The 110868-nt window shown below is 38.5% G+C and overlaps 5 protein-coding genes across 8 annotated transcripts; 1 reads left to right on the top strand and 4 right to left on the bottom strand.

Annotated features, from left to right (window-relative positions):
* Positions 1-7853: 7853 nt before the first annotated feature.
* On the bottom strand, positions 7854-9611 carry sst7 (somatostatin family member 7). The gene is made up of 2 exons (XM_026920350.3): positions 8916-9611; positions 7854-8474 (listed from the first exon to the last, which is right to left on the bottom strand). The coding sequence occupies exons 1-2, from the start codon at positions 9015-9017 to the stop codon at positions 8247-8249; spliced, it is 330 nt and encodes a 109-aa protein (XP_026776151.1). The 5' UTR covers positions 9018-9611; the 3' UTR covers positions 7854-8246.
* A 3984-nt stretch (positions 9612-13595) lies between these two features.
* Positions 13596-20891, bottom strand: srm (spermidine synthase). The gene is made up of 8 exons (XM_026920143.3): positions 20653-20891; positions 18682-18802; positions 17399-17491; positions 17137-17290; positions 16944-17027; positions 16262-16407; positions 16049-16171; positions 13596-14836 (listed from the first exon to the last, which is right to left on the bottom strand). Exons 1-8 carry the CDS (start codon positions 20781-20783, stop codon positions 14819-14821), a joined length of 870 nt encoding a protein of 289 aa, XP_026775944.1. The 5' UTR covers positions 20784-20891; the 3' UTR covers positions 13596-14818.
* Positions 20892-23059: 2168 nt separating this feature from the next.
* smc1a (structural maintenance of chromosomes 1A) lies at positions 23060-43230 on the bottom strand. Its single transcript, XM_026920959.3, has 26 exons — positions 42788-43230; positions 40442-40630; positions 40243-40355; positions 39553-39756; positions 39220-39458; positions 38781-39039; positions 38411-38551; positions 37607-37689; positions 37376-37475; positions 37150-37257; positions 35712-35897; positions 35443-35622; positions 35207-35353; positions 34958-35095; positions 34753-34869; positions 33716-33822; positions 33503-33644; positions 32948-33093; positions 32623-32776; positions 32243-32353; positions 31967-32123; positions 28107-28261; positions 26851-27002; positions 24395-24464; positions 24173-24283; positions 23060-23731 (listed from the first exon to the last, which is right to left on the bottom strand). Exons 1-26 carry the CDS (start codon positions 42894-42896, stop codon positions 23651-23653), a joined length of 3699 nt encoding a protein of 1232 aa, XP_026776760.1. The 5' UTR covers positions 42897-43230; the 3' UTR covers positions 23060-23650.
* Positions 43231-45213: 1983 nt separating this feature from the next.
* Positions 45214-52574, top strand: ribc1 (RIB43A domain with coiled-coils 1). 2 transcript variants are annotated; one of them, XM_026920491.3, is made up of 8 exons: positions 45214-45306; positions 46411-46629; positions 47772-47992; positions 48500-48614; positions 49630-49748; positions 51190-51429; positions 51522-51688; positions 52338-52574. In XM_026920491.3, exons 2-8 carry the CDS (start codon positions 46431-46433, stop codon positions 52417-52419), a joined length of 1143 nt encoding a protein of 380 aa, XP_026776292.3. In that variant the 5' UTR covers positions 45214-45306; positions 46411-46430; the 3' UTR covers positions 52420-52574. The 2 variants fall into 2 exon arrangements, with proteins under 2 accessions (XP_026776292.3, XP_026776293.3); XM_026920492.3 differs by lacking the exons at positions 45214-45306; positions 46411-46629 and adding an exon at positions 46650-47595.
* Position 52575: 1 nt separating this feature from the next.
* On the bottom strand, positions 52576-103361 carry l1cama (L1 cell adhesion molecule, paralog a). 3 transcript variants are annotated; one of them, XM_026920487.3, is made up of 29 exons: positions 103207-103361; positions 77520-77897; positions 73976-73990; positions 72637-72739; positions 71903-72090; positions 70219-70341; positions 69937-70107; positions 68400-68511; positions 68134-68318; positions 66728-66859; positions 65937-66080; positions 65748-65859; positions 64970-65130; positions 64634-64793; positions 64207-64331; positions 63981-64082; positions 62523-62720; positions 62264-62334; positions 61929-62154; positions 61187-61302; positions 60654-60882; positions 60324-60446; positions 59397-59570; positions 58609-58722; positions 58162-58311; positions 57206-57337; positions 57027-57099; positions 56886-56897; positions 52576-56250 (listed from the first exon to the last, which is right to left on the bottom strand). In XM_026920487.3, the coding sequence occupies exons 2-29, from the start codon at positions 77653-77655 to the stop codon at positions 56001-56003; spliced, it is 3837 nt and encodes a 1278-aa protein (XP_026776288.3). In that variant the 5' UTR covers positions 77656-77897; positions 103207-103361; the 3' UTR covers positions 52576-56000. The 3 variants fall into 3 exon arrangements, with proteins under 3 accessions (XP_026776288.3, XP_026776290.3, XP_026776289.3); XM_026920489.3 differs by lacking the exon at positions 73976-73990; XM_026920488.3 differs by lacking the exon at positions 56886-56897.
* Between the last annotated feature and the right edge of the window lie 7507 nt (positions 103362-110868).

Raw genomic sequence — 110868 nt, forward strand, 5'->3', positions numbered from 1 at the left:
CTGATGACTGGGAAGGCCATAGCATATGATTTATAATTTAAATGCTTTAATTTTTATACGCATTAAACCATTCAGTGACCTCTCTTGCCCTGTGGATGGGGCGGAGTCATCCTGGAAGAGACCACTCCCATCAGGAGAGAAATGTTTCATCATAGCTGATCAATCAAAAAAATTGTAGTGACACTTCACGCTAAGGAGACAAGTGCAACCAAACCACTTGTGTACAGAGGTTGGACGCAGTAAAAATATTGTTTTAATTATTTATCTTAACATACAGACATGGGAAAAAGAAAGTACACCCTCCTTTTGTCCTGAACATAAGCATTTACTATGCTTACAGAGGCCTGTAGATCACATAATGTAGCTTTTGAGTTTTTTTTTTTTTTTGTATCTCTGAGCATTAAACGGTCTGACCTCGGACTGATTTTGCTGGGACGCCCACTGGAGCACTCAGATGCCCCTGAGTGCTCCATAACACCAAACACACATGCCCAAAGTTCTGCTTTTAGAGAGGTAGTCACACTTCTTGATCATTAACTAATCTTGTGCATTTCATTAGTAACACCTGGCTGCTAATTTATCTCTTAATGATTATGGAAGAAGGAAGGGTGTACTTATTTTTTCCTACCTGGTTTCTGAACGTTGGTTTATTTTTTGGAAAAAAAAAATGACTACATATTGAAATATATTGTGTTTTTTGTTGTCAATTGAGGTTATTTATTTGTTTATAGAAGTTGATGTGGACCAACCAGTTGTTATTTAGGCCCTGATAAATACAACTATTGAAGGAGGGTGTACTTACTTTTCCCCATGACTGTACTCTCTATCATTTTGTGCTTGTAATAATGAATGAATAAGAATTTGTGAAACTTGTTCAGTTTGTCCTAAGGGTATGCAAACTTTTGCGCTCGACTGTATACCACAGTTGAATTTGAATTTGTCCGTGTGACAATGTCCATGAGACGATAATAATGCGCTGTTAATACTTTTTATTGTTTGATGAATATTTTATGCAGTAGATTCATAAAAAATATAACCAAAAAGTACTTGAAGATGGAAGTTGAGGCAATGTTTTAGTGACTTTTGTTAGTCATACTGATCATGTTCCATGTAGGATAGGATGTCCTGATACTTCATGAAATACTTTCATGTTCGTGCATTATTCATAGCAATAATTCTATGCTATGTATGGCATGCTTGAGTTGCCGCGACTCGTAATGCCACGTTGGCATGACATTGACTTCCCATTCTGAGCGTCCCGTCTAATCGCTTTCTTAGATGAAAAGCAGTCTGTATTAGTGTTAGTATGGCTTACACTCTTACATATGAGCCAAAGCATGCAGAAAGACCGTTAGCACATGCTGCTTTGTGATGGGCAATGAACGCTTTTGCACAATGACTCAGATATATCAACTATATGGATTCTCTGTCTCACTTTGTGTACCATCTAATCATTCTTTGTATGTTTGTCCAATACATCCCACTATCTTCAAATGTCACCACTGAACCAAATAAGCTATGACTATGACAAATAGAGTGACTGTTGGCAAATGTTGCACTCATATATAATGGTGTGAGATCATCTTTCAATGCACAGCAGGGTTTTTCATGTATCTGTGGATCCGTATGCAATATTCCATAGTAAAATAATTTCCATAGTAAAATAATAGTGAGCTTTTGCCTGAGATAAAAAAAAAAAAAAACAACAACCAATCAGGATAGAGGCAGAGTTCAAACAGATACAGTGTGTGCTCAGTTAAATGGGAAAATATTTATCACATAATCTGGCAGAGTTAAAGTGACAAATTAAAAGAAAAACCAACACATAGTGGGTTAGTAAGTTGTTGGGCCGCAACAAGCCACCATCAGCTTCAATACTCTTAGATATCAATTCTACAAGTCTCTGGAACTGTACCGAATGGGTGAATGCCATTCTTCTAAAAGATATTTCCTCAATTGGTCTTTTTTCTGTCACATCAATTCAAAACCTCTCGTCGGTGGGTTGAGATCTGGTTAATATTTCCCCCGTTTTGTAAAATGATTTGGTCTGTTGTGTTTTGTAATAACAGCTTCCACACCCAGTGAAATTTTCATGGCTAATTACAAACATTTTTCATACACAGAAAGTCTCTGGATATTAGATACTTTTATTTGTGCAAGTGTGCTAAGATGTTGTATGTGTCAGACACACAAAAAAGAAAAGACAAGAGATATACAGTATGTTATATAAGTGACATAATTGATTTTGTTTTAAAACATAGCCTACATGGTTACCAGTTGATAGCTTCTGACAAATGGCACAGTTGACAGTACTAGTCAAATTTTACTTGATGCTTGGATTAAGCCACAATGAAATTTTAATATCACTGAGCAGTGTAGATAGTATTGGCATTAGTATACACATTATGAAGGATTCTCAAAGCCCAGGGTTTATATATGTAAAATTTGTTGTCTCAGAGCTCTTTACATTTGACAGCGAATCAGAACCGAACAAATGCACAGTCTTTAAAAAGAAAAAAAATGTAACCAAGTGCCATTTTCCATCACCATCCATTTGCCAGCTATGAGGTAATTTCCTCTCACTTACGCAGTTCATATTGCAGTTGCACAGAACACAAGCATCATAATAAATGAGTTGCCCCTGGTGGTGCCCTGCCTTTTCACACGTTTTCTTCGAGGAAACGGTCTCAAAAATGAGGTGTGAAATTCGCTGCCTCAAATTACCCCAGGCCAAAATATGAGAGCATTTGGCATTTACTCATCTAGAAGTGCGTGCTGTGTGTTAGCTAAAAAGGAGAAGATATGGGCTGACAGGTGAGCAGCTGCTCAAACACAGTTCTCATTATTTCTGACAGTATTTTAAGGAGGATTAAAACCTCAATTACTCTCGCTTCAGACACGATTATACCGAACAAGATGCTGAGTAACAGCTTCATATAACAGAGCTGTAGTGTAGCCTTTAAAAGTTCAACTACGTGGTTTATATACATAGAGTACATGTATATATTTGTAAGTAACATATTTGAGCTTACTTTAAATACACTACCTGTGGAAAGTTTGGACATATCTGCTCATAGAAGGGATTTCTTTATTTGTACTTCCACTTATGGAATTATGCAGTGACCAAGAAAAGTGTTCAGAAAAATCAAAAATATGTTATGGTGTAAATTCTAAACAGTATTCCTGATGAAGCTATACACACTCTTGAGAGATGTTCACCCAGGATCATATGTTAAAGTTTACAAATGGATGGATGAATGGGTGGATGGATGGATGGATGGTGGGAGGGTGGGGAGGGAGGGAGCACCTAACTGCTCCTCCTAAGTTCTAAATTAGCTACTTGTTTGGGGAAACCATTTAATGTTAAGTAAATACTACTTCTTAAAATACATATTGAGTCAAAAATAAATTTTTACATGGGTATTAATTTCTCTATGTACCCTTAAGCCCTATTCAGACTGAATTAGTTTTACATGAGGAGGTGAGTAATGTAATTATTACTGGCATTTTAGTCCCGTCAGAATCAATCATGTCAGTCTCATGTTACCCACCACCATGGAAACTGCAGCATTTAAAATAAAAAAAATAATTAAAAAAAGCTAAAAGTGCCAAAAGATTTCCTTTTGGTTACTGAGGTTAAGGTTAGTGTTAGAATTATGTGTAGGCCTAACATTAATTAGCTGCATTAATGAATATGTCAATAGAAGGTCCGTACAAGGATAGGTGTGTGATGGCTATATCACGTCAGCATGATAAATGTTGGGTCAAAGTAACACGTGACAATCTTCATTATTGTAAAAGGCAACTTTTAACTGGACCTCTAATTTTAGGTTCTTATGCAATTAGTAGGTCAGCAGCATTTATCACACCTTCTCCATGTGAACAAAACTAAATACGCCAACAGCTACATGGGATTTTCAAATTTACGTTAGATATCAGCATGCTTCCACATCAAAGCTTGACGCTTCAGTTTTCACGCAGAACCTTTGATGTACTTCTCAACATTCACTCACTGCAGCTCAGGGCACTTGTAGAGTGGGCAGCATTTTCTCCACTTTGCATAGCACTTTGAGATAAAAATGTCCTGAAGATGTTTATTTTAATCAATTCATCTATCAAATTGCTAAAAGAGATGAGATATTATCCTTGAAAATAAAAACAGAACGCGTCTGAGATCCTTCCTCTTTTGATTAGTATTATTTCATCCCTTTTTCACTGTTAAGCTGTGACAGACCAAATCTCTTTTACATTACTGAGGTCCGAATCCAGAGGAGGAAAACCTGGATTGTAATAACAATGTAGCAATAATAACAAAATAACAATGAGCCTTCAAATATCATGCAGCAGTAGATTTTCAACCTGTGTATTTCTGCAGTTTTTGAAGGTGCTTGTCTTATTTATGGACTACATGTGATTGCATAGAATTTTCAGGGATATTAAAGTCTGAAAAATATCTGCTATGGGTTTCTTTAATAAATTTGATCCCATCGTGCATTCCTTAATAATCCTACTCTTAAAATATGTTGATGAATATGTAACATTGCTTGTTTTTGGATAGCCGCTTAAATCCTGGTGTTACTTTTATTATAAATTTTATTATAATTTTATTAATAACAGAATTTAAAAAAAATCAATTGATAATGTGTGCAGTGCACACTCTTAGAAAAGAATGGTTCAGGAAATCATAAATAGAGTACTTCCCTTTAAACAACAGATCTGTGGAGTGTCCCGTGTGAATAATCACATGATTCGGATGTGAATTTACATGTGCTTTTAGATACTTCACGTTATGATTCACACACTGCCACATTTCACATTTGGATTTTGCATGTAGTTTTTCCAACGATTCCATATGTGATTTATTTACACGATTCATTTATTTTCATATTTTAATCATTATCAAAGGTGTACGTGAGTATAGTGAGTATACCTATGTAATTCCAGGGAAAAACATGTTGAAATGCGTCATGTGTTTCTCACATATTACTCACGTAGTCACATATGATCATATGATTATATGTGAAATCTATTTTTTGTTGTTGTTGTTGTTGTTTTTAGACATTGCAGTACAGATGCAATATATTTGAGGCAATAACAGTAGGTTATGACTAACCAGTAATAATATCAAGGGACAAATGGAACTGTGTCTGGACAGATTTTCATAAAACAAAGGAAGAAAGCTGTGAATGTCTGAAATTTAAAGAGCAGGTTGAGAGGTTGCAGACAGAATGGTTTATTATGTTCATGTGAGCAGATGTTTCAGGGTCATTAATTCACTGAGCTTTGTCTCAACTGCTTATGCCACGCTCAAGTCTTACTCTAGAGATCGGCACAGTTTAGATTGTAAATGAGCATCAGTGATACGGAGGTGATGTCATGAGAGATGAGTTGATGTCGCTGCTTCCTGAGAAACCCAAGAACGTTATATTTCTCTCTCGTGGGAATAGAAAAAAAAAAATACTAAAAGTAATCAGTTGTCTTACTCATGACACTGATATTTAATATGATAATTAAATGGGTTCTGATATTTTAATGCATGTTTAGAACTTCATGCTGTATGTTTAATTGATGTTTTATTGTACACTAGAAATGCTTTTAATGTGTAATTAATGTCCAGAATTACCAGATGTATGTTAGTATACAGTAGTCATAGACAAATATACATTAGTATATAGTATTCAATTCAATTCATTTTTATTTGTATAGCGCTTTTTTACAAAGGTCATTGTCTCAAAGCAGCTTTACACAAACTTATGTACAAAGTTTGATATGTATTAATTTAAATACTGCATTAGTATATAGTAGCGTTACACAGATGTACCATACATGAGTATATAGTACCAATACACAGGTGTATATTAGTACAGAGTAGAAATGTATAATAGCATATAGTGGTAATACACAGATTTTATTTCATATAGTGGTAATACACAGATGTAGTATTAATAGATATATGTATAGTAGTATATAATAGAAATAAGCACATGTATAATAGCATATAGGAGCAATAGTATAATATAGAGTATATAGTATATAGTAGTAATAGACTTGTGTATATAATTATATAGTGGTAATAATAATATAATAGTAATAAACAGATATATTAAAATATACACTATATGGCCGATTCCAACACATCCGATTCCAAAGGCATGGCATTAATATGTCGGGAGAGGAGGCCTGGCGTGCATTTGGTGTTCCAGTTCATCCCAAACGTGTTCAATCAGGGCTCTGTGCAGGCCACTTGAGAGCTTCCAAACCAACCTTGGCAAACCATGTCTTTATGGATCTCAGGGGCATTGTCATGCTGGAACAGGTTTGGGCCCCTTAGTTCCAGTGAAGAGAAATCCTAATGCTACATACAAAGGCATTCTAGACAATCATGTGCCTCCAAATTTGTGGCAAACGTTTGGGGAAGGCCCACATATCGCGGTCATGGTCGGGCGTCTACATACTTTTGGCCGTATAGAGTATTAGTAATAAACATACAGTACGTATATTAGTATACAGTATAGTAGTAATGCACAGATGTATATTAGCATATAGTAGTCAAAGACAAATATACATCAAATTAATGTCATTAATATATAGTAGATATATATAGATGATAGTAGCATACAGTAGTAATAGACATATTTATATTAAAATATAGTAGTAATACACAGATGCATATTAGTATGTAGTAGTCACGGACAAATATACATTAGTATATGTATACTAGTAATACACAGAAGATGTATATTAGTGTATAGAAGAAATAGACCAATATAAGTGTATATTAGTAATATAGGAGTAATACTGTTATATATAATAGTGTAATTACTATACTGAATACATGTATATTAATATATAACATTATAAGTAGTTTAATAGACAGATGTATAGTAGTAACAGATATATAGTAGGTTATTAGTAATGTAGTAGTAATATTAGTATGTCATAGTATATTTAAACAAATAACAAGTTAGTATAATAAACAGATGTATATAGTAGTAATAGATGTACTTTACTGGTTAATAAGGAGAAATGTAGTGTACCACCCTTGTGTTGCATCATGTGTTATACACTACATTACGAATATTGAGAGATTTCTTCTGAATCAATGTTTTCACAAAGTTTACCATCCAGAATAAAACTTCTCTAACATGCTGAGGATTCATGCTGATGAGTCATTTGCTTGCAGTGATTCAGGCAGTAATGTTATCGCTTCAGCTCAGCCTCTGGGTAAACACTTTGCATTTCACGCCATTGCATAAGGAGAGATGTAATGGCATGAGACAGATTTGGGGGTGCCGACTTAATAAAGCCTGACTTACCTCTCTACGTTTACTTATATAATTACCTGCAATTATTTAGAGGTTATTTCATATCTGCTAAAACATATTGCGTGCTGGTTCCTCTATAATGTACAAAATGTTATATTCTGATATATGATATTATGAATTATAGGACATTATTCATTTTAAATGTTGCCAAGATTTATAATAGTTGAGAGGCAGTTATGAAAAATGATGTACTCAGGGCTTGTGATGTTCTAAAAGCTATAGACTGAAAGTACAGACATGAAAATAGGAGAACACATTTTATTTAATAGCGCTGTCATGAGTAAGAGATGAGTGTGTCTGAGTGAGTGTATCTGTGAGAAGAAACGTAGAAGGGGAAAAAAGAAAGATTGCCACAGAAACTCTCTTGTTTCCCTATTCACTGATTACACACTTGCGATTAGTAACGGTCTGAAGCACTAATGTAATTTTGGGAGTAATAAAAATGTAATGAAGTAGGAAATAAAAAGAAAAAACATACACAATAATAAAAAAAAACTTTGGTAACTGGTATAGCCAATGATACAGAAATTAGCAAGTCTTGAAATATTTATTACACCTTCACAGACATTCCACAAAAAGACACCATAGATGTTTATTTATCCATTGGGATAAAATGATTTAATGCTTTTTTTCTTAAGACCTGGACACTTTGAGACACTGAGAGATCCATTATCCAAAAGCCAATGTCATAACCATGCTTTATTGGTTTGAGATGTTCAAAAACATACATAAATAGTAAATCAATAGAGCAATAAATAGATAAATATAATCATCAATATCTTTAACAATCTGTCTGCCATCAATCTGTAAAGTCCATTAAGACCCCTCATTGGACGGCGCCGATGGTATGTACAGTGAGGGTGTGCACAGTTCATATGAGGTTTTGAGGAGGAGCAGAGAACATTTGGACGGAGCATAGGGTTAGCACGACGTGAACGTCTTCCAGAAGAAATTCTTACACGGGGCTTTGCGGTCTCTCTGGGGCAGCTGCGCTAGCCGGTTGTACACGGCTCTCTCTTCCAGACGAGACTCTATGGGTTCTTCCTCCTCCAGAGGAACGAGATCTCCGGCCAGCATGCTGTTGTCCATGCCGTCAAGCAGACCAGAGACCAATTTGAGGATCAGCTCCTTTCGCTCCTTACTCAGTTCCTGAGGAGAACAGAGTGGGTCAATGATTGAGAAGTGAATTAATGCCCGAAAAAATAAATTGTGAGTCTAGTTTCCAAAGCCAAAACTTGGCTTGTCATTTTGTAATCACATTTAGATTTTCTATTTTTGTCACTAGAAAGGCAAATAGTTTTAAATGACACTCAATTTCACACGTCATTTTAAGTGTTTGTTTCTTAATCTGTATTTTTTTATGCTTTGATATTCTTGCTTCATTTTTGAAAATCCCATAGCGCTTTGAGTCTAGGAAAAAAAAATTATATTATAATATAAAATTGATTTAGTTATGATATTACAATACATACAATTTATTATTATTATTATTATTATTATTATTATTATTATTATTATAAAGAATCACATCCACAATCTGCTTCATGCAGCTATAGAGTTTTGAAAAGCCAGCAGGTGTTTTGGACTCACCCTGGTGTGTGTGGGACTCCTTTCCTCCGCTGGAAGCACAGCCGCTGCTCTCACACTGTACAGCACCAGCAGCAGAGACACTAAGCTGGCTAAAAGCTGCATGCTGACACGACGACTCAGAGAGTGGAGAGAAATAAAAAACGAGAGAGAAGATGAAACAGAGTTCACAAACACCAAACAAGTGTTCAGACTGCGTCAAAGTCAGCGAGAGTCAAAAGATGCTTCGGTCCTCTGCTGAAGTGTCTTGAGCTTGGGATTCAGGTGGCTGTGTCTTATATACCCCAGGCTCCTGTTGACGCAGGGCTTGGTGGATGATGGGAGGGGGGCTGGGGGAGTAGGAGGGTTAGTGTCTAACAAAAGCACAGAGTAGTTAACCTCTTAACAAACCCGTCATCTCAGTGGCGTGAAACGCCCATGCCACCACGTAAATGGGCCTGACAGCGGAAAAAATTCAATGACGACAAATCCAACCTAGTCAAATTCATTACGCAATGCTATCAAAGCCCTTCTGCTGTGCATCATTTAACTCTAAGTGTAACAAATTCATCACCAGGATGCCAGACATCATAGATTGGAAAACGGATTTATACAGAACATTGAACAAATCAATATTAAATTATAGCAGCTAATCTGTTTACAGCCAATATCATATGGTAAATACATAATATTAAGATAAACACAGTGTTACAGGCGATTGATTAATGTTTTATGATGGGGTTTTTTGTCAACATTATTATGCCCTGCGTTTAGGATTCTTATTCCTCCTGTGTGTTCACGGGCTGTTATTGAACTGTCTGACACCTGAGATAGCTCGGTTATCGGTATTATTGTGGGGGAAAAAAGATAATAACAGGGTCCTCAGCCTGAAAATAACTCAAATGAAACAGAACAATCTATGTGCAAGCAGATGATCATTTACAATCAACAAATAATATAATTGTACATTGAATTAAGAAGAGTTTCATCAGTGGACCACGGGTATGTACCACGATCAATTCAATTCAGTTTTATTCGTATAGCGCTTTTAACAATACACATTGTTACAGAGCAGCTTTACAGAGTTCTGGATGTAGATTTAGATCCGTAATGAGCAAGCCAGAGGCAACGGTGAGGAGGAAATCTCTCTGAGATGATGCGAGGAAGAAAACCTTGAAAGGAACCAGACACAAAATTGACCCCATCCTCTTCTGGGTGTCACTGGATTGTGGGATTCTAAATCACTTTTCTACACCTGTGTACTATAAGGAAAGGATGCTGAAAGGATGTTCGGTATGAGCATACTGAGTCCTGGGATGAGCAAACGACAGTCTTTATGATTACAGCAGCAGTTCTTAGGTACAAATCTACAGTATCCAGGTGACATTATCCAATGAAATGAGGGTGAGACTTGGGCATCAATGTTTTTGGGGAAATGCAAAACTTCTGTTGTGCTTTTACATTTTAAGCCTTTTTAAAAGTTTTTTGTGTATGTGTGTGCTAATATCTGATCTGTGCATTTAGATTTGGTTTAAAAAAAAAAAAAAGACCAGGCTGTTGGAGTGCTTAATGCAAATATCACAATGTGAAATGTCACAAAAAGAGATTGCTGATGAGCTCTTGCATAATAGGATATTAGTGTAATTTCTAAATAAATACATAAACAACATCAAAACAGACAAAAAGTCAACCATCCTCAACATTACTTCTTGTATGTGGTAGGTACCAGGTGGTCAATCCAGAGAACTGACACAGAGCTGCAAAATTAATGGCACCCCTCAGGAAAATAGGGCACATGTTTTTGTTCTCATAAAAATGTTTCTTTCTAGTAATAGTAGGCTACTTTCTTTAAAAAATAAAATAAAATAAATCATTGACAAATAATACTTTAAAAGTAATGCAAATCAATGCAAAAATAATAATTGCTCTTAATTGCCAGTTGCGCTTGATCAAATATGAAGTTGCACACATGTAAAATCCATTCATCATCCAACACAATAGAAATAAAAAATAGCTTTCAGTAGATATCCAGTAGATAGACCTGAACTTTTAAGTCATGTAGTTGATTAAAAAATACAAAAGTAGTTAAAATTACAATCAAACACAGTGAAGATGGTGAAGGAGGGGAAAGAGCCTATAAATCACAGCTGCACAGTTTAGTTCATTCTTGTGGTTGTTCAGTTACAAAATCATAAAATGCCACTTTCATAACCACAGGTTTGGAAGTGTTGCGCAAAATAGTCACAAAAAAGAACAACCAGGATATTTTAAACCAAAATGTGCGTAAGATCTGGAAATAGGTGGAACGTTTTTAGAAAATATTGATGTAAAGCATAAACCCAAATCAACACCATTACAGGAAAAGACTCTGTGCTGTTATCCTCAGTCAGTTTATTCTTCCCAGGAGCAGTCTCGGTGAATATTACTTGTAGGGGTTCCAGTAAATGAAATACAACTATACAGCTTTGATATATGTTTAAATTTTATACTATATTTTACTGAATATGCATTTCGTAATGTGTTTTTCATCATTTACTAAATGGGTGCCAATAATTTTGGAATTGACTGCAACTAACTTTTTTCTCATTCAGTGATCACCATCCTGATAGACTTGACGTAATGCACAAAGCTGATTTGGTGTTAGTAAACGTGTTGTTAAATGCGCAAGTCGAGCCCAAGCTGAGCTTGTGGAGCTGAGAGCTAATATTCGAGGCTTTTCCATTTTTCACAGCAGCTTGACTTCAGGCCCTAGAGCTCTGCTGAGATTAATATAGTGCCGACATGCTCTTGCTTCTGATGGAGTGTGTTTGAAGAATTCATGCCAATTGACCACTTCTGAATCACACCATCACGTGGATGTAAAAAAAACACCACCTACTTCTGTTGAGAAAAGCCTACAGTTTAGTCTAGAAGTTTACACTTGACTTTAGTTCTAGGTGATGACAGGAACATTTACCTTCTTAGCAACAAAGTGTGTTTGAGCAGGTGGTACTGACTGGAGTGTTGTAATGACTAGAAGATGTTTCAGAAATAAATTCCAATCATGAGAGAGAAGTGAATATCTAAGATTTTCAAACTAACTCGACTTATGACTATCTACATAACCCGATATATGACTATCTTTTCTATAATGTTATAGGTGAATGATTTGCATTTTATGTATTTTTATAGAAAACTCATTGAAAGATGTTGGCTGTTTGTGATAAACTGGCTAAAGGACAAAGTTTTATTAGTGTACATCACATCAATTTCACACCAGGAGATTTATATATTTCCTGTATATCTGTTTATGTTCTATATGTTTGTACATTATACTCTCCACAACTACTACTTCCTTCATAGACAAGATGGAGTTCCCAGAAAGCATGGACAAGATCTCTGGAAGGTTTACTGATGCCATCTGGTGGTTAGATGAGAAACTGGAGGAAAAAATAATTAAAATCTAAATGGCAGAAGACTATGAGTAAAGGCAATTGCAATTAAAAAGGTTTATATTAACAGTGAGTTGCTTTCATTGAAGCCCAGCAAATTCCCATTATAATACAAATTTACTAATAGTGTACCTCAGGCTTTGAATACTTAAGGCTTCAATTCTTAAGGCAATGATTTGATATTTGATGATACAACTGATTCTGCTATGATATTATATGATGATGTGATTTGATTTTGTAGCCTCAGATCTGTGTGTCCAAATTTGTTCAGACTCTGTGGTAGGCTTACCGTGAATTTTCAAATGATGACATAGAGAAGGACTATTTTAAGTATCAGAGTTATAAATCAGATTGCTAGCCTGTTTACACATCACTTTATAAATATGAATTATTTTTAAGCACCAGTTTTCTGTCCTTTTTGATAATAATAATCCATTAATGATTGTTGCCTTTTAAATAGATGCATCGATCCAGATCGTCCGATTGTTACACCCCTAGTATTTAGTTAGTTATGTATATGTATTTCTGGCAAAATATGATTAAATATGTATTAACTGCAATTATACCACATCACTATTGAATTCTCGATTCTGATTGGTCAGACAGTGTTGATTAATTTCCTATTTCTAAATGCCGTCTGCGAATCACGTGACGGGTTTTTATAAATGCACTCATTCGAATAGGTTATTGCTTCTATAGTAACAACTTACATGTGGACTTGTATGGTGGATGCTTCACATACGCCTATTTTTATTGTTGATATGGTGAAGGTTTCTAAGAGGAGATGTTTAACATTTTTTGGAATGAGTCTCCAGTGTTAGTGCTTTGTAACACTCAGAGATAAAGCTGTAATTTTGAATTTTCCAACATGAGAAAGTTTTCAGGACAGAGTGTTAATAAGTTATTAAGTGTTATTAACTTCAAGAGAGACAAGAACAGAGACCGGTGAGGGAACTGCTCTACTCTAAGTGATAACAAGAACTAACTTGTTTCATGGACATTCCACAACAGTAAATGTAACTATAAACAAATAAAAAGTACAGTGTGGAATTATTTAAAGCAAATGGCAAATTGCTGTGGTATAAGAAGAATAAAACCTTATGGGGTGTGGTGTTATAGGAAAATAATCAGAATTCTATCAGTAACTATCAATCACTCTGTTGATTATTATCCTATTACAGTACAACTCCAAGTGTTTTATTCCTTACTTGCATTTACAGTAAGCTTGTAGTTTATACACTTTTTTACTCTCCCAGAAAGACAAGACAACACACTTCTTTATTGTGTTTTATTTTATTATTTCAAAATCATGCTACGGATTTCACAAAATTAACTTGAATTTGTAGATACCAGATTATGGGGGAAAAAAAAAAAAATAAAATAGGTACGTGCCTGCATATAGCAACACAATGGGTACAGGACGATGGCATAAACCCACAGGGCCTAAAAGTTATACTGCTAATCGACGAACATGTAAAAACTGATCATACTGATTTAACTTGGTTGGGTGATTGGACCCATCGTTGGACATTATGTTAGGAACCTAAAACCACATGTCACATCAGCACAAAAGATCATGAGTTGTCAGTTTTAGTCTACAGAGTTCACATTCTTTCTGAAATCATGACCCAAAGCCAACAAGTTACACACTAAATACATTTTGAGCACACCATTGATATCAATACAGCACATAATTCAGAAAGTTTTATACAAAATATTTTCTTTCTATCCAAGTCACTTGCAACATTACAGTTTGTGAAGTACGAGAAGTAAAACACGGCACCTTCCTTAGCCCAAACCGTTTCAGAATAAGGATTAAGGATCAATTTAAGTTACTCACAAAATCTGTATCAGTTCATATTTAATCATAATGATGCATATTTACTTGTAACTTTTGAACTTGATGTTAATTTGTATTAGCCTGTTTTTAGTAGTATTTCAATGTTTGTTAACTCTCTACTATGGATTAATTAGCCATCAATCTGCCATCACTCAGTTTACTCAAAATCCTTAACAAAGCATGCTCATGGTTCAACAGCCACCGAACCCAAACGCTGCGTCTTCAGTTTGATCGCTTATTTCAGAGAACAGAGATGAAAAGCTCAGGACAGAGCCGCAGTGGAATGTAACACAAAATAAAACAATGTTTGCACTGACCTCGTTATGACCGTCATATCCCATGTCATGTAACATGTACGATGAGAAATATCTGGCACGTTGTAAATTGTGTAAGAAACTGAACACTATGGACGATGTACCGAAAGAAACAAAAAGCAAATAAATAAAGTCTTTAGGAGATTGGAGTGAAAACTGTGCAAAATGCACATAAATTCCCTTTTCTTGACAAAGAGAGAGAGGCGGTTCACATAACCCCACACACACACACACACACACACACACACACACACACACACACACACACACAGCAGTTGCACTAACGGCTTCGCCCTGATTTCACAAAGCAGCGTTAAGACAAGATGGCAGCCAAGAATCCAGTTACACTTCACTTAGGACCTGGGAAGAAGAGAAAGAAGAGGAAGAAAAAAAAAAAAAAAACAGGTGAATACAGGTTATTACAGCTTCAGGGATTACCACAACAGCAGTGTATGCAGAAAAACAATGCTCATGTCAACATAACACAACAGCCATTTTAAGAAAGATGGTGTACTGTATTTCGTACGGCAAAGAGCAGATGTTCTCAGTTTTGCATTATTCTTCATACTTCAATTAATCATCGTGATTTCATTCAACGAATTCATTAGTTTATTCACTGTTCTTGGCATTAAACATATCATGTGACTGTGCTAAATCTATTCATTTTAGTTACTACCTGCAGATTGTTGTATTAATGTTCTTTATTAATTGTTATACTAACAATCCTTTACCACTTATCTTCAGTAAGATTCTTTTTTTGTTGTTTTTTTAATCCCTTATATTCATCCTTGTATGATTGTTGTTTTCTTTGTCTAATATTTAAGTGTTTATGTAAGCACTTTTTTGTGATTTTGGACTCAAAATAAAAACTGGAATAATAATAATAATAATAATAATAATGTATGGTGAAGTTATTAGTTTAGTTTTGAGCACTAAAGCTGATTTTTTTTTAACTTTAATTGACTGGGACAAAGCACTGTAAAGCATTAATAGAGCAAACTATAATACAGTGCAAAAGTTTGTATACCCTTCATGTAATAAGACAGGACATATAGCGTGTTAGTTTTTACAGATCACTAGCAACAAAAACAAAACGTGCAGGTTAATACTATTAAACATTAACATTAAAAAACAAAAACAGCATTAGTTACATTAGTAAAATTTTGCACATCACTTTCTGAATGAATATTCTTTAATTACTTGTCTACCTACCATTTGCCTACAGAAATGTCTCCAACTGTTCCATATCCTCTAAAAACTGATCCTCTAAAAGCTGGACAAGCTGAAGGGTTTTAGTAAAACTCACTTTTAGTTCCCTGTTGATTTTTTTCCTTATCATTTGGATTGTTATTTTGTTTGAAATGTGTATACTCATTGCATTTTGTAAATAAATTGTGAACTAGATGTATATTCCTTCCCTCCTCCATGCAAAAGCTATGGGGTAAATTTTTATACCCAGCTATATACTGCTTTTTGTTTTTTAACTGCGACACAGAACTAATTTTTAGGGGTTGCTTCTCACGCTCCAGTGTGCCAAACAGTTCAGTAAATAAGGTAATTGGCCACGTTTACCTTTCTGGCAAATTCAGGTAGAATAAAAGCAGCTCGGTGGATTTCAGGGTTGTAATATTTGAGGTCCATGCTCTCGATCTCGTCCCTCGTCAACTCCCGTACCGGCTCACGGAAATTCGTTTCCTGCAGAAAGTAAAGCACATAAACAAAAGAAAGCTCTAGAGATTTTCAAACACACACACACACACAAATCTGGAGGGAGGGGTTTTTCACCGAGTTTTTACTGCAGAGCATGAAGCCGATCTGGCCGCTCGGGTACGTAGGGATGGTGCAGTAAGCGTAGTCCACTACAGGGAAAAGCGACTTGCAGAAGATGCGCATTTCTTTGATCAGCTCCAAGTGAAGCCACTGACACTCTCCTGTAAAACCAAAACGAGCATAACTTCTGATCAGACATTCTTCTATGACATCAAATAAACATAAAACTTTATAACAGGGGTATTCCGCTAAAATTTATAACGGTACAGTTACATGAAATTCCTTGCTTACAAAAGTCCGGATAAGCAACTATCATGTCTGATATTCTACAATCGCAGGCAATCGCAGGTAATTACAGACATGTTTTAATGTTTTAATTAATAATTAGTTTATGGCTGTAAATAAGACAATCCAAAGTGGTTATGTTTTGTTTCATAGTTGCACTTCACATTACCACTTTTGACTAAAGCCATGTAATCTAAACGGATGAGACACATCTATTTTGAATTTGATGCAGGGGAAGGAAAGACACAGTGCTTTCACTACGGCATTTTTTTTTTTTTTTTCCTTTTCCTAGCTACAATATTTTTTCAAGTACTCAGTTCAGTCCGCTGAAACACTTTACTGGGTCCGCTTCTGGATGGCGGTCTGCCAGTTCACAACCCCTCTTTAAAAGTGTGTGAGAATGTGTATTAACCTTGACAGCAAAGAATTCCACCCTCACGCAGCGCCGTTTTCATGAGTTGATAGTAGGATTCTTTGAACAGGCTTTCTGCTGGGCCTGGAAACAAAACACAATGCAGTCAATATAAACAAAACATTTATACTTTACAATGGACCAAAGGCTAATTATAAAAGCAAGGCAAGAAAACGTGTCTTTCTGTGCTTACCAACAGGGTCTGAAGAGTCCGTAATGATGACATCGAAAGCATCCTGATTCTTCTTCATAAACTCAAAACCATCTCCTACATTCAGAGTCAGCTTGGGGCTAAAAAATCCCTTCGCCATTCCAGGGAGGTACTTCTTCGAAACGTTAATGACATCCTGTTTGAAACACACCACAAAAACTAAATAAGAGAACTGAAAGTCAAAGAGATCAGCCGATATATCTATTCTACAGACAGCTCAAGCAGCAGGAAACCTTAGACATACCTCATCAATCTCACACTGAACTACAGACTCGACCACTGGATGCTTCACGACTTCCCTCAGCACCCCGCCGTCTCCTCCACCGATGATCAGCACCTGCTCACAGAGACAAAAGATTATGTGAGGCACCATCGGGTGTGTCTGTATTAAAATGTCCATCTCCTCTAAGGCATTTCACAAGATCCATGAGCAAGATGTTCTGTAGAAACACAACATCACTCCTTGCTTTTACACCTGACAGTGCCGCATGGTATGCGAGGGTTACAAATTCAAATCTATCCATTAACCTGATCTGTGTCCATTTCCCTTTACTTTACGTGAGCCATGAAAGTAAGAGGTGTTCTCTGGAAATTGTGGGGATTTGATTAGTTATAGACCAAGTAGTAGAATATGCAAAATTCACAATTTTCTTCATTTTCAGTAAGCACTTTATGCTGGTCAGGATTGCGGGGAAACCAGAACCTATCCCGGGAACACTGGGCTGGGATGAGACACAGCAGTCCATCGCAGGACACCATCCACACACACTCACACACTCATTCACACCCAAGGGCCCATATGGAGCTGCCAAACCACCTATTGCCATGCTTTTAGGAGATAGGAGCAAACTAGAGAACCTGGAAGAATCCCACACAGACATTGGGAAAACATGTGAAACTCTGCACAGACATTAACCCTGGAGCTGTGAGGTGGAACCGCTACACCACTGTGCCACCTAAATTAAATTTAAAAAAAAAATTTTTTTTTTTTTTAATTTGTGTAAAATGGGTGTGGTGTTCATCACACTTACAGTGGTGAGCAAGTCAAATGAAGCCAGGGGTGCTAATACTTTAATCAAGCTTACTAATAATGGAGATAATGTTAAGAGCAAACAAAATTAGAACTTAAAAAAAAAAGTTTAAAAAGTTTTTTGTGAGTAGGAACTGTAAAATTGATCTAAGTATCAGTGACAAGAAAATATTACTGGCGATAAATAAAAATGAATATAAAATATTAAACTAATATGAAACATTGCCACCTAAATTCGTCCCACTTCTGACAACCACTACACTACTGGTGAAAACTGTTGTGCGTATGTCCGTTATTCATTCCTCTTCAGTGTCCACTGTATCCAGGTCAGGGTCATGGTGGATCAGGAGGTGGGAGGAAACCCACAGGGACACTGTGAGAACATGTGAAACTCGGCACAGACAGTAACTCGATCTCAGGATCAAGCCGGAGACCCTGGACTATAACAATTATGTTTTATAAAACGAGGAGCCAGGATGAAATTACACAGTCATTACCTTCTTAGGGCAAGGGTGGCAGCACAACGGGAGGTTGGCGATCATTTCTTGGTAGGAAAATTCATCTCGTTCTGTGCACTGGATCACGCCATCCAACACCAGGACGTTGCCATAGGTCTTACTGCAGACAAGAGCAGAAATACAGTAAAACAAGCAAGCATGGTCAATGGTGCCTGTAATCCACAAACTGGAAAGATTCATACTTACAATATTACGCTTGGTTTTTAATATCTGCAGAAATACACTGTACTGTAATGACACTCGGTTCTTGTTTTTACAAATTCAGAGTAATAACATGGGTTAAATGGGTTAAAGGAGTTTTGTTTTAGAAAAATCCAACTACTATTAGTTTTGTTTACACAGCAGACTAGAATAAGGAATAAAAATGGCTTCAAGATAATCAAGATCCAAACTCTTTCTGTTTGAGCTAGGCATTTTCAGGAGACTTCAATCTTTTTTTTAACAGGCTGGTTGAAATAGCCCAAAAATGTTAGAAGAAGGAACCATTATCCTGCTATTTTCACTCTGAAACTAGATTTTACAGATTTGTCTAGTAATAAAAACTGATTTAAAAAATTACAAATAAATCTTTAAAACATTCACTATTACTCATCAATAATAACACTTGTACACCTGCTCATTCTTGCAATTATCCATTCAAGTGACAGCAGCGCAGTGCTTTAATATAATGCACAGCAGTCTCTGGAGTTCACACAGAATGGTGCGAAAAACAAAAAAACATCCAGTGAGCGTTAATTCTGAGGATGGAAACACTTTGGTGATGAGAGAGTTCAGAGGAAAATGGCTAGACTAGACTGCTCTGGCGGGAAGGCTCCGGTAACTTACATAACTACTCTACTACAAACGTGGTGAGCAGAAAAGCATCTCAAAATGCTTCAAACCTTCAGGAGAATGGATTAGAACTGCATAAGACCACATCGGCTTCCACTCCTGCCAGCCAAGAACAGGAATATGAAGCTTCAGTGGGTACAGGACCTCCAAAACTGGACAGATTATGATCTTTTTTTCCAATCTTCAAGCCTTTTCCATGAATGAGCAGGTGTACAGGTGTTCCTAATAAAGTGGTTGTTGAGTGTATAGCTGTATTCTGCTGTTGTAGCCCTTTCGCTTCAACATTTGACATGTGCATTCTGAGATGCTTTTCTGCTCACCACGGTTGAACAGAGTGCTTATATGAGTTGAGCCTTCCTGGGTGTGATTTTTATTATTATTATTTTTTTTAACAGTGCTGGAAACCCACTATTATCAAAGTTAGTATGCCTATAAATAACATCAACTGGAATCTAATCCTACAGTGTTAATATAAATGGGATCAATGGGTGGAAAGTTTAGAAAAATGAAAACACTGTCTTAAATAAATAGCCAAATAGCATAGTATTGTACACATTTAGTGCAAAAAGTTTATGAACCCTTCTATACAGACTATGTATGTGACTATGTAAGTCACATGTGGTTATTAGAAGTGCTCAGTATTGTAAGGAGAACTCAGTGCATAGAGAACATGTGGGATCTGGACTCCATGTCTACCAGTTTGCTGACCACCTGGCACTGTTCCTGGTGGCTATCTGGACAATTTGTGATCACCAGGCTTCAGTCTTCTCATCAGGACTGTTCAGTGACTCATAGTAAACTGTTCAACAGCTAAAAAAAGGTTTATTATGTTCAGATCAGTGCATGCCACGTTACACAAAGCAGTTAATCAGTTAGCCGGCAGTATGCTAAATGCATGCATGCACACACACACACTCTCTCTCTCTCTCTCTCTCTCTCTCACACCCACACTCTCTCACACACACACTCACACACACACACACTCAGGCGCGCGCGCAGTTATTTCAGGAAACCTCAGAGAAAAGGAAGAGTTAGGAATCAATGAGAGCACATTAACATTCACAGCAGGAAGCTCCTACACTGATCTGATCTTCATCTTGATCTTGATCTGAGCCTCACCTTTTAAACACCATCACATCCTGAAATTTGGACTTTTTCTGATACAGAACCTCTTCTACCTGAAGACTCATGGCTTGACCAGGCCATAACGTGCACGTCTCAGTGAACCAGCCGTCTTTAATATTATCCATTACGAAGAACCGTTCAAAACAAGTCGGCTCTCTGAGCTCTAGCGTGCTTCTTTGAAACTACTAGCTAAGTGTGTGAGTAGTCACTCAGCAAATCTGACACGTTGGGCGTCTCTGACCACAGACAGGAACTGACCAATAGGAGCGCGCGTTCGGCAGCGCTCTGTGTGTGAACAGCCAATCAGCTTCTGTAACGTCAACACCCTGTACAAGCTAGTTCGGCTTTACAGTGGCAAAGCGGCTGAATTGCCAATGGCTCCCTGCAGATTATACAGTGCACTAGGTAGGACGTAAGAGACTTTATTTTATACCCTATGTAGTGCACCTATATAGGACGTAAGAAGGCATTTGGGATTGAGCCAGTTCACCCACGTGAAGGTTGAATCTGACGTCAACGTGCAACAGGAAGAAGAGCTCCAAAACCTTTATGAACATGAGACTTTCTTTAATAAATTATTGTGTAGATGAGCTGAACTAACAAGGATTAAGTTGAAACCTGATCATTTAAGCTAATAACAAAGTTTTTTAGGGGGTTTTAAGGATTTGTAAACATAAGTTTTATTCACATTTAATTTTAAACATGGTTTAACAAATTGTTTTTTGCTTCTTTACTTTTTTATTGTATTTATGTTAACTGTAAAAATTTGGGTTTTTACCACAGTAAAGCAATTTTCCTCAGAATCAATAAAATATCTATCTATCTATCTGTCTATCTATCTGTCTGATGAATGATTAAGCTCTGAAAACCCTTACCTAGGACCAATAACTGGTGTATCCAAAACTATCCCCTTGTCCCTGTACAGTGCACAATTTTATCATCATTCATCTTCTGTATCCACTTTCTCCTAGTCAGTGTGGTTCTGGATCTGAAGCCTATCCCAGAAACGCCGAGTGTGAGGTGGGAACACACACTGAATCAGACTCCAGTCCATCGCAGGGCATTATGTACACAGATTCACACCTATGAGCAAGTTAGCAAAGCCAATTCACCTGTTTTTGGGAGGAAACCAGAGAACCCAGAGAAAACCCACACAGACACAGAAAAAACCTGTGACATGCCACACTGACAGTAATTCAAGCTCAGGATCGAACCTGGGACTGTGAGATAGCAGCACTACCTACTGTACCACTGTGCCACCCAGTAATTTAGCAGTTTTGCCATTTTCAAGAATTTTTCCAAAACGTAGTGGTGAATATTTGGCACGTTTATAAAATCCCACACTGATGCACTGGTCAGGATTAGGGTCTTAATGATGTACGCTGTATAGATGGGGGGTTCAAATCAATTCAATTCAACTGTATTTGTATAGTGCTTTTAACAGTGGACATTGTCACAAAGCAGCTTTACAGAAATAAATACATTCAAATGAAATTAAATTAAAATAAATTGTAAATGTGTGACTTTATCCCTAACAAGCAAGCAGTGGCAAGGAAAAACTCCCTGAGATGATATGAGGAATATGAGGAGGGGTCAGTAATCTTTTTTTTTTTTTTTTAAACTTTGTAGCAGTTGTGAAAAACACAACCCGCTATTAACAGACTGATATTTTCTATCGTGTCCTTATACTGTAGTTATTGACTTTTCATTGGTCATTTGAATCAAATAGTTTAAATCCAAACTTCAATAACTCAAAAACAATTTGGCCTCTAAATAACGTCTACATACTATTTATAAATAAACCTGGACTTAATGTGTTCTGCTGGTGGACAGTTCAGGAATAAAAAGCTCTGTGGCTCCAATAAATAGCCACATCATTATTGTATACATTAAAATAATGATCCTAATATTTGTGTAGTTGGATTATGTTCATAAAACTGCACTGAGGGGGTGTGTAGACTTTATTTTACAGCTAAAAATGTTTGTGAACACCTGCTACAGTGTACAGAATACCCATAATGCCCTTTGATGTTTGTAGGACACAGCGGTTAAAGCAGTATTTCAGAAACAGGATCTGATTATTTCCCATGATAGAGAAGTATTTCAGAAACAGGAACTAATTTTTTCCCATGATGGATAAAGCAACAAGGTTACTCACTAGAAGATACTTTTGAGTATCTTTTTGCCTTTTGTGTAAAAACTAGAACAAATACACTCCCTTCTTTCTAAGGTTTAAAGTAATGAAGAAACAAGTGTAAAATTAATCTGTGTTTGCTCTAAACCTAAAACTAGATTTATTGCTTAATCAAATTCAGATTATTTTTTCAACAGTTTAAAGATTGGTGCAAAAAGATAAATAGATAAACTTTATTTTAATCCACGTCCTTAATCTTTGTTGGGGCAAACCAGTCCATATTACTGGGAACTTTTAAAATAACTGCATGCTGAATTAATAGAATTAATTAATGTCTTCTCGAAATTTGCTATGTTAATAATTTATTCAGTTTGCATTTAACAAGTGCTACATTAACACTGGATTTGCTATACATCACACTTAGTTACACAATACCTATTTCAGTGGCAACTGTTTTTTTTTCTCTTTCATTTCAGACATTATCATGAAACACCAAAGGAAATGACAGCATTAACAAGCCAGGAGTGTGTGAATAAATATTACAGATCTCAAACATGTAGATAACACCCATGATCACAAAAGCAGCATGAGCTCATTCTTTCATTAACAGGCAACAGACATTGTGTTAACACTGAATAAACATTATTTATGTCAGCATTCCCAGTTTTTAACACGTAATGGGGTCAGAAATACAACGATTCAATGACGGTGTGAGATCATGCACACACAACACTGTGTATAAATCTCTTCTACACACTGCAAAGCATTTTGTATGCACTAAACCCACATTATTGGTGTATTAATAGTCATCACCATTGATTAAGTTTGTGGTTGATTTCTGCCAAAATCCAAGTGAACTCAATCGTTGGGATTTGGATTGGCATCAGGATACTGGGAGAGGTCAAAGGTCAGCACCTTGCTGATGACACAGTCTCCTTGCTGTGTGGAAAAAAAAAAAAAAAATCAGCTGTTAGTGTTACTGCACACGACATTACCACAACTTACACTACAGTACTGCTGTACCGAATTCTGCAATTTCAGGAATTGTCATTTAGTAATAAATTGAAATTTGTAATCTTTGGCAAATTACAGTGGTATAATTGGAATAAAACATTTTGAGGCACACTGTTGTAGGAAAATAATCAACTTTTGGATTCTAACAGGAACTTCATTTCATTTTTGGGCCACACTTTACAACTCCATCGTTGATTATTCTCCCATAACAGCACATCCCCAAGGGTTTTATCCTTTATTAAATCTGTATGTATTTCAAAAGTCAAGTGTACATGTGAAGGGGTGTACTAATTATCTAATCTTGGCCATCTGTTTTTTATGTGTTTAGGTATTACGGTTTGAAAACACACACACACACACACACACCTCAGGGTAAACTCCTATGAGAGAATCAGCCTTGGTGTAAAACTCTTCTTTCAATGAAATGACAACTGCCTGGAAGTTTTGGAGCGACTGATCTTTTATGTAATTGGCCACCTGCAAGAAAGTAACAGCAAAATTCTTAAATAGAAAAGTTGTAATGAATGAAATATCATTTTTGATGGATTCATAAGTATTGTGATATAGTCCTAGACAACGTGCACACACCTTGCCAATGTTCGTGTTATCAAGCGCAGCATCAATCTCATCAAGGACAAAAAAAGGAGCAGGCTTGTAGCTAAAATGCAAATTCTCATTGAAACAAAAACCTCATTTAAAAAAGACAACATGCTGACACAGCATATATGCTGCCCTGCAGAAATTTTGGCACCCTTCTTGGAAAAGAGGAAAAATGAATGTACTGTATAAAAATGATAATCTGTTCAGTGAATGATATTTTTGAGCTTATATGCATAGACTGTACAGTTTTATTTAAACATAATATTTTTAGTTTTCAAGTTTTCTGAAGTATTTGATTTAAAAATTAGTGGCACCCTGATAGGCAATGGTAACACTGTATAGGTAAAGAAATAATAAATATACTATATGTGTAGAGTCTGAGTCTATCCCTCAGTAATGTCTGATGGGTGGAGACAATTGGCATCTTGGACTATTCCACCATACAGAATATTTCACGATCCTTTATACATTTTTATTTAACTTCTTACTATCAGTGGTGATTTTGGCATCATCTGTAAGAAAGAACAGGGTTTTTGGTTTTCTGCTGTTTTCTTCTGACTGATTTGGGTCGGGCAGATTTGTATTGTATTGCATTCAATGAGTGCCCTGCTGTGCTGATCAATGTAGATTTTTAAACCTGGAAGTAGCAGTAAAGCAATGAAGTATACACAAACTGCAATCTTACCCGATTTTGCTGCTTTCCACAAGCACTACAGAAATTGTTATGAATAACTAGTAGTTTCAGTTTCTTGAATCTACCATTGCTAAATGCTTAATATGTTTGAAACTCAGTATGCCTACCATCCTAAAAACCCAACAGAGAATGCCATATCTACTACCATTCACCTTTCTGGACAAAAGGGATTATATAAACATTATATATAATTATATAAGGATTCTACCAAGAAAGACTAACAATTAGTCTAACTATCTAAACTAGTCTGTCAGGATCGGCAACACCACACCGGCATGCCCCAGTGCTGTGTACTCAGTCCTCTGCTGTTTACCCTGCTGACTCATGACTGTGCTGCAAAGTACAGTTCAAATCACATCATCAAATTTGCTGATGACACTACAGTTGTGGGACTCATCAGCAACAATGAGTCAGCATACAGGGTGGAGGTGGAGCAGCTTACAGAATGGAGTAAAGACAACAATCTATCTCTTAATGTTGATAAGACCAAAGAGATGATTGTTGACATCAGGGGAACCTGACCACCCACCACTGCATATCAATGGAACAATTGTGGAGGGAGTCAAAAGCCCCAAGTTTCTTGATGTGCACATGACGGAGGACTTCTCTTGGACTCTCAACACCACCTGCCTTGCCAAGAAGGCCCAGCACCGCCTCCACTTCCTGCTGAGGCTGAAGAGAGCCAAACTCCTCCCTCAAATCCTCACCACCTTCTACAGAGGGACAATAGAGAGCATCCTGACCAGCAGTCTCACCGTGTGGTACAGGAACTCACAGCCTCTGACCGCAAGACCCTACAGCAGATTGTGAGAACAGCTGAAAAGATCATCAGAGTCTCTCTACCAAACATCGTCACCTCGTACTATAACCCCTGCATCCGCAAAGCCACCAGCATTGCAGACGATATTCTCATGGACTCTTCACCCTCCTACCATCTGGAAGAAGGTCCAGGAGCATCCGAGCCACCACCAGCTGACTCCATAACAGTTTCTTCCCTGAGGCAGTCAATGCTCACTTGGGCTATTCAAACACCTACCTCAGTATGACTCAATACCACTGCACCAGACTTTACAAAGCTGCATCAGACACTTTTTATTTATGAGACTCTTTGCTGCCAATATTGCTGCTACACTTATTGCTCCTACACGCCTTACTACTTTACAGTCCATTTTCTGTGTATTTATTGTTCTGCATACACTGTTCTGTGAATTTCTGTCCTGCACTCATCGCACATTGCTGTGTATCTGCACTTTATGTAGTCTTATGTACTGTTATGTGTTGCACCATGGTCCTGGAGAAACAACATTTTGTTTCAATGTACACAAGCTACAAAGAGAAATGACAACAAATACCTACTTGACTTGAAACTGTTTTGCCAGAGGTTTTACACTTGTGTGTGGGAACTACAAAAGTTTACTGGGGACTGACAACAGTTTGTTTTTATTCAAAGATGAATAAAATATTAAAATCAACATTAATTAAAACGTAATAGTCCTTAAAGGTGCTTGAGGTATAATAATTTTGGCACATGGAGTTTGAGGATTTGGTTGTTAAAGTTAAGGTAAGTGGATTGTTTGAATGAAAAATGTTGGATTGTTGAATGACTGAATTATTGTGTGTAATATTTATTTCAGGAAGAGTGCCAATAATTCTCGAGGCTGTTGTAAGGTTCAGTCATAATAACAAAAGACAGAATATGGTACTGTTAGTTACAGGGAATTTATTTTCTGTATTTTATGTTATATTTTACCTGTGAATGGCGAAAAGCAGAGCGAGGGCTGCGACTGTCTTCTCACCTCCAGACAGGTTGTCCATCGGCCTGAATCTCTTTCCCGGAGCCACACAGTTGTAATTGATCCCATCTAAGTATGGCTCCTCAGGGTTCTCTGGGCCTAGGAATGCCTGGGGTGGAAAGTATAAACTTATTTACAGCAATGCATTAACTATTCATACTTACACAGACAGCATCAAGCAGGGATAATCCATTATCATTAATGAGAACTCAGGCACAGGTCTAAACATGCAAGTACATGCAAAACTAAGGCTTATAAATGAACAGTAACAATGAACGAGTCTATGGCAAGAGACAAAGGAACAGAAGGGTATGAATAAATTAATCATGAGGCCGAACTGAGTACAGGCACACACATTAGGGAACAGACCAATGACAGGACAGGGGTGGAGACAAGACCAAAAACCATAACAAAAGCACATCATGAACTCACAAACAACAGGAAGGCAGTGCTTGTTGCTTTTGGAACCGTGACATGCACTGAGACGGGGACTTTGTGATATAGCGTATGAGTGATTACCACAGACAATAACTTTAACATGTTTTCCTGTACTGAGAAAAGACCCAAGACCCATGTACTCAACACTCACTCGAAGTGAAGTCAGTAAATGCTTATGCATATTTTTTCTACAATTCTTATCGAATGGATTTGCAAATTAAGCTCTAAATCTGTATAATTTGTCCATTCAGAGAAAACCCACCTCTGTCCAGGGGAAGAATTTGGGGCTTGATACAATAAAGCCTCCAGAAATGATAAAACTACATTTGGAAGGACATTCTCTCATGTCTGTCTCACTCTATGACCTTGTAAGATTTGGCAATATTGTTGTAATTTGATGTCTTGATTTCCTGCTGTGACAAAATAGTTTCCCTCAGGGATCAGTAAAGTCTCTCTCTCTCTCTCTCTCTCTCTCTATCTATCTATCTATGTATTTATCTAACTAACTAACTAACTAACTATCTAACTTGTTAGAGTGCAACAGCTATAAAGTAGATTTGGCTTTATAAAGTCACATATTTTAAAAACAGAATGAAATCAACGATTATCACTAGGTCTCCATTACTTTTTTTCTGGAAACCACTGAAATTATTGTTTGTGGTAATTGCTTATAGGCTAGAGATGCAGTCGATAGAGATCAGGTTGAAAAATGCTGGGTGATTCCTCAAAGACAGCTCTATTGATCTTAAAAAGTAATGGTATTTTTATTTCAGACCTGTGCACTGCTGTTACGAGAGAGGGCTTTGTAGATTTCATCAATATTGGTGGCGACAGACTCAAAGCAGGTATTAAATCGGTCAAACCTCTCCTTCTTAATCTGCTCAAATGCCTGCTTGGCCTTCTTAGCTCTCTTTCGTGCTGCTTCAAACTCTGAAAAAATCCAAAAATAAAAGTACAGCCAAATCTGAATGCTTTCAAGAAACTGGGCTCATGTGCAAAACTGCTAATTAAAATTGTTCTGAGGGCATCTTTACCTTGGAGCAAGAAGAAGCTTCATGCACTCAAATAGCTAATAGCTGAAGTTTACTTTTCAAATCCTAGCTAGTGACTATCCTTGGAGTACTCTTTGGAAGTGTAGAATATTATCAATTTTTGATCATTTTTTTTTCCTCATTTAAAAACCTTCCTACTTTCATTACTGTAGGCTTACACCTTGCAAGGGCCCCTGTATTTCTTCTATGTTTTGGGTACTATATAGCTAAAAGAATGCAGTTGCTATGGGCTGCTAGGTAAGTTATCTCTTCTAGATGGTATGTGACCTTGAGGACCCAGGCACAGGGGTTTGTAAGGAGAGTTTTGGAAAATTACAGGTTGGTTGAGAACGAGAAACTGAAAGGATAACATCTGTGCATATGAAGCTTCAGGAAACTCCATCTATATTTCCCTGCATCTTTTCTCCTAAGATAAAAATGAACAAATTTGGCATCTTACAAACAGGATACAATTGGGATGCTTGAGTACTTTTTGAATGGGAAACAAAGCACATGAATAACTCATAGGTAAGCCTCAAGCCATATATAAGCAAACCTGTGAAAAGTCAATTCAAGAAGTAGATTCAAGAAGAGATTGCAAGCAAGTTTTGGGTTGATGTTATACTATATGCACGATACATCTTAAGCGCTCAAGACTCTGTTGGCTGGAGGAGGAATTTCTGTTACTGCGATATGTTTATGAGCTCATATATGGCTGTATGTAAAGAGTGGCCATAGCTATGTGTTGCTATTGATGGGAAGCAATATCGAAGAGGCTAGCATGAGGGAAAAAAATCTGCAGTGTGAGTGAGCATGTGTGTCGACACATTTAGCTTGAAGCAATCTGAAACATTGTTTTGTTTGTTGAACTCCTTTGCATCAAGACATCTGAAAAGCTGTGAATTAAAGCGCACTGAGAAAGATTTACAGCGGGAGATAATCTTTAATTTTATGAGCCCATGGCTGAGTAAAATCCCACTGAAACTGAGAAAAAGCCTACCAAAGCTGATGGAGTTATTGAGATATGAGGTGAAATCTGTGCTGAATTAGTTAAGACTTGACATTAAGAAAGCTTATGAGAAAATTAAGAACACAAAGGATAAGATGACAAAATGCCAGCGGTCACTAGTGCTTCTGTTGCATACTCAACATAAAGAGATTCAGACTAAGACTGAGATGGACAGAAGGTTTGAAGATCTCAAAAGACTTTTATCTGCAAAGGATGAAGCTCTTGAATCTGAAAAGGCTCTTAAAGAAATTGAGAAAAGTCTCTGAGAAAAGGCGGAAGAAGCTCTACGAACAGAAACAGAGCTTAGAGAAAAACTAGAGCAGATTCAGATTCAGACTAATACTGAGATGAACAGAAGGTTTGAAGAACTTGAAAGACACTTGTCTGCAATGGATGAAGCTCTTAAATCTGAAACAGCTCTTAAAGAAATTGAGAAAAGTCTACAGGAAAAGGTGGGAAAAGCTCTCCACATGGAAACAGAGCTTAGAGAAAAACTAGAGCTAAGGATTGAATGCCTTACAGCTCTTTTAGAAAAGGCAGATTGCCTTTTAGAAAAGAAAGGCAGATTGCCTTTTAGAAAAGAAAGAGGCAAAGACAAAAACCAAAGAAACACCTCTGAATTTTAATGCATACTGTACACAACAGAAGATTTTGTATTAGCTAGCACTGCACCCTATTCTGAAAGGAGGACATGCTTAAAAGAGAATGAAATCCAAAGCAGAACATCACTGCCTCTCAGAGGCTGAAGTGACAAACTGCAATAATGCTGGTGAAGAGAGAAAAATGGAATGTCGCCACCTGCTGTCTGAAATGGAAAATTACAGCGGATCAGAGCAGGCAGAACAGAAGTGTGAAAGTTCTGCATGTTCTAATGACTCAGATGATGAAATTCAAGTGAAACATCTCAAAACTAGACACAAAGCAAGAGCATGCATTCATCATCATCAAGTACCCTCATCAGCTGACATTGATAACTGGACTAAAGACATGAAACATCCTTGGAAAGCTGGGATGAAAATTTGGCATGATCTTCATTGGCTGAAAACCATTTATAATCTACATCCGTATGATGGTGTGATGGTCTTGAGTCCATTAATAACACCAAGAAAGCAAAGAGAACTCACCAGAGCTCTGGATCAGGTCATCAGTAAAGATAAGCAAAACCTAGCAGCAGCATGGACTGCCATAGAGAACTGGATCCAAAACCAGGCACATGTCAACTGGGAGAAAACAGCAGGCTGTATTCAAGATCTAACTGAGCCTTTTCTTGTGTATGAGGCCCGATTCAGAGAAACTTGGTGCAATTACTCAGGCACTGAGCACATCAGAAATGACAACATTGATAACATCAATTTTGGGGCATTAAAGCAAGCCCTTCTGAATGGAGCCATGATAGATCTGGAAAATGCCTACAAAGGCACTAACCCCAACTGGGAATTTGTGGGCACTCACGGCAATATGGTTAATGCACTGATGCTCCTGGAACGAGATGGGAGCCTGTCAGCCCCTCAAGTGAGCTCACAAGAGAGTAGCAGGAAATATCATTGCCACAGGGCCACATCTTGCAGCCGTGAAAAACACGAAAGACCCCAGAAAGGTGCTAAAAATGACCACAACAGATGCTATAACTGTGGGAAACAAGGTAATTGGGCAAGGGACTGTAGGGACAAGAAGTCCAGGAAGAAAATTACTGAGTCCTTGAGTGTAGTTCACAAGGTCAAACAACTGGATACAGATGACAAGTAGGCCCCCATGGCAGTGATGGATCCCCAGAGGGAATAGATTCCCCTTCCATCAGGACCCTGCTAGCACTAATTAAACAGTGAGCAGATGACCTATATGTGTGCGCTACTATAAATGGACAAAAAGATTCTGAATTCCTACTGAACCCTGGAGCAGAACTTACACGCATTCCCAACCACATGACAAACAGAATAGACAGCAGAATCCAAACAGACTGTAGGAGCAGGAGGAGAAAACTTCCATCTAAATGAGAGTCAGCAAGTGATGCTGTCATTTTGTCCAACATCCATCACAGCTCCAGTGCTGGTCAGCAACATTACGGATTAGGCCTTGGCATTCTGCTACAACTTGAAGGCAATTTGGGCTTCAACCAAGGCAAAGCCATTTGGAGACTGAGACAACTGGAATATTCTGAACTGGTTGAAAATCTATCAAGATTTATTCAATCAAGATCCATTCTGTTGCGAGGCAGATTATGCATTGTTCAGACAATCTTCAAAGTTTGTATAAAATCTGTATTTCAATAAGATCTAATATCTATTATATATATATATATTGTTATATATATATATATTGTTAGCTAGCAACATTTGGGATATCCAGCTTGCTAAGAGTCTTAATATTTTGCTGGGAAAATATGATGACGCGAGTGTATCAGCTATTTGCTGCCTCTGAGGTTTCGGAGAAGGTCCGCCCACAGGTTATTAACCAATCAATTTCATTCTGCCTCTGAGGAAAAGATGCCTTCAGAACTATACTGATGATTTTACAAAGCTTCACAGTTTCCCAGTGATCTTTATTCGGAAAAAAAAATCTAAAGCTTGCATTAGTTTCCTGACTGCTTTGCTTTACCATCACTAGTCTCCTGGAACTTGTCCCTGACGCTCTCCAACTTCTCCATGGCCTTCATGTTGGGAGCACTGATGCGCTGGAGGATGCTCTGCTGCTCATTCAGCCTCTGCTGCAAAGTGTTCATCTCAATCTTGATCTCTTCCTCAGACAAAGCGTCCTGTTTAGAAAGAGGATGACTGACTTCTGTGTGGTTTTCATGTATAAAAATACAGTATGTCATGGAAATTGCATTAGGATGGATTTGGACTTTTTGGTGTGTGTTAACTTTCGAAATACTTTGAGATCCTCATGCAAGTTGCTGTAGTCGATTTCAATGAGAGCCTCCTTGGCATGCACAGAGCTGGAGGTTTTGTGGCTGCTGATGGACTCATCAACTTGGGAGCCTCCCTGCATGTAGAACACACAAGGTAAAAGTAAGCCAAAGTTTTACAAAAAAAAAAAACTAGAAAGATTAAGTGTTCTTAGTTGTAGGTTTGCAGGTTTCTTTAATGGTCCTCTTGGAGAACCTCTAAAGAAACCTACACCAGCGGGTTTCCTTGTTAGAAGGGTTTCCAAGCAGAACCCTTTTGGACGCTACCTTAACTATCCAAAGAACTAAAATTGTAACTGGTTTATAAGCTGCATTTAGATTGAGGAGTTCAGTTCTAGCACTCTACCTCTTCCTGGCTGATGTCATCCATGGTTCCTGATTTGAGGGGCAGTTTGATGTCCTGCATCTTGCAGGCCTGCAGAAGGTTGTGCCTGTCACTGCGCTTCTGCTCCAGCTTTGTCTCAATAGCCGTCACCTCTTTCTGGAGCTGAGTCAGCTCTCTAGAAGCATCATGTAGTCGCAAAGATTACAGATGATAAAGCTCAATACAAATTGTATCATCAGGTTCCTTAACAACTCTATGTTTGGATTGCACTCTACACAAACTGGACGTTACTTTGAGTAAAAGCTGCAAAATTTAGATGGAATAGAGAGTAATTATATTTTCTCACTTGTTGGCAGACCCTAGTTTCTTGCGGATATCCTCCATCTCTCGGTTCTTGTCATTGACCTCTCCTTTTTTAGTGAGGTGCTGGTTTTTGAGGTCCTGCAGCTGAGCCATGGTCTCGTCAATGATCTTCATCTGTCTGTGCTCTTCCTGAGGGACAAATCGAGAAGAAAACATTTAAAACTTATGTTTTTGGCTCAAACCCTTGATGCCAACATAATCAAATAATCAAGGAAGATCATCCTCATCATCATCATCAGTAACTGCTTTATCCTGGTCAGGATCATGGTGCATCTGGAGCCTTTCCAGAAAGCACTGGGTGAAAGGCAGGAATACACCCTGGATGGCACAGCAGCCCATTGCAGGGCACCCTGCACACACATACATTCACACCTAGGGGCAATTTAACATAGCCAATCCATCTACCAGCATGTTTTTAGGATGTTGGCGGTAACCAGAGAACCCATGGGGAGAATAAGCAAAACTCCACATGGACAGTAACCAGAGCTCAGGATCGAACCCAGGAGCCTGGAGCTGAAATGATTTCCTTTGCCATTACCTTTTTAAGTCTTTCAATCTCACTCTCATCTTTCTTCACAGTCTGCTCCCACATCATCACTTTCTCCTGGTCTTCCTTCAGTTGGTTCCTCTCATAGTCCAGCTGAATGGCTAAGCGGGTCTTCTGGGTCTCGAATTCAAGTCTGTAATATTATCAACGTGAAATGAGTTGGCAATAGGTGAACATCAAAGTCCAAATGTCACAAGCACTCACCGTTTTTTGGCAATCTCATTCTGTCTTTTAACTTTCTCTTCCTCAAACTCTCGGATATTTCTCACTCCAATCTCTTTGCAGAATTCCACAAATACCTCATCCTCCACCTGGAAAATAGTATAACTACTAATTCACAACTGAAACCTGCAATTATAGGTCTGAATTCAGAGTCGGAGACTTACACAGGGAAGGCAACAGGTATTCAGAGATGGGTTGCAAAGCTGCTTAAATCGATGTTCTGGGTTTGTTAAATTTGGTTTATTTTAACAATATGACTTCCACCCTTTCCACCATTATACAGCAGCTTATAAAATAGCACTCGGTCCAGTGCATCCATTTTTTTTTTTAAACATTATGCACTGACAAATAATTGTGCATACAACTTTGCTATTATGAGTTGTCAAATTAATAAAATAATGATAATGTTTTTGTTAATTCACTAAACTTGTACATCGGTTTGAAGAATAAGCTGACCAAGCACTGCTTGCATGCAGCTCACTTTAGGTAAGTGTATAATTATATCCATAAATAATTTGGTCCACAACTGAAGCAAATTCTTAGATTAAGATGTCTACTATATGAAAAAAAGGACTTTATTTCATGGACTCCAAAGGGGTAGTACTATTAATTAAGTACGTAACTAATAATTAATAATACTATTAATAAATCATTAGTGTCATATTTATGTATTTAATATTGTCCTCATATGGCATTCCCAGGTTTGTTTGAGTGTATTACAGCCCAAAACATACATATCAGTATGGCATATTGTTGTTACATCAAACTGTCAGATAGTGGACTTAATACTGCTCCTCGCTCAAGCCAATATTATACAAGAAAATTGTGCTTAAATTCAAGTTTAAAAGTGCACGTAATGCCTCTGTTCCAGCCAACTCCACCCTAAGCAACTTCTGAATAGCACTTAAGCCTGTAGTTATGTCTGAATGCCAATGTCTGCAATTTTGACATTAACTCAAACTCTGAATACAGCCCATATTGAATGGTGTAGTTGGATATCATCCAATCCAAGTTCCTACCAGGTTCATGCGGTCTCTCAGCTGTGTGATGTCTCTCTCACGTGACTGGATGATTCTCCTGATATCATTGATTCGGGGTCCAAAATTTGCCAGTTCGCTCTCCAGCTTTGACTTCTCCTACAAAGACAGTCAGCCAACAATGACTCCTTGGAATAAAGTCTTTTAGACCATTTTACAGAACAACAACACTTTTGCTGCAGAGTACCTGCATGTTAAGGGACAGGTGGCGTGTTTTAGTCTGTTCCAGGTCACTCTGAGAGTACTTCAGTCTCATTTGTAAGCCATGGGCCTGAGACTGCACCTGCCTCAGCTCTGCTTCCTTCCTCTTTGCCTTCATTTGCTCCTGAAAAGAGAGAATTAGCGAGGATAAGTAACAAAAATTTTAAACACAAACATCTTTTTACTGTCTGCATTCATTCTATGTAGTAATCGATGATAATCCTTGCTGGGTTACCTTGAGCTCCTCAGTTAGCTTCTCTTTTTTGTCTTTAAGTTTGTCCACGGCTTTTTCATCCCAGCGTCGAGCCTTCGCTTTGAGGTCACTTGCTCCTCCAGAGATCACCCCAGACTTTTGGAAAAGAGTGCCATCCAAAGCTACAGTCTTGAGAAAGCAAACCAAAGTGTTAATAGAGAAAGCTACTGTATATATTTGTATATATGTGGCATACACATTCTGCAGGTTTCGTTCACCTTATGCCTGTAAGGCCCTCCAAAGGCAATCCTGCGTGCATCCTCTACATTCTCACACACGAGAGCATTTCCACAGGCATACTGCAAAGCTTTCTTAATGTGAGGTGGCTCATAGCGGATCACGTCAATCACCAGCTTGGCCCCTCGCAGCTCCCTTAATTTTTCATCTGTGGGTTTCACCTTCCAGGAGGAACGCAAGAGAAACCAATTATGACTGAAAAAAGCCTGTAACCTCACAGCTGATTTTCAATTTCCACTCCAGGCTGTACCTCTAGGTAGTCCAGGGGCAGAAAAGTCTCTGGTTCTCCTCTTTGCTCTTTGATGTACTGGATGCAGTCTCTACCTGTCTTCTCTGAGTCCACAATGATGGCATCCATGTTCTTTCCCAGAACTTTCGTCACAGCAATCTGATATTTCTTTTGTGTGGGCTGGCACAGGTCAATAAGTCTGCCGTACTGAGTAGATAAAGACATTAAGTAAGGAATAAAATACTTAGGGGCATGCTGTTACAGGAAAATCATCAATGACGACATGACATTACCACTCCTCTTATGCCACAGCAATTTGGCAACAATTCCATTAAAAAACAACACGTCATACAATTTAGTATATAGTTACATGTAATGTTGTGAGTTAATTCCTGTACCACTCACGTTAGAGCAGCTATAAACAGTCATTCTCTCACCAGTCTCTATTTTTTCCTCTCTCTTTAAGTTAATTTTTTAAAAAAGCACCGTTGTCATGTTAGCAAGAAACCTTCTGTCTTGAAGACTCTCCCATGGTGGAAAACTTACTGACTGTTGCAAAACATGACACTGGAGACTTCTTCCATAAATGTTAAATAATCTCCCAAGTCTCCTTCACCACATCAGCAATAATATATATTAAAATTGAACACTTTTCTTTGTTAAATAACAACAGATTTTAATTTGCTTATTATTAGGGTTTAATTAGCATCCATCATACATATCCCTGTGAATTATCTGTTACTACAGATGTAGTGTGTATACATTAACATATTATACAAAAGTGAGCTCCGGTCCACTAATTTCAAGAGTGTTGATATTTATATTTATTATAACAGCACTGAGACCTTTCACCGTTTGTATCACTCTGCTTGTCTGTGTTTTCAATTCCAATTCTAGCAATAGTTCATTACAATGAAACAGTTACTACACCTACTATGGGCTGTCAGTCTGTGTGCAGTGCTGTCTCCAGCTGTGGCTTCTTTGGGAACTATTTTTATTGTCAGAGCAAAACTAAAAAAATATTTGGCCATATTTGTGTCTAAAATGTCAGTTACCTGATAATAATTTCTTGTTTATGGATCTGTTGTATACAAGCAATACCACACATTTCACAATCGTTCTGTGAGAATATCAGTACTGAATATCAGCATAGCTGTGATTACCTGCAGTGTCATGCCTACAGCTGAATCACAGCCATGCTGATATTCACTTCAGAAGCACTCTTGCTTGTTCAGTATTGCTTAATTAAAACATAATGGAGTACACTGATATAAAATGATGACTTGAGTTACAGTGGAATTACTATCAGAGCTGCTGTTAGAAAATTAATCAACTTCATCAATCTTCTGACCAATCAGAATTGAGAATTCATCAGCGCTGTAGTGATGGTGTAAATAGGTTTAAAACAGGTAGACTAAAAGAATAAAAGTAGCTGATAAATGAAAAATCTTTCACTCACTACAGAGCCAGGGTACAGCCTCTTGATGCTCTCCATGATCTCAGCTTTGCGCTGCTGACGGCTATTTTCCTGCCTGTCAATTCTCGCATCCCCAAGTTGCTCCATCACCTGGATCCAGCGGCAACATTACGATGAAGAGACAAATTATTATTATTATTATTATTATTATTATTATTATTATTATTATTATTATTATTATTATTATTGTGAATGCAGGTGAGTTTACCTGGTTTAATTCCATGTTTATCTCATCAATCCTCCTTTTGGCGAGCTCCACTTCCTCAGTCAGCTCCTCCTCCATCCTCCTCTGTTCATCTAATGACTGCCTGGTGAGAAATAATTTATGAATTAATTTTGAAATACTTGACTAAGCATTCAATAATTAATGCCACACTGAGATTCAATATTTAGAGTTCAAGACATAAGTGAAATGAAGCAAGGTGAAACAAAGGGTTACCTGCTGGTCGCAATGTAATCTTCCAATTTCTCAATACGTTTCTGGTTTTCCTCAATCTCTCTGATTTTCTGCTTGATTTTGGCCTGGAGTGCACCACGATAAAGTAACGTAATAATGTCAGTGTGTATAATGACCCCCACAATGGCCCCTTTCACATTTCAACTTAATTGCACAATAAATCGAGAAAGGCTTCAGTGTGAACACATGCCAGAGTCACAGTTCTGGGAAGAGAGAGTGTAGAATTTCCTGGAAATTTTCATGTGTGAACAAAAGAAGATACTTTGCTGGAAAGAAGATGATGACTATTCATCTGACAAAATGTTTACTAGTTAAGAAACATTGAAACAGTGTAGTAAAACAAGGAAAATTTTAAAGTCAACAAAGAAGAAGAACAGGAAAAATGTGCAGAAATTGGAGTGATACAGAAATGAAGAAGTAGTTGGACATTTTTGCCAGCGAAAAAAATTGTCTCATGAAAGGTACAGTACAGGACGCCTCATTTTGAATAAATAACCTGTAGAGAGAAGAAGAAAGCACCATATAAAATATAAATTTCACCAAATCTATAGTATGTGGGATTTGTTTTATATATATATCAAGTCCTGTGTAATAGGACTTTATGGCAAATGTAAATAAAATACCATTTGAAAGATGCAAGTTTGAATAAAGCAAAGCCCAAACAATACAAGTAAAAGTAAAAGTATGCCAGTAAGGCCCCAGGTTTGGTGTGGGAAAACATTAAGTTATAGATTTAATATGACATAATTATGACTAAAATGTGTATTTGCATTAATGTGCATTTACCTCAGTCTCCACTTTCTTCCTCTCCTCTAGATCCAGTCTGTCCTGGTCAGCTTTCTGATCCCGGTTGAACTTCTCCAGCTCCTGTGCCAGAGTGGCTGCTCGCTTACTCGCCTCCTCCTTCAGCCTGTGGTATTGCTTTACCTGCGGGCCATTTTGTAGTTAGATACAGGACAAAATAAAATGTACTGAAATAGTAACAGAGATTAGAAAAACACAGAGTTAACTGTCTTGGTACTCGGTACACTCTTAAATAAGGGCTTTTATTCTTGTACAAGCGTTCTACTTGAAACCATTTCTAAAAGAGCAATTTTCCCCTTTTGGGCTCCTCAGAGAAGATGGGGAAAGAAAATGGACCTGAAGCTGATCAGACCTGGTTCTCCTCCAGAGTGAGGTCCTGGCCTTGACTCTGAGCCTCCTCCTCCATGCGCTCCTCAAACTCCTGCCTGGCCATCTCCACAGCTCCCTGTTCTCGGTCCAGCTCCTCCATGTCTGCTTTACGCTTCTTGTACATCTTCTGAGCGTTCTGCAGAGACTTGCGTGCCGCCTCCAGCTTCTTTATCTTGTGTGAGGTGTTCTCCTTGGCCTTAATGTACTGAGGCCGTTTCTGGTTCAGCTCAGCATCCTTCTCTCTGTAAGAAGCAGACAGTGGCTTTAGACTGACGGAATATTCAGTGAACTTTATTGTAGATTAGGGACATTATTTCAATTTATTTTATTTAATGTAGTTTAGCTCATTTTTTTTAACTCAGAGTTCTAACACAGAGATGATTTTGAAGATTTAAGTCATAAGAAAGTTCCTTGTCACACACTTTATCTCCTTCTCCACGTTCTGCTGCTCCCTCATCATCCTCCCCAGTTCTCTCTTCTTGTCCTTCAGCTCCTCTTCGATATGATCCATCTTCTTTCTGTCTTTCTCAATCTCCCGGTTGCGTTGGGAGAGCTCTCGGTTGAGCTTCTCAATCTCAGACTCATTGTGGTAGAGCTTGAAAAGCTGCAACTGCACATTAGCTCTAACAACCTCGTCCTTCAGTCTCTGGTAACGCTCAGCCTGGGGTTGAAGAGAGACAGACAGAGTTTGTTTTAGAGTGAACTATTCAGATGTCAATTCAGAACTATTATGTGCTATTCAGATGTCAGCAGACCTCCTCTTTCTCCTGCTTGGCCTCTTTGCGCTCAGCTGCAATGTTCTTCTTACGGTGGTAATTGAACTGGGTGTCCTCTTCTGCCTTCACCATCTCTTTCTTCCTCCGCTCGTACTCCTGAGCTAGTTCCCCAGAGCGGGAGATCTCCTCAAACAGAGCTGTTCTCTCTTTGGGGTTTTTCATGGCTATGGACTCAACGGCACCCTGTGAGAAGAAACAGTGTAAGAAAACTGTTAGCAGCAGTTTGTAAAGATGCTGTTGGCCAGCTTAACGTGTCTTGTAGGGAGCTAGCTAGTGGGTGGGAATAGGCAAATGACCAAATGACGAAGAAAATGGAGTAAAAATAATAACAAAAAACCTTTAAGATGTTTTGTGAAACTTTGACATTTGGTGTATATTAAAATTGGTGTCTTCATTATCATTCTCATTAACCATCTTTAAAAAAAAATGTGGATAGACAACTTATAGACTATTATGCCATTTTACTGTTTTGATATTAAATTGAAAACAAGGGCCCGTAGGTGAGGATTGTGATACACTTTCAAATTTGTTTTTCAGGGTAATCAGAATATAACAAAATAATTTCAACATACAGTATTTAGCAATATTATTAATCATTATTTCATGCAAGAAAGAATTGTACATAGCTATAACGTTGCTACTATCATATAAAAAAACAATTCTTCGTACCTGAAATACTAGGAAGTTCCTGGCCTTGATGAGGATACCCAGTTTCTCCAGTTCCTCACTGTAGTCTGAGAGTCCAACCACCTTGTTGTCAATCCGGTATTCAGAAGAGGCACCTAAAACACATATAAATGCAGCTTATGTAACATTGATAAAGTGATTTAATGAGATAAAAAAAACTGACATAGACTGTTTACTGTACCGATTATGACTCGTGTGAATGTGCGCTCATCACCGTTATCCTCACAGTACACCATACTGACACATGCACGGTTAGCTGCAGGCTTTCCTACAGGCGCACCGTGGATCAGGTCTTTCAGTGTCTTAACACGGAGGTTACTGGTCTTTTCTGCCAGGACAAAACTGATGGCGTCCATCAGGTTGGATTTTCCTAAATAGCAAAGTTTAAATGGGAGGAAAAACAGGGTACAGTATGTTTGTTGATTTTTGCTGCTCAAAGAGGAAAAATGTGCAGGTTCCAGGACTCCAGATTTATTTTTCTCTCATACCTAAATATTTTTCCTATAAGTTTCACTGTAGTTAATGCATAAATAATAGTGACAGATTAATATGCTTTATACCACATCAGTGTTGAATGCTTGATGCTGATTGGTTAGAAGGTGTTGATTCATTTTCTATAACAGCAGCTGTGACAGTAGTTCTGGCTGCAAGGCAAATCACATGTTCATATTAATGCACTCATTCAAATATGTTATCGTTTCTGTAGTAACAGTGTGCACAGGGACTTGTAAGGTGGACACTCCACATAAACGGATCGAAATGCATGTGTAATCTTTGGTGTAGTGAAGTTTTCTGTGAGGTGACATTTATGTATTTTTGGAGTCTCCAGCATCAGTGCTTTGTAACAATCAGAGGTAAAGCTCTAACTTTACATTTTCGACATGGGAAAGAGGACAGAGGGCTTTCTGCAGTTTCTCGGTAACATAACAAGCTGCAGCTTTTTTTGTCTTAATAACTTGCCGAGAGAGAAAAAAGAGAAGCTGGTAAGAGAAGGGCTGTTTATAGCTGCTATGAGGAACGTGATAACACTTCTTTCATGAACGTTCCACGACATTAAACATAACTATAAACGGATCAAACTTACAATGTACTTGTACTTAAATAAATAAATAAATAAATCATTGTTTAAAAAAATTAACTACAAGTTTAATAGATTGCTTTGTATAAAAGAGGAACAAAAATATTTCAGTATGTGTTATGTCAAAATATATTTTACCCGAGTACAACAGATGTTTTTAGAAGTCTGATCAAATGCAAAGGAAAAAAAAGGAAAGTATCAGAGAAAAAAGTGTCGGCTTATAAACTATATGGCCAAAAGTTTGTGGACACATGACCATCACACTCATATGTGGTTCTTCCCCAAACTGTTGCCACAAATTTGGAAGCACACAATTGTATAGAATGTCTTTGTATGCTGTAAAAGAACAATTTCCCTTCACTGGAACTAAGGGGCACAAACCTGTTCCAGCATGACAATACCCCTGTGCACAAAGTGAGATCCATGAAGACATGGTTTTCTAAGGTTGGAGTGGAAGAACTCGAGTGTCCTGCACAGAGCTCTGACCTCAACCCCACTGAACACCTTTGGGATGAACTGGAACACCGACTGCACCCCAGACCTCCTCACACAACATCAGTGTCTGATCTCACTAATGCTCTTGTGGCTGAATGAACAAATCCATACAGCCACGCTCCAAACTCTAGTGGAAAGCCTTCCCAGAAGAGTGGAGGATATTATAACAGCAAAGGGGGAATAAATCTGGAATGGGATGTATAAAAAGCACATATGGATATATTGCTAAGGTGTCCACAAACTTTTGGCCATATAGTGTATATTACCATATGTTTTTATTAGTTCATTTGTTTGGAAAGTTTCTGTTTGGACTTACATTTTTTCATATTTTGCATATATACATTTTTATGTATTTATTTATTTTTTTACTGTTCATGTGACACTGCTGTTTTGCTGGGATATTGTGCATTTTCTAATGTCAAATCTAAATATCAAGATACCAAGATCTAAATAACAAGATACAAGATGTCACCCTAGTAACAAGGAAAGAGATAGTTTAGTACCCTTTTTCTGGAGAATGTGAGTGAAAATGAGTAAAAAATAATCTTATAATCATAAGATATTTTGCCATATCACCCATCCCTAATACTTAAGTAAAATTTTAAATTAGGCATGTTTATAGCTTATAGTTAAATGTTGCATTGTCGCATATTTATATTGCATTCTTGCCGTATGTAGCTCAGATAAACTGATGTGGGGATTTTGTGTCTGAGCTCTGTACAGAGAGGGGTGTGTCTCATGGCTGAAGGAATATAACATGAAACATGATGTCTGTTAGCGTTTATAAGGCAGAGCATCGCATGAAACAGGACTCACTCATGTAATACGGCATTCTGTAAAAGTGTCTCACTCTGCTGGACAGAAAAACAACCGCTGAATGAATGGAGGATGGAGCATGCGTTAATCAGCCTTACATCCACCTGCGCGTCAGCAATACCAAAACCTGTCACTTACCCGAGCCGTTCGGTCCGATTATAGCCGTGAATTTGCGGAAAGGTCCGATTATTTGTCGGCCTTTATAAGATTTGAAATTTTCAATCTCAATTAGTTTCAGATAGCCCATTTTGCCAGGCGCTGCAACACGTTAAGCTCCGGTATGAGAATAAACAGAGAAGTGCTTGACTGCAGGGTGCAGGGATGATGTGTTTGGATGCAGGGATGATGTGTTTGGATGCAGGGATGATGTGTTTGGATGCAGGGATGGTGCGTTTGGGTGAAGGGCTGAGGTGTTTGGATGCAGGGATGATGTGTTTGGATGCAGGGATGATGTGTTTGGGTGCAGAGATGATGTATTTGGATGCAGGGATGAGGTGTTTGGATGCAGGGATGATGTGTTTGGATGCAGGGATGAGGTGTTTGGGTGCAGGGATGATGTTTTTGGATGCAGGGTTGAGGTGTTTGGATGCAGGGATGAGGGGTTTGGATGCAGGGATGAGGTGTTTGGATGCAGGTATGATGTGTTTGGGTGCAGGGATGCTGTGTTTGGATGCAGAGATGAGTTGTTTGGGTGCAGGGATGATGTGTTTGGATGCAGAGATGAGTTGTTTGGGTGCAGGGATGATGTGTTTGGATGTAGAGATGATGTGTTTGGGTGCAGGGATTCTGTGTTTGGATGCAGGGTTGAGGTGTTTGGATGCAGGGATGAGTTGTTTGGGTGCAGGGATGATCTCTTTGGATGCAGGGATGCTGTGTTTGGATGCAGGGATGATGTGTTTAGATGCAGGAATGATGTGCTTGGATGCAGGAATGATGTGTTTGGATGCAGGGATGCTGTGTTTGGATGCAGGGATGATGTGTTTGGGTGCAGAGATGAGTTGTTTGGGTGCAGGGATGATCTGTTTGGATGCAGGAATGATGTGTTTGGATGCAGGGATGCTGTGTTTGGATGCAGGGATGATGTGTTTGGGTGGTGCAGAGATGATGTGTTTGGATGCAGGGATGATGTTTTTGGATGCAGGGATGATGTGTTTGGATGCAGGTATGATGTGTTTGGGTGCAGGGATGATCTGTTTGGATGCAGGAATGATGTGTTTGAATGCAGGGATGATGTGTTTGGATGCAAGGATGAGGTGTTTGGATGCTGGTATGATGTGTTTGGATGCAGAGATGAGTTGTTTGGGTGCAGGGATGATGTGTTTGGGTGCAGGGATGATGTTTTTGGATGCAGGGTTGAGGTGTTTGGATGTTAGGGATGAGGTGTTTGGGTGCAGGGATGATGTGTTTGGGTGCAGGGATGATGTGTTTGGATGTAGAGATGATGTGTTTGGGTGCAGGGATGGTCTCTTTGCTGCTGATGTCAGTGCACTTTAAAATGGCAGTGTGTGAAAATGCAAGGATTTGTGTTTCAGAGCTGTGTAATCTGCCACCTGTGTGTCGCGCGCCCCCTTTCAATGACGCACATCACAGTGACAGGGCAAAATAAAAGTCCTCTATAGGTATTTACCAAACCCCAATTTTTCCACAACCTTCTGATTACTGTTTAGTATACTCATTGTCATTTGTATTGTCTTGAGCAAGTTATTTTGAAGCTATAAATCTATAATATGCAAAAAAAAAATTTTTTTAAATATTCTTATACATGTACATGTGCAAAAAAATAATAATATTTGTAATTATTGATCTGCTACTAAAAAAGCAAGGTAGTACTCTCATTCACTTAACAAAACAAAATGACTACATTCATTCATTCATTCATTCCTTCATTAAAACAAGAATAAGAATAAAACACTAAAGGATTATAATCAACGATTGGGTGGTATAAAAGCGTTTTAAATAGTACACTGAAAAATGAAACTTGGATAAAAAAATATTTTTGCAGGTTTTTTTTTTTTATTAATATAAACCTTTTTTTGTATATGTCTACAAGTCTAAGTATTTTCAGTTAAGCAAAGCTAAAATAAACAAATGAATAAATGAATAAATAAATAAATAAATAAATAAATAATACCTGCAAAATGACTTTTTTTTCTCAGTGCAGATTATGATTATTTCCAGCTCCTGAATAAAACAGCTTTCATATTATAGTTACATAAAAACACACTGTTTTCGTTGAACAAACTTATAAAAAAGGGACATCCTTTGCTAAAAAATATGTTATCTACATTAAGTAATAATAAAGTTTGTATGTAACCATTTCTAGTGTCTATATTTTATCCCCAGGCGCCTGGTGCATACCATAAAACCCCGTATATACGCGCACTAGACTTTCTACCGCGTTATGATAATGATAAACTGGCGACAGTGTCAGTATTTTTATTTTTTATTTATTTATTTTTTTTTACTTTACTTTACTTTCCACGCTGACAGAGGGAGCATTCAGAGTTCTCATTGTGAAAGGTGGAGTCTTAGGAGGGAGCAAGCCAGAGTCACGATCACTGATAGCTGCGCATGCGCCAGTTGTCTCGTTGCCATAGCTACAGCCCTCAAAACAAGCCAGCCTTGTAGTGTTTCACTAAATACACTCGGTATCACCGGTAAGGATTTTTTATTTTTTTAATTATTATTTTTATTATTTTGAAATACATGCATTGTATATGAATTTGTACAGTTGTAGGTGATAAAGTAGTCTAGTCTGCAGCTTATAAATAACACTGTTGCCATTTTGTCACGTGACATAGCACATAGACTATTTAATGACTAATGCCTATCAGATCACTAAAACAGTTAAAAACAATACACTAGTCATAAAGGTGCAGTGTATAATTATTTAGAATTGTTTCTAGACCTTCAGTAGTCATAATTTAACTAATTTACTGGCAACAGGGTTGTCAGTAACGTACTGTAAATATTTCCATTAAACAACTGTAAAACATATTTACAGTAATATCTTACCAAGTAAAATAACACCTAATCCAGCACATTTGCTTATTTGACTGATGCTATTTAAAAAGCTAAATTTTAAAGGGTCTTCTAAAGGTTAAGGGCCAATGGTAGATTGGCAGGGCTGGAATTTGAACCCATGACCTTCTGATCTGTAACTCAGATGTAACCTTAACCACTGAGGCATCACAAGTGCAACTGAGAGGCATTGATTCAACCACCACTGAATTAACTCACACTAAAGGATCACACTGAATCAATGCAAGCTAGTTGTGCCGGTTCAGGTTTCAGGTTGGGTGAAATTACAGGCCTAATCCAGTGCAGATGTGTGTCCCAAATAACCAGGCATATCGTTAAAAAAAGCTATTAGTTAGTCAAAGGGTAAAAGGTACAAAGGGTAAGCCATGTGTCTATAGGATATGATATAAACAGTTTTCTTTCACATGTAATTCGACATGTCAACATCTACAAGATTTCAGAAATGCATCATGTGCTGGGGTATTTGTTTTATTGATGGCAAAAAAAAAAAAAAAAAAGCAAAGGCTTAGACAAAGTGGAAATTGTGGGGAAAAAACTGTTCGATTATATATATATATATATATATATATATATATATATATATATATATATATATATATATATATATATATATATGGGAGGTGCTGTTGCACTAATGCAGTTAGCATCTCCTACGCAGCTGGTTAAGATTACTGTATGGCATTGATTCACTGTTATTATAGGAATTTCTTTCCTAACAGCATTAGGAGACGGCTGGAGAATGTACAAGGTGGACGTGCCCGTGGATGAGAGCTCCATGAGGGCGGTGGAGCGGCGGCGGGCTGCAGAGGTCGCGCGCCGGAAACGCATCTTCAATCCAAGGACCCGGGTGATTGGACTGGACGTGCACGCGCTCGAGCAGCAGGTGGCTGAGAGGCGCGAGCGCGAGGAGGCGGAGCAGCAGAGGGAAATGGCGTGCGGTAAGAACTCGACTCACCTGAAGAAGATACAGAGAAACACACTGTTCTTATACTTAACAACAGCTCTAGACCTTTTCTAAATTCATTCATTCATTCATTCATTCATTTATTTATTTATTTATTTATTCAGTGTTTCGTTTTACCTCTCCACAGTTACAATGAAGCGGGTTAATCTGTGTAGTCCTACTGTGGACGCCATGTTGGATTTCCACCATTACTTTATTGACTTTGTATCTTTTAATTTGATAATATTGAAGAAATGAAGTGCTATGTTTTATTTATACTTGCAATAATCATTGGAAATTTTTAAATAAGTAAGAGGAAAATGTATTCAAGATTATAAATAGATATTTACTTTTTACTTGAAGTTTATTTTACTGTGTTTGGTGTTTGGCTTTTACTAACACAGCCTTAGCCTTAAAGATTAAAATCCAGCCTGAATGACTTGCCTATTACTATTTATAATTAATTTAAGTTAATTAAGTGGCATCCAGAATTTATTTTGTAAAGAAATTCGGCATACCTGTTGACATGTTGGGTCTATTTTTTTTTCTTTTACATTACCCAAAATGTAAAGGTGCCTTGCTTCAACACTACCTAAAGAGAGCAATACAGCAGCACTTTAGTACTTTAGCCTGTCTAGCTCTCTCACATTCTCACCTGTACACTCTGCTCAAAAAAGTTCAGCTTCCAAACCTTCAAATTGCAAGCTAATACCGCCATCAACGGCATCATGCTTCTCACCTTATAGCTCACTTACTATGAGCTCTTGAGCTCTTGTTTTTTTATTTTTATGAGCTGACAGTGAAAACTGGCTGTGATCCCTTATGTCTGAGATTATTGATTTTTTTTTTTTTCCAATTAAATGTCACTGTAACTGCACTAGCAATAAGCAACAGACAACCGCTAGCATTTCACCGGAATAATGAAAATACAGCAGCAACCAACAAATTAGCACCAGAATCTGTAAGCAATCACAAATATTTCAATATAAACATATTTGTTTTGATTCAATGCGGACTTTTCCTTTAAGATATTTCCCCCTTCACTTAGGTCATTACTTTCATTAATAAAAACTACGGAAATATATAGAAACTGTAACAGGTAGAGCTGTGTTGTTCTGGTTTCTGTGCTTCCTTTAGATGCACTGTGTATTTCCATGGACCGAAAGCTGATGGAGCAACAAAGAGAGGAAGAGGAACGAAGGAGAGAGAAGGCCCAGGAGCTTGTGCAGTATCGGGCAATATACCAGCGCTCTGAGGACTCTCGTGATGCAGACATTAATTATAATCACCAAGGGGGACCCAGTGTCAGCTTAGTCAATCAGGAGACACTGGGACCTGCCAGTATGCAGGTTTTTCAGGTATTCATATGTTCTGTGTTCATGAATCTTTGGGTTCTGTGGGTGGAAAGATTAGGAATAAAAAAACTCCAATAAATAAACATTATGGTACACATTTGCCTAATTTGCCTAATATGTTGAACAGTTCAATAAGAACTCATAAAATAAATCTGTAATGTGATCATAGATCACATTTATCCCTTATTTACTGCACCTCCTGTACATATCACCCTCATAGCTATATATCCTTATTTGTAATTTCTTGTAAATATGCCACTTATGCACTTCTGGTTAGATACTGACTTGGCTTTGTATATGTACTTTGAACAATGACAATAAAGTTGAATCTAATCTAATCTAATCTAATAAGGGGATCCAAGAAAAGACTTTGTATACCAGCAGGGATCCCTGGCTGTATGTGATTATATTAATGCAATTGTTTTTAAGGATTAGACTAAAGCAGCATGTGTTTGATTTGGCGTGCTGCAGTAAAGACTGATCTGCATGTTTCTACATGTGTGTGTTCAGGGAGAAGGAGTTGGGGAAAATGAATGGAAGAAGTATCAGGTGGAGCAGAATGAGAGAACGCTTAGAGCTCAAAGGGAGGAGCGAGAGAAATGTCAGAAAGAGCAGAAACACAAAGGTATACACACACACACACACACACACACACACACACACACACACACACACACACACAGTGATTACGAGCTAACAGCTTGCACTGATGGCTGTGCTGTGGTGCATCTGCACTCCTTCCTCAGTAAAAATACAAAGAAAAGAATATATCTACATTATAAAGGCGTCTTAGTTATGCTGACTTTGTACATGTTTTGCAAGCAGGGAGTGTGTGTGTGTGTGTTTCGGGGGGAGTTGAGCATTAATTATTGCTTGGTGGGGACTAAATCAGGTTGGCCAATATGATGAATATATAATATCAATATTGTGATAAATTATGTCACAGTACACGTTTCTGGGATATTGTCTTTATTGTGATATCTTTTAATAACATTTAATAATGAGACAAAACTTGATTTGATATTTTGTGCTGTTTTAAATCTCTAAAATAAATAAATAACTTAATAATAATAATAATAATAATAATAATAATAATAATAATAATAATAATAATTTTACAATATTTTTACAAACAGAAGTACTTGGTTTGTGGTTAAATTTTTGTACAGTTTTAAATCTTTTAATATATTAACATTATAAAATATTATAAAACATTATAAAATAGTGTTAACTTTTCTCCTTTTCAATGTTCACATTACAGTAATTTTTTTAAAGATTTTTTTTTAATGTTGTTGGCAGTACTGTTTTGCTGGCAGTTTGTTGGCAAATCTATGATACATATCATGTAGTGTAGAAATGCCTTCAAGTATTGTGATGTGGTATTTCTGTTATATCACTCACCGCTAGTTACAAATATCAACACAAGCATAGGAATATCTGACAGTTCTGACCTTGTGGGGACATTTGGCTTGTCCCCACAAGGAAAACTAAAAGAGCCAAAGGTTTCCTGGTTACTGAGGTGAAAGTTAGGATTAGATTTAGGTGTAGGCATAGAATTAATTAGCTGCATTAATAATTATGTCAGTTGAAGGTCCTCACAAGGTCAGTAAGACAAACTAACCTTGTGTGTATGTTTACAGAGTTGCTGAGAGGTCTGGACCTGATCCAGCAGGACCTGAGAGCAATACAGCTGGATGCTCTGGAGGAAGAGTGTAAAAAAGCTGCCCTCACTGCCCTCAAAAGCTACAACCTGGCTCAGGTAAGGAAAGAAAGAAACAGAGAGACAGGGGGATGCTACAATTTTTTGTGGCATGTTTTTCCCAGAGATGAGCAGTTACAGCTACAGTAAAAGTCATATAGATTTTTTTCACAATTAATATCATATTAGCATTTACTTACTTTTTGGCCACTTTTGCTGCTTAGGCCAATGAGGGCCTTCTGTAAAACCTAAATGTCTTTTTTTTTGTATAAATTACTTTTTTTTTTGTCTTTTTCGTTTTGTCCTAAATGTATGGAAACATTTTCACTCAACTTTTTGACATTATTGTACAGTAAGCACTTTATCCTAGTCAGGGTCACGGTGGATCCGGAGGCAATCTCAGTAAAACGGGGCACTAGGCGTGAGAAACAATATGCTCTTGTCTCAAGGTTACACAAGTAACTTCTAGAAGAACACACTCTCTTCAGTTTCAGAGACGAATATGTGGCTAGAAGAGTTGGGCATATGTAATGAATAACAGTTGCTTCACATTTAATAATAAAGTAAATATTTGATCATACTATCAAAGTTATATATCCTGATTTCCCACATTTCACCCTTCCTCAACCAAATGGAACCTTCAGTTTGTTCCCAATGAAGGAATAAGACCATACAAGGAAACCTATATTATTCTCAAGCAGAACACACAGATTACTTCCTGTTATTCAGCTTTTATCAAAAGTAGACTTAATTTTCCAAGAGCACAGTTTTGACAACTGTATGTTCTTATAACTTTATCATTCTTAGGTTCTCATCTGATAGTGACAGAAAATATACACTCATCATCTTAAAAAACAAATATGTAGCACGATGAGTTGAGCATATGATGATGAACAACAGTTGTTTCACATTAAATAATGAAGTAAATACTTGCTATCATAGTATGAAAGGTTAATATCCAGACACATCACATTTCACCCTTCCATCACTCTCTTGAAGTTAAAAAGACAAAAAAAATAACTGCAACTCACTATGTTACCGAGAAACCGGAAAGAACAAAGTCTGTGAAGACCGTGGTTAAAAACCTACAGACTGTTACAAAGAGCTGATGCTAGAGAATCAGTTAAATAAATGTTAAATAAATGTCTCATCACAGAAAATTTATCTATATCAATTATATTGATTACATGTTTTTTCTTGGTTAAATAACAGCACCTTTTCTAGGTTCATTTATTATTAGTTGTCCACATCTGTATTAAAATGAGTGCATTAATATAAACCTGTGATTTGAATTACATTGTCAGAGCTGCTGTTATGGAAGAGTAATCTACACTTTCTGATCAATAAGAATTGAGAATTCAACAACCAGTGTGTTATGAGTTTAACTGCTTTAACATGATTTATGTTAAAGCAGTATGTTAATTGTTAATTTCTCAGCATCAGTTGCACTCGATAGAACCTATCCAGGGTCAAGATAAATCTAGCCAGGATAAATTTATAGGCAGAAGAAAGGCAGGAGCGAGAGAGGCAAGACAATCAGAAGCACGAGGGCTTGGAACTGGCAGAGGTTCTGCAGATGGTGACCTCTGACCTCTTGACTGAGTGCCCCGAAGCTGCAGTGAAGGAGGGCATGGGTTCAGCTGAGGCTCCTCGAGTGCTACCTGATCGCTGGAAGGGGATGAGCTCTGAGCAGCTCAGCGCCATCTACAGGCAGAGAGCAGAACAGTGTGCTGACAGAGAGGTATGCTAAGATCTCACTGAGTGTTTAAAGAATTTTAGTGGATTACTGTCCTTTTTTCATGGTTGTCCAATCCCTGTTTGTGCTTTCTGCAGAGCCAGAGACAGCGGGAGAAGCAGAGCAACCTGGAATGGGGTTTGCAGCAGCTGGAGCAGGCCAGGCAGCAAGTGGAGGAGGAGAGAAGAGCGAGGGAACTGGAGAGAGAGAGGAGAGCACAACTGGACCAATACAACCAGCAGCTGGCCAGAGAGCAGCAGGCACAGTAAGACTGAAATTCAATCTAATCTCAGTCTACTGTGTCTGTAGTATATCTGATTACCCTGGACAATCATGTCAACATGTTCTTGATTAGGCACTTAAACCATTTAATTTTAAAACCATTAAGGCATTTGTGAAATAAGCTCTAGATCTGTGTAATTTGAACCTGTTCTTTCAGAGATTGGACGTTTTTTTCGAGAGGGACAAATCTGTAGTTATTTTGGACATTCTCTCATGTCCTTCTCATCCTAAAACCTTTACTGTTAAATTGTAGTGATTGCAGTTTTGAATTTGAGTTGAACATTTATGACAAATTTCAACAACTGCACTAAGGATATGGATTAAGCTGAAAGACTCTAGAGTATTCCTTTAATGTTTTTCAGAATTGAATGATTCAGCATTATGTTTAATTAAAATCTAGTAGATAAGGATCAGGAAATCATTACATTTTGTTAAATATTAAGGAATGATATTATTTTCTTATATTATTTTCTTATAGAATTCAATTTGAAATATTTAAAAACTTCTGAATTATGGTTAAAAAAATATTATAGGCATGAAAATTAGTGACAATTTTGTGCATTATTCTATATGCAAGCCTAAAATATACTCATAACATTTACTAATTAATACATGTTATCTGTCTCTTGCAGCAATCAGTACCTCAATAATGAAGTTTACACTAACCGGCCTACTGTGCGCTACTTCAGCCAGTTCAGCACAAGCTCTCGCTAAGGGTCTCACCATCATCAGGTCAACTCTGGATGTTTGAGTTTCACAGAACTTTAAGCTTGTTTCACCATTTTAAGTAACAATACATTTTCAGAAACAGCAGGAAAATAATCTTCACTAGAGACTCAATAACATTATAAATGAGGATAGAAGATGTAGTTTGTTTCATGGATTTTATTTTTGAAGCATTTACATACAGTGGCTGATTCATGATTCACATACAGTATCATTTTCTATTACAAGCCCACCCCAGTCACTGGGCCAGTTCTCCACTCAGCACCACGGCATAGACAAACACAAAGGAAAAGCAACACGGACATGGCTATTCATCAGTCAGTTACAAGTGCAGTCCTCTCATTCAGACCCAATTTATTTAACATATCATTAGATTTCATTAGATCATAAACAAACATAGGATATACATGATATGAGAGATACTCTGAATCAAGCGATGTCTAGTCTTGGAGCTAGAACTGAGCCTAGAGTAGATTTGAAATAATCAGAAACTACATTATATTTATAAGTAAAATGCCACAGTAATATGACATATGACAACAGGCAATGTTGCAGCTACATCCTTCTGAAAAGCAAAACAGCTGTATATTGGATATCTGCAAGTTGACTTTTCTCGGACATTAACAGAGCACGGACGTCTAGCAGCAGTTCGGTTGAACGTTGACAGAATTCATATCACTTATTCCTCCTGTATGAAAATAAACGTCTAGGAGAACTTTGTCCTGAGTGTGTCTGTACAGCAGCAACGTAGAGGCCAACATATTAAAACCAGCAGTCCAGCCTTACTGCATCACACACTTCCCTGTAGAGTACACTTCACTGCAGGGAACTTCGTGCTTTCAACGAGCTTAAGTCAGCACATTGTAAATTGTCCCTATGTATGTGTGTGTGCAGGATACAAACAAGACTTGAGTATCTCAGCTTCCTCATAGTGCTTGCGCAGGAATTGCTTTGCAACAGATACACACAATACTGCAACTCGTAAGCAAACAGTACAGGAAATGAATTCTCTGATGAAGCCGATTGTGTTTTGGTGAATGGCCAGTGAAGTTTTATTTTTGCTTTTTCTAAAAAAGATGTGATTGGATTTTATCGCAATATGAAAGGACAGCTTGTTCGGACTTCCCTTTTTAAGTTTTCAAAAAACTATTCTCTACTTAACTAGAACAGTTATAACTAACTAGACAAAAGGTCAAAGGTTAAGAATTAAAACATTAACAACCCCAAAACCCATGGTAATCAACAAGACACGGTTACAAATAGAGGCCATAGCAAAACAATCATTTGGGATTTATTTACATTCAAATATATTTTGAGAGCTTTTTTTCCTCTTAAGCCTCATCTCAATTTCTTCAGAAAAACAAAACTGAAACTCTTTTTTTTTTTTTTTTTTTTTAGCAAGCGTCTCGTTTTGTTCTTGTTCAATTTTATTCACATAACACTGTTTATCCAAACTTAAAGACAGCACACACATCACACATCGAACCAGGAACAAATGCTATTTGGTATACAGGTAAGGAATCAAAATTCCAACCCCAACAAAGCATACATTCTCTGTGTAGGACACAAACTGGGTTAATTACACATGATTGTTTTAACCAAGCTGAAATTAGTGTATGTGTGTATGTGTGATGTGCTCTCTCACAACCCCATCAACCTCAATACTACCTCATACCCGATTACACCTCGGAAGTGTATTCATATGGCTTTATACCAACAGGACTGCAAGAGAGGATTTGTCAGTATACATCATTTAATACACTATGCAGACTACAATACAAAGCGACACACACATATAGGGAGCGACACACAAATGAGAATGTTAGAGCTGAAAATGGTGGTGAAACAGGGTTCTGAGATGACAGCTCTCTAATACTGGACATGGCTAACTGCTAGATATGACTACATACAGCCTGATATAAAGCACCTCATTTCAGCGGATCATTGCATTGGATATAATTCTAAGTGCTGGCAGCTTGGCTATGGAGTCCTCGATGCGTATATTCTAGAAGGATGCAAAATGAAGGAAAAAAACACACATACAAGAAAAGATTTAACCGAAGATGACATGATTCACAAAAGTGTCAAAAATTTTTTTTTTTTTAAATCAAATAAAAAAAATGCATAGATCTCAAACAATGAGGCAAGACAATGAAATGGTGAACCACATAACTATTTATATATATATATATATATATATATAGATATAATAATGAACTACATCAATGCAATCCATATGCAGTGTGTCATACATATGCTTGCATGATGCACTTACCAGGATTTTAAGGCCCTCAATCTCCCTGCGTTTCTCTTTCTCTGCTGCTCACACTGTCCTGTATTTGGCATTAACCACGTGGAGTCTATATGTGTCCTTGTCACGTTAAATCTAATGCGTCACTTTAAAAATTGTCATCATTAAAGGAAAACTCTACCCTGAAACACCTTAAATGTGTTTATATTGAAATATTTGTGATGTGTTTTTAATGATTCTGGTGCTAATTTGTTGGTTGGTGCTGTATTTTGAGAAGTTAGAGGTGTGCTGGTCTAACGTCACAGGGTGACATTGGTAGCGCAGTTACAATGGTGTTTAATAGGAGAAAAAAACATTTTTAAATCTTAAACAAAAGGGATAATGGTCAGGTTTTGTGTTAGCTCCTAAAAACAAAAGAGCTTCTTTTCTCTTCCACTATTTTCTGTTCAATATCATATTAATGAGAATGCAGATGTAGAAATAGTGGAGACATTGATGCAAACGTTGGATTCAAAGCTCGGGAATGCAATGCGGATAATTGTGCTGAGTTACAGCAGAGACTCAGCTCAGCTAGATAGTGAACTACAAGATGACGAGCGCGATGGTGGTCGTGGTGGTGGTACTGGCGTGAAAGGTAATGTTTAGGAAGCTGAGCTGTTTGAGCAGAGTGTACAGATGATGAGGTGAGAGAGCTGAACAGACTAAAGGACTAAAGCACAGCTGCATCGCTCTCTTTATTTAGATCGGAAGCAAGGGCTAAATCCCACTCATGCAACTATCAAAGGCATTGTGGGTATTGTAGGAAACTGTTAAGTGAAAATAGACCAGTATGTTGATGAAACTAAAAATGTCTAATTACATTTTTATTACAAAATGAATATTGGAAACCACTGAATTATAAATATTAATATTTAAGTTGTTCAAGGTGGATTTTTCCTTTAATAAAGTCTATTCTGCATAAGAAGTCATTGTATCAGGCAGGAAACTGGGATGCTTGTTGCGGTCTACTCTTAAACGATATATTACAAGAGAACAGAGATTTTTATCTGTAAACAGTTTGCAAACATTGGCAGTCCCCACACATAAGGGTAGTCTAGTCTATTGTAAATAATTCCTCCCTTCTGGCTCTACCAGAGATGAAAGAGTTGGTCTGATTATGTCTAAAGTCAGTCCCAGCATTGTATCTGGTGTTTTTTTTACTTGGCATTTCCTTTAGTGTACACATTGACATTGCACTCTGTGTAATATTGATTGTTTGGTCAGTCATTCAGATACGAGTTGTGAGTCCAGGTTTGATTCTTCTGCTCACGCTGCCCCGCTAGTCGAGGACAGCAGCAGAGTTGGGCAGGCCTTGGTTGGTAGCGGCAGATTTGAGGGGCGAGCTGTCATGTCTCTCGATCTCTGGCCCGTCTCTAACTCCGCTGTACTGACTGGCCAGAGACTCGTCCATGGTCACCTTGGTGTGAACGCTGTGGCTGTTGCCGTAATCATCCAGGCCGTCGTCGCTACACAGCTTGCTGTCCTCGCACAGAGACGGCTGGCTGGCCGTGCGCTTCTCCTCGTTGTCACTTCACAATGAGAAGGAGGGAGAGGAGGATGTTGAAACATTTATAGATCATTCTCAATCTCAATTATGTCTTACACAAATACAGTTGAGTGCAAAAATTTGCATCCTCCATGGTTTTGAATGGAAGATTCTATCATTTATCTACAAAGAAATTAAACAAGAAATGGATCGAAATACTACAACTGAGACAATCCAAAAGCAGCTCAAAAGATGTTGGTATTTATAAGAAATCACTTTCAGAAACGGACTGTGTTAAGGTTATGCTTCAGGTATTAAACAAAAAAAAAAATTAAGGACATTTTTATTATTATGAAAATAATTATAACAAATTAATTTATAAAATATTATTATTATTATTATTAGTATTATTATTATTATTATTATTATTATTATTATTAACAACAACAACAATATATTACACAATATATTTGAACATAAATACATTTTATGAACATTTTAATCATGTGTTTCCACTGCAACCACAACTGATTAGGTGTTATCACAGAATCATTTTCATTAATACTGCTTGTGTGTAAGAATGTTCTGTGTAGGAATGGGAAGGATTGGGATAGTGTTTAGCTCAACAACAGCAATGTTCAGGCCCATGCATTAAAAAAAAGACACTGCAAATCATACCTCTCTAGTGATCTGGAAAGCATTGAGGGGAAGCATCAGGAAAAGAGGGAGAGTGTGAGCAAAGCAAAGAAACAGGGCTGCAATTCACAGTCAAGCTTTGTGCTTCAGAAAAGCAAAGAAGAATAGGTTACAGCAGCGCACCTGTACTCCCCAAACGTCTCGTCCTTCATCGGCCGAGACTCTGAGTCCACCTGGCCCTCCTCCTTGTCTTTCACTGAGACAAAACATTTACACAGTTCACATCATTCATGCCAAATAAATGCTTCCCTAACAGACTCGTGTCCAAGTTTAGTGTCTGATCACTGAGGCAGCTGCCCTACCTGAGTACTTTCCACCTTTGCTTCGCTTGATAAAGCAGAGAATGAGCAGAAGCAGCAACAACAGCACGAGGGCGCTGATGAGCCCAATAAACCAGCCTTCAGTAGCAAAGCTACTCTGCATCTCTGTCACTCCTACACACACATACACACACACGTAATTTTTTCATAACAGTTGTGTTGGAAATGTAAATCACTTGATTGTGATTTTTTTTTTGCATACTTACAGGCATGTATTAAAACAATATTGAAATTGAAGAATATCAAGAGTTCATGCATACTTATTTTCCACAGCTATATGTTAAGCATTCTTACTTTGCATACTCATTTTTAAGCATAAATATGTATTTTGAACACTTAATTGTTAAGCATGCATATTTAGTTTTGAATACTCATTTGATAAGTATGCATACATATTTTGCACACTCATTTTTAAAGTATGCATGCATATGTTGCACACTTATTAGTTAAGCGTGAATATTTACAGCATACCAACCAATTTTATCTGCATACCAAATTATTTAGCATGCATGCTTATTTTGCACTCTCGTTTTAAGTATGCATCATTATAAGTCATCATTGTAGAGTTTTAGCATATTTTCTCTATATAGACATGGATATTGTTATTCCAGTGTCTTGAGAGCACAATTTCACGCTTTTATATAAAGCTCACATATTTCCAGGATATTTTTGTCTTTTTTTTTCGCGCATGACTCAGACTATAAATGTCAAGGTTTCTCAGGATGTGTGAGAATTCTGACTGCGTAAAGAGTCTGTATCCTCTGACTGCTGTCGAGCATCACTGACTTTGTTGTTGCAGTACCAAAAACAAGCCTTGTCAGTTCTGTCAGTTGTGGATTGTAGGTTAATACAAAACCCAGCAGGATAATGTCTGTGTCTCTGTCTGTGTGTGTGTGTGTATATGTGTGTGTGTGTGTATGTGTGTGTGTTTGTGTTACCTGCTCCTTCTGTCTGTATGTCAGTTTCCCAGAAGGTACCATTGCTAAAGACGAAGCGCAAGCGGTAATGAGATCCAGGCTGGAGACCCTGCAGGGAGTAAAATGACTGAGACGTATTCACTTTCTCTGACTGCATCCATCCTCCATGGCCTGAGAAAAACACCAAAAAAACAAACAGCACAAGTACAAATGAGCACTGAGCCATTCATGCTAGGTTCAGAGAGACCACAGTGGCACACCATGGCACCAACAGTAAAGAGTACTATTATGAACTATATGAGACACTCACTATATGTAAGTCTAATGTAATCCCCAAACAATGCATTATGTGACATACGTAAATCATCCTCCAAGCCAACTGTTCCTATTCAGTAAGTCATTTAATATGAATGAGCAAAAGATAATGGCTCCATTAACAATTTTTCTTGTTTACTCTAAAGCTCTTACCATTCTTCCTCAGGTAGTGGATGTGGAAACCTATGTTCCTTTGTCTCTCAGGAGAAACCCAGCTTAGATTAACTGCTGTCTCCCCAACAGACAGACTAATGTTGCGCGGTGGAGCTGTTTGTACACAGAAACAAACACACGAGTTACGTCATCAGTTATTTCTATAGCAAAAGTGATCTGTTATCATTCCAGCCTTGGAGATGCACAGAGACCACCCAGCTCTGATATTCTGTGTGCTTAGGACAAATATGTTCACAAACACACCTTACTCTCAATCACTTCAGTTCCACAGTCCTCATTACTCCTCATGTATGCTGCTTCATTACCATTTCACTTTCATACTTCAAGGAAAAAGAGCTTCTTAATATCACTAGTTGCCTCTTTAAGTGTCTCTAATCGAATTTGGTTCTGCACTCTGCTTGCGCTGTGCATGCATGAAATATCATCCATGTGACCCAGATAAAATGATTAATACTACATCCTTTACTCTATAAAAATACAGAGCAAAAACAGAGAAAAGAGCAGACGTGTGGATCTGTCCTGCTGAACCAATACAATGCTCAAGTTGATATGTATTTAATGATTCAGATGAATGAAAGATAGATTTCAGGTAGCCAGCAATTCAGTATGATATGATTTGATGCAGTGTTGAGCAAAATTTAATTAGAGAAGTGTAGCATTGAGAAGTGGTAGGTCACACTCCCTTTCTGGGAGTGACAGGTAGAGAGAACACGCCTTAATTACTGAGACAAAGAAACAGAGAGAGATAGAGAAACAGAACACTGCACCTCCATCAAGTGTCGTCTCTCCCACTTTGGTGATGGGCAAGCCTTCTCCGGCTGCAGTGCGCCCCCGCAGGTAGAAACGGTAACGGCTATGACGGTCCAGATCTTTAATGCTTAGCTGATGCACTGTGGGGTCATCAATCTTCTCCACCTGCATGGGGCTGTCCACATTGTCTACTGCAGAGAGAGAGAGACAGAACGACAGGAAGAGGAAACTTGTTTTCAACGCCACTCTGCCTTTATACTGACTTTATACAGAACTTAACAGCTGTGTGATAGCTAGTGAGTAATTACAAGGGTGCTAGCTACGGTTTAGCCGCAGCATTTAGGACCCATTTTGACCCCTTGCTATGGCGACACAGGAGGCAACTGGAAACTACAATTTCTGGCTTCAGTTAAAGCAGTTCACTGAATGGGGTGAACTGCAGGACATGAAAGGACACACATTTCCTTCTGTTACTTTCGTATTACACCAACTTTATCTAGGTGAACTTTGACCTGTGATCTGATTGGTTGAGCCACTTATTAACACACCAGACATTTGCATTGCTTTTTCTTACTGATTCTTGGAGAAATATACTCTAGGGTTTTTGTGGTAAAATTCTGTTTATTTTCTTGTTAGTAATGTTGGCCACTTTGTCATTAGCCTCAGGCATTGCTTATGCACTGGATTCATATTTTCCTGTTGCCTAGCAACAGCATTATAACAGTTTTAACCCCTTAAGACGTGTTAAGTCATGTTAAAGCATACAGTGAAACTAATAGGAAAGAGTAAGATATGTAAGTCTAGACCACCAACATGTCCTCGAAGATTAAGGGGCTAACTTACTTGTGTCAAAAACATAAATTCAGGAGACAAATTTAAACAATCTGCATGACAGAACCGCACTGGAGAACATCACAGTATCCGGTGTAAGGGTGCTGACGTACGCTCTTGGTACTGCAGTAGGTATCCGACCAGAATTCCATTTTCTTGAGCAGGTGGAGTCCAGTGGAGCGTCATCTCTGTCTCAGACGGACTGAGCAATATCAAAGAAGTGGGAGGACCAGGAACTGTAGGAAAATGGTGACACCACAGTAAATCAATCTGTGTTTTCCTCTCTGTATCTCAATACTGATCATTACATTTTGGAAATGCTTGGTCATTACTGTGTTGAATTGGATGTGTTTATAGCCAGAAAAGCATAAGAAAAGCATAAGTGCAGAGGGTTCCTAAAACTTCTACTCTTTTTTTTTTTTTTAAACCTCTGCTTCTCTCACCTCCCTCGGGCGTCTGGAAGGGCCGGGCTTCTGACTCGGGTCCGTCTCCTTTGCTATTGAAGACGCTAACCGTGAGAGAATAGGAGGAATACGGCCGCAGGCCTCCCAGATCCTTTTTCTCCTCATCAGCTCCTGTTGTCACTACAGCCTCATTCAGTGGCTCACCTTCCCCGCTGATACACTTTTGGTGATGGTGTTTGCCGCAGGAGCCGAAGTACGCCAGGTGGATCTTAAAGGAGAACGGCGACAAATTCACATCACACTGCTCATTTTTATCAGTGCAATTAAATGGTTAAAATCGAATTTAGAACTTCCACATTTAAAACAGATTTTACAAATCTGCTTGTGGTTTACACATTTCCCACAGGACAGAATACAGATCCTTAGATGTGAATCTGGAAATTCAAAACCTTGAGAGATCATAGTGCCTGTGCTAAACTTTTATCTCTGTATTTCAGAGACAGCCTTCAGGCATATGTCTCAGGACAGCTCTTTAAAGCCTGTAAAGATTTTTTGGCACAGTGGTGCAATACCTTGTAGCCCATCAGATGTCCCCTCACGGTGTCTCTGTCCACTGGGGCCCACGTTACCCTGATGGCAGTGCTGTTGAGCAGAATCACTCCTACATTCAGAGGAGCCTCCAAGGGATCTGAAGAACACACACACATGGAAGTACACATTTGCTCATTTGAGCCTCTGGAGAATTTGAAGTACAGACAATCACAGAAAGCTAGAATAACCAGAAGAGTTAACATACACCACTCTTGCGTCATGTTAAGAATTTTTCTCTATACTGTATTGGTTGAAGGTGCAGTTTGTAATGTTTTAAAGTGTTTCTAAACCTACTGTATACAAGTGATATGATTCCAAAGATACAAAGATACAAAAAACCCCAATTATGATTCATGCAGGGGATCTGGCTAGTTTCTTCATTTCTGGCTGGGAAATTAGCTCCACCAGATGAAACAGTGCTGCTCAGCTCGGCCCCTTTTCCTTTCTCAAGGCAACTCGCAAAGCATACACATTTTCCACCCAGTTGGAAAGTTGGTATTTTCATTCCAATTGCAATTCACCTAACTGTTAGCAGAGGGCTCCAAATATTACAAACTGCTCCTTTAAGCTTTTTGGACAATAAAGCTGTTAGAAGTTATTGGTGCAATAATACATGGCAGGCCCAGACAGGGGCATTTATCCAAATCTGGAATTTGGCAACAATCGTGTCATGATTAAACTAATGGGATAAAGCTTTAGCCAATTTATTAACAGGGAACTCACAATCCTCTCCAGAGTAGCCGATGGTGGATTTGGGTTCTGGGCCTTCTCCAAGATCATTAACAGCCTGCACCTTAATGTCAAATGCGCTGAAATCGCCCACGTCCATGACAACAAAGGGTGGAGAGGTGGTAAAGTTTGAGTGCCAAGATGGCCCACTGCCTACAACCTTCCTCCACATCACTTTGTAGCGGAAATCTGGGCCATTAAAGCTCCTTCTATCCATCTCCTGTATGAACACATGGGTGTGAGTTCCATACAAATATCAAGCTGTATTACAATACCAAAACAAGTTGCACTCTTGCCTGATCAGCTCAGTACATTTTCCTCGTTCCTACCTTCCATGTGATGACAAGTGTGTCTGGTTCGAGGGACTCGCTGTGCACTCCTTCAGGGTTACTGCTCGGTCCTGTGGAAAAAATGACACCAACGTATTCTCACAATACCATAAAGCAGTCACTTCAGACTAACTGCCTTCTCTAAAGTGTGCTAGCAAGAGTGTTTTTTAGTAGAAAAAATTCATTTCTTACACAGAAGATTCGTAAAACTCTCAGATTATCACAATGTTTTGTCTAAGTTAAAGAAATGCATTCTTACGAGCTGCAGGAGTGGAGTAAGCTGCTGAGGGCTGGCTGGGGTCACTCTTGCCGATCTTATTGATGGCGATGACCCGAAAGCGGTACGAGAGGAAGGGTTTCAGTGGGAGCGTGGTGCGCCGAGTGTCTCCAGCTACCCGCACAAGCTCCTCCCACTCCTCCGTGTCAGCGCCAGTCTCTTCAGCCTCCACCACATACTCTACACATATACAACAACAGCAGTTAGTAAGATATAGATATAGGAACAGAAGGCAACATTAGGAAACATGCTGGTCATACACTATACAGTTTAAACCCTTTTAATCCCACTTTCTTTGTAAGCAGGCCAAATTTCACTTGCATCAGCAATGATTTTGTGAAAGAAGCAGCACTGTCCAATTAACTGCCAACTCAGCTATCAACCAAAATTTGCCTTAATTTGTGACTTAAATTGTACAGTGTATACTATATGGCCAAAGTATGTGGACACCTGACAGTCACACCCATATGTGCTTTTTGAACATCTTGTTCCGGATTTTGGCCTTTGGCCTTTGGCTTTCCACTAGATTTTGGACCGTGGCTGTGGGAATTTGTCCATTCAGCCACAAGAGCATTAGTGAGGTCAGGCACTGCTGTTGGGTGAGGAGGTCTGGCACATAGTCAGCATTCCCGTTCAACCAAAAGGTGTTCAGTGGGGTTGAGGTCAGGGCTCTGTGCAGGACACTCGAGTTCTTCCACACCAACCTTGGCAAACCATGTCTTTATAAACCTCAGAGTGTGCACAGGGGCATTGTCATGCAGGAACAGGTTTGGGCCCCATAGCTCCAGTGACGGGAATCTCTTAAATCTACAGCATACAAAGACATTCTAGACAATTCTGTGCTTCCAACTTTGTGGCAACAGTTTGAGGAAAACCTATATATGGCTGTGATGGTCAGGTGTCCACATACTTTTGACCATGAACTTCTAGCATGTCAGAAAATCATTAGTTTGAGCAGTCTCATGAACCAAATTTTCAATATCATAAACTGATTTTTCACTGCACAGCAAGCTGTAGAAACAACATACATGCCTATCTGACATCTCCTTCTCATTCTATCCAACTAAAACTTAATTCCATGCTCATTTAATGTTGTTTCCCTATTTTTTATACCCATTACAAGATGCACCCTAAATATTACAGAAGACTGTTGTAAGCAGTTATGTTTTTTTACCAATACTTAACAAGTTTACTTTAAGTCATTTGTTGCAGCATGGAAAGCTATGCAGGCTCAAACTAATATCTTATCATACACTGTTGTTACTTTTACTCATGAAAGAACATCTGTAAATGTTGCATTAATATGTGGCAGTCTGGAAAACACCCCGTTGGATGTGGCTGTGGCACACAATGGACTGAAGACTGCCTCATAGCATGACACAATGATTATTAAAGGCAAAATAGATCTAATGTATGCTATACAAATCCTCACTTATGTACCTAAAATAGGGCTTTTGTGGTTATCTCCAGGAACCCATAACAGAGTTACTGAGTGAACTCCAGGCTCAGTGATCTGCAGCATGGAAGGAGGGTCCGGTCGATCTGAGAGCGAGAGAGAAAAAACATACGTACTCGGGAAACTGCAGAAATCCCATACACACCAGTTCAAATGTATGGTGTAACACAGAACATTTATTTATTCTATAGATTTTTTTAAAAGTCATACCAACAACTGTGAGGCTGCCACTAGCTTCAGCCATGTCCAGACTCGTTATGACCTCACAACTATAAACACCCTCATCTTCATCCTGGACATCATTTACTATGAGCTCTGTCTCATCAATTAAGTACCTGAAACACAGTAATAGTAAGACTGGATGACAATATTGATGCTATATATATATATATATATATATATATATATATATATATATATATATATATATATATATATATATATATATATATACACATATATATAGCATCAATATTGTCATCCAATCAACTAAAGTCTCTGAAAAGTAAAAAGTGAATAGGAGTGTCCAATCTTATCCACAGAGGTGCAATCCTGAAATAAAAATGTAATAAAAATCTACAGCCACATTAACACTTTACGGATAATATTATTATTCTAAAAGATTCCAGCATCCTACTTGTCTACATCAGAGGACTCATAAAGCTTCTTGTTGGTTTTCCTCCACAGGATTTGAGGTGGACCCAGATTGCTGTCCATCTGGTACTGACAGGTGAAGGTGGCCATCTTCCCCTTCTGAACATACAGAGCCTGCGGTGGCTTCACAATCACTGTCCGGTCTGATAAGGAAAAAGGAAACAGTTGTTACCCGACGTAAACCCAGGCAACTCATACCAGCACCTACTCTAATTAAAGATATGGTCAGTATCTGATACTAATCCAGAAAGGGAGGGTGTGTATCTTTAAAAAAAAAAAAATAAATAAGTGTGAGCATATGTTTCTGCCGGTTACTCACTGAGGACTTCCAGCTCAGCAGTGATGGTGAGTTTGTCTTCACCCACTGAACAGGTGTACACACCTGTATCATTGTGTGACACATTACTAATCTCTAGAGTACCATTGCTTAGCTGATTCATCCTGGAGTTAGACATCACAGAGTCCCAGGTTTCACCCTCCCTGAGAACACACAAAAACACACAGTCACTCCCTCATAACTGCATGCTGTGATACTGCAAAAAATCATAATACTTGAAACATTTTTCAAACTTTTTCAACTTGCTGTAATTCTGAGACAGACTCTGCACTTTCATATGATATTATTACCAGTGGCATGTACTAAAGAAGTAGAAATAGGCTACCTTGTTACTGTGCTTAAATATGTTTTGTGAATACTTCTGCTTTAATTTTTGCTTTTAATTCTGTTTCATTAATTTAACTATAATTTTTACTTCTACTTCTGCTCCCCTTGCCAACTTTGTTACTTAAAATGAACCATTTAGCCAATAAAAGATCTGGCACAAATGTGCAAATGACACACTACTACCTCATCAGAGAAAATTACATTAACGCTTAAGCTAACTAGCTGACTGCTACCAAAAATTTAGAAAAGACAATAAGTATTCGAAGCTGCACATTGGCATCATCAGTGGCCTTGAAGTAGTTTTTGCTTTTATTGTTCAAGTGATTGATGATGAATCATCTACAACTTGAATGAATGTTTCCAGAGACATCTCCCATGATAATCTCTGAAAAGTGACTTCAATATCATATTGTCATATCACATTAGCGCTCACCATGTGACTTTCGGGCGAGGTGAACCAAAGGTCATGCACTGCAACTTGGCCGTCTTTCCCTCTGTCACTCTGTACAACAACGAGTCCTCTGTCAGGATCTGTGGAGGAAGCACTGAAACAGCAACACACACCCGTTCCATTACGCACATAAAAAAGCAGCAGGTTACAATTTTTTTGTAGTGCCCTCACCAATGACGAAGACATAGGTGTTGATAAGGATGGTGCCGTGTTTGTTAGAGGCCTTGCACTGGTACACTGCAGTGTCGCTGAGCTCCACATCTCGCAGTATGAGAGTTCCTCCTTTTACAGTTTGCCGCACGTCTGGGTCTGTATCTACATGAAGTGTAGAATGTTAGAGCAGTTTCTATCACTTTAACCCACCCTGAATCTGTGGGTATCTAGAAATACTATAAATAGTGATTATGATAGAAATACTGGGACTTTTACCCCAAATATATTCAATCACCCAGGACATGTCTGAGATTTGCTTCTTTAATTTTACATTGGTGCCAGGAGGCTATAATGCTAACCCGTGTTTAAAGTTTATTTGGGAGCTTTGTCATTTTGTCTGAAAGCATTGTGGAGAATGTCCAGTGCACTTATGAAATCCCACAATACACTGCTTGAGATTAATATCCAAACAATGCACCCTAGAGAGTGCAGAGTAACCATAGTGCATAACTTTGCTGTTTGTAGAGAATATGGCACCATTTTGATCACACATTATGTTACCCAGAATTGTTTTTGCTATTAACCTCCATTTGCTCTAATCCCCACTGCTTCTCTTTCTCTCCATATTATAAACCCTAGTGGATTGTTAGCTCAGTTAGTCTTGTAGTTCCAGTGCCAAGAGAAAAAAGCAAACTTCAGACATCAAACACGTTTTAGTCAATTGGAATGAAATGAAAATTGTGTGCTTTTTTTTTCCTTTTGACTAAACTAATAGCTTCATCACGTTCAGGTAAACACAGTGCAGTTACCCGAGAGAGGAAATCCATTGATACTCCAGGTGACTTGCGGAGTTGGGATCCCATCTGCCTGACACTCCAATCTGACTGTCTCTCCCGGGGCGTACAGTTCACTAACTGGTTCCTTAATCCAGTATGGAGCAGCTAGTGTAACACAAACATACAGTATGTGCACATGTACATACACAACACTGAACATTTCACCTGAGAGCTAGTCTAATGTCTGTCTTCCCCCTTGCTGAACAATAAAGTATGAGCTGCGTTCAAGAAAGGCTGAACTTCTGCAAGCAAAAATCTGCACCTTCCAAAGCCATTAAATAGAGAATGTCTCTATTTTTAATATAAGAGCACAGTATTCCATACACGTGTTAGAAATACTAATCCCATGGGTTAGTCCACTTCTCCCATAACCTCAAATATTTTAAATAGAATGTAGAAAACACAATGTAGTATTATTATATTAGATATAAATGAAATATTAATTTGTATTTTCACTTAATATTTGCAGCTGAGATTGACTAAGAATACTATTGGGCCAAATTCTACTATTCGAGATGCATTTAGTTTCCTATGTAGACATCCCATAACCAAAACAGTCATTCGTAATATCCACTGAAATGCCAAAATGCCTAAGTACTGTATGGAGTACTGTTCTCCATTGTTTATTAGTTGTTGCAAGTTTACAAGCATAACTTAATAATTCCCTACCCAGTTGCCATCCAGTTTAAAGATATCAAAGGGCTACTGAAAAACACTTTTTTTCTTTCCTTTCTGGACTATAATGAGTTGCAACATTGATAAAATATGAAACCTGTACCTTTCTTCAGTTCAACAGTGACTAAAACACAGACTTTATCAGATTTTATCTAAATCATGTTAGACATTTGAATAAATCCCAATCAGCATATAGCGCAACAACGAACTGTCTGCATCCCAAACTGCATGCTATTGTTCTCCGAGTTGATTTTGGTGATAGTGTAACTGCTCTATCAGTACTTCATACTCACACAGCAGCATAGAAAAAAACAGAAAAACTGTGATTTATGTCATGGTTCCACAACAATAAATAATGAATCTACATTTTCTGCTTATGTAGCAACAGCAACAAGTTACAAAGGACAGATTTAATAGAAGACCTCTGATTGTATTTATGTGCAAAATGCTCCTTCCTTTATTGAGAAGGTTATTAGTGAGCTAATGAATATTCATGAATATTAGGCAGTCTATTTAATGTATATTTATGACTAATGGGCGGTCTCACAGCAGCAGACAATGGAACATTATATACCGTATAGGCAGAATGTTCAGATATGTGTTTCATAGACACTAAAAATCCCTGAAAATTATACAATTTTGGAACTTTATTGCCCAAGGGAATCAGTAAGGTTAATGTAGTTCTAACAGCTAGTCAGAAATACCTTCCACAGAGATGGTATAAGTGTGTGTGACGGTGCCCTGGGAGTTGCTGGCTGTGCACTGGTACTCCCCGTCATCCCGCTCTGAGATGTTGGTGAAACGCAGCAGCCGGTCAAAGTTCTCTCTGGATGTACGAGACTCAGACAGCACTCCGTCCTTCCTCACCCACTGGATGGAGGGAGTGGGCCTGAGAAGATGAGAAAGGGGTGTGGTCAGTATGAATGCAGCACTTTTTCAATATAAAAGACGCTCACACAAGCACACTCACAGGCCCTGGACGATACACTCCAGATCGAGTGTTTGGCCCCTCAGGACTAGATAGGTGCTGTGAGTGCCGGTAGGTCTCATCATCTGTGGCCGTCTGCTTCGCAGTGAGTTAGCTAACGGGCAAAGAGAAAGTGACAAAAAAAACATGGGCATATGTAAAATATCAGACAGAATCAACAGAATCACAAGCTGTGCAGAACACAGTGTGAGGTACTGGAAATGCCAGACAGTCCCACAAGATGAAGTTGCATCAGATGCATCTTCATCCTACAGTGTCAGATTTACGCCCAGGCATGTATTCACTCCTCCCTTCTCTCCTTCCCGCCTGCCCTTCTGTGTGTGGCTATTCTAGACAGGCAGGGTTATTACAGTACAGTAAGTGCATTATCTGTGCATGAGGTGGGAATAGATCCTGGGTGGGACGCCAGTCCATCTCATGGCACCATGCAATAGTGATTTGGCATAGCCAGTGCACAAAGTATGTAGCATGGTTTTAGGATGTAGGAAGAAACCAGAGAAGCCAGAGGAAACTGATGTGGACATGGAGAGATCATGCAAAAATCCTCAAAGACAGTAATTTGTTAACACAGCTTTAAGGGCACTTTTTTCTTTTCAAAATACAGTCTCTAAAAATATTTGTTTTAAAATTATTATTACTTTTGCATATGAGCGCACTAAATAAGCTCCTCAGATCCATACTAATTACATCCAAGATTAGAGGATTGTATTGTATCTGGATTGTATTGTATCCAGAAACTCTTCCGCAGAACCCACACACTAATCTAGCTAGATAATCTCCCTAATGTCTAAATGAACAAACAGTATTGAGAATATAATTAGATTAAAATGATGCAAATCAATACACAGATACTGACATCCCACTGTGAGTGTCAGCTCTAAGTTAGTATACTAGCTGTTAACAAATTATTCAAATTACACATGCATGTACACTGATGGTTCCTGGTGTTTATAATGTATTACAAATTTATTATTCTTACAATGTTTGTATGGTTTACAATTCCATATTCAGGGGTACATATATAATATAATAAATTAAACAGATGTTAATTCATTTCTATTTTGAGTTGGATCTTTTTCAATGTGGCAGATATGTGAATTGAGTTCTAGTTTGGTACAAAAATACACTACATGTTATATGGAGGGGAAAATAGCAATAACTCGCATAAAGTAGCAGTCATCCATAGCCTGGCTTATAACAAAAACTAAAATTCATTCATTAATCTTCAGTAACCATTTTATGCTGGTCATGGTCCGAGTGGATCCAGATTTTATCCCAGGAACACTAAGATTAAATGTTAGATGGTTTATTCACAGCTTATTCACAGTTATGAGCAATTCAGGGTAGCCTAATCCACCTCAACCCCAGAAGAACATGCAAAATTTCACTCAGACAGTAAGCAAAACTCAGGATCGATCTCCCGGCCCTGGAGCTGTGAGGCACCAACACTGCTAAAACTAACACTATAAAGTAAAAACATATAAACTATAATGAGAGCGAGCTGCAAGGCTCCACTTACACTGTGTGACCCTCAGGTTAATGGGTTCCTTGGCTACAATGATGCGAGCTCCCAGAAACTGCACGTTGCAGGTGTAATCGCTTCTGCTGTCCTCAAAGGTCACATGAGAGAAGTAGAGGTTTCCATCACGGCCCTGAATCACACGCTCGCTCTGCTGGATGTGCCGAAGCCCTGCAGCAGAACAGCAAGAAACAGGAATGTAGTTTACAGACACAAGATGTGTTGGTGTTGAACGCAGTTGCACTCTCTCTCCAGTGTGGACAGACACACGGGCTCACTCACTCTTATCCATCCAGTGAATCAAAGGAGTCGCAGAACTTTGCGGAGGGTTGCAGTGTAAGACAACAGGACTTCCTTCTTCTACCTTCTTCTCCTCCTTCTTCTCCCGTTGTATTGTAGGAGTATCTGACAAGAGAGAGAAGTCAGGCATTTAGAGGGAAGGATCAGGATATAGCAATACAAAAGTGATTTGCCTAGGGGGAAACTATTCTTATTTGTCCTTTAACACTATTTTTATGATTTCATCTGTTTTTATTTAATTATTCTTGTTCTTCTCGTGTTGTTTCTTTATTATTATTATCATTATTATTACTATTATTATTATTAAATTACTATAAATTATATATTAGAGGCATGGTTAGCATTCATATATATATATACACACACAGTACTGTGCAAAAGTCTTAGGCATCCTATTTTTTTAGTTCAAACTTTGTTATAGATTTTTATTTTATGACTTCTACATTATTGATTCACTACAAAAATATTTTAGATTTCCAAACATTAGTTTTCCAGCACAAAATTAAATGCTACAGAAAAAATGTTTGTATGTCAGTAAAGAAAGCAGCATATTACATAAGAGACACTTTTCAGACAAAAAAAAAACATAATGAAGGCTGCTGGGTTTCGCTGCAAAAATAAGAAGCAAGTCGACAGTCAAAGTCTCCAGAAGAGCTGTGTCTGCTTCTGCAAGATGCTCAGTAACACTTACAGCTCATTTCCTTATAAAACTGCACACACTGTACCTGAGACTACTATTTATTTTTTAAAGCAAAGGGTCATCACACCAAATATTGACTTTGTTTCATTTATTACTGTTTATTGCTCTTTATAGTATTTTTTTAATACAGAAGCATTTAGTTTGATTATTTTTGAAGGCATCTTTGCTCTACAGCACTTCTTTGCATGTGCCTAAGACTTTTGCACAGTACTGTGTGTATATATATATATATATATATAGATGCATTGCATATATAATGTTCAAAACACCTGCGATGAAAGTAACAGCCACCTGCTGAACATTATCTTAGATTGATAATTCATAATCATGTAATAAAGCAGATATTTAAGAGGCAAAAGCTGCACCTGCTGCATGTGGCCTACATAATGAGCTCGTTAGGCTGTGAGCTATTGTTAGCTGTGTGCATGCTGAGTGCTCGCACTTCCTGCACATATTAATCCCACAAGGACTCGTCCCCGCTGAAATGCTTACACCGTATCGACTCAACCTGGTTACTCAGGGAACCGTTGTCACGGAAACGGGGGCGAGGTCAAAACGAGGCAGTATAAGAGCAGATAGAGAGGCGGCAGGGCTGCAAGAGTGATGCTGAGCCGAGTTTTATGTGAGCAGACAGTGAATGGCATTATAGTATACTTTAAAGAGGTTTTAAAGATTATTAATATAACTCAAAACACAAAAGTCTAAAATTGTTACGAGACTGGTTTTTAAAGTGACTTGTATATTTTCTCTGCCATATCAAACCTTTGAAACACTGAGTCTTAAAATGATCAGGCTGAGTAATATTTTGTAGTGCAGTTTTAGTATATTGGATTATGTCTTGATTATTTCACTGTTATCTTCTCTAATAGCAGTCACTGTAAATGAGGGAATTAACTACAGAACAACATAAATGCAGATGTAAATTCAATAATCAGTACAAGGCATGCATTAAGGACTGTGACACACCCTCGGTGATGATGTGGACCTCGTTGGAGACAGCCGTGCCCAGCTCGTTGGAGGCCAGGCAGCTGTAGTTGCCATGGAACTGATGAATGGGAGCATCTTTAACCGTAAAACTCCCCGAATCGAGAGACGTAGTGACACCAGAGATGCTGGATGGGTCAAATGCTAGTCCATCTTTAACCCATCGAAATCTGCAGAAGATTGTGAAAAGACAGAGATGAATGAATATGGCTAGCAATTAATCATTTTGATCTTGATGGCAATTATTTAATTATACCTGAATGTAGTATTGCTCATCTTATCTTAATGTTAATTCGCTAATATTAGACATTGTTTTTATTTACTCTGTTGTATTAATAAACTCTCCATAAGTCTTCGGTAACATACTATGGTGATATATGAACTCATTTGTTTCTGTAGAATTTTCTTTATTTGTAGTATTTACAACACATTCCTTTACATGATTCAAGTGTCAGCTATCAGAGCCGCTGAAACTTCTGACCAATCAGAATCAAGCAATCAACAATGCCGTGGTACATTAGTGCAATAAAATTGTGCTCATAAATTGTCTGAATCTTTGAACTAAATACAAGTGACTAAAACAAACACACATAAATTAAGTAGTATCATGCAACTGTAAGTACAGCAAAATATAGTCAGAAATGAGGAAACTGGTAGGTCGTGGATCATAATTAGATCTGGAAAGGAATGGGAAATTTGTTGCTATGGATACTAACGTGGGAGGGGGATTCCCAGACGCCTCACACTTGAGCATGATATCATCAGAGGAGAAGGCAATGATGGATTCAGGTTGGGCAGTTATCTGCGGGGGTGTCTTTACTAGAGACAGAGAGACATTGAGTGAGAGCAAGACAACAAGAGAGAGAGAGAGAGAGAATATAGGTTATCAAACCTGTTCCCATCTGTAGTAAACAGAGCATAGATAATATGGCAGTGATGGAGACAGTTACTCCTAAGTGTGCTGCTTCAGATGCAGCAGTAGAGAGAATGTTCCTGTTTTTCATTTTGATTAGCAGATGGAGAAGAACGGTGTGTGCACCTTCAGTCCAACCACAATCATGTGACCACCTGATCCATGTGACTCCCTGATTCATATGACCACCTGATCCACGTGACTCCCTGCTGCTCTGAAGACATAACCGTCTCTCACACAAGCAAGCACACACTCCATTCATCGCATACAACTGATTAGTTCCCAAGAAATGGGAATCTTTCCAAGAAATGGAGCATCACTTGGGTCATGGAGCTGTCTCCAGTGAGCTGGCTCAGGGAGCACAAGACTAATGCATTTAGATTAGGCGAACGCTATATGTTCTGCAAGTGTCTGACATTTCACGCATGAGCAGTTCACAAAGAAACAACGGTGAAAAGCTAGTGGTGGGGATGGAGAGAAAATAGAGTGGTGTAAAAACTGAGAGAGACCCTTGGGATATGCTTTGAGCCAATAAATAAGCTGTGTACAAGAGATAAATGTCATTATAGGAAGTGGTGTGAATATATTAAATCCTTATAGTAAGCAATTTATATGCTAGGACATTAGTTTTTTTTATTTGGCTCCAAAAGGGATTATAGAGACAATACTGTCTGGTCTTGGCAGTGCAGTTAGCTTTAGGAAGAGCTCAACATTAAAATAAAAATAGTTCTTTTGGTTTTGAATTAAATGGAATTTAATTAAACAGAACAAGACAGACAAAGGTTCATGGAGGGGAAAAAATAATAAAATAAAGGGAAGGGAAGACAAACACGATATATATGATGGCTGAGGGACAGAGACACAGACAGCAGTGGAGAGCAGATGGTGGGATGGATGCCTTAATAAAACCATCACTACAGATGGAGGGAATAAGGCCGATTTCTCATGTCATCCATCACACATCCTCTGCTTATTATTCATATTTAACATCTCCTTTATCTTATAGTATATGATCTACACAAAAGTAGCACACATTAACATGTAGTACACAGAACATGTGCATCTGATGATGCCATGCCATTCACATAAACACACACATATACACACACACACACACACACACACACACTGCAAGCACTTACGTTCTTTTATGCGGTCTGTCCAGAGAGTCAGCAGGGGTAAGGGAAAGAGTCTGTTAGGTTCACACGCACAAGCCAAATACACTTGGACATTATCCACACATGAACACACACAAACTCAGCAAACTACATTGTAATCTGTGCACCAGAATCTGTCTTTCCTTATTTTATTTATTTAAAGAACCAAAGCACCAATTTGCTTACCTACAAACATATATTTAAAAAATTATAAAGAAACTTCGGACACTTTGATCAAGGATCTGGTTGTAAGTGCTCTTTCATTAACAGTGTTATCACCCATCTTCAGCAACTCATCTACAGCTCAAGGCAGGAAATGTTAGGCTACTGAGGAAATTTAGAATTTAGAATAATGATAGAAATTATACAGAGTCATGTACCTGCTTTAAAATTAGGCTTGTTATGTTGTCACACTTTCACAGTTTGATGATTGACCACTGACACTGTTAACACTTATTACTAAAAGTCTTTTCAGTCTTTTTCTGTAAATAGCTTAAGGCACTGTATTTTAGAACAGTAAAGTAATTTATAGTTTTTTATGGCTAAAAGTACAATAACCAGTAAAGTATTTTTAGCCATAAAAAACTATAAATTACTTTACTGATATTTCACATAACTATACCTGGTGCTTAAGGCCCATTAATGTTGTGCCTTAATATAAATTAACCAGCGAATTTTGTCAGCATTTTTAAGCAATAGCAAAATGTTCCAAACATGATGTGACCTTTCATGAGCGCATATTCAAATGTGTACTGCAGTCGTTAGCATTTTGTATTGTTTCCATTCTGCATAGCTTTCCTGCGATAATATCATTAGTCTGACATATTAGGCTTAAAATTGCCGAGGTTGGCTATCGTGATGAGACTTTACATCCTCTAACAAAATGGATCAGATCTTGTGTAGGAGAATTTTGTCCATTGTAAAGATAAGAATAGAAAAATATGCTTTGATGGAAGTCTTAATCAATTGCTTGGCACTGCAGGTATATTTATATTTACTTTTACATCACCTGTGATATGCAGAAATGTATGACATCTGTAACGAAGCAACATTTTTAAAAATCAGTTTAACATGAAGAGTTACACCCAATTTTATTTCTCCATATGGTGTACATATGGTAACATCCCTAGCTACATTTCCTTTCTGTGCTACTCTAAATTACAGAAAGGTGTTCTTTCAGGGATAATATATTAATATTACTCTGTATTTCTTTCAACATATTCACTGCCAAGCCGCACCCACTTGCTAGCTCTCCTCTGTCACACATATGCTAACATATAATTCATTTCAACACACTGTTTCTCTAACTGAAGGAGAAAAAAAATGCTATCCAAATGTGTCTTCAGTCTAACACAGTGCATTAATCACTTAGGAAATTTTTTCCTGCCTATCAATTATTTTGCGAGTACAGCAGCTTTAAATAAGGAAGTGCAGTGCTATGTTGATGTAGTAGGAAATAAGCCTAGAGTTATTAATATATATTACTGAAGCAATGGTATGAAAAAAGGCCAGTAGCTTACATGGATAAATATAACATTTAATTAAAACCCTAGTGTAATGTGGGCATGCTGAACGCAGTAAAAGGTTTTATATTTTCTGTCAAATTAAAGCCCTTTTGTAAAACTATAAGAAATATGTTGCTCCCACAAACACAATACAAATTTCTTATAAAATATTTAACCTGCTCAGTCAGTATTTAACCTGGTTTTTCAGTATTTATTTCCTATTATGTTGATTCTTTGTATTGAATTAAGTAGAGCTTGGAAGGAGCAGAAGGAAGATCAGACCTGATCTCACTTTAGCTGATAAAGACACAGCAGCTGTGTGAGATATAAATGTGCTGGATAAGCAAGGTCGTATTATTAGATCCCAAAGCTGGATTTCCATACAATAGTGGTGAAAATAGGAATAAATCTTATACACACTGAGAATGGAACTGCTAAAAGAAGTGAACCCTGTGACACTGTGTGCCAGGAAAAAAAAATCTAATGTGAGTGAGTTATTGATTGCATTGGCTATGTCTATATATATGAAAGGTCACTAAATGAAAATCCAGAGAAGCCATGACCTGCCATGAATGAGACTCTTTATATTTGCCCCCATTCTTAATCTGCTTGAATATGTGTGTGCATGTGTGCTTGGAAAAATGCTACAGAATTAGTGATATATTACTGCAATCCACTGACGACAGAGATGCATGTGCAGGCTTGAGCAAACACATGTTCTTACAGCTTCATGTCTGCTGAGCATATAGCATATATCACAGCTTGAGAGTTCTCTTCCAATCAGTAACACATCTGCTGGGAAAAACCCGATCAATAGCATAATCGATGGAGCAATCAAACACAGTCTAACCCAAACATCAGTTTACCACGATGTCTACACCAAACAGTGTCAAACAAAAACTGTTAATAGAGGGAACACATAGCGTTTTCCTCTGAGTGTGTTTTTCTGGCCTGTGACGCAGCATGAGCAGCAGTTCAAAAAGATGCAGTTGGCAAGCTTCACGTGCCTCAGAGGAAGCACATGTTAGCCTTCACCCTCCCCAGTTCGTAGCTGTTGTATGATAGGGGAGAGCTGGCTGGTGGATGGGAATTAGCCAAGACCAATTTAAGAAGAAAAATGGGGTGGGCAGTGGGGAGAACCCCAGACAATCATACAGTCCCTAAAAAAACTGTACATCTTTTTAGGATATTCCTCAGTGATGCAGAATGGGTTTGGGGTGGCTATAAACTGATCTGAGAAGAAATGACCAAAAAAACAGCAGTGCCAGGGTGAAAGAGACACAAACACAACACAGAAAATAAAAAAAAAAGGTTTAAGCCACTGAAAATAAGTTGGTATTTTTTTTTTTTAGTTTTGCCCATAATTCATCTCTAACAAGCATACTCTAACACCAACCCGATACGCTGGAAGATATTGCAATCTCTGGAACTCTAATGCAAGTCCAATCTCGATTGTGATTTTGTTTTGTAGGGTTTGGATTTTTGCATTAAAACACCTCTGCACATGGATCCTCTCTGAGTTTGATATATTACACACACAACAGTTGTGAACATGTAACTGCTTCTCTCAGAACAGTGACAGAAAGAATCATGTGATATTTGGGACAATCATAGAAAATGGGGGGTCTCAGAGCAAAAAGTGATTTTTTCGTTTGGTTTAGGATTCCGCACATACTATATACTTAAACCACAACAAATTTCTTGCTCTAATGACATCATTGCGCTTTGAAAAGTTTTTTCATTTGTAGTATACAACTGTCAATAGGGGGAAAACCAGGCAGTTCTGATTTGTCAAGGGGGCGGAGCTCATTTTCTATCAAGAAACAATGCAAAGGCTTATTGTATGGAAATATTACAAATCATAATTTCTCTTCTGAGGTATCCTTAAAACAATTTTATTATTATAGGGGACTGACACATGACAAACTGAACCTTTAAAATTCAGTGTGCGCACAAAGTGTAACACTCACACACATACACACCTACACACACACGTCTCATGCATGACAAAATCTCCTACTCACAGTTTTCTGCAATATGGATGGCAGTCTGGCCTGGCATAGGAGTGAGCACCAGAAGGAAAAGGGCACAGAGGAGCAGGAGTGGGTGATTTAGGTGGCGCCCCCTGCTGCCAGCCTGCTGTAGTAGCGTGGTAGGCATTGCTCACTGTTCCATCAAAGCTGCACCTGCTCCCAGGCTCAAACACGCTGTGAGGATAACCTCCAAACAGCAGACACAATCAACACCTCGTCACTCTCTCTGCTCCTTCTGCTTCACCAGTGCAGTTTATCTCCCCAGCCTCTCTCAGCGTCCCTCTTCTTCACTGGCTCTGTTTCTTATTCCCCCTTCTCTCTCTTTCTCTCTCTGTCTCTTGAAGGTCCACGCCTCCTGATGTCTTCCAACTGGGGAAAACGAGAGAGAGAATAAAAGGATGAGTGAGGGAGGTGGAGAAGGAGGGAGGAGATTCACGAGTGCCAGGAGAACTGACAAACAACGTGGGTCAGGAGAAAGGAAGAGAGACAAACAAAAACAGAGAGGGGACAGAGCTTACCAAACATCATCATGCCAAAAAGTCAAAGCTTGACAGATTAAAATAATGTTCTGGCTGAAATTGAAATCAGCCAAGACATGTTTGGTGCGTAATATGCATTTCTAATACAAGAATATTTTTTAAAAATCACTGCATTAAAAACAAGGGTATCAATTAAGACTTTTTTTACATTCAGGAGACACCTAATCAAAACTAGTCAGTCTAATAACTAAGTCATTTGCTTCTTCAGTTTTGTGCTGAAGCTTTGAAACTAATGTCTCTAAGAACTAATCGTAATTAATGTGCCTCCAGACCAAAGATGCAAACAATGAACACCAAATTGCTCTGTTTAAGATTCATTTCTGGCTGAACTTTAAAATACACATCCCTGTTCAACAGCTCATCAGATTAATGCAAATTAAAGCTAGCATGTAGTGTAGTAAGCAAACAGCACAAAATTAACCTCATTCAATACATGCTATTCATACACCTGTCACAATTATGAACCTTTGTCTTTGAATACATTTAATTAATTAAATATATGAAAGATTCAATTGCCATTCTGTTGACTTCATTCCACTATTATAGTATAAGCAAAATCCACAAACAGCCAATTATCAACACTGAACTAAACTTATACAGAAATTACTGTTCCAGAAAAAAAAAAAAATCAAAAGGGAGACATAGCACAAACACTACAAAAGACATAGCAAAAGGAAATAAATGCAAATAAGTAAATAACATACTATTCTGTAATTATGAGCTATGTAATGATGAACTTCAACCACATAAATATTACAGACTTTCATTAAAAAAAAAAAAAAAAAAAAAAACAGTTCAAATTCATTCTTAGATCAAAGACTTTGACTGGGAATTTTTTTTTAAATATGATGGTGAGGCAATTGTATAATATCAAGAAACTATTTGAGAATTATTAAAGGGAAAAACAGTGGCTCTGTTATGCTGTAGGGGGCATTTATATATTTTGCTGGTATAACAAAATAATGATACTTCCTTCTAAAGGCTCATTGCAAATCAATACAAAGTTCTTCTGACTGATCACCATTATCCAGGGGTTAAAGTGAGTCAGAACGATCCGGAACACTGTTCCGGCACTCTCAGTAACTTGGAGAGGGTATAAATTAAAGTTTTCTACTTGCACTTGCAGAATGTTATATATTATCCAATCCAAAGTTATGCATTTGTGGGGAGTGAAGTTCCGTGCCGTTGACACGGAAGGCATGAGTCATTCAACTTTTTATCTTGTGTTCTTAATGAGTTTAAAATGATATCCATCTCAGCAACACATCAACAATGTGCGACTGTCAGGACAGAGAGAATTAGAGTTCTTGACCGTATGAAGTTGCTCAGTGTTTTACATTTGTGCATCAAAGTTAACAGTTATTTTAAACAGATTCAAATCTGTAAGATGAACCCAGCACACAGATTCAGATACTGAAACCAGAAACAAATGTTTCAGGAAAGTGACTTTTCTGACATAAATGTTTACCGGGCTAATATTCTTCTGTTTAATCTATTGTTGAAAAGATTACCCACCTCATTTAATTGGATATAAATGTCATTAGGCTTGATTTTAATGGTGATGGTTATCCAACCAATCTCATATGTTACATGTGATAACCTTATCTTTTATTAAGTCCGTATCATGTCCAAATTTTTTAGCAGATTACATGTACCTGTGAATGTAACTAGTTTGTAGACCTGGTAATTATGTTAGCTAGTTCATAGCCTAATCTGATCCTATTAACACAGATTTGATGCTAGATGTGTGAAAACTGCTAGCTAAGTGAATTAACTGAAATCCAAACAAACAAGTGTGTTGTTTAATTTGCTTTCCACTCTATTTTGATTTGCACAAGTGCCCCAGTGAGATCGAAATGAATTCCACGAGTTTGACTTTAACCTGTCTTCATCTTATGATGAAACATTTCTATCCTGATGGATAGTAATGAATGACTCCACCCTCGTTCACAGTGGACAAGGGATCTCTGCAGGGCTTGATGAGTATGAAAATAATGATCATATGCTATGACCTTTAGAGGCACCAGATCTCAAACAAAGTTGGAGATTTTGGAGCAATGTGTTAGACAGCTCTCTCTACCACTATCATCAAACCACCAAGTGTAGGAATATCTTTTGAAAGAATGACATTCATTGCTCCAGGACAGATCCAGAGACTGGTAGAATCATGCAGTGCCAAGGCACATCAAAGCTCCTTTGGTAGCTTGTGGAGGCTTGTGGTGGTCAAGCACCTTACTAACACACTATGTTTTTGTCAGCCCTGTATATTTATAAGGAAACATAAGATTTAGGAAGCTACTGATTAAACATAATAACTGCAATTAGACGATTATGTAATAACTGTGACAGGACTAATAATCCCTGTGATTTATGTCTTCAACTGACGCACGTCTGAAAATAGAAGACATGAACAAGTAAAAATGGAACAGGGTGCTTCTTAGTGAAAGCCCTGCAGCTGGGTCTTGTGTATTTAAAGTTTTGCCTCCATGAGAGAGTGTGAAGATAAGCATCTATTTGAGCTGGTATCACTCTTGCAGCAGGGGTGATGGCCTCCATCCAAAATCAGTTCACGCTCTCCATCTGGAGCCGAATCTGCCAACTCAGAGCACACAATCCACGCCGCATGAATGTATGGCAAATTTCATCAAGCTCATGCTCCTGGTTATAGATAAGCCTTCAGACACAAAGGGAGATCCCTGAGGACATGTTCATGAAATCCACGTAACACAAAAAGGGTGAGAACGATAATGACAGTGAGAGACTAAAGGAAGTGATTGGAGGGAGGTTGGGTTGCTGCAGGTCTTGGAACAGCAGGAAGCACAGGCTGGGCTCTGCTGTAACCTGGCAGCACCAAGCGCCAGGCAACAGCGACCTTGGAGAGAGACGAAGGTTGAGGGGAGGAGTGAAAAAGAAGAGTACTTTTATGCAGCTGGGATTTGCCAGAGAGATAGGTATAAGATATGCATTCCCTCCGTTTCAGCCCAAGCTTCCATTTTGTTGATAGCTGTTCCCGTCAGATCAGAACACTGATAGGTCATAAATATTTCAGTGCTGTTTTTTTTGCTCTGACACAATGTTTGGATTGCATGCGTGAAGCACACCAGACCATGTAATGACACTTAAAGAAGGTCATGTCGAAAAGAAATAATGTTAGAATGAGACTTGGATTAGATGGGTCATTAAGCACATCAGCTCCTATCAACCTTGAGCTTTAAAAGCTCCTTGAGAAATAGCATCGGGCGAGAGAGCAACAGAATGAAATGGAGAGAGAGAGATGGGGCGGTGGAGAGGGCGGGAGAGATGGGAGATGGTGACAGCTTAGACAGTAATCCCCTCCCCACCCAAATCACATGTTTCTCCCCAATCAGTGTCACCTCCCCTCCATTCCCCTCCTGTCTTCTATCTATCTTCTATCTCCGAGTTGGCTTTCGGGTACGGATATGGCCTGATCAGACGATTGATCACACCAGGGTTTCGGCAGCCAATTACAGCCTGGCCGAGCCACTGAAAGTGGATGAATCAAGCTGCTGTGCTGGATATTTAGCAAGCGGTGGGAATCAGAGGTGTGTGATCAGCAGTTCAGTGAGACTGAATGGGTGACTGGATTAGCAGATTCCCCACCCGCTAATCAATCCATCACCCAGCAACGCGTGATCAAACGCCAGCGCTAACTGGGCGACTAAACCAAGCATGACATGCTCACAGATGCCGAGGGTCTGAGAACGAGATGATGGCAAAGGGATTAATGAGAAAAATAACAGCCCATAAACGTGTCAGGTATCCTGCAGTGTCGGTATGCCAAAACCCAGTGTCTCAAGGTCCCCCAAATTCTCATTCCTCAGCAAGCAGCTGAATCGATGTGACTATTTAATTGCATAGACCATGTAAAGCCTGAGCACAAATCAGTAAAATATTAAGTAAAATATCAGTAGCCGTGAAATCTCTTAGAAAAGCAACAGCGAGCACCAATAGGTTTGAAGCACACCGTACAGTACAGTAGCTAGAATAGCTGTGGATTGATCAGATTTATAGAACATGCTAAAATAATCAGCTAGGTTAGGCTACATATTGAAAGATTATCTGTAGCTATTTTTCTCAGAACATGCAGCTGATTGAAAAGAGCAGTATCCTTCTGCAGCACCACAGACTACCAATGCAAGCCTCATCAAAGGGGGGAGAAGTTTGACTCATATGAATTATTCATTCATCTTCAGATAGTGTAGCCAATCTACCTATCAGCATCCTTTTTAGAGGTTGGAAGAATCCAATGCAAACAAGGGAGAAGGTGCAAAACTCTACATAGACAGTAACCCGAGTTCAGGAACAAAGTGGGGACGCTGGATCTGTGCTACTAGCTAATTAGCTTCAATTAATGCTAGTTAGCTACCTAACATTTGGTAAGTTCACTGTTAATGAAGCTAGCTGTTGTTAGCTTATAAGTAACCACAACACCAACTGTATATAAATCACTGCATCTTTTATGAAAGATGTGATTTATCAAACCTTTTGATGAAAAGGTCAAGTTAATAGAAACACTGATTATCACTGAATCATATTTATGCCTTATCCATTCTTCTATGTTCAAACTGGAATTTTGAAGCATTCACTCACACACACTCCTGCTCAACCAGGGGCTTCTGCTCAATCAGTCACTTTGCCCAGCAGGAGGCTTCATCTGTCAGGCTACAGCTGGACTCTGTGATTGAGGGACTGTGACAGCCAATTTGCTGGGAAATTTTATTGTATAAAATGTCTAAACATTCTTTTATTGGTAGTGCCTGGTCATATTAAGTGTGTCGCATATTCAGTCAGTTATAGCACCAACATGCTCTTGCCTGGTAATGGTCTGTGCAACAGTGTTCTTGGATATCAGCACTGAGGAAGCAGTAGAAATGGTTTATACTTCAACATTTTTTGATGTAATTTTGCTCTATTGCTTTATAGATACTTGATGCATTGACATCATAGCTAAAACAGTGAAATGTGTAGCCTCATAACTGAATTCAGCAGGCTTTCCACACTCACTTAACACCCCCTGGTCCTTCATCGCAAGCCAAAGACAGAGATTAGAGCCAGGTATAGATAAGCTGTCTACACTGGCTTTGCTTTGTAACCGTATGGATAATGGTGACTGAGACAGTGAGCAGGGCTTTAGGGCTCCACAGATGCTATACAGTTGTTGCTGATAGCATCTAAAGCCGGTTACCTGCCTCATTAGCTCGGTCAGAGGGCAAGTAGAAGCTTTCGCCCACCAGCTGTGTGACTCTACAGACCACCCTGAGCTCTACACTGTGTCGAACATGGAATAATAAACCATAAAATAGGAATCTGTCACCTCTTTATGAAAAAGAGGTTTACACTAGTCAGACGGTATTGAGCATCTGCCAAAACAACACATATTTAATTATCTTTGCACCGTGATGCATGGGAATGGCAAATAAATTGCTCAGTTATCAATTAAAATGGGAATCATATACACACAGCCTAATTTATAAGACCACTAATTTAGTCTGTATCATAGACATCTACATTTAGCGTCCTCCCCCTGTTTGAGCATGACAAAATCATAAATTAGCATTTAAGAGCATTTAGGATTAGCAAATTACATGCAGGCAGCATGGACAGGCTCTGAGAGACACACCAGGCTTTCAGAGCTGCATTTTAATGACCTCTCATCACAGAGGCAGCAACAGGAGACGCCCCTGTGGATTCCAAACGTCACTCGCTCCTTATCAAGCAACACCATCAAATCGCAATCATTTTTCATAATTACCTCATTTTCCAAAGCTGCCCATCCAAGCAACCTGTTAAATTCTTCTGTTCTTTCACATTAAGCATCTGTATCTAAAGCATCTAAACTCTAAATGCTTCTTCCTACTACAGCAAGTAAACAGCATCAAAACCTGCCGAAATGGCCTGATAGTTTAACCCTGAATCAAAAGAGTGTTCAAGTATTGGAGTGTGTGTATGTACACGGGCATTGTCTTGCCAGGCCTTCTCTTTAATTATTTATCACCTCCAGCTGTGAGGATGTGTGTCAGAGAGGAGGAAAGGAGGGGGATAAATGAATATGTGTGTGCCTTCGACCCTTGAGACCTCCCTAAGGGTCTGTCTGCCTGGAAAAGAAAGACAGACCACGATGAGCAGAGAGAGAGAGAGAGAGAGAGAGAGAGAGAGAAATGAAGGGAATGAGAGAGGAGTGAACGAGAAGAGGAAGATGAGGAGGAGGAGAGGGAACTGATTGAAGTTGGGAGAAGAAGAAGAGAAGAGATGGACCTGCCAATGTGATGGGGAGCTTGTAATTCATAAAGACCCCCTACAGGGTAAATTATTTATAGCCTCCCCTTCCATGTCAGTGCAGTTTGCCCTGAATTCACCAGGATTCATAATTCATTTTCCCGCCTTTATCATATATTGCCAGCCTGGCCGCTGTCTCTCTGTCACTTCGTCTCTGTCTGGGTGTCTTCCGCAAAGCCTCATCTGCATACGATGAGCCTGTGGCACTGAGGTAAACCTGGTGATAATGAGAGGCAAGAAGGAGCACAATGCATCTGTGAGAAATAATGCTTTCCCATAATGCACTGCTGGAAGAGTGTACTGGATTACACCAGGTCTATAAACATTTAGTTTATCTCACTGAGTGGAGCCATTTTGAGTGAAAGAGCAATTATTGTGGCTGATAAAAAGTCAATATCACATCAAGGCCTCGCTGTGGCTGCCTTTTAAGTGTGTATGTGTGTATTACTGTACTATAGCACACAATCCAATACAGTCAGTCAGTGAGTGGCTACTTACCATATATACATACATACATGTGTGTGTGTGTATATATATATATATATATATATTATCAGTTAATCTCTGCTCTTTACTCTCTATCCCCTGGTACATTACTCTTTACTCTCTCTCTCTCTCTCTCTCCATCCCATTTGTCTCCATCCGGCTTTTGGAAGTCATAAAATGTGCCAAGATTGACACACTGCTGACAACAGGCAGGTTTTTTCTGCTTTATTGACTGGACGTCCCAGCACTCACTCTGTCCGCGTCTTCCTAAAGGCCTGTAATGTGGGCAGACAGCTCTGGAGCGCACAGAGCATCTTTAAACCACCTGAGAACTGACCTGCACTTCCACACTCGCTCAGGAAATAATGAGAAAAAACATACACACACAGACACACAAAGATATGAAACAGTTTCTGTCATTATTCCCCTGCCTCTAAACTCTCCCTCTGTCCCATTCCATGCTCCCTTACCTCATCCTCATCCTCTCACTCCTTCTGTCTAATAATAATATCTTTACTATGACCTCTCTCTTCCTCTCATGGTTATTATCAGAATGGCTAAAAGCTGATAAAACATATACGACTGCCAAAGGGGGTTTTGCCCACGCTCTTCGTCCAGGTTTCCATGACAACAGGGTCTCCATAACCCCTGAACATACAAATTCAGTTATTCTTACACACAGACACCGACACATGGCAGATACATGGTCAGATACACAGTTTGCAAACATGCATGCATACACACAGATTCAGAGAGCTGCTGAAATGTACTTCATGTTTCAATTTGCATCAATGCTCACTGTATTTATTAGTTAGGCTACAAACTTAAATACATGTCTGTCTGTCCTGTCTGTCAGTCCTGTCTGTCTGTCAGTCCTGTCAGTCTGTCCTGTTGGTCTGTCTGTCTGCTTGTCCTGTCTGTCTGCCATGTCTGTCTGTCTGTCTGTCTTGTCTGTCTATCTGTCCTGTCTGTCTGTCCTGTCTATCTGTCCTGTCTGTCTGTCCTGTCTGTCTGTCCTTTCTGTCTGTCTGTCATGTCTGTCTGTCATGTCTGTCCTGTCTGTCTGTCCTGTCTTCTTCCTGGCTAGGAAAAAAACAGCAAGTTTTATTTATTTACTGAGGTTTTGCCTCAGGCTTTAATAAACGATGTGGAGAATAAAAGAAATGGTAAATAATTGAAGGCTCTAACTCATTAAAATGAGAGTGTAGAGGGAATAGATGTTCCCAGTAGAGGCTGATAGGAGAGACAAGAAAGAAACGATCTATAAGAGATTTGGGTATGATTCAGACATGAATAAGATGCACACTGCATCAGAGGAGTGATGAACATATATCTGACTCATACACAAAACCCAGAGTGAAACAGAGCCAAGTAGCAATAGGAGGCAGTGAACTTGTGTTGCTGCATGACTCCACTGCTCTCTGTACCTCTGGAAAGAAAAAATCTTCAAGCGTTCTTTGGGCAAGTAAGTGCTCTTAGCTTCCTAAACTGCTTATACTAGAAACCCTCTCTGATAGGGAAATACTCTTGTAGGGTTCTACAGAGAACAGCAGAGTGTACACAAACAGCTTTAAGTTTTCTGGATTAGACGTTTTGGTTTTTTTTTTTTGGCACTGATACAACTCCTTCTTTCTGAGTTAAATCAAAATCTTAGAATAGAATGGAGGCTGTTGAAATTCGTCAAGTGACACCACTCAAAAAGAAAAAACCTGTCATAACTTGACAGCCCAAAACAAATCATGCAGGTGCAGAGTCACAGTGTGCACATCAGCAGATTTACACTAAATGGCTTTCTTCAACTTTGATGATCTCAGCTCCTAAAATATAGAAATATAAGCAACAACAACAAATCTGTTTTACTATCATAAAAATCATGACCGAAAATATAGCTACAGTCTAATGAAAAAGATAATATTGTTGGGTATGTTTTATTTTATCCCTTTTTTTGTCTACTGACCATATTTCTTTTTGTCCTTCAACATGTGGACAAAGGCAAAACCCAGTGATCAATACTCTGGCACTGGGAATGGCCATTCAATACAAATCAGCATAAATTACACAACTATTATATTTAGCTTCCTAAAAGGTTTCTACTGGAACCTGGAACACTCTGTGAAAGGGAAACTCTCTGATGCAGGGTTCTTGTAGCGACAAACCGAAGAACTATTCAGGGTGCTAAATGGGTCCTTTAGGTATCTACATTACACCTGTCATGATCACATTTATTTATTCAGCAATATCTATTTGTCACAGGTTATTAATGCTCACAGTAAATAAGCATTTAGACATAACTGCCTGTCAAGTGAGTGTACATTTTCTCACAATCTTTCTCTTGGAATCTGTTTTTCATATTTTCCATTTCCACCAAGCATTTTTGTGAGATATATATGAACAAAAACTAGTGTAAGAAGAAGACCGTTCAATAAAGAAACACATCTGGTGCTCTGGGATTACACACGCACACGCACACGTATCCAAGCACCCAGTTACACAATCTCACCTTACTCAAAAGGCCTAAAATGAACATGACGTATTAATCACTGAAGACACAAAAAACATATTTTTCTCCAAATGGATAATTATGTTCTAAAGGACTCCATGTCCCAGCATGCCAATTCTACATCCCTGCCCTTCACAGCACACGCTCAGTGCTCTGTCTCCCTGGAATTCTAACACCTGCAGTAGTGATGGGAATTCCAGCTCTTTTCAGTGAGTCTCAGCTCAGCTCACCAGGAAGAGCCAACATTTCCCACTCATAAATAGTTCATTGCTAATTTTTTCTCAACAATTTGCAATGTTTTGCGATACTTTTACTATGCCTAAAATTGTTTCATGAAATCAGACTTTAGCTTCTAAATAAAAAAAAAATTAAAAAAACAATACTATGCATTGCATTTTATAAAATCAATTTAAGTAAAACCAAAGAGTTAAACACATCTCACCATTCATGCAATCAAACAGCTCAGATGCCTATGTCAAAAAAAAAAAAAAAAAAATGCGTACTGGCTGTCAAACTACAAGAGCCCGATCAAAGGGCCGACTTGTTTGGAAGTGACCCAAAACTAACAGTTTATTACCGGGTCATTACACACTCTGTATAATACAACCACAAACACTTCCATGTGCTCTTGCTCCACCACCTTTTGCTAACCTTTCCAAAGTCATCCCTTGTCTATTGAATATTCATGTTTAAAATATTCCATTATTCAAGTTTATATCTAGTCCATGTGCTACTCTTAATTAGGCCAGAAATTAATTTCAGGTTAGGCTCAGACTAATAACAGCAATCATATTATGAAATCTAGCAGGAAAAAAACACTTTCCCCCATCTCACTTGTTATCTGACTTTGGCTTTTTAACCTACTCTTTGGTCAGTTTGTATTTTCACCACCAGCAGCCCTGAGCTGGAGTTTTGCTCTTTTCACTCTCTCAGATTTGCGATACAGGGCTGTAGAGATTTGTGAGGCCATTCAGAGACCTGACAGCAGATCTCTCAGCTGTACTCTTCTGAATCTATTTGAGGACCTGTTTCACTTGATTTCATTTATCAAAAAAAGACAGTTCTTTGAGCCAGCTCTTTGTTTTAGCCCTAAAGGCATGTGTGCATGTTTCCCTCTATCAGTGTCACTAAGCTTGTGCACCGTGAGCAACAAATCTACAGAGATAAACAAAGACATTTGCAATTTCAGTGTATTGCAATACAGCTCATTTCACACAGCTGTCGGTTATTCTGAAAAAACACAGCTAATTAGAGTAGGCTTATTTTTTTCCTTTACTCACCCTGTTGAAAGTATACAATATTTTAGCAAAAGATTAAGTAATTTGCATATTAAAACTAATTTGTCAACAAAAGCTTGTAAGACCATACTGTATGATTTTTTTACTATGATACAATATTGTTTAATAGAATTGTTTTATTAAAAACACACATATTTTGACATCTAAAACAAGTGCATATTTTGCAAAGTTGAAAAAAATTTTAAAAATAAGATAATGAGTCTAATAAAAGTCTAAACACATACAAATTAAGCTATTCATAATGTCAGCGACAAACAGAATTCAAGGAAACAATTTGTCTTTTTAGCACAAATCATTTCGTCATCTATGAAAACATCTACACATTTACTACATAACGTTATGCTTTAGGAAATAAGCTTTATAAAAGTATATAACTATTAAATAGAGAGAGAGCTTTACAAATGCATGTTGGAATTTTATATCATGTTGGTTTAGTTAATGGATTTGGGAAAATTTATTTAAAAATAAATTATTTATGAATAATTTCCTATTTCATTTTACATATTGAGGAAGTATCAATATTACGAAAGTGAAGATTTCCATCTGGAAGCAAAATCACCCCTTTGGCCTGTAGTACCATATCTTTATAAATTTTACTTTTCTTTGTATGTTAGAATTGCATGCATATCATGAATTAAAAATAATGTTTCCCTTTCAAGCTTTGTTTTCTCACTGGCCAATGAAACACAGAAGCGGCAGGTCAGAGTAGCTTAAAGATGTAACCATTGCAATAAAGGCAGCTCTTACTCAGTGCAATCTTCCTAAAAATGGATATATCTGAAAAACAGGGCCTTTCTGAAAATAATTATAATAATCATATTTAGATGGACAGATAAAGAGCTTTTGGCTGTCACTAACCATTCAAACTAGACAGTTTTCAAAGAAGAACCAGCGTCACTCACATCACTCACATCAAGGAGCCATTAAGAAATCATCTGCAAATGATGACACTAAATCAGTGGCATCAGGACAATGCAGAGGAAGCTGAAAGCCTTTAGAGATTTGAGGTACAGTGGTGCATCAGACATCACAATGCACACATTCAATACAATAACACACCAGAACAGAGCCGAGTAAAATAATCCAGTGTTATCTGGCACAGGCTAAACAGTACAGCACTAGGGTTATAACACATGACCACTGCAAACCAAACTCAAAAAGCATCTAACAGCTATATAGTGTCAACTCAAGATGTTTTGGCACCCTTTAAGAGAAAAAGCAAAAATAATTCAAACTGTAAACTCAAACAATTAAGAGCATGCTTACCTTTCCTCTGATGAAATTCATTCTCATAAGATTTTTTAAAGAATAGTATGTTAACTAAAATTATATTTCCATTCCTAAAGAATATTTCAATAAATACACATTTTGTATAATTAGATGAATGGTTTGAATGTTTCTAAGAACTCTGTTGTAGCCTTTGGCCATTTCATGTCCTGTTTGCCTGGGTTATAAATAAGTTGCGCATCTCATATTTAAAATGGCAAAATATGACAAAAGAGACAGATGATAGTTGTCCTGCACAAGTCAAGTGGGATATAATGAATACATACACAGTTAAACATATCATTAAGCAGCAATACAGTGATTAAAAATGTCAAAAAAATATACAAACAGTTGAATATTTGTGAGGAAATGGATGTAAAAAAAAAAAAAAAAAGCCTCATATGCCTCAATATTTTGGTGGATCATTGATGCTTTGGGGCTGTTTTAGCTAGGGCTCTTGTAAAGGTTGATGACATCAAGAATTCATGGTTCGAGGTTGGCTTGGCTGACTTGGCTGTAGTGGATTTTTAAGATAATGACACCATATACACAATACAAATCAGAACAGAAATATCTGAAGGACACAAAACTGAGTGCTACTATTCTATCTCTTCACCAAATATTAATGAAAGGGGCACCAATACTTTTGAAGCCAGTATTATGAAAATATATTCTTTTTCACAATAGCCTCAAAACATCACTTATTGTTGTGTTATTCTTTTTATATATTATATTAAAAAAGGATGCTGATAATTCTGGAGTTAATAATTAATAGTAAACTATATCATATATTTAAAAAAACACACACACACAATCGCTGGGATTCAACACGGCCTCATGTCTTTCAGGGTGAATATCAGGCTTTGTTACATATAAGCGTGTAGGTGAAGGAATAATTGTTCCCCTGGGTTGGGTAATAAGTGGGCTATGCTAAGGAGAGCCCAGCTGTCACTGGGTTGTTTGACATGCTAGGCAAGGTCAGCAAATCCTCAGGGACTAACCACACACACCCCCGCCTCAGCATTCTAATATTACATTACTAGCATGCTGCACCATCAGCCAACACGGCTATTTACAAGCCGTCATATCACAACAGACTGGGAAAATGACCAAGTTAAGTAGTTTATGCAGTTACTTGGGTCCATTAGTCCGTTCGGCACTCTCTGCAGCTATCAGGCCCCGCCAGTTTAGATAATTGATGATGGTCCAGACGATAGCTTTGTTGGAAAAGTGCTGTGTAAATGCTGGCCTGTGTCCACTGTCTCACTCAGAGTGCAGGGGAAATATTTGCAGGCACAATCTCTGATTAACCTAACCTATGCCAGTGATCTTCTTCCATATGGAAATGTGAATTTATTGGCAGGACAAGGCCTCCTTTAGTATGCCACAGAATTTGCATCAGAAAAAAACATGCTGCTGATAAGTGGATGTCAAAGGGGCATAGCAAAAAGTAAATAAAACAACCGTGATGTGAATTACAAATGAGCACAAAGCCATCTTGCCTAATTGGGAATCCATGTTTTAGAGTAATAGGAGCTTATACCACAGTGCTGAATTCTCAAATCTGATTGGTCAGAAGGTGTTGATTAATTTTCTATAACAGCAGTTCTGACAATAGTTCCAGCTATATTTCAAAACACAGGCTTATATTAATACACTTGTTCTAAAACATTATTGTTTCCATAGTAACAACTCATTCATAGGCACTACATAATGAGAACTACATAACACTACATCAAAGGTTTATAAAAAAAAAAAAAAAATTAAAAAAGAAAAACATGTAATCATTGATATGGTGACTTTTTTTTTAGGGGGATTTAAATCTCATAAAATTTATGGAAGGAGTCTCCAGTGTCAGTTTTGTAACAGTGAGTAAGATTTCCACCAAAGTCTTCAGAACAGTTTATTAACTTAAAAAAAAAAAGAGAGAAAAACAAGAGGCTGGTAAGAGAACGACTGTAACTGCAGTATGTAACGATAAACAGATAAAAGCACAGCGTACTGTGGTATAAGAGGAATAAAGTAGTTTGGGACATGCTGTTATTGAGTGCTAACAGTAACTCTGCTTCACATCGTGGTATAAGCTCCTAAATGCTTTTCCAGTGGTCACATTAACCTTGTTAAAAACTTTCTTACTTCTAAGTGCTTTTGATTTAATTGACTCTAGTACCTCTTGGGGGAAAGTACAGGAAAGCAAAGTACACTGCTGAGTTTGGTAAGGCATGGACGAATGAACAAGAATTCAATGCTTTCTGAGCTATCACTTGCCCGCACGTTCATTATCATCTGTTCAGCAGGGTATTAAACCATATTCCTGCCTGCTCCTCCTCCAGCTCTTTCCCTCATGCGTAGCCATAGACATGAGCACACCCACACACGCATACAAACAAGCCTTCATGTGGCAAGTGGAATCAGTTGAGAGTGATTTGACTGCCATTCAAATGGTTTTGTGGGTTGCACTGAGGGAGCAGGCTCATTCAGCACACTGCCAGATATCATCCCGAGTATCACGCAAGAGGTCTGTAGCAGGGGAATTCGCTCTTTCCACACCGAGACTCTCCGCTGTGCTCTGATGAAGGTCACTGTTCTACAGCGCATCTCAATGGTGCGGATGTGAGCAAGGTGTCGATACTGACCGGCCTTCTTCTCATTCCACTCCAATCACCATGACAACCCTCTGACTCCAGCAGCATGCAGCTCCACCCATTCCCCTCCCCCATCCTCCACTTCATCTCCTTTAGCTCTGCATCTGTCGCTATGTTCTCCCTGGAACATCTCCATTTTCCCTTGCTCTATTCTAAAATCTAAGCTGTAATCTCTTGAAGGTATTTAGGAAGAAAGGTTTGAGCTTGTAAAATAGTTGCCTTGCCTAAAATCTTCCTTTTTTTGTGTTACTTCATTGCTTGCATATTACTGTTGGTACCATCAAACACATCACTGTTGGTACCATCAAACACATCACCAGATGAGAGGTTAGACCTCCGCTAATGCATCCCAATGAAAGCTCCACTTCTTACAGATTACAATATCACCCAATGTTTTTCTACTTAAATTTATCATCCAACACATATTGTTACAAACAAAACCCTTTATTCACTGCATTAACAATTAATTAGCCATCCTTCTGTCTTCCTGAAATCAAGCCAGTTGAGGTTTCCCACTCAGTTACAGTGCACTGTAGCATTGTATTCCTTTTACCACACAAGTAATTAAGGATGGTTTATGGTTCCTTATTAACAGACTTCTAAATGCCCTTGAGAGGTTGGGAAAAACACTTCGGAGAGGAGATATGAGTCAGTTCGAAAAAGTCAATGTCCAAAAACAGAAGCGTCCTTACCCGCTGTCCACCTCTGCAACAACTGGCCAGTAATAATGTATGAAGCGAAGAGAACTTGCGGGTTTGACCATGTTTCTCAATAGTAAGGTGTTAGTACAGCATAACAAGCTTTTCAAAGCTAGATATAGCCAACTGGACTGAAAAATGTTGACAGACTTTAAAAGTTGCGGAGTTTTGTTTGAAACAGTAGTGAGTAAATGAGATACCTTTGTGTTTCTGTTTTTGCGATGTCAGTCAAATTCTATTGTCCATTGGCAATTTTGAGTTGTGTTTTTTAGACAGATTGATGGCATGTATGTCTGTCTTGTGAGACTATATACTTTCTAATGTATCTTATTTCACAGCACTGTTGAATGCTCAATTTGTCAGAAGATGTTGGTGTTGAATAAATTTCTATAAGAAAGCTCAGATAGTAATCTGACTGCAATAAATTACTATGGTAATATTACTGTGGCTGTTATAGGAAAATAGGGGTAGTAACTTAACTCCATCCCAATAACAATAAGCCCCATCATGTTTTATTCTTTACATATACAACACTGCACAGATGGTGCCATTCCATATCATCTTCCTCAGATGAGGTGATAACAACAAGTGATACAAATGCCCTTGTCTCTATCAAAGGGTGCCATCATTTTTTTTAACATACACCGCCACAGCGCACACTTTCATCTTTTTACTGTCCCATGCCACCACTCTTGTTTGATTGACTGCCTGAAAACCAAGAACCTCCCACTGTTCTGAAAAACCATGAAAAATCCAGACTGTCAGAAGTTCATTTTGGGTGGAAATCAAACACGTAAACCATGCCAACATAATTTAGTCTCAGCTGATTTTGCCATTATTAATACTGGCTGAAGTTATGACGCCAAGCTGAATCTAAACCACATCACACACCTCTATAGCTGCCATAAAGCCCAAGCAATTTACTGAACTAATGAAAGCAGATCCTTCTCAGTGAAAAATCAACTCGGCGGCCACATGGGGAACAATGCGACCAACAGCGATGCAACCTTTTGTCCTTGTCCTACATGTACCTCAATGCTTTTCTGAGAAGAAAACGTCACACACAAACAGAGACGCTGTACAAAAGATGTTCCTCCTCTATTCCTTTACAGTGTTAATGTGAGGACAGTCTGTCTTGTCTGTCTCTGTCCTCCTTTGCGATTGCTCTTTCTGGGTGCGACCTCCTAAAGGCTACCCAGCTTGGGTCAGCACTCTCCATCTCCTTTCTGTCTTTCTATCTTGCTCTCCACACTGATGAGAAACGACAGCAGTAGTTGGCCCTGACTCGTGGCTGTGTCGGGGCAAAGCAACCACACAGGAGGAAATGGAGAGAAGACGATAGAGGGAAACTGTATTGACCTTTTATTGCGGATACAGGGAGCTGAAATGCTAGAGGTATAGAGTTCAATATTCAGGTCTTACACACTATTGTGCATGGACAGTCAACCACAACACACAAGCAGATGGGCGGGATCGAAGTAAAACAGCAGAATGACCACTCCCAAACTCAATTATGGCATCAAGATCATGGCATCTGTAATTTATTCCAGGTCAGACATGACAGGTCAGTGTGTCCTTCACACAGCCAAGCTGCTCTCCCCTAAATGAGGTTAGAAAACCTTCTACAAGCTCCTCATTACCAAAATTACCAGAGATCAAATTGCTAATATGGCGATAATATTACATGGCAATGGATTTCCAAGTACATGTTTATTTTGGGGGGGGGGCGCGGCGACCCTGCACCATGTAGAGCATCAGTGAAACTGCAGTAGAAGCGGCTTTCCATTACAGACAATTTATGTGTGCATTAGAGACAGTAATAATAACTCCATTGTTATAGGAATTTACACTTCACTGTAGTTCCTTTCCACATGAGAGAAAGAGAAGCAGAGCATGCATAATCCCTATAAATAAAGCCGACAGGTGCTTCCACTGCGACTTCCCTGCGGGAGGAAACTCGCCAACTGTGTGTGAGGCAAAATAAGAGATCGCAGCCAGAAGAAAGCAGGAAAGAAGAGAGAGTTTACAAGAACAAGTGCAGTCTTCTCCATGTCTTGTTAGCCTGGAGGAAAGCACTCTCTCTTTACCCAGTGTAAATATTGTGAATGTCCTGTACAATGTTGTTTTCATGCTGAAATGATGCACGCTTTAATTAGCCTGTTAGCGGCAATGAGGATGAGGACTGTTCTAGAAGCAGCAGGAGGCTTGTGTGTGCTCTCAAGATGGGTGTGTGTGACTAAGCACAGCCAGTCATCATTTGTCATCTTCGTTCTTGACATTTAAATAGCAGGAGGCATCAACACTTGTGTTCTCTGTGGCAAGCACGATACTTGAAAACATCTTCATAATACATGATATGCCTCATGTGTGGAACGCTACAGCTCCAGGCTCTGGGGTTCATCACTGAGCTCCAGGTACTAAGTGTGTGGAATTTTTTCATGCTTCCCACTTGCCCAAGTGAGTTCCCTTCTGGTTCTCTGGTTTCCTCCAACCTCTCAAAAACTTCAGGTAGGTGTATTGGCAATTCTAAATTAGCCCTAGGTGATAGAGTGTGTGTGTGTGAGATGCCTTGCAATTGAACAGCACACCACCCAGGGTGTATTCCTGCCTTGTATACAGTGTTCCTGGGATGGACTCCAGATCCACCACAAACCTGACCAGGATCAAGCACTTACTGAAGATGGATGAATGATTAATGTTAGGGGTTAATTATGTTATGTTATGATTTATGAATGATTTATGTTGTAACTCAATGCCACTATCTACGGGGCGTCCAAAAAGTCAGGAACCAATGAAAGTAAAACTACGTATACTTAATTTTGTATTTATTATTTACAACATATGCTTTACATGTTCCTCCTTACACTCAACACATTTTCTCAGCTGCCGTATCATGTTTTTGCTGATTTTGCTCAACATATTTGGATCGACATATTTGCCCAATGTATTGCTATTGGTTCCTGACTTTTCAAACACCCTGTAGATCTGATAAACCTAAAAGTAGGTGAGGCCTAAATCAGAATCAACACATTTACTAATTCTGAGAAAAGAACCAAAAACCTGTTTACCACATAACTCATTTATAATTTAGGTCTAAGGTCATTTGCACTAACAACTGCCCCAACAGCTTTCTCTTCTTTTCTCAGTGCAGGTATACCTACTGAAATTCTTGTCTGTGGTAATTACATATATGCTACAAATGTGGTGACTAGACATTAAAACTGAAAAAAAAAAACTGAAAATATCAGATGCTTATCACTTTTGAGTAGCAATGAAGTCAGATGATAACCAGTCCCAGAAACTCTCAGAAAAGTGTTTCATAATGCAATTTATGACAATAAAGATGCATCAAAGTGGAGGCCCACTTTCTCCTTTTCTCTCCATTTCAAGCTTTGTACTTTTGTCTTTTGCCACACAAACTCGATTCTAACCTCTCCCTTTTCTGTGCCTTTCGTCCTTCCGCAGCTCATTTTCTCTCAGATCATTTCCTCAGCCTCCTCCTGACGAGCTTTCATTCTTTACTTAATGTGCACCATGTCCTCCGCTCCTTTTTGAAATGCCGCCAGCCTCTTTTGCCTCGGGTCATTCACTTGCTTAACTGCACAGTCACCTCGTTAGGCTTATTAGTGTTGTCTTTCTCAGCCATGTTTCTCTCGCCCTCTTTTCCTTTCAATCGAGCTGGCTCACTCATATTTCAGTGCACTCTTATGTTGCTACCAGTTCAGCTTTTTTTTTTTTACGTAACTCCCTCTTGTCCATCTCTTCCTCAATGCTCTTTCATCTTATGCTGCTTACTACATACAGTAAGAGAGAGTCTGTCTTTCAAGGTTGTTGTTTATCTCCTGCGGTTTCCCTGATGTGTGTGTTGAAGTAAAGCTGAGGGGTTTTTTTTGGTGATGTTTTTGTTTTTTTTGCCAATGCTGGGAGCAATGCAGAAAAACAGGTATTATTTTTGCTGCAAATCATACATGACTCCTCTCAGGCTCGGTTCGGCCTGGTTTACTTCGCACACTTGGAAATGCTGTGCATAACAAGTACAAGCTCAAATAAGTGTGGTAATAAAGCACATGCACATATACACAGAAAGACTTAAAACCTTGGGGAAAATGTTCAGCAAGTTGTCCTGAATTGTGATACCACTGCTTAGAAGAAATCTGCATGAGTTTGTGAATATTTTAGCATTACATAACCCTTTTTTTGTAGCAATGCACAACTGTTATGCAAATAACCACGGCACAAGATGTGAAGGCTTGGGCATATGAGATCATTTTCTTTTCTTCGCCATGACTCGTGTGCCAACACTAGAATTAATGTATAATTGATTCAGATGTATTTGAAAATGACAGCTCAAGTGTGTGAATTGTTCTCTCACACACCATCATGAGCGTCCTGATTTCCCAAGACCCCGTGCTGTGATGTTCGGGAATGAGAAAGCCCTGCTGAAACTCTTCTCCTCCATTCTGGCTCGCCCATACATCCCCGGGCCCTGCAGAGAGATGCTCAGACGCTCTGGTTGGTGGGTTGCAGTAGAAAAATTGGAAAGGCGCAGTAGGTGAGATTAAATTAGCTGTGTGTATAGGGATTACAGCCAGCTAGCATGCTGATCTCCTCCCACGCTCTGCTAATCCAGCCGTAATGAATATATCACTCAGGGCACCGGGTACCACACTTATATACACACTTTTCATAATGTGTGCATAGTCACCTGCCAATCCGGTAACAAAGCACACACTCATACCTTCCTATCATTCATACAGTGTTGTCACTCTGGCCACAGCAAGCTTATTTGAACATGTAGTTCAAATACATCTCAACCTGGGAATTAACTTAGAAACCACACAAACATCTTTTCCACACTAATTTGGATCACAATCAATCAATCAAATCAATTCTTACATAGAACTATGACAAAGTCTGTAGCCTAAGTTTATCCATTTTCATCACGTTGACAGATTCTGTCCAACTGTCCTCTTACATTTCCAGTTAAGCCACCCACTTGTACACATTTTTATCCTGAGCCAAGATATTCATCCACCACAGGAATGCATTACACACACATGATTCACTGTTCCAGTTTGCCAGTGGGCAGTGTACTAGCTCCTATGCATGAAAAAAAAGACATCAAAATGTTTCACGAATCATAATACGAAAAAAAAATGTAAATGTGTCACAGTAAAATACAATATTTTTAATAGATTTGAATTTTGTAGATCTCTTTTAACATTCTAGTGGAAGATAGCTAACACTAATGCTAGGTATCCTTGACAAACCTCACTTATCATCTGTACTAAATAATTATACTCTCTTTGGGTCCTAATGTTAACCAAAATTTTTTCCAGTGTGTTGGTAAGAAATTACACATGTTCTCATACAGTTCTTTATAAATGAACCATACTCAGTCTCGAGCTGAAAGAGAACAAGAGAACTAGCTGCAAAAGCCCACAGTGAATTTTGTGTCCAAAAATGTCCAAAAGTGGATCCTGTTCTCTTTCTGGACAATTTTCCATTGATGGGCTCTCAGACCAGTTGCTGTTCACACTACAGTGTCTTTCAAACTCATCGGCTGTGTATCAATGAATTATTGATAATGTTATTCAAAATGGTTACTCTACATGATGCTATAGTTTGTCTGTTGATGAAAAAATAGAGAGGGCAAAAACAGAGCTCAAGTGAAATGCGAGAATCTGAGAAGAGGGAAATTTGAAAGTACCTCTGGATTTTGGTTCTGCAGTGAGAATTATCTCTAAATTTGTTGCAGAAGCGTCAAAACCAACTCATTTCTCATGCCATAGGCGACTTGTGACACTCACCTAAGTGTTTTTTTAACGTGGATAAAATACAGCACATGAATACACAACATACCATACAATTGTAATAAACAGCAACCCTAGTGTTCTTTAGCCATACAGCAGAGCAGACCACAAACAAACCCACATACGGTTCACTTGTGGGACCTTTTTCGAGGGGTCTGAGTCAATTTGTTGTGTGCACATATGCACAAAAATGCTGAGTCATTGTTCTGATACAATTTGAAAAGCTAAAATAGACCAATTGTGAAAATCTCATAGCAGCTTTACCTGCTAACTAGCATCAATCTTGCTAGCTAGCAAAAAGTAACAACAATCTTGACTTCTGCAACAGACTAGATATGAATGAGTCAGCATATTTATTTTCTTCATTTCTCCATTCACTAGTGAGTCAGTCAAGGGCTTTGAAAACACTGCAATATTCATTAGAAACTGTTCACACACAGAAGTCTTTGCTGCTAGCATAAACATTTTAGCCATATAGCAGCTCTGGTGCCTCAGACACAAAAGCATTTTGATACAAATTGCATATAGTTTATTGTTTTTATGGCTATCAATTACAAGTTACAAGTAAGGAATAAAACGTGGAATAAAACATGGAGAGGTGTGCTGTTATAGGAAAATAATTATCAATGGGGTGGTGTGAAGCAGCCTGATGCATTTACCTGTATCAGGATATACCACAGTGTTTTTGTCTGGGCAGCAAGTTAGTTCCTATTAACATTTATATTACAGCAGTTATAAAGCTAGAAAGTCGTTAACTCACTTTAATAAGATAAAGTTAATAAGATTAAAAAAAATCCAGCATTTTATGTGACCAAGAAACCATAAAACATGATGAAACTATAATGTAACAACAGTATTAAAAGTGATTTGAGTTACAGCTGGCACTACTATCTGAGCTGCTGTTATAGAAAATTAATCAACACCATCTGACCTGAACAGATTTGAGAATCCAAGAGCGCTGTGGCAAAAACCATGTTTCAAATATTTGCATCAAAAATACTGTCCCTTCCTACTAGTGCATACAACATGAGCTGTTCTATTTATATCTGGGGAAATTTTGATCTATTTCAGAAAATAAAAAAGACCCACTGCTTCTCAATAGACCACTCATCACATGACAATACTCCAGTTCATCAGTGAGGACACAGGGATTCAGGCTAAGTTGATTCCAGTGTTTAGCCAGTAATGTTCCATTCAGAGGACAGGAGTGATAGAGAGAGATAGAAGACAAGGATGACTCACTGTGCCTTCAATGAACAAAGAGATCATTTAATTTTAGTCAGTGGAGGGAGGAAATGGGAGTCATGGAAATAAAATGGCATAGGAGATAGACACAAAGATTTCTTGACTTTTCTGCTGATCTCTAAACCTCATCCTTCATTTGTTGCTTCTGGCAGCTGGTTGCACGTTTCCTTTATTAAGGAGAGTTATTATCATTTCAGGGGTCTTACTGTTCCAGTGTCCTAGCACCTCAGCACTTTTGAGATCACAGAAATAAAAATAAAAAGTGAGAACTCAGCAAAGAAGTGTTTATTAGTCTGTGGAAAAGTCTCTTGGATCTGAGTTATAGCAGGGTTTAGAAAACTGACTCATTTTGATTTGCAGCCAAATTGTTATTTTTGCTTTGGACCCTGTGACAGATTCAAAATGAGCATCAATTAGGTTAATTTCATTAGCATATTTGGCCAGGGCATTTAAGACTTCCAGTATTATGGACATTCTTGATGGATTGGTTTCATTTCATGGCCTTTGTCTGTGCAGTTCATTCTCAAATAAGCCATTAGTTTGATTGTGATCAAATGCCAGATTAGAAGGTAAAAAAAAGCGCACTCATATCTGTGGGAGAAAAGGCCTTTAGAAGGAAAAGAATACACTGAAAGCTCGACTGATGCTCACTACTTATACTAATGCATGTGTATTAAGACTGACATTTAGGACAAGGCTACAAATTCTTTCACCTTTGTTCTGAACTTTTCCCCTTGGTAAAGGCTTCCGACAAGCTTTTAAGCCTGCATTTGCTTCCCAGCTCCTTTTCATTCCAGGATTCCCGTCTGGATGTGCAGAATCGGTCGAACACACACACACACACACACACATCTTACATCTTTCAGTCGTCACTCCAATTTGTCTCAGACATTCTGTGCTTTTACCTCAGCACAATACCTTCTCCTTGTCCTCCACATGTCCCATTCAATACCTGCAGGCCCATCTGCCCTGCCATCATCATCTCACTCCCATCTGAACAGTGTAATTCACACCACTGCCATTACAAATGTGTTTGGCTAACACTCCTGAGTCTCAGTCTGAGCTGCAGTAGCAATATCTCTTCACTGTGCATGGACAATTTAAGAAGGATGTTGGATAGGATTTTTCTCTCCAGTATATGTGTGTGTGTACTCATGCATGCACAGTAATGGTGGCCCTCTGGCAATAACAGGTGGCTGCTCTGGAGGCTTTCGTGCCACACCATGTCTCCCTCGAATTCCTCTGGAACGGACAGATTGAGAGCAGATGCTCTCGCTTCACTCAAACACTGTTTTCTGCCACTCCTGCATGCGATAGCAATTTAGTACGGGAGTGTCACACTTGTTCTGAAAGAGAGCCGCTAAAACTGGTCATTTTTTTCTACCCCCACTGCTGGTATCCATTTAAACCATTCACCCCTGTCTCATGTCAGACGATGGATTTAAGTGCGCATATATTACCAGCCTGAGGAGTGGCCTTGCTTGTCAAACGTGACCCCACCCTGCCTCTTCCACCGTCTGTTTGGCCCACAGCTCAATTAAAGCCCATTGCTCAGAGGACAGATCATATTTTGCCTCACAACAAGACAATGCTTTCATCCTGCAGGTGGAGGAATCGTAAAATCCGTGAAAAATAAACTAAAAAACAGCTAAAGAGCAATGTAATGCAAGTTTCAAAGGCCTCCAAACATATTCTTAGTCTGTAATAAGCTTTATTGATTATAGAATGAGGTACATGTATCATTGTCAGACTTCCAGGGAAGCAACAGGAATTTCTTTGCTCATGTACTTTAAATCTAACAAGCTGTGAGCAAAGAAATAACAACACAATGTGCTGTATCCATATCCCACTTTACAGTGTAGATTATTATCAACCTGAGCGCTCTATATAAGACCCACCCTGGATCTTGCACGCTGGAGCTCTGCCAGGTGAGTGACATGCATTTAAATGCTACTGGAAATGTGGAAATGAATGCAGGCCCACCCCAGTTCACCCTTATCTCTCACTTGGATATTATATATATATATATATACATATCTGCAGTTAGTTTTCCACTGTTTGCTTTAGTGCTTTAGTGCTTTAGTGCACACACCCTGGACCTGCACAGCGGCTGCGGCAGACAGGAGCTCCAGCGACTCGAGACCAACAGCCAGGATGCCACAAGAGCGCGGAGCAATCATTATCGATGGTTAACACAATTAGCAAGAGAGTAGGGGGTGGGAAATAAGGAGGGAGGGCTGATGAATGAACAGACAGGCAGGCAGAGAAAGAAGTGGCCCAAAACAGCCAATAAAGGGAAAACTAAACTGTGTTGAAAATACAGTTTATCAATTAAAAAATAATGAGAGAGAAGATGAAACTAGTGTTCAAAACACTTTATCGCAATATAATTAATGATTTGGCTGTTGCCGCAGTGGTCAGTGTTATTTCTAATCATTAAATCACAAATTAGTGTTACCAATATGTGAGTATTAGTGTTGTATTACTCCACAACTGTTCATATGCAGGCCATTAATGGTGAACCCTGTTGCATACATTACATGAGATCCATGTTAATGAAAATCCCCATGTTTGTGTAAACTGAAAAAAAGACAATTCTCAAAAGTTCACTGTTCTTTCAGTGAGAACACATCAGCTACTTTTGATACCGTGAGAAGACTAAATTATTCACATGACATGCAAATTCTTCATTAGGCATTTGCCCTGGAAATCTAAACTCACAGCCTTCTTTACAACCAACAAGCATCTACATTTAAAGCTAATAAGTAATTTAAGTATAATTCTATATGAGTAGGTACAGCCTTGATAAACACATGACATACTGCAGCCTTTATTTACATATATAAAATTCTATCACTCTTAACAGCTCTCAGTAAAAACACTCTTCTTACCTTGACACACGTTTTTTCCTTATTTGATATTTTCCCTCTCTTCCTTGAGGTGAAGTCTTGTGCTTCTTCCTCTCTAGCAAATTGATGGTGGCCTCTGTGTGCTGATGCTGCAGTGCTAGAAAAAAAAAACACACACACACACCCTCTCAGACTCGCTCGTTCTCTCCCTCCCTGCGTCTGATTCGCTGCTGGCTGGAGGTGACATCACCCTTTCTCTCCAGCTCCCTGCCTCTCCCTACCACCCTCGTCCCCTCCCTCCTTCCTTCTCCTCTCTGCTTTTGGACCATTCCTTTATTGTCTCTGCTCTATCTTCATTGCCCTGCTCAATACTGGCCTGATCAGGTTGACGAAGGAGAAATCCAATCAAGCGGAGAGATGATGGCATGATGGTTTTGCAGCAGAAAGCCATTGCGCCATAAAGACATGGGATATGGGCTTTGCTAATTAGTGCATAATTATGCTGCATCTGCAGGGCTGCACTGGAAAGGTTTAATGTTTATCACTACCTCTCTTTGGCAGTGCAAGGGAGGACGATGAATTAGGCCTCGTGTGTGGAGAGAGGAGAAGGAGAAGAAAAAGAAGGAAGAGAGGGAGACAAGGGACAAGAAACATTTACACTCAGAAAATAATCCACTATTTACCAAGAACACCTCAAAATGAAATATTTTGGTGACTGGGAGTCTGTCAAATGATTAATGTTCAAGTGAAGCAGAATAAATCATTGGGAGAAAACCCTTTCAGGCGTCTACTTCATCATTTCCCACAAAGCTTTCTTGCTGTAAATAAACAAGACACGCAAGTGCTCTTGATGTTCAGATCTAGAGACAGAGCAGTGGCAGAGGATGTCTATAGTAAAGGCCATATCGCACGTCTGTGAATCGACATTTATGGAGCTGATCTCTTTGTATCATCTCAACATTATCTCTCGTGATCTCTGTCCAACCCCAAAGTCCAACCTGAATACCGTCGCCTCAGGGGGTCGAGTCAGGCCAGACCACCTGCTGCTCAAACATAAACACACACACAACCCATGACTCGAATCAGAAACTAACCCCAGCTTTCCGTTTGCCCAGTTTGAGCTTAGGAAATGTTTTTGTGCTGCTTGATTCACATGCCACACCTCGAGCCATGTGAAGTGAGGTGGAACAACAAAAGCCTATGCAAATCACAGCTGATTTGAATAAACCATTTGCAAAGGTAACCATAGGTAACCTCAGACGATCAAAACCAAATTGTTCTGTGGTGAAGATGAAAACCTTTTATATAATATGACTGGTTTTGGAAGTGGGACAAAGGAAGTAGATCAACAGTACAAAAACGAGCAGAGAAAAATAATAGAAAAAAAAATACGGCCCCATTTTTAGTCAAATGAGCTGTATTGCATTTGAGTCCTTCCTCAGCAAAGTAGCCATGTTTTTTACTTTCATATTCATAAGAATTACACAATGGACCTGGCTTCTAACTCACATTGTTTAGCAGGGACAGCAATCAACTCTCAAGTACTAGGAGTGTAATGGTAATGATAACGGCGTATTATATGGGTCGATATGAGGCTCTCTATTTGATATGTCTGTCTATCAAACAATACATTTAACAGGCTGCATAATATAGTAGGCTATTCATCACAAAATGCCATTTATATTACATGAGGTGTCAAAAAAATATTTGAACTTAATCAGGCCCACACTCCCTTGTCTGGAAAAGTAGCTTCTTCTTGAATCAGATGAGCCTACAGCGGTTTAAAAAAATTTCTAATATGTTAGCATACTAGCTTGAGAAAAGCAGCAATGGCTATGAAAATTCTCCCAAGTCTTTAAGGACTGGTGAATGGAAGCACTTTGGTTTCCTGGGAAATTATGATGAACAGTAAGCTCTGCCAGATATGAGTACAATGCACTGAGAAATTTAAAAGAAAATTGTCTGTGCTTCAGGCACTCCACACAGCTTGGCCAGAGAGCGAATAGTAATTGTGTTACATTCTAATGGACAGCTTTTGCTTCATTACATGCTTCTAAGAGTCTGATTGAGTCATGAAAAAACTGTCATTATATTTTATCAGCATTTATCAGCGTTCCAAGAGCGCTTATATTTCCTGTAGTCCTGGGACATTTCACTGTGTGTATCACTCCACTCGTCTGTGTTCGCCTAGCTCAAAACCATTACTACAGTAGAGTTAGTGACATCATCAGCAGACGTGGCAAACGATACTTTTCAGGAATATAACTTTTGACTTAAAAGCTTATAAAGTGAGTGTGGTTTCTTTGGGATCTATTTCTGCTAGCGGAGCAAAAATAAACAGAACATTTGGACATATTGTGTCCAAAATGTCACAATCTATTAATTTCTTGTTGTATAAAAGCAAAATTGCACTCACAATCGTGTGGTTATACTGAATATCGACACGGCTGTGATTAGCTACAGCACTCAGCCTGCGGGATCACGTCTACGGTGAATCACAGTTTCAATGATTTTATAAACATTTATATTGCTGATTATAAAATGTTTTAATCAGTTGAAAATGGAAACCGAAGGCACATTTTCAAGCAATGCTTATTTCTGTTGCATCGAAAATGTATCAAATGTGAATTTTGTGCATCTTTACATTGTAACACACTATCAAGTAGCCTTTGTTTGTGAGTGCTATGTAGCAGTAGTGCCCTGTATGTACTTGTTGCATGCTTCTCATTTCTTTAATTGAGCATTCACGTTTTCTTTTCCTGCATCCTCTCTCTGCATCCTCAGACAGCTCCTCCCTCTGAGGACATGAGGAGCATATAGGTACTGCCCATAATAGTTAGAAAATTAAAAAAGTAGAATAAAATGTAAAATAAAATGCAATATACAAAATTCATTAAGTAAATATATATATTTATACATTTATAAATATATATTTATAAAAGAAATATATAAATAAATATGATAAAAATATACAATATAAAAAAATAAAATCATAAAATAAAATTTAAAAAAAATTAAATATTCAAAATAAAAAAATCCTCCCAAAATAGCCTACAGAAGTGGCTGTATTTATTCTTCAGAAATCAAGAAAGAGGTTTTCCCATATTAACACTAGTACATCTCCCTCTAGAGAAGTGGTATTCAAACATTTCCTGCAGATCACATCCAGACATTAAATAACAAACCCCTGTGTACAGCTGAGCTCAGTAATTTCTAGAAAGCTAAGTCCAGTGCCTTTCCCAGCGCTTTATAAGCCACTGATGTACGGTGAAGCAATGTCAAGATCAGTGATGGAATGAGGCCTGAGGCTTTGCTCAGCTTCTGTCATTATCCGTCAATTACACACAGACTAACACTTTGTCTGACTGACCAAATGACCTTGTTTCTACTTAAATTAATTTAATTAAAATCAATTAGCATCCTGAGAACAGCAACAAACAAGCCATGCACCAGACCCGCCAGATCCAGCAGTGTCTTCCTGTCATCTGAGTCTCACAGAAAAAGACAGCAGCTGAACTCTGGCTTTGGGTTCATTCAGGGTTTTAGACACACACACACACACACACATCTGATCAGATTTTGTTCTGTCTGTAGTAGAGCGGAGTCTTCACTATCAAAAGTAGGACAGGGTGTGATGTTAGTGTGGGTCTCTTGAGGCTGCACATTATTGTGCGCCAGCACAGGAAGTGAGCACTGCAAAATGAAAAAGCTGAGGAGAGACAGGGAGAAAGAGGGACACAGACAGAAGAGAGACAAAGAAAAGAACAGCAGGAAAGATTTATAGTGACCTTGCCTCGCTCTAATCCATCTACAAGCCAAGCTAATTTATTAGGTTTGACGTCATTAAGACTCCTGGCGATGGTGTGTGTGTGTGTGTGTGTGTGTGTGTGTGTGTGTGTGTGTGTGTGTGTGTGTAGGAAGATCTCAGGGCCCAAGAAATTGCTGATTAATATCTGTGTGCTGAGTGCATACAATGGATATAACTATTAGTCCATCAGTTACAGAATGATAATTGACTTTAAAAAGATTTTGGACATGGAAAAAAATTGGATTAAATCTAATTTTGTGCCACAATACATTAGACTAGCAATGCGGCTTAATCATGTTCTCCTAATGATCTGTTCTTCTGACTTGTGATATGTCTGAAGATGGCACTGTTGACAATCCATGATTATTTTATATGAATATTGTGATAAATTGCCTGTACCTCTTAATACACTTTCCTGTGGTGTGTCACTTTGTACATTAACTCCATTATTACTCACAGTGACTGATCTTAAAAGATACTGGTTAAAAGATCTGCAGTAATAAAAATACTATTAAAGTAACAAAAGCACCTTTCACACATGGTTTGTGAAAATTTGTCTCTAAATCACCAAATGATTTCATGTTACAGACTTGTGTTGCTCTGCCTTGTGCATTTTAAATAAATGAGAATGCATCAGCAGTTCTTAATCAATTAAGTGCTGCATGCACATTTCCCTCTGGAGGTGCCGCTGGTGGATTCATTTGGGACACCGTAAACAATGTTTTGAAAATGACCACTATGCTCTCTCTCTCAACTGCAGGGTTCATGTGTAGCAGCAGACACTCAGCTGAACAGGATGTGGTTTGATAATGTGTTGCCTTCCATCACATACATTTTTCCAGTTAACTAATTAGAAGGTGTTTTTAGTTTACATATCAGCATGCTAGTTTGCGGGCTAGACTGTTCAGTGAAATTGGTTGACTGCCAAAAAAAAAACCTCACCCAGTGTAAATATTTACAGGATCATTTACAAAAGTCTGTATGTCCATGAAAAATAGCACAAAAAAAAGAACTTATTATACTTCATGAAATAGTCATCTGTCACAGCACAATATAAATATCTCTAGGAAACCAATTAAAGCTGAAGGCCATTAGTCTAATGAACTCCTTTTGCAGTAATGCTGTACGAGCCTCATAATTTCCCTCATCAGGAAAGTTAATGCTCCTGATTTATACTCAGCGCAGCATAAACACACCAGTTTTATACCAAGCTTTATGGCCCCGTCTCAGAAACATCGCTTCATTAATGAATGAGAGTCTTTACTTCATTTTCCACCTTCACCATCTCTCTCTCTCTCCCTCCCTCTCCACTTCACACTCAGTCCATCCTGCCAGCAGTAATACAACTCCTCAACAACTCGGCTCCATTTGCATTATTTATAATAAACTAGTCAATAATTATTGAGCAGACCTAGCAGAAATCACATGAATCTGCATTATTTAGATGAGGAAGGAAAGTTAACAGTGCTTATGCAACCTCAAATGGACTCGTACAGTTAGTGCAAATTATCCAACACACTTTAAGGACAAATACCTTGACGTATGTTGAAGCAATAAGAGATAATGCAGCACACTTAAAACAGCACTGCTCAAACAGAAGCTCTCCCCCTACTGGTGAAGAGTGTTCAGTGCAGTCTGTGATTCAGATTCAGATTCTGCCTTGTACTTGACACTTATACAGGGTATTTTAAAATATTTCTCCTGGCTCAGCACATATTTTAAATGCAGCAGATTTAAATTCTACAGGTTTGATGTAAAGTATCTACACCACGCTTCCTAACAGAAATAATGCGCTAATAAAAATGCAAATCCTCAACAACCCACTGCAGGCAGGTGCAGCATGTGCGGGACATCTGAAAAGCTGTTACCACTAGCTGGAGCTGAGCTGGGACTGTAATTAGTTGAACCTAAAGGAAAACTCCATCTTTAAAACACATTAAAAACACATTACATATGTTTATATTGTGATATTTGTGATGGGTTTGGTGAATTTCAATTTTCACACAATTTTCTAGTGACATTCAATTTCATTACTGAGAAACCCAATATAGAAGTAGTGGAGACAGCAAACACTGGACCCAAAGCTCCAGAATGCAATGCAGCTATACATTACAACACAGTTGCGCAGAGTTGTCACAACATGTCACAACCTCTCATCCGGGTACGCAACTGGACACACCTCTCCGCCAACCAGTCAGGGTTCTCCCAACACACAGCACTGCAGAACTGCACAAAGCGTAGTTTGCTTGTGGGAGGACTGTGATCTAGCATGTCTGTGCATGCTATGTTTACCCATGATCCCCCTCTGTGTCACAAGACAAAGATGTGTTAATGCAGAAGTATAAACCAGGCTTTACCCCAAGACCTGGCTCGGGCAGTTAACAATCTACAAGCTGATTGCACTTGGCATTGGTTATACCATGAAAGTTGAAGCTTTGGAACCTGATCTGTTTGAGCAGAGTGTACAGAAGAAGAGGAGGTGACCATGCTGGACAAACTAAATGAGTAAAGCGCCGCTGCATCGCTCTCTTTAAGTAGAGATGAAGCAAGGGCTAGGTCACACTAGCTTCATTATCAGAAAGGTAGACGAATGGCAATGTGGGTAACGTAGATAACGAGGAAGATAAGTGATCTTTTCCCCCAAGATCACACATTAATTATAAATATAGATATTCAAGACATTCAAGGTGGATTTTTCCTTTAAAATGGGAAGCATGAGCTCCGCTGTTCAAAGTATTTATGCATCATTGATTGCCTTTTAGGGCAAAGGAGGCAGGACTGATCAGGTTGTTCTCAGTGGGGGTTGAGCTAATTTCCAATGCAGGGGAAAATGTAAACAGAAGCCTGAAAGTCTGAAAGCTTCTAAGCCTCATATTAGCCAGTTCCACTGCATGGCACAACTACAAATTAAAATTTTACTAAAGTATTTTTGAAATGAGAGGGAAAAAACATTTTCATTTTCTTTCCCTGAGTAAGAATAAGACAGCGATTCCGATTAAACTAAGAGGGAGGCCACAAAAAGTTATATGATCTACAGAGAGAAGATGAATACACTGTTAAGGCACAAAGGGGTTGAGATAAATTTAGCTTTCCAATAAATCTAAACTCTTAAGGATATTACTTGTGAAAATATTTACACCAGTGAACTCCCTCTCTCACCTTGAATTTTATGAGGAGCTCAGAACCACCAGCCAAGCTTAGTGGAGCCATGCTGTCTGCTTTGTGCATGTATTAAAGAGAAATAAGGAGGTGCAAAGCTGCTGTGGTCAGCTGGCTGATGAACCATCCTGACAGCACCACTGGCCAGATGAACATTAGTGTGCTGCCCAGATGGCCAGGAGACACTGCCCACCACTACATGTAATAACGAGACACACCTGAGTGAAGAGAGAGAGCGAAACAGGAAGAAAAGCACAGGGGCATGACACCAGACTGGGAGGGGAAAAAGGATTTACAGAAGGAAATCGATTAGCCAATTTCTCATAATAATCTGAAAATGTGCAAGTGTGCATTAAGCATGATAAATGGTTGAGAGCTGTTATGCTAGTGTGTGTGAAGTGTGCTTGACCTCACTCTACCATTGTCTCATCTGGATCATCAGCAACCCACAGGGCAGGGATGAAGTCACAGAGACCACACTAAAGGATCACACACCATTTCTATGCCTTGCTAACTCAAGCCAAATGACAGCATAAAATCTGTTGGTCAGCAACCAGTACAGCTAGACTCCACTCCACACAACAAAGGACACTATGCTGGGGCATGGCTGTGCACGTCCTCAGATACACTGCCAAAACTTTTTTTTTTTTTTTTTTGGAAGCAGTATACAACATAATGCAAACTGAACAAATTATAGCGGTCACAAGTGGCATAAATTGCTTAAGATGTTTGAGTAT

Source organism: Pangasianodon hypophthalmus, chromosome 16 (genome assembly GCF_027358585.1).
Source record: "Pangasianodon hypophthalmus isolate fPanHyp1 chromosome 16, fPanHyp1.pri, whole genome shotgun sequence".
Taxonomy (NCBI): domain Eukaryota; kingdom Metazoa; phylum Chordata; class Actinopteri; order Siluriformes; family Pangasiidae; genus Pangasianodon; species Pangasianodon hypophthalmus.

Excerpts from the sequence above, each read along its gene's own strand:
- sst7 (XM_026920350.3), bottom strand. The coding sequence starts at position 9,017 with ATGCAGCTTTTAGCCAGCTTAGTGTCTCTGCTGCTGGTGCTGTACAGT. Across the intron at positions 8,475-8,915 it reads GGAGTCCCACACACACCAGG|GAACTGAGTAAGGAGCGAAA; the intron begins GTGAGTCCAAAA and ends TGTTCTCCTCAG.
- srm (XM_026920143.3), bottom strand. The coding sequence starts at position 20,783 with ATGGATAATATTAAAGACGGCTGGTTCACTGAGACGTGCACGTTATGG. Across the intron at positions 17,492-18,681 it reads GCCACCCTTGCCCTAAGAAG|GTGCTGATCATCGGTGGAGG; the intron begins GTAATGACTGTG and ends CTCTGTGAGCAG. Across the intron at positions 17,028-17,136 it reads GGACTCTTCAGACCCTGTTG|GCCCAGCAGAAAGCCTGTTC; the intron begins GTAAGCACAGAA and ends TTTTGTTTCCAG.
- smc1a (XM_026920959.3), bottom strand. The coding sequence starts at position 42,896 with ATGGGCTATCTGAAACTAATTGAGATTGAAAATTTCAAATCTTATAAA. Across the intron at positions 35,354-35,442 it reads GAGGGCCTTACAGGCATAAG|ACTGTAGCTTTGGATGGCAC; the intron begins GTGAACGAAACC and ends TGCTTTCTCAAG. Across the intron at positions 24,465-26,850 it reads CTGCTTTTCGCCATTCACAG|CTACAAGCCTGCTCCTTTTT; the intron begins GTAAAATATAAC and ends TTTGCATTTTAG.
- ribc1 (XM_026920491.3), top strand. The coding sequence starts at position 46,431 with ATGTACAAGGTGGACGTGCCCGTGGATGAGAGCTCCATGAGGGCGGTG. Across the intron at positions 47,993-48,499 it reads CCAGTATGCAGGTTTTTCAG|GGAGAAGGAGTTGGGGAAAA; the intron begins GTATTCATATGT and ends GTGTGTGTTCAG. Across the intron at positions 48,615-49,629 it reads GAAAGAGCAGAAACACAAAG|AGTTGCTGAGAGGTCTGGAC; the intron begins GTATACACACAC and ends GTATGTTTACAG.
- l1cama (XM_026920487.3), bottom strand. The coding sequence starts at position 77,655 with ATGCCTACCACGCTACTACAGCAGGCTGGCAGCAGGGGGCGCCACCTA. Across the intron at positions 61,303-61,928 it reads CGGCTACTCTGGAGAGGATT|ATCCCTTGGAGGCTCCTCTG; the intron begins GTGAGTTCCCTG and ends TGTGTTCTTCAG. Across the intron at positions 57,338-58,161 it reads CATACAGACAGAAGGAGCAG|GAGTGACAGAGATGCAGAGT; the intron begins GTAACACAAACA and ends ATGTGTGTGTAG.